The following is a 144,179-nucleotide window of genomic DNA, read 5'->3' as shown; positions in this document are numbered from 1 at the left end:
ACAGGTGTTTATTTTTCAAATTATCTACTTGTTTAGCTTTCTTCTTATTTCTGTATCTGTTTCAGACTATAACTGGCACCTTATGTTCAAAGAAATTCACTGAAATGAGGTTTTTGTAATGAGTTGTGTTTTTGGCAAAAGAAAACATGGCAAATGTCATGGAAAAGCTCACAGATATAGCAAAACATGGGATGCTTATCAAAACCAATATTATAAATATTACACATCTTCCATCACATAAAATAAATATCATTTATCTGATCACTTATGGCAAGTCATGAGAAGTTTCTGCACTCTGATCCAGAGTGGTGTAGAGGCTGATCTTTGACTTCTACTAAAACTATAGAAGAGAACATGCAAGTGAATTCTTTTTTTACCAGGTGCACAATTTTTTAAAATCAAAAATACTGCAAAGTGACTTTTGTTTTCAGAGAATCAGGTCCTAAACAGCTGCTCCAATGCTTGCCTTACAGATGGAACAAATACCGAGGTAATAAACATCACAACAAAAATAAAGCCTTGTTTTACAGTTGAACTAAAGGCTCTGAATAACTGAAACAAAGTAAATAATGTAGCAAAGATTCATCTCAAAGGAGCACTACTGTAACCAGTGAATAATTACAAGCAGCAATGTTTATTAGTATGCAAAGAAGCCAGATCTGTTTTGCTTCCAGAGCAGCACAAAGGATAAAGAGTCAAGGAAGCAGCGCACATTATAATATATCACACACAAAAATTCTCTGTTTGTTTCAGAGAACATCTTTACTCTGGAGGCACAGAGTGCAGAGCTTCTTGCTGAGAATAAAAAGAAAGTCTTTAATTTGTATTTCCAGTGATGCATTGTGCCTTCAGAGCTCGTTCAATTGAAAAAGTACAAAGGTTTCAGTTTACAGAACTTTTGTCAAAATGATTACAGAAGTTGTCACGGAACAATTTCCAAAACAAACTGTGTTATTTTCCTTTTATGGCCCCCTTGACATTTTTAGTTCTTTAGAGGTGGTGTAAGTGGTATAAGTTTCTATTTTCACAAGAGTGGCAGTGTTTTCTCTGATAAATAGCAAAAGTTTAAAAAAGTCGCAGGCATCTGTGAGCGTGTTGAAAAGACAACATTTTAAAGTACTTTGTGTGTAAATGAACATGTGAACAGAAGGAAGAATTAAAGCAACAGGGTGAAGGAAAGATTTTTCAGGTGTTTTCAAGACACTGCTCCACACATAAAGAATTACTGACAAATTAATTTTTTCCTCTGTGTTTGCATCTTTACAGACACATATGAGCAAATGACAGAATAAAATCTATAGAGGGGTGCTGTCAGGAGCCACGCAAAGGAAAAGGTGAACTGTTAAATAAAACCTTCAGAAACATAATGACTCACTCTAGCAGGACTTGAAGGAGCATGGTCCATCTGAAAAATCACAGCTCTACTTCAAGAATGTACAATTAGCAGTTTAAAGACAAAGATTAGCTCTTTGCCATTGGGTCATCTTTTAAAACCAGTGTTTAATCAAGACATTACAGATAGAGAGGGAGCTAAGAATTGGTTATAAATCAGGCTATAATTGAAGAATTTGCTATAAATTCTATATATTGGCTATCAATTGGCTAAGAATTGGCTATAAATTAGGTGTTCTCCATAACTTTTTTTGGGAAAAGGGAATGTTTAGTAAAATGTAGTTGTAGTTGTCTCAGAAACTCTGTGAGTAGCTGAGCTGCTCCGAGTGGAGTCACACATTAATAGTCAGTGCATCTATCAAAACTACTACCTGCAGTACAAATGTGTAACCTGTCAGGGAAGGGAATCTCAGGGGATGCACATCCTGCTGGGCTGCTGAGATGAGTTATTCACTCTGTAACTTGAAAGGAGCAGAAAAAAAGAGAACTTGGAAATTCCATCATACTGAGAGTGTCAGCACCAGACCCGAGAGATGCTGTTCTCAAATTAGCCTCCTAAAACAGAAACTGAGGAGATTTCATTTCCCTGGACAGGTCACCCACGCTATTTTCCCAGTCTGCCTCATTCATCTTCCAGTTTCAGAAAGATGAGAAGACTGAAACAGTTCTCAGTTTCCACACAATTGCACTTTATTTCGTATTTAGATTTGTTTTCACTTACAATTGAGAGAATCCCAGGATGATGTCACTTGGAGGGCACCTCTGGCTCTCACCCAGTCCAAGCTGCTTTGTGCTCCTCCACTCGGAGCAGGCTGCCCAGGAATAGTCTGGTCCAGCTCTGAGCATCTGAGTACCTGCAAAAACTGCCTTTCCTTCTCCCCACCCACACACACACAATCTGTTCCAGTTCAGGATGGAAATGTTACACACATACCCATACACACACACATAGCGAGACAGAGATATATATAGATATATAAATATAGATATATATACATGGAATTTCACACATTCTGCCTCCTGTCCTTGGACAACCAATGTGCCTGGCACTAAAATCACAGCAGCACTAGTGAGTTCTCCCAGTACAAATCCAAGATTTCCACAGGTTTGTACCATTCCCCATGGAACCACAGCTCGCCACACCTTTACTAATCATTGCTGCTCCTCTGGCTGCAGAGACACAAGGAGCAGGTCTGCAGCAGCCAAGCCACCTTCAGATCAGTCTCCAGGAGTGAGATCTGTGTGCTAGCAGGCTGTGGGGGCTGAACAGCACCAGGGATTTCACTGCTGAAATCCCAAATCCAGGCCTGGCCCGTGCTGCTGCTGTTTCCAGGCAGCCTCAGGGTCTGCTCAGTGTCCAGGGAAAGAAGTGGCCAAGCCCTCCCGTGAACACCATTTCCTGAACCTGAGAGAGTTTCAAACTCTCAGGGGCTGAGCTGTTCCCAAGGGAAAGCCTTTTGGGAAATTGTCTCTCTCAAGGACTGTTTGTGAAAATAAGTTTTGGTTTCCCAAAACAAGACACAGATGTTCTGAGAGTGTTTTTCTCTTGTCCCACCAATGGGATGAGGGAGGTGTTGTTCCTTCTATCAATCAGCTTAACCTGTATCAGAATACCTTATAAAAAGGGTTGAAAAACCCTGAAATAAAGACTTTTGCCTCTTGAAGAACCTCTGGCTGCTGTTCTGTGGTTCAAACCCTCACTCTGTACTTTGTGTCCTCCAGCAGCAGCGTCCCCATCACCTCACCCCACCCAGCCCAGCGAGGGCACCTCAGCACATCCACACCAGGCTTTAAACCTGAAAATGCCACCAAACCAAGAACTCCCGAGAGAGGCAGAGCTCAGTCCTGTCATCTGCACCAAAGACACAATGATTTAACCAAAAGATATGCTGATATCCAGGAAACACCACAGCTTTTTTTACAGAACAATTCTGGGAGTTTTGGCAACTGCAAATCTAAATCGCTTGGGTATCACGAATCGCTAACTGCAACAAAATAAAAACCAAACCCATTAGAAAATCAACCAAGGAAATGCTCCTCTTCATGCGTGCAGCTTTATATTGATTCTGTGGGGATTCTCTCATACTTCAGAGCACTCAGCAGAGACTATAATTAGCCAGAAGTTTTGCAGGAGAGCAGATGATCCGATACAAGTATTTGGCAAAGGATGTGCACATGAAGGGGAGGCCTGTGTGTGGGCACTCAAGGTTCTAGAAATAAAAATAACACAGGCATCGGTAACTTAATGACAAGAAAAAATACTGATAATGAAATGATTTTAATAGTATGTCAAGATGAGGAATAACAGTCTTGGGAAATGAGACCAGGAAATTATTATCCGTCAGGTTTCTTCTACACTTTGTTGTTCGAGTGTGAAAAAGACAATATGCAAACTCCTCAGCCATATCTTGAGCTTTAACCCTTCATTAGTGACAACAACTCCAGAGCTCCCATCTTCAGGAATATCTTCAGGAATATCCTCAAGAATTTCTTCAGGAATAACCTCAGGAATAGCCTCAGGAATATCCTCAGGAATATCTTCAGGAATATCTTCCCATTCTCACCCTTCTGGACAGAGTAGATGCTGAGAAACTTTTAGAAGAAGAATGTTCCAAACTAGATGTGTAGGTGGGTTTTTTTTGAGACCCTTAAATAGGCAAGCAGGATGAGAAGTTTAGCTCTCTACAGAAATACCCTAAATTAACATTTTATTTTAGGCAAAGAAACTCTTTGGATTAAAGCTTCATTATCGTGTCCTACACTCTCCCATAGTGTGAAATAAACTGGTGGCTGGCTCCCATAGCCACAAACCTGATTGTTAACATAGCTTTTCTGTTAGATTTATAAAACATTTTCCTCACAAAATGTTAAAAAAAACCCTCAACCCTGCAGACATTGGTCCAGCTCTAACAAATACAAAGTTCTGGTAGCTGTGTTTATGAAGACAAGACAGGAACACTCATGTCCTTGTGAAATATCCATCATTTCTGTGGTTAAGGGATTGCAGAAAATTAAATATTTGCAAGTTCAGGAGACAACTTAATGAACAAAAGCCAGAATTAACAGTTGAAGTGACACCATGGACAACCAAAAGGATCAGGCCCTCCTTTCATACAAAAATTTCTGTTGTCTTCACCATCTGTACAAAAATAGCCTAGATCTTGGTTTCATTTCCTTTTCTAAAAAATATATATTTTAGCAAGTATTAACTGCATATCCTTACCAGCAGCAGTTCAGCTGCTCCAATTTAAAACACTGTTTAAACAAACATTTAGAGGTTTTGGGTGTTGTTGCTGTTTCTGGGATATTTTTAAAATATTCTCAAAATTCCCACACTTTATCAATGAGTCTAAAACTCTTATAGTGGGGAGGCAATAGAAAGAATTTTATCCATTTCCTGCCCTTTTTGAGCTCTGTCCTGTAACAGTGGGAGAATATTTGGGACAGAGGAAATCCCCATTGTTAATTTACTAATCCAAGCCCAGGCAGAGCAAGGTGCAGTGGGCAGATCTGTAATGGATTTTCTGTGCTCTCCTGGACACCTTTCAGTAGCATTAAAAAAAAATAAATAAATAAATTCCATAGTTTCTAAAATCCAGCAGGAAATATTTTGAACTCCCTAAAAACTCGGCAAAGTCCTTCGAAACAGATTATTTTCTGTAATTTTTTTTTTATATTTCTGTGCCAATAAATGACATTATTGGGTTTGTCTCTGTTCTGCAGACAGATGTGGCTGTAAATATTCCACTCGTGGATCCCCAGGCAGGCAGCACAGCCAGCAAAGGCTCTGCTTCAAAATGGGACACTGGATCACACAATTAACATCAACTTCTTCAACCCTGTAAATCTACAAGTAGATGCCACTTTTATCCCTTCCTTAGAGATATCCAGGCCCAATCCCAGCTCTTCCTTCAGGAGCTCAGACATCCCCACATGATTTACTGAGTTTTTCCAATTAAAGTGGCTGCAGTGTAGGTGTCTGACAAGAAATCTACTTCAAATATAAATGTACACAACTGAGCTCAAATACAGAAATCACTCACACAAATAGATTGCAAAGCTAGAAACACAACAATTAATTTCCTGTGTCCAGTAATTGGATTCTCTTTGCATAGATTATTTATTGCACATGTGACAACAGAACGTGCACATTAATACTTTGTATATTTCCACTTGTGCTTCCTACTCTCACAAAAGCTATTTTGCCATTCTTCACATTCATGGTGATTTCTTTACCATTTCTTTTAATTGTCAAAACTCTCAGTAAGTGCAGTGAATTCCTCATAATTATTTTTAACAAGTTTTTCATGTCCCATTGAATCAAACAGCTTAAAAGCTTTGGCTTCAACTGCACTTTTTGAACCTCCTTCCCTTATAAATATAGACACTTTTTCTTAATAGGATTTCCAATTTGATGTGCCCTGAGCTGCAATGCCAGAAGGATTACTTAAATTATTGAAATTTAATTCCAAATGGTTGTGGGTCTGATCACACAACTTTGCTGTGTATTGTGCAGGGACGAGCCACACGAGCCTTCCTCACATCAGAAAGTTTGGGAAAGCAGCTTTTGTAGGGCAAGCCAATTACACTTTAATTGTTTGGGCCCTGAGTCTTAATACCATGATTTTTAATAGCAGTTTCACGTGTTTCTACTCCAGCAGATATTCTGTGGGCCAAGATCAAGCCACTCCTGGGCCTCTAAATGAATGACAAACTAGTCTGCAAAGTTATCCCATTGCTGGCTTCTATCCCACCAGGGAGTCTGATCCTCTGGCAAGAATCTTTATGGGTTTGGACAAGGATTTGCTCCTTTTGCAGTAGGCACAAGACAAAAAAACAAAAACAAAAACAAAACCATACCAAATTAAAACAAAAACAAAACAAAAGAACAACAACAGAAAACCCAAGCCCTAAGCAGGAGGATCCTTGAAGTCTGAGATGGAGAAGCACAAGGAGAATGTGGTGCATGAGGAATATGTGGCAAAGCATCCAGGAGAATGGGGAGAGATGTTCAGATGAGCAAACATCAGAAACAGCAGCAGAAAGTCCAAGGCAGCTGAGTCTTTTAAAAGGGTGAGGTGTTCATCCTGCATATTTAATGTCTTTAGAAAATATTGCCCTACAGTTTTAGCAACAAAACTCAAACTCTGCTCCCCTGTACCCCCACAGAGTTTCATTCAGCACTACCTTCATCAGACCTGTAACATCTGTTAGAGCTCAAAACTATTTCTTCAAAATTAACTCAAAATTCTCACCTCAAATGTGAACTTTAATATCTTAACAGACATGAATTTATTTCATGGGAAAAACTTTTCACATTTCACTTTTTCAAACATCTCTAGAATTATCGTGTAGAAATTCTGACCCTTCTTTCTGAAGTTCAGCCCTCTACACAGACAGTGTTTATCTTATGGACTAATTAAAACTGAAATGTTTTTTAGGATCCCGGAATTCCTACAGGAATTATTAAGGACAACTCCACAGAGCACCTACATGAGAATAAAGGGGCTGTGGGAACATTGAAGAGCTGAAAATTAATCTTTTTCCCCCCTTTGTCAGAATTCACATTTGGCATTTCAACGAGCTGAGATTTGTTTGCTTTCACTGCTTTCAAGAGCTTTTTTCTGCTCTGTTTATCCCTCCTGCATTTGTCACCTTTGGCAGTGCACTGAGCACATCTAAAATGGGAGTCCAGAGGAGAAGGGCCACCAAGATCTTTACAGGGCTACCAGACAGGAAACACCAAGAATTTGATTTAGTCAGCCTGAAGTTACAAAATTAAAGGTATTGGCCTTGCTTTAGCTGTGGTTATGTAGAAAGAGGAGCCAGATTCTCCTCCAAAATGCACAGCAAAAGGACAAAAAGCAACAGTAACAAGTTCAGATTAATTATCTGGAATAAGTTATAGTTAGGAATAAGTTGCCCAGGAAGTCTGTGGAATGTTTATTCTCCAGAGATAATACAAGGGCACAATCTAACTCTGGAGTTTGGGTAGAATGCTGAACTAGAAGATCTCCCAAGGTTTCTTCCAAGCTAAATAAGTCTATGAAATATCCAAGTAAAACTTATTATTCATTGGTTAAAAAAAACCACACAGTGGGTTAGTCCAACCTATTTTTAAACACACTGATCCACATTTTTGGTTTGTCCTTTACATCTCCCTGGCTCAGGATCCCACACTTCTCCTCTGGTGGCTGCTCTGTGTTTCACAGGCTCTCCCATTTATCAGATCACGTTTGTTGCAGATTTTTCTGGGCTCAGAGCAACGCTGCTTTTTCAGGAATCACCAGCTGGGAGCACACCCAGTTTTTCCAGTGGGCTCCCAGATCCACACAAGGGCTTTGTCCATCATTTCTGCTGAATTCAAAGGCACGTGTCAGATTTCTCTCTGGTCAATCCAGAACACCCTCAATCTCCAGCCCTGCTCACCCCTGTGCTGCTCTTCTGACAGAACATGCTTGGCTTTCCAAATGGGGCTCACTGCAAGGGTTTTACCACTGCACTGCAAACTCACCCAGCCTAGGGAAATACATCACCTAAGCTGGGGAAAAACCTCAGCTTCACAAATATTTTTAACTGAGAAGGAAAACAAGTTTTGAGATACAGGCATTTCCCGTGCAATAGGAATTATGAGCTTTGAGCAAGTGTTTTCCTCTGAAAGAAACACAGGGAACAAAGCAAATGAAGTCAAAACCATCAGTAACAGTATCCCTCAAACATAGTGTGTCTTATGCTTTCCCTAAAATTACAACAGTTAGAAGACCAGATGTGTAAGTTTGAAGCTTTTTAGCTACACTTTTTGGCAGGTGATTTCCAAATTTCTACCCTCAGCCTACTTTTCTGTACAATATTCCCTGTTGTGCTCTGCATGGGTTCACTGCGGACCACAACTACCCAAAATGTCTTTGTGCCTTGAAGTTTTCTTTGACTCTTGAGTCTCTCTGATCTCTTGTAGTTAAACATGAGGTGAGAACCCGGGAGATTCTTCTGAAAGAAGTGAGAACAATATTTTCCCCTTTAAATACATGCAATTTGCATGATTTCTGGATTTTATTTCCAAAGTTAAAAGCAAACAAGAAGACTGAAAACAGAACCTTTTAAAACTGAACTAAAATGCTGGAAAACAATTTTCTATTAAAAAAAAAATAAAATTAGTGAGGACTAACCAGGTAGGTCAGATATGTGAAAAATCCCTGGTCTCCATTTTCATAACACATTTCTATCCCAGCATACCTTCACCTAAGCAGCCTGTCTCTCTGATCTTTGTGTATCAGCAAGGCAGGAGATAGAGGGATTTGATAAATCCCTGGCCAATAATGGGGAAAATCCCACTTAAAGAACTGGCCATCCAGCAATCCTCTTCCCCAAAGTGAACACTAAAACTTAACAGACTGAAATGTTTTTGCAGACAGAGAGGAGGAGGCAACTTCAGTGGCACTGAACGTGGCCAGGACCATCTAAAGCCCTAAGTGGTGATATCAGCAAATGCAGACTATTTGTTTATCTATTAATCTCAATCTGAGCCCTGTGTCCTGCACAGGGGCAGGGCTGAGGGTTTGGCACTGGGGGCTGCAGGGTTGGCCCCTCCACGAGAGGCTTGGGACAGGCACAACTGCCCATCCTGAGGCACTGATTCCTGGGAAGTGCCAGCAAATTGGCAGCTGCTGGGAAATTGAGATTAAATTTCCTTTGGTTTTGCTTTGCTTCTGCTCATCACCTCTGCTTTTTTTTTTTTTTTTTTTTTTCATTAAACTGTCTTTCTGTCTTTCCTTTGAGCCAAGAGTTTTTCATGTTCTCTTCTGCCCCTGTCCTGCCTGGGATGTGCAGAGAGCCACCAGCCCCCAGCAGCCACGCAGAGGGCACCCAGCAAAAACACCCTGGCACCCATGGATAATGAACTGTTAATCACTTTTAAAGCTATTAAAGCTGCTGGACATTTCTTAAAGGATGGCTGACTATAGGTGACAGTTCCAGTTTCTCTGAGTGTGCCCAGCAATCAAATGGCAAATTGGTAACAGGACAAATCTCACTAAATGCATCACACTGCAAGAGAAATCTTCCCTGTCCCAACACAAAACCTTTCTGTAATGGCAGCAGTTCTTTCAGACTAAACAAATTTATGAGCTTCCTTTACAAAACTCAAGTTTAATTTCAGGTTTTTTACACTTGTAATCACCAGTTCTGGTGTTTCTACAAACCATTAACGAGCTTTCCCCTGTGGCAATAAAATATTAAGCACAAGCCCATCAAGAAATTATCTCAATTAATTTGTCAAAATAATACAATGATACACTGTGTTTTCCCTCATACTCTGCTGATGGATTTAAATCCAGTCTCTAGGAAATGGTAAAGATGAATCTACTTATAACAGACACACGATTGAAAAAATTATTTCTTTTCAGACCAGCAATTTAGAAGGGCCAGGTGGAAGATGATATAAACTTAATGAAAGTTTGAAAACATAGCAGGACTGAAGGCAGTGCATCAACTCCTGAATCTCCAATCAAGAAAGTAACATCTTTAATAGCTTTTTAGAGCTCTGCCTCTCAGAGCTATAATCTTAAGTTATCCAGCTCATGCAGCTCCAATCTTCTCCAGCCTCACTTTTCTCCCCAGTGAGAATTATGAAATCCATTTATCTTCACCCAGTAGAATACTGTAGCTATAGACACAAAATATGCTGCTATCAGGGAGACAAAATGCAGTGGAAAGCCTTCTGATATATTTATTATCTGTTTAGTGTTTCTTTATTAGAGAAATAATATAAACTCAGCTTCTACAAAATCCCCAGGGAATCAACATAGTTTGACTGAAGTGTGTCATTGCAATGAATACTGCAAAAAGTTTACTTTCAGGGACAATATGCTCATGTCTCAACTTTTTATGTAACAAAGAGCAATACAAACCAAATCCTGATTCTCTGAATCACCCCATGCCCACCCTGCTCAGTTTGCACCCCCAAAAACAAGCAGGAGCTGTTAATAAGCTCATTAACTGATCCCAGATTCTTCCAGGGACACAAAGCTGTACCCAGACAGGCTACAAATCTTAGAACTAATTACTGCTGCTATTGCAATGCCAACAGCTCCAACTAACACTGCCATTTCCCTCAATATTAACATCTTAGTTAAAGCTGGGCATTCTGCTGCTGCTGCTCCCCCCGTTTCAGAGGAAAAGCGAGCTGGGAACAAGGAATTGCAATGGGCAGGGAAGCAGGAAGGTGGTGAAACACTTTATTAAACATTATATTGTGGAACACACGCTCATGTTTCACCAATCATCCAAGAAACGCCTCCAAATGGGCAGCAATAGCTGAATTCAGGAGCAGGGGTGCCTGTGCCCCGTTCAGCTGGGAATTGCTGCCATCTCCCAGGATTCAAACCTTCAAAAACCCAAGCAGCAGAATTGCTCAGACACATGGCTGTCAGTCATGCTTCGGGGAAAATGGAATCTTTCCCAGAATCTACCATCAGTTTCAATTTTTACTCTCAATTTTTATTTTTGCACTATCAATTCAACAACAAACAGAAACAAACTTCCCAAATTTCACATTAGGGCTCAATTCAATTAACAGAAGACTAAAAACTCAGACTGAAGTCTGAAGTAATCAAGCTACTTTCATTTTGAGAACCTTTGAATAAAGTCTTATAATTTGCATTACCATCACATAAAGACCAGAGGAATGAACCCATCTTTACCATCAGCAGCTGCAGGTTCTCTCTTGTCAATATTATGACAATCACAGAGAACCTCGTAGCTGGAAAGTACAACACTATAGAAGAAATGTAAATTTTTTAAGTAGAAAACTCTTGATACTTGAGTTAAAACAGAGCCCAGCTTCCCAAAAGAAACATGCTCTATTCAGAACTTCTTTTTTAAAATACTGAGTCAACTCGTAGTTTGAATTATGATTTTTACAAAACTGGGGAAAAAACAGAGTGCACAGAAATCTGCTTATTCACCCCTCTGAGCACCTCTAAGAGCCAAGCAGATATCTGTTTATTACAGTACTTCACAACACCAAAACATCCAAGTCTTCACATTTAGCATTCTAAAAAAAAAAATAAAATAGGGAAATAGAATGGTAAGCTCTGAACATTCCTAAAATGCTGAAATGCAAAAATACCTCTATGAAAATATTTTTCAAAATGCAATCATAGGAAGGAAATCAGAAATGCAGAAGTTTTTCACCTGCAGGAAGGATTTAAGAGGCTGAGGCAGAAAGCTGTGCATGTGTTTGCTGGAACATTGCTGGAAACAGGAGAAAAATTCAGTTAAGCAATCTGCAGTAAAGTAAAAAATTCAGTTCTAACTTTGCTATTTTCCCCTCTGAATTCTGAGTGAGAGACCATCAGTGAGAAGTTCTCGTTATTAACAATGAGACAATTATGACAATCCCTGGAAGCAATAAACCTTGGTGATAATGACAGATGCTGCTGTCAAGCAGAAATTCAGCATTTGTCTCCACACTCCCATGGATAGGACCCTCCTAAACAATTTATTTTGGTGTGAATTTGTGTGGTCACATGTGCAGAACTGGGGAGGAAAAGGGGACAGAAACTTCAGTGGAAGGCAGAAAAGTTTAGTAGATTGAAGAGTTGAGATTTCCTCAAAAATAACATTTAAGGGCTGGTTTTTTCAAAGCACTACCTAAGTACACATCAAACTTGGAACTTTTCTTGCTAAAATTAAAAACAGACCATCAGCATTTTATAATTTTTATTTTTTTTTAATTACCTCATTTCAGAGTTCTCTACTTAAAATCATGGTAAAGAACGCTCATAATTTAAATAATTTACCACTGTGTTAAAACAAAAGCTTTTGAAAGACACAGAAAGTGTTTGGGTTTTTTATAGCTCTCCATTTTCAAGAAATTTTTATCCTTGTTTAAGATCAAAAAGGCAACAACAGCATAAATTGCTAAACAAATAAATAAATACCCCTCTACACATTTCTTCAACTCTCCACAGATATACACCAGCAGATCCACATCCACATTTTCCTGGGTTACCATGGTTATCTGCTTCCCTTACTTGCTTGAACCAGAAATTGAAAAAAAAAACAAAACAAAAAACCAAACAAATCACATTTAATCAGAAAAAACCAAATATTCTGCTGCATCCTATCATTCCCTTCTCCATGGCAGCTGAATATCAAAGCCTGAGGGCAGTGGGATCCCCTTGCCCTGGACAGATTTGGGATCCCCTTGCTCTGGAGAGATTTGGGATCCCCTTGCCCTGGACAGATTTGGGATCCCCTTGCCCTGGGCAGATTTGGGATCCCCTTGCCCTGGACAGATTTGGGATCCCCTTGCCCTGGAGAGATTTGGGATCCCCTTGCCCTGGGCAGATTTGGGATCCCCTTGCCCTGGGCAGATTTGGGATCCCCTTGCCCTGGACAGATTTGGGATCCCCTTGCCCTGGACAGATTTGGGATCCCCTTGCCCTGGACAGATTTGGGATCCCCTTGCCCTGGGCAGATTTGGGATGTCACATTTTCAGGAGGGCCCATGGGCACAGGGAGCAGCTCTGCTGTGTTTTGGAGCCAGGTGGGCACAGATCAGCACTGCCCATGGAAAGGCTGAGCAGGAATTCCTTCAATCTTGGACTCCTGATGGAGGCCAGCAGTGCACAGGCACTGATAAAGCTTTTAATGCATGCAAATTTTCAAGGCATGATGCATTTAATAATCCCTCGTCTGAGTAAGCTGTAAAGAAGCCAGCAGGAGGAATAATTAATTTACGTTAATAGCTCTCAGTGTGGTTTGTGTTGTGCCGGAGTTAAAAAATTAAATAATCTGGAGAGCTACAAGTAAGATTTCACCTCACACTGGGGTTCTCTGCAAAGCTGGGAGCACCCAGTAGATCCCAAACACCAGGGACAGAGAGCAAGAAGGGCCAGCAGCAAACTAAAGGAGCCCAGCAATGAGCCCAGCAGGGGGAAATGTGCTTTCCACAGGGGGAAATAATTCCAGAGTGCTTCCTGATCATCCTGCGTGATGGCCACTGATGGATCATCCTCACAACTTCCTTCTGAAGTCAAAATATCGATGGCATGGTTGTATCACAAAGTGTAACTGCATGGAATGATGCAAATCGGTGTTATCCTGATGAGCTCCGTGTCCTTTTAATGCCACCTTGAAAACTACAGCAGGGACTGTTCTCACACATGGTCAGCATCTGCAACAGCTCTGTTAACTCTTGCTTTCAACTGGTCAGTCTCCAAATTTCATTTAGGTCACTTTTAGCTCCACCCTGGCACTTTGGTACCAGGAGAAATATTTTCTTCTGGTAAATAAAAATTATGAGGAAGCAGAATCTATCTCCAGATAGAGGGCCCACAGAAATAAATCATTTTACATAACCCATCACCTGTTTTTGAGCCAGAGTGTTTCTGAACATCATTCTATTAACAGAAAAAACCCAGTGACTCAAGATATGACTCGGTGTGACCATCTGTGAGCAAAGTGGTGGATTTAGTTCAGATCACTCAGTTTAAAGCAAGATAAGAACCCAATTCTTATTTCCCTTCTCCATGTGGCAGGCTGTGTTTTGCTTTCCACTATGGATCATTCCTGTAAGTGTCATTGTAATAGACACTATTTTCAGAACACAAACATTTTATATCATATGGCTGAATTAAGGAGGCACAGAGACTAATAGACTTTCTATCATATGGCAACAACTGCAGCAATCAGCAAGTTAAATGGAAACATTGAGTAGCTGCTTCCTAATGAAAACAATATGCTTACAATCTGTTCTGCATTAATCACACTTACAGAAAGCTGAATTACAGTTCCCTTCCTATGGCAAATATTATCTTAATGGGATATAGAGTTAAAGGGGGATCAGTGGAGTGAAAATGAAAGATGTGGGGCAGGGTTAGGTGGGTTGCTCTCAAGGAAAAATCATTGCAAAGCATCCACACTAGAATAGAAAGTAATGGTTAGGTAATGTCTCCTGACTTGTCTTTCATTTCCTTTGTCTTGTGTGGAGGAAAAGCAAGTGAGGAAACAGGTGCCAGAGCAGTGCCAGCCTTTCCCAGCTGAGAGGGATGCTGAGCACACCTTTCCAGCCCTGGCAGGAATCTCCTCAGCAGCTGCACTCAGCTGCACCCCCAGGGGAATACACACACTTTGTTAGCAGAGGGAACTTTACTGTGCTCCCCTCCTTTTCCAGCCGCTGTGCTTTGGTGCTTTCCCTGCCCCTGAAGGTGTGAGCAGCAGGGATGTTCAGCAGGCAATGAACCCAGCTAATTAATGACCTCAGGGGAAGGCAAATAAAATCCTTCTGGGTAGAGAAGTTTCAATTCAATCATGTTTTCTACCTTGTTCTTAAATAGTGGGACTTTTTTATTCCATTCCCTCTGCTCTTCCAGGGTTTGATGCAATTGCCAGTCCCTCATTCTCTGTGACACTCCCACGGCACAGGAGAGTGCAGGGAGGAGGAACTGCTGTCACACATCAGCACGCCGTGCCTCCAGGAGCTCAGATCTGCTCCCTACCGCTTGCTAAACCCTGACTGCTCATGCAGTGCATGAGTGGAGCTTTACAAATGTGTGAGATCGTGTCACAGACCTTGTATTGGTTGAGTTTCATTTCAGTGTAGCATTTATTTAATTTTTTACTTTTACTTATGCAAAGCAGTGCTTAAAGCACCCCATCTCTTGTATCTGCTGTAGTCCTGCAAGAGGAATATCACACATTTTCTAAGGCCTAGAATAAAGAAATTATTTCCAAGAACATCAGGTGCATAAGAACAGTAGGAGCTCTTGCTGGAATGCTGATCCATGCTGCCTTGAGTCCCCTCTGAAGTGCCCATCACTCCAAGGCTGCAGCAGGCTCAGGTGCACACACCCCACGGATCTACCAGCACACAATTCCTTCTCTTGTTCTGTTCCATGGGAGAGTGCTTGAGCCACTGCTTTGTTCCAGTGTTTCTAGGAAAGCCCCGTGTCAGCTTTGCTGGAGCCATGCCTATCCCAGAGGCGCTACAGAACGCCTGTGACATCAGCTGCCTCACAGGGCTCCCACAGCCAGAGAAAAACTCTCCTGGGAGAGAACTTTCTCCCAAAGGGATGGACATAAAATGGACAAGGAGCTGTGCTTCAGCAGCACCTGAGGCTGGGGAGCTGCAAGGGAAAGAAGCATTGCTGGGCATGAACCTCCATCTGCTCGTGGATCCTTTTTGGGTTTAGGGAAAATGCTCCAAACTCCAGAGGCACCCACTGAACCCTGAGCAGGGGACACGGCAGCCAGAGGATTTGCTGGGTGGGACTTGCTATGAGCAGAAATAAGAACAGAAATAAGCAGAATAAGCAACAGCTGTGAAGGGAAGCCTTAGCTGGAGTAGTGCTGGGTTGTGGAGTTTAACTTCAGCAGGGAATTAAGGAAGACTGATACATTTTAGGGATGGGGCAATCTGCAGAGTACTAAATATCACTACAGTCCTCTGCAGATGGGCAACTGCAAACCAGAAAGGTGAAAGCACCAAAGGATACTTGAGAGTGGGACCACAATGCAAATGCATCCCTGTCTGTGACCAAATACACTGATATTCCTGGGAAACAGATGGAATGAAACAAGATGGGAGCTCACTACAACCTCCCACTTTCAGAGAAGTCTAATTTTAAAAAGGTAACGTAAACAGGGCTTATTGCATTACATCAGAACTAATTTCAACTAGTGCTCCTAAAGGCTTTATGGAATTTTACACCACACTAGAAAGGCTTAATGTAGAAGAAGGTCCTACTGATTCTCTAACATTTACTCCATGAAAAATTCTGGATCTGGCAAGAATACCCCACTAACTGTGGTGAGCAGCAATGTATAGAAAAATCACCAGTCCTGTCCATGAGTGGACGAGAGGCAGAGATCAGTGGAACTCATGTTTACAAACAAAAATTCACCTCAGGTAATTTTTATTCCCCTGTAATATGAAAGGCCTTTGGCATAGGGGTCAAGGTTTGATTCATAAAATTAAAGTCAGAGCTGTACACTTTGGAAACTTAGAGCCTTATGCATGACAAAGAACTTCAGAGTTCTGGCACATCCCATGGAGAAGGCATCTGTATTTAAATGTCAAATAACTGAGAACATATTGCAGCCATAATGAAGTTGTTCAAAGGCTAAACTATTCTCACTCTTATAATGTCTATATCCCATCTGATGTCTGAGTTTTAATTTTCCTAGGGAATCTTCTACCCCCTTTTTATTCTGGAATAGACGTGATCTCCTTAAAGTGGTATTAGATATACAGTAAGAAATCAAAGTAAGACAGATTCAAATGCCTTGTTGTATGACAAGAGGAAAAAAAAAAACAACATTAAAAACATCTGCACTATAAACCACTACCAAATGCCAGATCCCATTGGCATTTTCTGGTGGAATAACTGATTATATGGGGATTCTGTAGAAGACCAAAAAGATTGCAATGCTATAGTCCATGATGGCCAAGAAAATATATTTACTTTATTGTTTTGGTGTTCACCTCAACATTAAATATATGCAGAGATGAGGGCAGGAACTAAATTAGTAGTAGGAAGATAAGCAAAAAATTGAAATATGTCCATCATTTGTGTTTCCTTCATCACACAAACTACTAAAACATTAACCAGTTCTACAAATACTGCACATTTGCTGAAATGGATCACGTGGGGATGAAACAGCAGCATCCTTCCAGTACTGGTAGCCCTGAAAGGAACTCTGTTTTCAGGCAAGACTAAGAAACTGAAGCTTGTAAAAACAGCACTTGAGCAAAATCCCATCTTTCACTGCACGAGAGCTGCAGGCACAGCATCCCCCAAGGGAAGTGCAGATTGCTGAATTTTTTCCCTGCCCTGCTCTGTTATAGCCTGGAATTAACACCTGAATGCCTAATCAAAAATAAAATCACAATTATTGTCTCAGACTAATCCTTAATCCTTCCAGGCTGATTGGTGCCACAGAACACTGTTGTTCTCCAAGGATTTTGCATCAGAGGACAACTGCAGAGATGAAGCTGAAACTTTGCAGAGGGCTTGGGAAAGAATGGGGGACACCTTCCTGTGTCCCTCTGGGGAATAAACAGGTGTAGATGGAGCCAAAGCATGGGACTAAACAAAGTTAGGAGCATTAAGGGAAATGGATGTTCCACCACTGGGGTAGAGCAGCAAATTGGAAAGCATCTGACAGAAATAAAAGGTTGAGGTTTTTATTTTGTTGGTTTTTTTTTACCATAGGTTAACATGTGCTAACCAAGTGGAAGAAAGTTTGTTCTTAGATAAGCTGCAAAATGTTTATGTACATTTTTAGCATTGTGCTTGAAACTGAACCCCAAAACCTGATTTGACTTTCAGATGAGAAAGCACAACCTAGGTGAAAATGGCAAAATCCAGAATCTTCCCATCCCTTTAACTTCTGCAAATCAACAGCATTTAATGCATTCCAGGAACTCAGGAAAACCTGGAAGAAAGTGGCCCTGCTCCTTCCAGTGACTCCTACCAGCCCAGGGCATGAGGCAGCTCCTCCTGGAGCCCATTGAAATTTATCTCTCTGCTCAAATGCCATCAAATTTATGGGAACATTCCACTGCAATTCAGGCATGGAAAAGTCAAATTGGTCAAACAGGTGCCAGGGTCACATCAGGACCCGACCCAGAGCCCACTGAAGGCATTTCCAAAGGCTTGAATTTAACACACACAGAGTTGTTACATCAGGGAATCTTCAGGGAAGGGTAAGGAAAGATCCATTCATCCCTGCTGTTCAATAATAGAAACTCTGAGAGAGGTAACATCGGCAGACATTTGTTTCTGTCATGATCCCAAGCGAAGTAAATGAGAAAGGCACTTATTTTCAAGCCTGTGTTCTTTATCTTGTGATCCTGTTATCAGGAAAAATCTATTTCTTGGGTCTGTGCATTTCTAAAATAAATGTTATACTTTAAGTCTTTAATTCCATTTAGTATTTTTATAATAGTTACATATATAGCTTATATCACTTTCCTGTATTTCCTCAAAGCATTAAACTAATTAATAAGAATCATTATAATGTTTTGCTTCTGGCAAAAATACTTTTTCAGCACTGAAATTTTTAGTCTCTGATTAACAGAACACTTTTATCATGTTTTTTTAACCAAATTCATTTCCAGTTTATATGAAGCAAAGAAACCTGACAACCTTATTTGATTTTAGTGTATTAGCACACAACTTTGGGTTCACTTGGGAATCCTTGTGAAAAATAATGGGTCACTTTTCAGACAAGCACAATGGGATTCACTAAGATTAAAAACTGAAATAGAAGATATACCCTTCTCTTCCATCTTTTGAAGTGTTCTCAAAACCTTTTCTGTCATATTGATGATCCACTTAAACTTTTTCATCTCAATCTGATTACTTTGTTCACACTGCTTCAGAGATTAGCCTGAAAAAAAGACATTTTAGCCACACTGTTCAGCAAATGCCAAGAGCTCATCTTCATAACATCAGTGCTGTGTGATTACTTACATCATATTTCCACAAGTAGAGGATTATACAGTCTGCTGGAAAATCCACTTATTTCACAATTAGCAAAGGGAATTTTTTTGGTTGTAGGAGCCCTACATGCATTTTTATCAGCTGAGTTTACTAAAAAAACAGTTGGAAAGAAAAAACATCCATATTCCTTTCTCCCAGTAGATATAATTAATCATAAATCTCAGGACAGATGGAACCGTTGTAGAGGCTTGGAAATCTCCACAACCCTTCCAAAGCCGTTGCATTTGCTGTTTTGTGATACTGCAAAACAAACAAAAATCACTTGGTATTCGAGTTCAATTTTCGTGTTTATGTTTATCTGTCTATTCTGCCCTCAACATTGTCTGGTTTATTTATTATTTGGCTTAAAGAATGGGCTTGGCTGGGATTAGGACAGCTGTGTTTTCAGCACTGCCAGTTGTCTGCAGTTTAAAGTGCTGTGTCCTGATCCACTGTTGCATTGCTGGTCCACCACGAGGATGAGGACGGCCAGCTGTCCCCACTGCTCGCTGGCATTTCTCTGTCTGCCTGCACAGCCTCTGCTTCCAGGTTAAATCTGTGCTGCTCACAGTTATTTCTGCTGCAAATTGAATGGCCAAGGTTTGCTCAAGCCTGGAGGTATTTTGCTCTGAGCTTCATCCTTCATCCCTGTGCAGTCAGATGTGCTCCTGCAAACTGGGTGAGGTTCTTTTGGTCTCCACCCCATACGTATCATCCACGAGCCCCCTTTAGTAATGGAATATCAGCCTCAGATCATGACATTTTTAAAGACACATAAAACTGTCTCACTATTATAAAACTTGATCAAAACCAAAACTTTTTTTTTTCATCATTTTCAGGACTTGCTCAGCAATTTTGATCTTGCAAAGTTCTTAAGCAACATCAAGGGACTACAGAAACCCAGGGGAGATGGAAGCCTAATGAGAACCTGGGAGTTTAAACCTGCCTAATCCCACCCCTGGCACCTGCACTGCCCCTCCCTGCAATGCTGTGTCCTGGTGCATTTATCTGAACAAGGCAGGCAGAATCCTGATATCCTGCATGCTCCACTGTTCTCTGCATCCTGGCTGAAGCTGCTCCCAGCTTTAATCATCCCTCTCCCTCCCAGCATTTCACTCTGGAGAACGTTCAGGGTAGTTCCGTCCACAGACAAAATCATTTCCCCCCATTTAAAAATAAAGTGTTAAAAATAATTCCCCCTAATTCTAAAACCAAGCAGTGCTTGGAAAGCTGGAAGTTTCTCTTTAAGTATTTCAGTAATGTATTCATCGATTAAAGCATTTCATACCCAATTCTGTGCAATCAGCAGAATTACCATTACTCATCGCATCACTCACTCTGAATCACAAAATGCTACAGCTATGAAAAGATTAAATTTGTATTGGCTTTTAAGCATTAATTCTAAAATAAACACTTCAGCAATAAACATGTCAGCTAAGTGGCACTGCAGTCCTTTCCATAATCTGAGGAAAATAAATACTTTCCATATATTAAAAGAGTTAAAATTACAGACATTTCTGTTCATCTGCTTTTACATTAAAACTGACAGTCATGGAAATTTTTTCCAAAGTTTAAGTCTGTCAATTCCATTTCAGTGATAAATGTCAGCACATCTAACTTACCTTTAAGTGAGTTTATTAAGCACTTAAAAAAAAACCAAAAAGATGGAAGTTCTAAGGACATGTTATCTTTAATTTGTATTTGTCTGCCTGTAAGAAGATCCTACCAAGTTACTTGTGTGAGGACTTGCAAATTTTATATTAAAACACTTGTTCAATATTTTAAATCAGAGCATTTTATTAATTTGAAATTTGACAGAGAAATATACACTAAAGGAATTTTAAAATAAAATTCCTCAAGCAATTTAAGTTATTTATGTCTCTTTTGATATTAAAGTACCCAATTATTTCTGAACAACCTGGTACCAGTAAAATATCAGAAAGTTAACAGCAGTGCTGGAGATACAAATCTGTACCAAAACCTGAGATTTGAGGAGGTTGTTCCATCAGCAGCATTTGAATTAAAACTTTCAAATGAGAAGTTACCTTAGAACTTCAGTCAAATACTAAACAAGGACTGTAGCAAAGTTATGTAAGCACAAGAAATTTTATTTTTTCCATTTCCCAGACGTGGAAAATGAAAACCAAGAAGCCTCTCCTATAATAAGATCATTCCTTGAGTTATTTCCTTAAATGTTCCCTGAATTTGATTGTTGATTCTAATCTAACCTTATTATTTCGACTCCTAACAATCCTTAACTAAAATGTTTACAAGATGGAGAGCATACATTGTTTCTAATTAATTTACAATTACTTAGTTGGAAGTTAATTACATCCTCAGTCAGGACAACCCAGTTCACTACTACCAATTTACCTCAATTATTCAAATGGATTTAATTGATTTTTAATGCATTACTCACATCCAAACATAGACTGAGCCTGGTGTTTTCCTTTTGGAAGAGAGACCCTTAGACTGCTTATGATTTGCATAACTTTGTGAAGACTTTTCTTCATTAAAAATAATGACAATAAATTTTAAATTAACTTGCTGTCAATAAAAGGCCCCTTTTTCACATTTCAGGCTCAAAACCCAACCTTGCAAAGAGCCAAGAGCTTTCAGCAAAGGCTGCAACAGTCTCAGAGTGCCAGAGTTTCCTTCTCAGTGTTTCTGAGCTTTCCCTGGTTTGCTTTGGTTTGTTTTCTGTGGGGTTTTGGGTGATTTTCTGGAGGATTTTGGTTTGGTTTGGTTTTTTGGTAGGTTTTTTGGTTGGGTGGGGATTTTTGGCTGTTGTTGTTGTTTCTTTTCTTTCTTTTCTTTTCTTTTCTTTTCTTTTCTTTTCTTTTCTTTTCTTTTCTTTTCTTTTCTTTTCTTTTCTTTTCTTTTCTTTTCTTTTCTTTTCTTTTCTTTTCTTTTCTTTTCTTTTCTTTTCTTTTCTTTTCTTTTCTTTTCTTTTCTTTTCTTTTCTTTTTTTGGGGTTTTTTGGGGAAGAGGAGAGATTTTCCATTGGGACGAAGGTCCTTGTCTAGGCGTGTCACTGTCGGACACGAAATGATTCACATGGACACAGCTCAAAGTGTGGTGAAAAAAGAAGAGAAGTTTATTTGTTCTTTCAGTATTTAGAGGTTTTTGACCACAACCAGGGATTGGATAGTCAGGTTAACACCTTCCCAACCACACTGGCCATGAGAGATGTCCATCAAAAGGCAAATCTTTAATGGAATGTACAAACACCTGTGTTTATAGTTACTTTCCTGGGAAAGTGGCTAGAACTTGTAAAAACAATATCAAAAGGTCTGATTCTCTGGGCCACATAGGCAATAGAAGTGTTCTGAGCACAGCCTTGGTTTGCAGGGGTTTCAGTGAGAATTCCTTGCAGCAGCCTGCAGAGCAGATCCAAAGCCCTCCCCAGGAGCACGGCAGGGAGCAGCTTTAGGTTTGTAACTCTTGGGAGGAATAAAGAAATGCTCAGGTGGAGCCCAGTTCCAGTGTCCAGCTCTGCTGATGATTCAGATAAGCCCCATTAAATTTGTTCTATTTTATTATGCCAAAATTCTAATTTGCAAATCGAGGATAATTTATGGAGCAGAGCGAGATCCTGTGATAAACAGCCCTGAAGAAGAAGCAAGTGCTACTGTTGATGAATTAGCTGTGGCAACACATCCTTTAAAAACAAAAACAAACCCAAAAAAGTCCAAATGACTCTAGAAACAGCAATGCATTCCCCAGGATTTGCATTAGCACTTTGATCCAACAAACTCTGCATTTCTTTAGAGGGAACAGAACAGCTTGTCTCCACACTCTATTGTAATTACCACTAAACTGCACTGGAAACTTGACAATTTTGGATTTCATAACACCCATGACTGACGTTCCTAATTAATACTATTGTTTTTCTCCTCTGGCTGAGTCTCCTGAATGCCAACCTCCATAGCATAGACTGAAAACAGACATTAAAGAAAATAACATCAATGTTAATTTCTAGCACAAATACATTAAATGCCTCAGTAACACACACAGGAAAGGACAGCATTCCTATAAATAATGGATCATTGCAGCCTGATAATCTTTATCCTCCTTCACTAATAAGATGATAATCTTTCTCCTCCTGTGTCCTTGCCTTTGAATTTCAGCGCTGCAGTGGCTGAAGTGCATTACCAGCTCTCCTTCTCATCTGGCTTTGAAATCTGTAAATAAAAGACCCTTCCAAAAGAGGAGAGCATAAAGCAGCCTAATGAAGATACAATGCAGAACGCTCTGCTGCATCAGGCCCTGATTAATTCTTTTTACTTTTTGTCATCTGAGCGTAGATCTGAGGCCAGGAGAACTCCTAAAGTTATGTATTTGGTTCATGCTGCCTCGCTGGGGAGCCAGCTGTAATGTGCAGCAGAGATCTCAGATCTCCAGGGGATCCCAGCCTCCTTCCACAGCCACAATCAGCATATTCAAAAGCAGCAGCTCCGAGCTGACATCTCTCCACCCTTCACTCAGGAGCAGAGCTGGGCTTTATTTCTGCATCTCTCTGTACTGGAGAGGATCTGTAAGAATAGCAACTGTTCCTGGTTTCATGGCCAGACATTGTGTGGCAGGAGAAAAATATTTAATACATTAAAAATTCCTCTCGTTTGAGAAATGCTGAACTGGATGTTTACCTTTCATTTGAAATAAGGTTTTTGATGCAGGTGTTGGGAAAAAAAATCATAGAAAAGAAGTAAATGAGATAAAGTGAGAAGCAAATTGACTATTAGAGGTGTTTTGAAAACTATTTTATTTATAAATACTATTGTGATCTGGCCTGCCAAACAGGCCAAAAACCCATGACATTTAAGTTGAACCCAAAGCATCCTACAAACCCTTGACTTTGGCAGTCCCAAGGCTGAATAAAACACAACCACTTTGCTGAGATTAGGATGTGGAAAACAACTTTAACCTGGTGTACCAAGATCAGCTGGAAATCAGCAAATTTGCTTTAATTTCCCACAGACTTCCAGCAGTCCAGATATTAACACTTCTATGTTTTAGTTCCAAAATTTGGAATAATTGGTTTTGACAGAATTAAGTGGAAATAAAATTAAAAACATCATAGTGGTGACTGTACCTCACATATTCCACCTATGGATCAAAACCATTTGAAGTAGAATATTCTACACACAAATTCACCACACAAAAACATGTAGCTGATGTGCTAAACCACCTGTATTTCTTTTCTAAATTGGACAGATCAGCTCTGCCATCACAGACCTCCCAGGAAAAGAAATGTGATGGGTGTTTCACACCTCAAAGAAAGAGTTAAATAAACTCCTGGCTACAGTGGGCTGGCAAGCACTGTGAAGCATTTTAACAGAGATTCAGTCTAAATGTAGGAATTGTGTATGGAAAACTCAGTGTGCCCTGTTTCTAACTCTGCAGATTGATTCTAAATATCTCACTTTCATGAGAACCAGCAAAACCAAAAATGGACCACCAAGGCTGGGAGAAGCCATTCAGCAGTGGCTGCAAGAGTGGGAGCCTGGTGAGCAGCAGCACTGAGAGCCCAGTGCACGAGTGATGGATTCCAGCTGGAGCCTGAGCACAAAATGTGGTGGGTTTTTTCCCTTTTTCCATTTTAGCCCAGGAAAATGTTAAAGGTATCAATGTGTGTTTGCCTGCTTTCAGTAAAATGTCACAAATTTCAATGCACTGAACTTGTCAGTTTAAGTCAATCACGCTGTGTTAAATAGTTTTGATATGCTTTTGACTTATATTTCACTTTTACTTTTAAATGTGTATCTAAATTGAACTGAAATTTCAAAACAGAATAATTAAATCAACTTGGGGAAAAAAATGTGCCAGTTTGAAAATACACAGACTAAAGTGGGTGCTTTCTCAACTTCAAAACTTTAAAGCATTCTGAGTTGGGAGTGTTGCTGTGGCAAGTTCTCTATTGTTTATGGTTTCAAATTCAGCAGACTGTTATTTCTTGTTAAAATGACTTCACAAAAATTTCTAAACATTTCCTTTTGCTTCATTTTCAAACCATTTAAGTAGGAAAATGCCAAATGCACTTACAGTCCTAGTAAATGCCTTACCCACAACCTTGCAAATATCAAGCAGAGCATCCACCTCCAGATCTTGTTTTGAACACTTTCCTTTTTTCACAAGGTCATTCAGTCAGCACAACACTCAAAGACCAAAAGGCTCTGCATGTCAGAAGCCTTTTTTTTTCCTTGTCTGCAATGTCATCTCCATCAAAGTCTGCAAAGAGCTTGGAAGAGGCTCCAGTCCCTTTGCAGCCCAGCATTTTGTGGTGTGTGGTTTGAGAAAAGCTTTCATCAGGAAAAGTGTCACAAAAAATTTCTTCCTGAGCCCCATCAAGTTCCGTGCTTCGCTATCGACACGTTTCTAGAATACTGAATATTTCCCCTGTAAAGCTTTGACAGGCTGGAGCATGTGGCACTTTTAATGATCTTTGTCTTCACCTGCTGACACATTCTACCCTCGCACTCCTCTCCTGATATCCCCACATCCACTGTGCTGTGAATTCCCCTGCAAAGCCCCGTGCAGCTGACAGCAGCCTCTCCTCTCCTCTCTTCCCTCTCCTCTCCTCTCCTCTCCTCTCCTCTCCTCTCCTCTCCTCTCCTCTCCTCTCCTCTCCTCTCCTCTCCTCTCCTCTCCTCTCCTCTCCTCTCCTCTCCTCTCCTCTCCTCTCCTCTCCTCTCCTCTCCTCTCCTCTCCTCTCCTCTCCTCTCCTCTCCTCTCCTCTCCTCTCCTCTCCTCTCCTCTCCTCTCCTCTCCTCTCCTCTCCTCTCCTCCCTGGGGCTGTGCTGAGGAAGATGAGCTCCATGGCAGAGACAGCCTGGCCCTGCAGGCCCCTCTGGTGACCACATCACAACAAGACTGACAGACGTGACACCAGGGACAAACACATCTATAGCCATTGGCTTCTGGAGAAAATATTTATAATTCAAAAGTAGTCTTTTGGGGTTTTTTTATTTGATTCCAAGACAGACACCAGACTTCGTGCCCCAGATTTTATTGGCTAAAGGACTTCAAGACAGTGAAAAGCCAAATTTAATAGATAAATAAATAAATAAATTAGAACAATTAGAACATAAATGATTGAACAAGCCATTAAAAACAAAAACACTAAACCACCACTGTTTCAGCATCTTTTGCCCTTTCTCCTTTTTGTTCCTTTTGCCCTTTCTCCTTTTCTCTGGTCTTCTCCTGGTTTTGCTTTCTCTTTGCATCTAATACTTCTGACACGACTCCTCTTACTTATTCCAGCAAGACTTTTAGTGTATTTATTCAAAGGTATATAAGTACAGGCTTTTTTAAAAAAAAAAAATTGTTTTTTGTTTTCTCTTTAAAAAAGCTCTGTGGCTGTTTTATGAAAATGTCTGTATTGAATGCATAAAGTTTTCACCACTGGTTTGGGAAGTGTCCTTCCCAAGAGAAGCTGTAGATTCCAGTGTGTCCTGGATGCCTGGGGAAAAGCTGCAGAACTGAGGGAAAGGATCTCATCTGCAAGGAAAGGACACTCTAACCCAGACCAATGTTTTACAAGAGATTCAGTAAAATAAGGAACTGTCCTGGAAGTGCAGCAATCCTCCAGGAGAGTTTCACCAATGGATGAAACACAAGAGGAGTAAGAGAAGGCTTCACTTTTCAGAGAAAACTCAATATTGCAGTGCTGGCTAGAGAGAAAAGAGGCCAGGCCCCAGGTAAGCCTGCTCTACCTCCAGGAAGAAGACTTCCAGTTACTTGGAGATGGCAAGTTTTTCACTTAAATGGCATAATAAGCATCTCCAGCTGATAAACTGATATTGAAGAAGAAACACAGCAGAGAAACTGTAAAAGGAATACTTTTTCCCAAGGATTCCTGAGAATTGAAACAATCAAGGGAGAAGGAATATAGGAACCTGCAGGAGATGACCAATACACACCTAAATTATAAAAGAGCATTGCCCAAGTAACAAAAAGATCCCAGTAAATATCTGAGTTTATTCTTATTCTTTGTGCTTCATGAGGGGAAAAAGAGGTGGAGGGAGAGTATAAAATCCTGCTTATTTCCAATTAGAAATCAGAATTTAGAATGCCAAATCTTTTTCTCAGCAAATGCATATAAATCTGTGGTTAATCTGCCTGCCAGACAGACATTTTAACAGCACACTTCCCCAAACAGCAATCATGGCACAGTAACTGGCACCTCTTCTCAGAGACACTGCAGATTACCTCAGAAATCACCAGCAGAAAGCAATGAAGCATGAAATATATGACCCTCCAGGTGAACATTGCCCTAACTCCGAGCCTCGTTTGTAAGCTGAAAATGTACCATATAGGCTTTTTTATGGAGACCAACATTTAAAATGCTAATGCAAATGGCATGCAGGGAAACAGGCACTTTGAACACACAAGGGCATCCTCAAAAGGCAGGGACATCACTGCCAGTCCTGTTGGGAGGTGTGTGATGAGCCTGATGTATGTGTTAAACCAGGATCTGTTGCACAAAGTCATGTTGAGCTTCAGCCAAACCCTCTGATTTCTCTGATTTACTGCACTTCAGACATTTGCAGGTCAGGTTTTAGGCTGCTTATTCCCTGCAGAATGCCAGTTGCCATTCTGTCCCCATTTGCCTGGGCTTCAGGTGAGCAACACATATGATCAGCTTGGTATCTCTCCTATTGTATGTAATTAATCTATATCCTCATCATTCTAGAGATATCTCAGCCTCATCCACCCTTGCTGGCATTGTTTGCAATCCAGGGCATAATTTGTGACAATTTACAGCTGCTTGTTTTATCAGCTTGGCTTCAAGTAGTTATTTTGAATATGTTCTCTGCATTGTGTATGTAAAAAAGTAATGAACCCTGGAAAGAAATGTGTGTTAGCTCTGGGTACAGCAAAGACTTGAGAACACAGGTGTGCTCCACAGTGTGGCAGAGCTTCTGGGACATGGGAGTCATTACCCTGTTTGTATTTTAGGTGCTGAGTGAGTGCCAGCTCTGCTAACACAGGCTGATGGGCAGGTGTGAACCACCACTGCCTTCAGCAGTGGCTGATTCAGGAGGCTCCACTGTGTGACATGAAACACACCCTGCCTGCAAAACAATTGCACTTTGGGGAGGAACTGGGCTTTAAGAATTTCCCATTGAAGGGAAGCCTTTGCAAGCGTGCCTTTCTAAAAACCTTGGAGCAATTGTGTGGATAGGGATCACCTGTCCTGTGCTCAGCACCACTGAAAGCCCTGCTGCTGTGGGGATTCTGCTTCTCCTTGGTTAATCACAAGGGCAGTGGGAGTGTGGGTGTCTCTACTCGTGACAAGAGACTTAATCCTGAAGGGCTCTGTGCTTTCACTACCTTGAGAAGCAGAAGGAAATGCAGTCAAGAATTCAGTACCCCAAACTGGCAGATAAATTAGCTAGAGCTCCTGATTGCCACTTGGAAAAAACAAATCTGTTGGAAAACCCTAGCTAAGACTCTTTCCCTAAGTGATCTAGCTCATCACCAAGTGAAATATGGCTCCAGTCTGTATTCCCTGCTGCAAGTGACTCACCTGAGCACGTTCCACTGCCCACAGAGCAGAGAGAAGCCTCAGCTGATGGCCTGAGCTGCTGCTCCTCAGCTCTTCAGAGAACCACACTCAGGTTCCACCTACAGACATCAAGCCCAGCTTTTTAAATGGAGTTTGAGGCATTGCTATTGGAAATAGGCCAAGTATTTCAGGGGGTCTAAATGCAGGTCTGTTCCCTCTCAGAAACCAGGCCTGAAAATTGTCACCATTTCTTCATACCTCTCATAGTACATCATATAAACACACCCTAAAATGGTAGAACTGCTTTAGAATTAAGGACAAAAGTCTCTGCTCTCTTGCTCATGCATTTCCCAGTAACCACAAATGGTTGTTTTTCTATTCATTTCATGCATGGGACTATGCCCAGTACAGGGAAAAACTGTGAATAATTAAAACTCATAACCCAGAACCCCACACATCCTCAGCCTCTTTCCTTTTTTCCCCCTCCCTCTCTCCTGTCAGCTGCTGGTACAGATGTCAGTCCCTGACAGATTTTCATGAGCCCCTCATTCAGGATCTGCCCACAGGTGAAGCTGACTGGACAAAGCCAGATCTTGGAAGCACAAGAGCTAAGGGAGATCCTGTGGCTCCCTACACATCACTTTAACCAGTGATTGTTCCTAGAAGATGACAACTTCGTCTACATTCTTCCTAACAAAATAAAAGAATAAGCTGAACTATGTAAACAGCAAAGAGGGATCTAGAACTCAGCCCCAGAGCAAGGAGAGACCCCTGGTATGTAAGGAACTGATGGGAACAGTCTGTCTCTGGCAGCCCATGCTCCCCTCTGCTCCCCAGACCATGGCCACCCACCAGAGAGGCCAGTCCTGCAAGCTGCCCCATGGAAGGTGTGCCCATGACACAGGAGTGACACAAACCAGTCCCACAATAAAGACTCTGCTTTGAGCCTTTAGGGCAAGTGGCATCACTGGAAGGAACTGAGATGACAAGTACCAAACCTACATCATTCTGTGGAGCAGTAACTCGCCTTCTGACCTTGCTCCATTTTAACCTGTCATCGCTCCTTAAACTTCTCCACTGCTGGAAGACAGTGAGAGCAAAAAGCTTTGTACCATTACAACAGCTTCAACAAAGCAATGAGGTCTAAAGATTACCTCACCCAGCATCTGAAAATACAGAGGTAATTGAATCTGATTTTCTTCAAAGCTTTCCACTCCCCTAACGAGGTCTAATGGATTCAGCACAGAAAATTTAACAACAGGTGCCTTTACAGGAGGAGGCACAAACAGCACCCAAGAGTGTCTTCCTTAACAATGCTAAAGGCCTTGCTCTGCTCCCAGCTGCTAAAGAAAGAAATTAATTCTTTAACCTAATATTAACAGCTTGTCCAGGCCCTGGCCTGGACCCCAGAGCTGGAGTTTCTACCCCAGTTATTGATTCATTCTCATAACATGCCCACAGTTCTCAGTTTTGGGGTTCAGCTTGCATGGGTTGCTGCAGGCTGGTGGGAAAATCAACCCTTTCTGCATCCAAACCTGCACATCAAGAGATGGCAATCCATATTTAGAGCCTCAGCATAGTGGCTGTCATCACTGCTTATTGTCATGGGCACACCTCCATGGTGAATTACATGACCTGGAGTTTGTTAATAGATGTTCTAATAAACTGCATTACACTTAACCAGCTAAAACTTATAAAACATATTCTTTGATTTAATAAATATGCTCTAAATCGTAGATAACGCTCCTATAAATCCTTTAGTAAAATATTTTGGCCACTTGAATGATACATAAAAATAAAGTGTTAAATATACCCAACTTTCCTAAAGAAAAACACATCCATGACTCCCAAAATGCATCCAAATGGGAAGAGTCCTGCTTGGGCTGCCCAGAGCAGTGTCTGTGGGCTGTTCCTGGGGAGCTGTGGCAGTGGCAGCCCCAGCCTGGGGAGCTGCAGGGGCTGAGCACCATCAATCAGAGCCCGTTTGCTGCAGGAGGCACTGCAAGGAACAGCACTAAGCATTTTTCAAAAATGAATAATAACCCAGGTACCTGGCACCTGCATGTGACGTGAAGCATTACAAACAAATGAGGAGTAATAGAGCTTACTGGGCATAAAATGTTACTGTTTTATAAAAAAAAATGCAGAATAAGCAAACTAGAAGTAATCACCCTGAGCACTTCCACCAACTAAACAACCTTTAAACTTTCTGAGGTCCTACAAAATAACATGATGGATTAGCATCTGCGTGAGGCTATAAAGGGAAATGAGACAGAGATACTTCAAAATGATCCTAGAATTTTAGTCCTACCTTAGTTCTGTTACTGCTCAAATACCAAAACATTGAGTTAACTATTTTAATGGTCCAGATCTTCCTATTGTGTTCCCTAGGCTTTTAAACTGCTTGGAGAAATATTATTCAGGCTTTAGGCATTTGCCAAATTAATGTCTAGAGACTGCCAGGCATTTTAAAAAGCAGTGCCAATTAAATATTTCCTTATATTACACATTACTGAATATACTTTGCTAGAGATCCATCTTGCTAACAGTCCCCCTGCTTGGAACTTGTAAAAGAAAAAAAAAACCTTTTAAAGGAAGGGCAGGCTGATACATGTGCAGATGGAAGGTAAACAGCTGGATACTGTAAGGTGAGCAGTTACTGCATTTGCTGGGTAAAATGTTGCCAGTTTGCTGAGAGTTTCATTGCAGAGAGTTGGAAATCCCATTTTTCCATAGAATTATATTAATCCTTCCTTAGAAATCTAAATTGAACTTGGATTCATTGTTACCAAATTCTCGATTTTAGCAGACAATTATTGCTGCCATCATATTTTACAATTTCTTGGTTTGGGCTTTTTTCATCTGCTTTAGCTTCTTGCTAAAAATTTCTTGTATCTGTTTTGTCCTTCCAGAAAAATCCTGCTCATGTGTCCCAATGGATTGAAACAATTTAGGGTCCCTTCAGTGGAAATACTATCTATTTACATTAATAACAAGAGGAAATCTCTTGGTCAGTAATTCCAGCCACTACATAATAAATTCCACTTGGAAAGGAGAAAGAATTCACAGTATACGTGGGCCTGCATCTGAAAAGAAAGATCCCTGGCAAAGTATTTAGATTCCCCAACTATAGCACCTTTAATTTAAATCCAAGAACTTGAATTTTATGATGGATTTATATTCCATATTCAGACTTAGAAGAACAGGCAGAGTAAAGAGATCTCTAGAAAACACTATTTGCTCATCTTCCAGAACGCTTGAAGTTTAGAAAGCTGAAAAATTGGAATTTTGGGGAGACAGCCACTGCCATATCCTTTTGCTTTCATAAATCACAAGCTGCAGGGAAAGAAGCTAAATAAAGGCAAACTTGTCTTGCTTTATTTTGCTATGAGAAAGGTAAGAGAAGTTCTACCATTCCTAGAGGACAAAAAGGTTGGGTAAGGCAGGGCAGGTACGCTGAGAGCAGAACTGGGTCTGCATGTACAACTGACTCATATCAGAGTTGGCTGTCTGATTTCTCCTGAAATTAAAGTGCATTTTTAAATGTTCTTTAGAAAACAATGCACTGCCATTCTGTTCTGAGAAAACTGGGGTATTTAGTAAGCAAATTTACATTTGGCATAGTTTAAATGTTCACACTGAAAAAAGTGAGAGCCTTTGTTTTGAAACACAAAAATATCACACTGTGGGAAAGGAGAGAAAGAGACAGTGAGAACAACTGAGTGATGGACTGAGAGATAAACATGGTGCAGTATTGTTTATCCAGGCAACCAGCAGCACTGAAAAAGGCTCCCAAATATCACCACTGTGGAGATTTTCCACATTTAAAAATCATTCCTGAAACTAAAGTGGATGGATTTCTCTCCACTATAATTAATTCCTCCATTAATTCCAGGAACCTTCAGTGCTTTTTCAACTCTGCACTTTAGGGGTTTAAATCTGCTCTGAGTTGTGTTCTGTGAGGGAGCAGTGGGCACTGGTGTGTGCAGGCCTGCTCTGTCCACAGCAAACACCTCACATCTCCCAACACCATCAGGGGGAACCATGCCTTAGGATGTGAGCTTTTATATTTTACATATATTTGCAATCCTGCAGTTCTTTAGTGGATAACTCTAAACTCCACACACAGTGTGAGCTGCTGCTTCCCCATTTTGGTCAGGCACAGCAATTCCTCTCCAGGGCTGGCAATCCAGGACACCTCACTGCCTCAGGCCCCAGAGATGGAAACAAAAGTGAGTTGGGGGCAACAAACTGGGGGTAAATGACTTCATTCCCTGAATCTGGAATTGGGAGATGAACCCCCAATGTGCAAATGGAACAAACTGATAAAAGTGTGAAAGCCAAGACCTGTGGCCCATTTTGGGTGCAGCCCCTGGGGGCTTCCTCTGCCCCAAATGTACCTGAAGGCCTTCAATGAACAGAACTGCTTTTTATTCCCTGAACTCAGGCTGGACTCTGATTTCAGGTAGCCCCAAAAGGGCTCAAATCAGTTCAAATCAGATCCAAATCAGTTTTGGCACAAGGAGAGCAGCTGGGTTTGAGCTTTGAGAAGGTCCCACGGAGCAGAGGCAGCTGATGGAACCTTTGAGCAGGGTTTGCCGGGTGTGCTGCAGAGCTCCAGTGCAGCCACAGACAGCAGAGGCACCCCTGCAGCCACCCCTGCAGCCACAGACAGCAGAGGCACCCCTGCAGCCACCCCTGCAGCCACAGACAGCAGAGGCACCCCTGCAGCCACCCCTGCAGCCACAGACAGCAGAGGCACCCCTGCAGCCACCCCTGCAGCCACAGACAGCAGAGGCACCCCTGCAGCCACCCCTGCAGCCACAGACAGCAGAGGCACCCCTGCAGCCACCTCTGCAGCCACCCCTGCAGCCAGCCCTGCAGCCACAGACAGCAGAGGCATCCCTGCAGCCAGCCCTGCAGCCAGCCCTGCAGCCAGCCCTGCAGCCACCCCTGCAGACAGCCCTGCAGCCAGCCCTGCAGCCCTGCAGGGACAGCTCCCACCAGAAGCACCAGAGACGAGGACTGAGCGCTGCTGGGGCCCTGTCAGGAACACCATGCTTTCTTTGCACATATCCCTTCTGCTTTTGCCAAGCTGCTTCTCGACAGGGAGAGAACAGAGCAGCAGTGCCCATGTTCCCTGCTCAGCACCTCCTTGGCATGAGTTTGCAAGTAATGCAATGGCTGAATTCTACATTTATTTTTAATAATTTAATGAATTTAATGGCTGCATTTAATATTTATTTTTATTATTTAATTTATTATTTATATTATTTCATTTATTATTTATTTTATTTCTTTATTTATTTGTTATTCTTATTTATTTTATTTTTTTTTTTATTTTATTTTATTTTATTTTATTTTATTTTATTTTATTTTATTTTATTTTATTTTATTTTATTTTATTTTATTTTATTTTATTTTATTTTATTTTATTTTATTTTATTTTTTCATTTCATATATCTTTTATTTCTTTATTGCTTTAATACACGACCCCAACAGCAGCAGTGGTGTCACAACTGCTGGCACCACCTGAATGTTACATGGGTAAACAACAGAGATAAACTATGGGGGGAGAAAAAAGGGGAAGTTAGCTGAGAGCTCCCACATCTCTAAATAAAAAAAAGTTTTGGTGTTATTTATGCAGAATTGAACAGGATCAGACTATTTTTGTATTCGCGATATGGCAACTCGCCACTTCCCAAAATCAATAATAGAAATCTGAATTTTGTTAAAAACAGGCCTCTGGACATTGTAGAGAGGTATCAGTGCATCCTTCTGAGCCTGAAGGCATTTGCTTTACACAACTTCACCAAAAATAAATGCAGAATATCATCATTAAATCCCATCACATCAGCTTTTCCAGTCTCTGCCCAAAGATTACCTCCCTTCATTAACTTTGTTCTTTTACAGCAAAAAAATACACAAAAGGACTTAAAGCTTATATTAACACATTGCTGAAATGTTCTCTCTGTCACTAGAACTAATTTTCTCTTTGTCACTTGTTAAAAGACACAAAATTGACTTTGAGATCCTAACCCACACCCAATTCCCCATGCACACAATAATATGAAATTAGTTTACATCCATGCACACATGTGCACATAGACTTTCCAAAAATAATCACTTTTTGGTGTTGATGAAACACTGAAAAAGCCCTGAGGGCACCCAGCACTGAACTGGTTACTTGGTGTTATTTACCTTCCTAATTTAGCTTATTTGAACATCCCAACCTAGAAATCGAGGCCACACTGGCAGGGGGCTCTGCCTAAAACACACAGGCTGAGGGAACTGAACTGGTGGGAATTCAGTGGGAATTGGTGGACATTTCTGAAGGTGAGGGTTCCTCAGTGTCTGACAGCCAGGCACAAACCCCACAGCTCACAGGGGAGGATTCATCCAGAGCCTGGAAAGGATCTCCAGGGCTGCATCTCCAGAATTCCAGGGGGGCTGAAACTACCTTGAAAGCCATCTCTGCAAGGTTTAAGATCATCTCTAGCTGGCTTTGCTCCCTGAGCTCTTGGGTCCACATCTCAAGCGTTCCAACATCTGCTGGGACTAGAAACTTTCTCAAGGGAAATAAAAAAGGAAAAAAGCCAAGTGTCCTATGATTCTGGGAATTGTCACTGTGCATGATAGGCCTGGCTGCTCAAGACTGGCAAACAAAGTAAAATTCAGTGTTTTCACGGCTGTTAGGAGGGTGTCATAGGACCTGGCAAGACTGAGGGAGAGAAATGAGCCTTTCCTTGTGCACCCAAAGGTGTGCCCGGTTTGGGGGCTCAGTGTGAGCCAGCCTGGCACAGCAGAGCAGGGCAGCAGAGCCATGCAGATGTCAGGGACTGCAGCACTGAGCAGGACTGAGCAGGGACACACCTGGCATGGCTCAGCCATTCCAGAGGGAACAGGCAGCTCAGGGAAGCCCTGGCTCCCTTCTGCTCCCTTAAGGCAGTTTTGGGAAAGAGAACCAGAGATGGACACAGGGGCACAGCAAGGACAGGTACAGACACAGCCTGGAATACACAGGAACTGCCAACTAGAAAGAGGAAAAACAAATTTAATCAGGAATATGATCAAACATTGGAAGAGAGGCCCCAAGATGCTATAGGAGAGATTCAAAACTCAGCACTTACAGAGCAGAGCAAGTGAATAAAAGTATTTATAAGCAAGTGGAAAAAATCCTTAAAATGAGCATCTTTGTCTTCTGATGACATTCTGAGTCTTTTAGTGTCTTATTTCATTCAAGAATCAAAACCCAGTTGTGCCAAGCCCCAAAACCAAGATAAGTTCATCACTCTGAAGTGTTTACAAGATGGAGTTACAATGACAGCTGATAAAACAGTAAAAAGCAGAGATTAACAATGGAACTGCTCAGAACACAGCAGCAGCAACATCACAGCAGCACCATCACAGCACGGCCTACACACCATAATTAATTCATCGTGGTATCCAAAATTTCAACAATCTTTTCAGCATGTTCAATATCTTCAGAGAATGAGGCCTTTGTAAAAGGAGAACATAATTTCAAAATCATACTTCGGTGATGACTGAAGACAAAAGCTGAAGGTGCAGTGGTTAAAGACCCTTGTCATGGCCTTATTACAATAATAAGGCTGCCAGTGGATGGGAATTAAAGGCATAATTGTCCTCACAGAAAACCATTCAATTTCTGCAAGCTGGGATTCTCTTTCCCCTGCATGTTCCCTCCTCATATTAAAAAAAATACCCTCTGTAATCATAAATGCTCCTATTCAAGAGCAAACTCTTTTCTTTCACCATTTTAAACTATTAAATAGCTGCCTGTTTTAATATTGCAATGGATTGGAAATCATAGCTTTCTAAAAAGCAAAACACAGTGTCCTAAGAATTACTTTCTCTTCTAAAATGCTGGTTTCTTCTAGATAAATAACATTCCATTCTGTGTCAATTTATTCTAAACGGAGAAAAGAAACCAAAGAAAACATATTATGTGCATAGCTGGAGCACAATAACACCAAGTTTTACCTTTGGAAAAGCTTGGATTGTTTCCTTACCTTGAACTTTGCCTTTTTGCACTGCTAATCGTGTTAATGGGCTCCATTTGCTCTGAAATTTGCATCATGAGAAGAAGCAGCCTTACAAGGTCCTCAGTTTGTCTGTTGGTTATAAAGGTTATGTTTGACATTGGGAAATAGTGATATGCCTTGAAAAGGTAAAAACTGAACGTGCTTCATTAGGGTCAGCAGTACAACAATACTTGTCAGTGTCTTTAAAACATGAGCACCTGCATTTACTTTTATTCAATTTAATAATAAACCAACCCAAACCCCCACCATTAAATGATGTCTCTGCTGATTGCTGTGACTCTCAGGCTAACGCCAGAGCTGGAGCTGTGACCCCACAGTGCAGCTCCAGAGTTTGGCATTCCCTCGTGCTGCTGCCAGGATAAGCACCACACCTGAGCACACAGGGAACAGCTGGAAGGCTCATCTCACATCTGTGGATGCTGACATTTGCTTTCAGCCCAGCTCCCGGGCACTGCTCCATTTCTGCACGGCCAGGAGCTCGGAGGAGCGATGCTGTCACTCACACACGCCGCTCTTGATGTGCTCACCTTCTGACAAACAAAGGGAAAGATCAAACCCAACCCCCTGAGCTGAGAACACACCGTGTTTAAAATATGTCATTTAAAATACAACTGTAAAGCCTGAGCTCAGCTGCCTGTGCCCTTCCCACCCCTGAAGGGTGCACTCCAACCCCTGTGGCTGGAGGGGTGTTTGCATCAAAGTTTTCATTCCAGTACCCCCTGCTAAAGGCTTGCTGTGCCACAGGATTGCTCTCATCCCCTTTTCAAATGAGTCTGTCTTAATCTTTTGATTTCAATGATTTGAAGCTCTTCAGGTAGAAAACAGTGCAAAATAAAAATTCTCCATACTCTTTAGGCACCATAGTGGTCAATTTTGAATCCCTCCAGTAATCTGCTGTAAAACTGGTTCAGCCATCATAAATGAGTGTCTTTTTAGGGGCTTGTAGAGCTTGTAGAGCCCCTTGTCAGAGTCATTCCCCCCATCTGCACAGGAACAGCTCAGAGCCTGAGGAGGGCAAACTCTCAGCAGTCTCACTCTTGATTTATTGGAACAGAAATGTGATAGATAAACAGGAGCCATGAATCGTAAAAAGCAGCAAAACACTTCTTTTGGATCATAGGGGACATACAGAACACAAGCTCCAAGGCTTGAAATGGAAGGTCTTTGAGAGGGAAAAGGGTCTGTGCTGAAGGTTAAATATATGCACAACATGCACTGTGGCTCTTGGAATCAATTCTAAACCTTCAAAGTTCTGGAAAAAATACAGAATATGTAAGTGCCATAAAAAATCTCTTTAAAAAGAGACACATGACCCCCACACAGAGTCTCTGTTATGAAAGAGCACCATCACACTCAGAAATGAAGCTCATACATTTGCAATTCTTAGTTTGGCCAAAAAGAAAATACATATTCCTTCTCCTTTGCTGCATTTATGTGATTTCCTCGTTGTAAGGAGGAACAATTGGCAGAACTGATGGCAGCAAGCATTTAGAGGTTACCCAACGCACAAAAATAAATGCTCTGTAAAATAACCAAGTTATAACAAATCAAGCGACAAAAATCTTTCCTCCTCCATCCCAATTAATCCAACCTTGAACTGGTATTTCTAAGCAAAACTAGACAGGGGAAATACCACTGGGAAAAAAAAAATCTTCCAGCATTTTCCTTCTTGAAGTGGCTCAGACAAGACTGAGAGGCTACAGAGTAAGTGAAAAAGGGACAGAAGTGGATGAATGAAACGGGCACAAACATACTTCCCTGTCCTCATTATTTCTGCAGCAATTTTTCAAAATGCTGTTGACACCATAATAGTCCCCAGGGAGAACATGTTAAATAAAGGGAGAGCAGCTCCATTTATCATTAAGGGGACAGCAAATTTGCCTGTAGAAATTATGCCAACCTGCTAATACAGCTAATCAGGAATTGGTGAAACCAGATCTTGCTATCAGAAGTCAAGGGCAAATGACAGGATTTTACTGGGATTACTGGGGATTTCAGAGTTCTTCATGCTGGGGAGTATGTTCTACATTAGTCCAGCCAAACCTGGGGGTGGACAGACCATAAAAAACACACTAACAACAACATGGGACAGGTAAACATTTTACTTTGAGAAACCTAAGTTTCCCTGTGTAATCCTGAGAAAATGAAGGAAAGTTTTGTACACAGAGACTGCATGATAGCATAGAGATACTGTACAGCTGAAGTGGAAAAAGATGTTAAAATCTATGTTTTCCTAGGATTTGAACTTCAGATAACTCCCTTTTTACAGTACCCTTCCTCAGATAACTCAGGAATTAATTAAACCAGAAAAACAGATGAAAGCACATCCAGATGTGAGAACAGGACCTCTGCAAAGCCACTTCATTTCTACTCCTCACTTGCAGTTATATCATTGACAATGGGAGGAAGGCCAAATAGAGACAGAGCACATGAAATCCAGGCCTTTGCAAACACAGTCAAACACTGAAATGCCTTTGTTTGGTTCTGTTGGGTTGCAGGTGAGACTTTGGAAGCTGCAGCAGCCAGACCAAGCAGAGCCTTTGATAACCCAGAGAAGGTTCTGCAGCAGGACTCACTTCTGTAAAGGAGACACAGGAATTTAACTACATTCACAGGCTGGGATATTTATTCCCGTTTCAAAAACACAAATCCCACCATTTGTTTTACTAATCAGTTTTTACCTGCTTTCCATTTATCCTATTCATTTAGGAAGATGTGCTCTGTGCATTTCCAGTTATCTCCAGCTGGAACTTCCCACCACAATTGGTGACTCTTCTTGTGCATAGGGGTTTGTCTTATAACCCCTGCATTATTATATTATAACATATTATATAGATAATATTATATTATATTATTAATATAATATAATATAATATAATATAATAAATATGTATTAATTATGCATTATATTATATTATATTATATTATATTATATTATATTATATTTATTATATTATATTATATTATATTATATTATATTATATTATATTATATTATATATATTATATTATATTATATTATATTATATTATATTATATTATATTATATTATATTATATTATATTATATTATATTATATTATATTATATTATATTATATTATATTACATTATATTACATTATATTACATTATATTACATTATACTATATTATACTATATTATATTATACTATATTATACTATATTATACTATATTATATTATACTATATTATTGATATGATATTTATTATATTATTCATATAATTTATTTTATTATATTATATTTATTGTATTAATGGGATATTTCACCTCATTCTTTATGCACTGGCCAGCTTCCTAAACAAAGACAATTAATTAATTCCACAGCTTTTCAGAGTGACCTGGGATAATCCTGGCAAATGCCATCTTTTGGACGTGGGTGCTGCAGAGCAGAATAAGCATCTGCTCCACAGCAGGATGGGCTGGGCAGAGCAGCACATGGAAATCAGGTTCACTGGGAAATCAGTCATGCTCCAGCTCAGAAGCTGCTAATAATGCACAGATAGCAGGAGGATGTGCAGCAAACACCGTGCTCTGATTATCAGACTGAAGTTCACCCCAATGCCTGAAGGTCTAGAGAGCAAATAGCTCTGCATTAACACATGCCTTGGGTAATCCAGAATGCTGGGACCAGCACATTAAAGCAGAAGGGCTCTCCCTCATCAGATTCTGTTGTTAGGTTGGGCTCAAGGACACATACAACTTTCCCTATTAAAAATAAAATAGTAATTCCAACTTAAAGGGGGAAAAAGATACAAGCATGGAGAGCTGCCTTATCTGGTTTAATGAATGAAGCTGTAGTCTATTTATCCATCTTGTTTTGTTCAAAAAGCATTTCCTAAGTCCCTCAGGAGAGGGGAAATGTTCAGAAAGGCTGAACCCTGAGTAGAAAACAAATCACAAGCCCACGTGAACAAAGTCCAGGAGCATAAAGCAGAACAGATGCACCTTAGGCCCTCGTGAAGTTTTTACAAAGAGCAAATGTTGGAATAGCAGCCCTGCTCACACAGCACTTGTGACACAGATGAACCTGAGCGAGGCATCGATGGCTCAAATGGGCAGAATCCTGAGATAAAACACTCCTGAGACTGGATCATCATTCCATGGTTTTCTCATGAAGAATAATTTATTTTGTAACCCAGATCACCACCAGAAGGGTTTCCTGTTGTGGAGATGGCTCCCATGATTTGTAGGGTTCCATGACACACAAGAGCACAGAGGCTTTGTTCTCTAAATTGCTCTGCTTTCTTCCAGGTGACCACAAACACCACAAAAATCACCAATCCCAACTCCTTTTTGTAATGACCCATCACCACAGCATGAGCCATGACAGTTCCTTTAATAGTCTCCATGAGAACTTGGAAGATTTAGTGCCATATTTCCATAAAACAAAAAGCACTGGCTGCCCTTGCACAAAGCCCGGTTGCAAAGCTGCAACAAATCACTTTTTCAGCTATGATATTTTTTTCCTATAACATATAAAAGGTGTCCAATTTGTATCAAGCAGTAAAAGGCCGCTGGCTACATGCTAGGATAGAGGATATCCAAACATGCCTGGCTTCCACCTGAGTTTTAATCAGAGAATGTAGGAAATATGTATGTGACAATGGTTCTGTCCTAGTTCTTTCAAGTGAATAAATGTACTTTTAACTGAGAAGAAGAGAGATGTCAGTTCAGGGCTAAAGGAATTCCTAAAGACATATTTAGGACCCAGGAGAAAAGATAAAAAGACTCCTGAAATTAATATTAACAGCAGGCACACAGTGCAGACTTAAAATATTTTTAAGGTATTAGAGACATAACACCTGAAGGCCACAAATGTGTCTTTCACAAACACTTCATCTAAGTTAGCATCTTCTGCCAGGGTCACTCACCAAAATCCCACACAAAGGGGGCATTTCTCACACACCGAGGCAGGAAAAGAAGAACAGGGCTTCTACTCGTCAGAATATATTGAAATATTCTCTGCCAGTGAGTGAGGCAGGCACAGCACTGAAATTCCCCCTCTCCAGAGGGATGTTTCCAACCCTGCTGGGCTGCACTTGCCTTGGCTCTGGGCTGCAACAGATCCAGATCCTGGAGCTGTGCTGAGAACACACAGAGCAATTCCTGTGAAAAACACCACTGGGGGCTTTCTGTGCCTGGGGAAATCCTGGGATTTAAGTGCTCTGTAATGGCACTGTGGGTTTGTGTCACTTGGCCCTGGGTGACAATTCCCAGAGCAGCCTCTCAGGACAGAACCCCTGCCCAGCAGCAGCCCCAGCTCATGGTGACAATGCTCCACCTGCTCTGCCAGAGGGGAAGGAAAAGAAACTCACTTAAACCCTGACCTTACCTATATGTTGCTACATGGCAAGTTCTTTTCTGGCCATAATTCTATTATAAATATAAAAAATCCAAAAGATGCAGGTGGCAAATGGGTCAGCTGACCTTCTGTTTTTAATTAAAGTGCTGCAAACAATAGATTTCTGCATGGAGATTGATTTGAAAAGTGGAAAGCAGGAAATAATAAAAAATTGAAAATGTTTGTCTGTTTTTTGTGTAGTACCTTTTAAGACTCTTGTCAAAGCATTGACTCTTCTCTCCCAGTTAGGGCAAAAAATTATTATCATTTCATTGGTAAATAAAAATACTACTTTTTAAATTTAAAAGTACCAATTCTATATTCTGTACTAAAAATATGAAAACAGCAAAGTTTGATTGAAAGAGGAAAAACTTGTTTTGCCAGCTTAAAGAGATCATTTGACTTTAGTTAACTTTAATTAACTTTTACACCTGCACTCTCCCAATGAGCTGAGGGGGAAGATTAGCCACAGTATATGACGCTAACAGGAGTTCAAATTCAATATTTATTATTCATCCCAGTGTTCTGTAGGAATTAATTCATTTAATGAGCAAACAGCCATTGTGAATACTAGAATGGATTTTCAACACTTCAGATATTTATGTCAGAGGAGGTAACAGAGACAATGTTTACTTGTGAGGCACTGGGATGTCGTTTTTCCCCTGTGTATTTCCCTTCTCCACTGATGTTTTCACCTCAAAACTCCCCTCACACTGATCCAGAGTCAAACCCCAAAACTCCCCTCACACTGATCCAGAGTCAAACCCCAAAACTCCCCTCACACTGATCCAGAGTCAAACCCCAAAACTCCCCTCACACTGATCCAGAGTCAAACCCCAAAACTCCCCTCACACTGATCCAGAGTCAAACCACTGCTCGTGGTGCAGAGTCCACGTGAATTTGTCTTACTGGGACAAACTCCAAGTGGGTAATTCTACTTTTCATTCATTTCACTGCCCTACACCCCACTGGAAATCCTCTCTCCATCCTTTGTTTCACTAGCTGTTGGATTAAAATGTTCATTTGAGGGTTAGATCTGTTGCCCACTTGTAGGTAATGAATTTCCCAGCAATATTAGAGTTGTGACTCCATTTATCCAAAAAAAACAAGTTCCAAAACAGGCATTTCAGGCTCTCTCCCGTATTGTAGAAGAACATCACAATCCATTCTTGCTATTTGGGGATTCTTGGATCAGATTTCAATCTCTTTCATGTCCCAGTTCCTTGCCTTCACGTCAGTGACTCACATTTTGTTGCTGTGCTCATGAAGTGTTTTATTAATGAAGACAGAATAACAAACACCCACACTCTGGCACATCCACTTCAGGCCTCACAGTTTTACTTTTCTCTTTGCTGGTACTTTCACACATTTGTTTTCCATATTTCAGATGCTTGAGGCCTTGATAGCATCATTATAGAACTGTTTAATCAAACCCACAGTTTACTCTGACAATATTTGGCATTAGTAACAGCTATAACTCACCATAAACATTCCACTGGCAACTCACTCATGGGAGAATTTCCAGTGGCTTTTACATAATCAAAAATCATGTGGCATTAAACAGACACTTAGACACAGACTGTAATTCTGAATTATTCTGCTATGGCTTTTTGTATACGTAGAAGAAAAACCAGCAGATTTCTTCCACTGTTGTGTACAAAGGTAAAATAAAACAGTGGCAAAACCTGTCATAGTAAAAAACTTATATGTTCCCCAAGGAAGGAGAAGCACCATTCAACTGAGTGATCAAAACACAGAATTAAAAATACTTCAAATGCCCAAAAATGTGCAGGTTCACAACCTATTTAGAGAAAAAAAACTTAGGAAGAATATTTATTAGAAGTTATTAAAGGTAAAAGTGGAAATTTCCACTTTTACAAGTCATTACATTTAGGTCCTAAGCTGGGGAAATTTAGGACCACAATAAAGATCCTTGCTGGTACATAAAGGTTCATAATACCTGTTACTGGCCAGACTGGAATAAAGCATCATGCACAATACTCTCCCCAATACAACCACTGTTGTTCTCTTAACAACACTTTCCATCTTACTTAGGCAGGAAATTACTGACAGTTTTCTTAGGATGTAAATTGGAAAACACTGATGAGCAACAGGCAGAACTTGCAATTGCTTCAATTACTCTCATAACCCCTTCCTTTTTTAAAAACATCAATAGTACAGATTGCTTTGGGGAGCTTATTTCTTCCTGCATTTTTTTTAATAGTATTCTGCATTAAATGGATGTTTAGCCATCTCCTCAGAAGCAAATCTATGCCTCAACACAAATGCTTCCTTCACAGCTCCCATGGAACTACACAAACAGGCAAGGGAAAAGATCAATATCACACTATTTTGGTCTCCACCCTTAATACAGTCAGACTGCCAGAACCTCCACGTGTGATAATTGCAAATTGTTTTAATTTTTGCACCTTATTTACATTTATGTTTCAAATATCCAAACACAGATGTGTCTATTTAAACAGGTACCCACAAATCCTTATTCTGGGGCTGAGAGATTCCTGCTAAAATGCTGGAAGCAAATGCTTTGACCTTTCCCCAGCAGAGTGTTCACATGTTTCACATGAAGAATATCCAAGTGCTCTGTGGTGTGAGGACATCTCTCCAATCACCCCTTCAGCCATTTCCCCATCTGTACACACTCACACTTTTGGAAAGTGCAGTGACATTCTGTTCTCTGCTAAGTAAATAAGAAGAGGGTGATTATATCCATTTTCCTGAGATGTGCTGGACTTTGCTGACTTGGAACTCTCAGATTCTATCAAAATTCTATCCTGCAAAACCTCCCATCACCTGACATTTATACAGACAAGGATATTTTCCTCCACACTCGTGCTAATATGGCCAAGAGGACACGGTCACTGCACACTCCCACCTAACCCACAATAAAGGTTAGTTCTGGGAAAAAAAATAACTGTCTCAGACATGATTTTTCCCAGATTTGACTCTCTCCAAGCAAACCACCTCTATTACCAGCAAAAAACACAGACCATTGCACGTGGTAGCTCATTTCAGTCTGTCAAACTGGTGCTTTCCCACTAAAAGTAAAAAGCAAATTTCTCAACAAAAAACCCCAGACATTTTATGAGCCTGATATTTTTAAGCAGCAATATGAAAATATCTTTCTTTCAGAAAGAAAGGAACAGGGAAATGGACAGGGGGGAAAAAAAATCATACAAATACTCAGAAGTTTGAAAGAATCTAGGTTGTTTTAAAAATCAAAGACTTAAATGTTCTATATTCAAAAGAGCTTCTCTTCTAGCATTATTACATGTGTTCTCTGCCAGGTGAGAGCACTGCTGCACCAAATTCACACTTTGGGTTTGGCAGGGAGCCCGGTGAGAGGGGAGGCAGCAGTGAAAATCCAGAGCCGAGGCACCGAGCATCCCACACCCGGCACAGCTCGAGTTCAGCGGAGGGAAAAACGTTCTTCGGGACAAAAAACAACTTCTGAGTAACACTCAGAGGGTGGGGCTGAGCTCCGAGGAGCGGGGCAGGGGGAGAGGGCAAGGAGAGAGGGGCAGGGGGAGAGGGGCAGGGGGAGAGGGGCAGGGGAAGCAGAACAAGGGGAGAGGGGCAGGGGGAGAATAACAAGGGGAGAGGGGCAGGGGGAGAGGGGCAGGGGGAGCAGAACAAGGAGAGCAGAACAAGGGGAGCAGAACAAGGGGAGGCAGGGCAGTGGGAGAAGGGCAGGAGGAGCAGGGCAGGGGGAGCAGAACAAGGGGAGCAGGGCAGGAGCAGCAGGGCAGGGGAAGCAGGGGGAGCAGAACGAGGGGAGCAGAACAAGGGGAGCAGGGCAGTAGGGGCAGGGCAGGAGCAGCAGGGCAGGGGGAGCAGGGCAAGGGAAGCAGGGGGAGCAGAACGAGGGGAGCAGAACGAGGGGAGCAGAACGAGGGGAGCAGGGCAGGAGCAGCAGGGCAGGAGCAGCAGAACGAGGGGAGCAGGACAGAGCCAGCAGGGCAGGAGGAGCAGAGCAAGGGGAGCAGAGCAGGAGCAGCAGGGCAGGAGCAGCAGGGCAGGAGCAGAGCAGTAGGAGCAGGGCAGGAGCAGCAGGGCAGGGCAGAGGAGCCGCTCCCTCGGGCCCGGAGCAGGCTGTTCCCCGCAGTCACTAGATGGCATCTCGGCATCGCGCATCACCGGCGGCAACGGAGCTCGGGCAGCGCCCTGCTGAGAGCTGGGCTCAGTCAGCACTGAGCCCCTCCTGCCCCGCAGCACTGAGCCCTGCTGAGAGCTCTGCCCAGCACTGAGCTCCTCCTGCCCCGCAGCACTGAGCCCTGCTGAGAGCTGGGCTCAGTCAGCACTGAGCCCCTCCTGCCCCGCAGCACTGAGCTCCTCCTGCCCCGCAGCACTGAGCCCTGCCCCGCTCCTCCTGCCCCGCAGCACTGAGCCCTGCTGAGAGCTCTGCCCAGCACTGAGCTTCTCCTGCCCCGCTCCTCCTGCCCCGCAGCACTGATCCCTGCCTCCCCTCCTGCCCCGCAGCACTGAGCCCTGCCCCGCTCCTCCTGCCCCGCAGCACGGCCCTGCTGCCTCCTGCAGCTCCCGAAAATCACCAGCACACTCACTTCTTGCTGTGAGATATGGATTAGGAAAAGGGAAAAACAGGCTTAAATTTAAAAGGAATAAAGAAACTTTATTAACAGGACTACAAGAATAAGACACCAGAATAAAACCTCCGGAAATCTTTCCTTCCCCTACCCAGCTTTTCCTTTCCCACCTGACAGCGTAGAGACAAAACCTGGGATGGTAAAGCAGTACCAACTATACAATAGTCTTTTCATCAGTCCTTGTAGGGAGAGGAGTTTTCTCTTGTCATGCCATGGAGATTTCTCTACAAGGAACAGTTCTCTCGTGGCTTTTCATTTCTACGAATAGCAATTCACAAGAACAGCAATTCACAATTTCTACTGCAATTCACAAGACTTAGCCTCATAAATTGGCCCTTAATACACATCACACTGCATTTTCCAAAACAACACTGCTATTAAGAGGGACCACTGGCAGGGGCAGCTGTCTGATTTATATCTCTCCTGATGTATAAATATATAAATATATAAAAATATATGTAATTATTCTCATCCTGATATATAAATTCTCATTCTCATCAGAATTCCCAAAAGTTTTTATGGCTGGATGCTAGAAGCAGGTTATCGAGTTTGGTGTTTGTTTGCTCGGTTTTGTTTTCTTTTCAAATCCTGGGTATTAGTACTTTACAAACACTGCTAATATGGGTAGAATGCAAAAGAAAACCACAATAAAAATACATTAACTGAACTATAAATACCTTTCATAATAATGATGCATTGATTTATTTGCCTCTAGGACTGACAGAAGCTCAAAATGAATGGGATGTGATTCCCACACCACAGCTAAGCTGACCTGGTTTGATGGGCAGCTATAAAATGGTTTAGAGTCTTGCTGTGCAAACTTTTATGCAAATCAATAATTATATTCATTTATTTTCCCAATAGCACATTTTCACAAGTCCTGACTGAAAACTAAGATTCAAAAACCAAGCAAGGCAAAATGATCCCTTTCCCTTTAGTTTCACTTGGATGATGCAAGCAGAAATTACAGAAGTGCTGTACAAAATGTATTTTTATGCCCTTTTTGTTACAGTGTCTCATATCTATCTCTGGGAGATAGATAACAACCCTAAAAACAATTTAGTACTGCTGGCAGTGAAAAACATCAACTTCTGCACAGCTTTTACACAACTCTGCTGCAGACACAGCCTTTCCCTGCTTTTTCTCCATCTCCATTCATTTATTCTTAGATTGTGAGCATGCTCACAAGCTCCTCCCTGAAAGTCCACTGAATTCCAGTATTTAGTAGTACCAAACTTTGATCATCAGCAAAGGCTTTTGGTTTTCTCCTTTGCTTTTTCTACAATTCCTTTTAAAAGGACCCCATTTCTTCTTTAGACATGTCTTGTGTCTGTGTGTTGAGCTGCTGTCCAACCCCAGCTTTTCTTTCCACACCAGAATCATGAGTATTCAAGGATCTTTTATCACAGCATACCTGGAATTTCAGCAGCTCTCTGGATTCACCTGCTTGTTGCCACTTGAATTTTCTGCTATTGGAAATTGTTTATTCTTGTTTAGTCTCTCACCTCCTTGGCTAAAGCACGAAACCAGGGGAATCTCCGATGGTGAAATGAAGGAAGGCTGCTAGAACAGGGCAATTTCTCAGTTTCATCTCTCCTGCCAGAAAAGATGACACCTAACTTGATTTTAATCAATGAAAAACTCAAAATCTCAACTGGTGTCAACTTATCCTGGAGATCTGCTTCTCTACAAATAATAAATCAGCTCCAGCTCTGTAGACACCACACCATTACCACTCCAGGCAAGGTTACCCCTGATAAACAACATTCAGCACCTGATTTAATAACAACACACAAGTATAGGCTGATGGAACTGGTAAAGCTGTCAATGTATTGCAGGAGTTTGAATCTAAGAATAACTGGTTTGTCCTAACTTCATTCATCACTAAGGAACATTTCTAATTTGAGGATTTTCCCTATACAACCAGTAATAGTAACACTGTCTCATCATCTAAATGAAACTGGAGTATTTTCAAGGAGACATTTCCACATCATGTGGAAATATTGTCCATAATATATGGAATAATGGCTGTGACCTCCAGCCACTGGACCAATTCCTCTGCTGGGATAAAAACACACAGCCATGGGCATTAATAGGAAGGAAAACGCTGTGAGCAGATGGAGATGGAAGGAACAAAACTCAGGATTCTGTACCTGCTTCTGAGTTCTCCCATCTGCTGTGCATTAACACAGCAACATTTCATGTGCCTGGATTCTCAGATCAGCATTGTGATTGAAAATTTTACAAATCTTCCCACAATAAGCATCTCAGGTAAAATTTTCCCCTCCTGCTGTATTCCATTCATCATAAACCACTCTCTGATCCTCACAATAGAGCTGTAAAGACTTTCCTCTATTTTTTCAGTGTTTTTCAGTTCTGTACATAAGTTTGAGATATAAAACTGAATTTAGCCAGGTATTTCCTGGATTTGTTGTCTTTATGGGCACAGGTTAGATCAGCTCTCTGTTACTATTTGAGATGCCTGCACAAAGCACTTTTCCTTCTAGCCCTGTGCAGAAGACTCTCCCCTCCCACCCAAGCCATTATCCAAATGCTCTGTGATGATGCTCAGGGAAGAGTTATTTTTGCTTTCAGTTCTATTGTTCTCTCCCTGCTAGTGACAGATTCATTTAATTTTTTTTTAAGAATGCTAACACCCATTCCATTCAATAGGAATCTGAAATTTAAAGAAATCCACCGTTTTTGGGTCTTTTGCACGCCATTATCCCCAGCTAATAGATACTCCTCCTGAAGCAGCAGCAGAGATGAAGTAATTTCAGGTACTATCACATTTCTATTCAGATCACAGGCAGCAATTCTTGCAGCAATTTTATTTCTCAGCAAAAATCATTATTGTCCCTCCTGAATTACCCTGAAGAGTCCTATTTTACTCCCACTACCTTTTCTCAGCATTTCTTGATTAAAAAACAGTACATGATATTTGTTATCAAATATCAATATATGGACGAGAGTGTGAGAAATGGAGACTGGGGGAAAAGCAAAGGCACTTTAGAAAACATAAACCTTTAATAAGCAGGAAGGAGAATTTAAAGCAGCCTAAGAGAGGACTGTGAAGGTGCTGATAGAAGAGTGCAGCACTTAGAGGAATCCATAGGAAAAAGGGACAGAAATCCAAGGATCCAGCCCAAATCCCTCCCTCCAGAGTCTGGCAGCCAGTAATTTTACAACTTCCTAAAGCTTCCAACAATAATTCCTTCAGCTAGGTTTTCTTAGCTCTGCAGGTACAACCAACTGCCTGATGAGATTTAAGAACAAAAGAAAGGCTTTAAAAGACTCAATCACTCAGCTTAATGAAAACATCTTGAATTATTTAACAAACAATCTATTAGGCAGCTCTAGCTATCAGGAAACATGAAGTTTGATAGATCTGACTCCCTGCTGGAGTTTTATATCACAGTGACTCCAGCCCTTTCAATGCAGTCTCAGTGATGTAACACAGACGTGAATTCAGCCTAAGATTGAGCTGCATTAGACTTTCATATAGGATCTGTCACTAAGAGCAGGAAAAGCAGCCAACAATTATTTAAAAAATAATAAAATTAAAAAAAAAAAAAAGAAAACAACCTGGAAATAAGATTTTTCAGGCTCTGGAAGTGGGACATTATTCAATGATTCATTCTCAGGTCCATTTGAATTCTTATCTGTCAACTCTCCTTTTATTACCAGACTGTTCTATAAGCAATGATCTGGCAACACACTTGAAAAATCTACGTGTTCCTTCTCATCCATCACAACAAACCATTTTCCAAACAACAACAGAGACAGTGTAATTTCAGGAGCAATAAGCTCAACTCCTAACTCATTATTTTTATGCCATTGTAGTGTGGCATAAGAAATATCATGGAAAACAGGAAACCCTTTCCTCTTTCCATCACAACCCTCTTCAGTACATCAAAATGCACTGCTAAACATGCCTTCAGAACACTTTCCATCACTTAAAAATAAGCAAAAAATAATTAAAATCCAAGCTACTGAGGCTCGAGGAAGACAATTGAAATCTTGTTTGTTAAGTCACTACCTCAGAGTCTGAGGGCACTTTGTTACAGACAACAAAATGATTCAGTCACAGAAAAAAAGAGGAGAAAACCTGAACTCCCTGAGACAGTTTGACCAAGAAATTCAGTAAAGCCCCCCACTCTCTCAGTACAAAATGACAGGTGTTCATCAAATCTTGTTCTGCACTTGTAAAAACATTTTCTAGTTTAGAGAACACATTCAGCCAGAAAAACACTACATCATTCTTCAAAACATTCGTTTTTAACCGGCACAAACCTAATTTCGATGCAAATATATGAAGCACAAAACACAAGTTTCTAAAAATAAACCTCCACCTCTCAGAACATTCTGAAAAGTTAACATTTACCAAACTAACAGGAAGGCTGTGACTTTGTAAAGCAAGATGTTCCAGCAAGAAGCATCAATGCAGGAAGAATTATTGAAAGATATTCTTCCAAAACCTACTATACGGGGTGAAAAAATGGATTGTGTCAAATCATCTGAGAAGCTAAAAATCTCTTGTACACATTTTCACTTTTCAAGATATTATTTTGCATTTCTGTTGGTGTGACTAAGCAGTTTCAGAAGGCAGAGATTTCCAACTGAAAGACAGTGTTCATTTGGAGGAGATCCAACCACCTCCTCCTTACAGGGAACTGTTAATGTTTGATGTTCATGTTTAAAACAACATTAATCATGCCTGCAAACAGGGAAAAGGGGGTTGCCAAACATTCAAAATACTGAGTATTTCCTTATTCTGGCATAAATCCACATTCCTACAACCTCAAGTCTGAGGGGCTATAGATTAGATAATCAGAAAAAGAGTGGGGGGAGAAATACCCAAACGAAGTGTTCAGGGTGATATCATTTCAATTCCCAGCACTATCCTAGGAGAGGCACTTGGAAAGGCCCTGTAGCACGATATTACTGCTTTAAAGAGACAAAAAATAAAGATTGAAGGAACTTGACTGCAGTGAATGATTAACTCTGAGTGACACCAGCCAGTGCTGAATATCACCAGCCCCTCTAAATCCATAGCACCTTAGTGTAACCTTGGTTTATGGCACACATTTCCTGCCAAAATCTGCTGTTCTACAGAGCATGAAGCATGCAGCAGGCACAGGGTAGGTTATATCCCACCTTTAGGCCAGGTAATTCCCTGCTGGTCCAGCCCTGCTCAGTTCCCAAACCAACAGGGGCTTTGCCCTTGGGACTGCTTTGCTCCTGCGTGGCTCTGAGCTCACCCAAACTTCTGCTTTCTCCTTTTGTAGCTGCCCTCCTCATTAAAACATGGAATTCCAGAGGTGCTGGCAGTTGTACCCTGGCCTCCCATTCCCTCAGATTTCATTCCCCCTCTGCAGAGCAGTGAGACACAGCTCGGAGCCTCATGTGTGGAGGGGACACAGTCTGTAGCACACACAGGAGAGAGCCACGGGGCTATTGATGAACCCAACTGCAACAATTCTCATCTCCTGGCCTCTCCTTGCTAAGACAGATATTCCCTGTACTGTATATTCACATCTTAAAGAGCATTTAAGCCAATTCAAGCACAGGCACTTCAAAAGCAGCAAGGTGTCACAGGTAAGAGCTAGTGCCAGTGATTGATATCCGGAACAATTTAAATGAAGATCTAAACTCAGTTACAAAATCTAATCTCTTCAGCAAAATTCTTTACTTACTGGACCTTGAGGACTGTTCTTGGCACTGGAAACCAGAGTCATAACATCAGATTTATAGTCCTGAAAAGAGAAGAGGGGAAAAAATAGTCAGATTAAAGATAATAGTTGGCACTTTACATATCAGGAATAAAGACCAACATTGAGCACCACTGTGATTAGACTCGGAGGTGCCATCAGTAAAACTTTGATTATGGAGATTTTCATTGCCTTTCATCTTGTGCCTTAAACCCTTTTGACTAAATTACACACTTTTTGGGTTTTACCATAATGATCCCCAAGGAAGGCAGCAGCCTGATGTCTCTTTTAGAAGGCAGTGGGGTGAGAAGGGCAGGATGATGATACAGCTGCTGCCTGTCAGATTTTCAGGGCACAGCTCCTTTGCACCTCCTGAGCCAGGCCTGAACAGCCTGCACATGAAATTTGGGGGACAGCTTCTCAGCCACCCAAAATTCTCTCAGAATCTTATGACAAATGACTATTGCATTAGAGGGACTTTGGTTTATTTCCTGCTTAGCAGCAGCCCTGTAAATGCTGTTCCAAGCCCCTGCAGCACAGGCTGTGCAGAAGGCAGCCCCATGGCTATGCTGGATCACCATTCTTGTGTCACATCTCCATCTAGGTCCACCCTAAAGCAAGGTAAAATCCTTCATTTTCTACCCCTCAGGAAGCTTCTCCTACAGCCCAGCTGGCATTCCACAAGTCACAAAGCAGCCTGGGGCTTGGGCATGAGGAAAAGATGAGCACTCTGCTGTTATTGCAACACACAAACGAAGGCTTGGAGGGGTTTTTAGCAGGTGATGGAAGTGCCACAGTGTCTGAACACAGGTGCAATAAATTCAAGTTTAAGACTCGGGGCAGTAATTAGAACAGCTCTGATTTTAAAAGGATATGTTAGAAAGAGCATGTTAATTTTTCCTCTTCCCTAATGAACACAGCCATTACACTCATATTTGTATTTTGAAAAGGCCTCCCAGGGCTGGCCTCCTCTTGTCACGCCATTCCTGCCAATAAAGACAAGATTTATGTGGCAAGCCAAGCTACACAGTTCCCCCTGCTCTTTGGGAATTAAAGTGTGATAAACTGAACTTGAGGCCTATCTGTCCAAGACAGCAAAGAGGAACTGCTATGAATTTCTTTTAATTATCATCATCACGTATGCCTCTATACAAAAAGCATCTAGAGCCTTTATAGGAGATGTGCTATGACCCAGGAGACAGAGAATATTTCAGGGAGCTGGTAGTAATTCACTCCTTCACCCTGAGTATCCCCCAGTCTCTGAACTGTATAAATTAGATAAATTGTATAAATTACAGTATCCCTCACTCTCCATTGAATTTAGCCATTGCAAAGACAGGAAGTGCCAACAAACATCTATTTGCATGGTGTAAATAGATGCCAAACCCTCCAGATCACCTCCCAGACAAACCCCTGCAGCCCAGTTCCACGTTCCCCACAAAGGATAGTGTCACCCTGAAAACTCAGACTTTCCATCTTGTTTACATGATTTCTAAGAGCTTTCCCAGGATGGTGACTATAAACATAGATGTTTATACATTCTTTCTGATACACATCTTTTGATGGACATCTCACACAACCAGTGTGATTGGGAAGGTGGTAACCTAACTATCCAATCCCTGGTCAATGCTGAGAATCTATAAATACTGAAGTTGTAAGAATAAAGCCAGTTTCTTCCCTGTCATACAGGAGCTGTGTCTGTGTGAATGATTGTGTGTCCTACAGCGACAGGATAGCAGTCACTCTTGTCCACTAAGGACCTGCAAACTGCCACCAGCATTGAAGAAAAGCCACCAAGCAAAGCTCCATTCCACGCCTGGATGATTCAGTAGTGCCCCCACACCCTTACCCACTGCTGTGCCACCGAGCAGCTGTGCCTTTGCTGCCTTTTCAGGTTTTCTTGGAGTTTATTCCTGTCACTCTGCTCCCCTCTGTCCCTTCCCCTGAGCTGCTGTGTCCCTGCAAGCCCCAAAGCCCTTGTCCTGCTCCTGCTCTGCTGCAGCCCCTGCAAACACAGCCTGCAGGAGCAGCTCTCTGTGTTCCATGCAATTCCCTCCCCAGCACTGCAGTTCCTGCAAACACAGCCTGCAGGAGCAGCTCTCTGTGTTCCATGCAATTCCCTCCCCAGCACTGCAATCCCTGCAAACACAGCCTGCAGGAGCAGCTCTCTGTGTTCCATGCAATTCCCTCCCCAGCACTGCAATCCCTGCAAACACAGCCTGCAGGAGCAGCTCTCTGTGTTCCATGCAATTCCCTCCCCAGCACTGCAATCCCTGCAAACACAGCCTGCAGGAGCAGCTCTCTGTGTTCCATGCAATTCCCTCCCCAGCACTGCAATCCCTGCAAACACAGCCTGCAGGAGCAGCTCTCTGTGTTCCATGCAATTCCCTCCCCAGCACTGCAGCCCCTGCAAACACAGCCTGCAGGAGCAGCTCTCTGTGTTCCATGCAATTCCCTCCCCAGCACTGCAATCCCTGCAAACACAGCCTGCAGGAGCAGCTCTCTGTGTTCCATGCAATTCCCTCCCCAGCACTGCAGCCCCTGCAAACACAGCCTGCAGGAGCAGCTCTCTGTGTTCCATGTCCATTCTCTCCCCAGCACTGCAGTTCCTGCAAACACAGCCTGCAGGAGCAGCACTCTGTGTTCCATGCCCATTCCCTCCCCAGCACTGCAGTTCCTGCAAACACAGCCTGCAGGAGCAGCTCTCTGTGTTCCATGTCCATTCCCTCCCCAGCACTGCAATCCCTGCAAACACAGCCTGCAGGAGCAGCTCTCTGTGTTCCATTCAATTCCCTCCCCAGCACTGCAGTTCCTGCAAACACAGCCTGCAGGAGCAGCTCTCTGTGTTCCATGCAATTCCCTCCCCAGCACTGCAGCCCCTGCAAACACAGCCTGCAGGAGCAGCTCTCTGTGTTCCATGCAATTCCCTCCCCAGCACTGCAGCCCCTGCAAACACAGCCTGCAGGAGCAGCTCTCTGTGTTCCATGCCCATTCCCTCCCCAGCACTGCAGTTCCTGCAAACACAGCCTGCAGGAGCAGCTCTCTGTGTTCCATGCCCATTCCCTCCCCAGCACTGCAATCCCTGCAAACACAGCCTGCAGGAGCAGCTCTCTGTGTTCCATGCCCATTCCCTCCCCAGCACTGCAATCCCTGCAAACACAGCCTGCAGGAGCAGCTCTCTGTGTTCTATCTCCATTCCCTCCCCAGCACTGCAGTTCCTGCAAACACAGCCTGCAGGAGCAGCTCTCTGTGTTCCATGCAATTCCCTCCCCAGCACTGCAATCCCTGCAAACACAGCCTGCAGGAGCAGCTCTCTGTGTTCCATCTCCATTCCCTCCCCAGCACTGCAATCCCTGCAAACACAGCCTGCAGGAGCAGCTCTCTGTGTTCCATGCAATTCCCTCCCCAGCACTGCAGCTCCTGCAAACACAGCCTGCAGGAGCAGCTCTCTGTGTTCCATGCAATTCCCTCCCCAGCACTGCAATCCCTGCAAACACAGCCTGCAGGAGCAGCTCTCTGTGTTCCATGCAATTCCCTCCCCAGCACTGCAGTTCCTGCAAACACAGCCTGCAGGAGCAGCTCTCTGTGTTCCATGCAATTCCCTCCCCAGCAGGATGCTCTTGTTCCCCCAGCTCCTCAGGCTGCCCTGGGATCACAGCTCCACAGTGCTCAGGAAGGACTCTGGGAATCCAAAATAACCTTTTGGCAGGGCTGCTCCTCCTGGGAGGCTCCCTTGGAGAGGCAGGCAGGTAGAGAGACGACACTTTTTATTTCACACAATTCTTCCAGAAGGCAATGCCCCGAGTTCCAAATAAATATGACATTTTAAGCAGCTATTTTGCAGATATATTCTTTTTTCCTCCCCAACCCAGCTAATTTCTAAGCACTGCACAGCTCTGTGAACCAGTAACAAATTAATAAACAGCTTTAGGCCAGTGCTGCATGTGGGACAGCTCCTAGGGAAGCTCATGGTGTGTTCCCTATTAATAACTCTCTTACCACCTGTGAAAATCCAGCAACACTGAACCAGAAAATAAAAGCAAAAATAGCAATACTCCTTAGGTCTAGGCTGTTTCCAGGAGGGCAGAGAATTCCAGTAACAATCCAGACTAATCTAAACCTGTTAGCAAGAGCCCAAATCCCTTCCCCAGTAATTCCAGACACTTGGAATGGGATGCACCAAACACCCTTCTCCTCCTCCTGTATCCCACAGGCTGAAATCACCGTCCCCTCACTGCAGCAGCAGCAGCACTCAGCTCTGACAGACAAAAGAGATTAATTCTCATCATAATGGTTTTCACATCTAAGACACTTTCCTCTACACAATTTCTGTATTTACAGCAAACAAAAAATTGGTTTGTGGAGTTGCTTTCGCACTCATTTTCAGGCAATGTGTCATAATAATATCTGGTACATGTTCAGGTTATGCAAAGTACAGTGCCACTGACAAATCATTTAACTATGCACTTGTCTTGGAGGCTACAGGAAAATGGAAATTACACAGTTTCAACACTGCAGCAGCACAATAAACAAAAACTTTCTCCCTCCTGTAGAGCCACACTTCATGTTCCTATTGGTGCCTCCTCCAGGTAATTTCTTTTGGGTCTCTTGTTTCCATTAACATTTGTATTTTGAGGTGATTTCTACTTTGTACTCGAAGGTGGAATTGCAGCAACCATTTACAGGCTATTTTCTTTTCAGGGCCTGCTCTGTTACCAAGGGCAGCTATGCTGTGTCCATGCCAGGCTTTCCAGAAGTTTCTTATGATTTCCATTACTATCCATCTGCCCTTAGAGAAATCAAGAAATAGCAATAAAACGCTCCCTAAATTTTATATGGGGCACAGCCTTCTCCCCACCCCTCAAACTGGAAGTTTGGAGTAAATGTCAGCTAACAGACATTACTATCCATTCTTCTGCCTTTAATGGGAAAAATAAATTTTGGCAGTCTTTCCCCAGTGTTAAAAGTCTTAGCTACTCCCTGGGGATAGAAAGAATCAATGCAAGTAAGATCCATATTTTCTTTCTTGGAACACCACTACTTCCAGCAATTTATTTGACTGACTATGCCTTCTATTACCATGTAAATTGTTTCAGGCTGCAGGAAAAAAAAAAGTATTAATCTCCCCTCAGTAAGTCATAAAATAAAGAAATCAATTTCAAGGTCAATTTAGTCTAAATAACACCTGCTGCCCTTTTTGTAACATGCAGACTCCTCTGAAACACTAAGTTGCTGTCTATAAAGGCATCAATACGTGATGTCTCACATAAATCAGGGTGCTGTATGGTACAGTACAGCTGATTTGCAGGGGCTGGCAAAAAAAGATTCAGAACAGGTCCCTTCCCATCACACCTCTCCAACATAAGGAGCAGGCTTTACAACAGAGAGCAGAGCCAAGGGAGCCTGGAGTCTGGGGGGGTCTGGCTCTGCAAGGAGCTTGTGCCTCGTAAGGTTCTGGGGACATCCAGGGAGTCCCAGCTCGATGCTGGGAGCATTCAGATCCAAGAAGGGTGGGCAGCCTCAAGCATCAGCTTCAGAGAAAAGGAAAAGGACAGGAAAGTAGGAGTAACAAGAAGAAATCTTTCCTTCTGTTGGAAAGCAGACTGGAAATAGGAAATAGGATAATGGAGTTTTTTTCCCTATCCTAGAATTCAGAAAAGGGAAACTATTGAAATATTCTCATCTGCTTTCATGGAGGGAAAACTTTTAAGTGGAAATCCATTCTCTTTTGGTCTTTCTTCTAAGTATCCTTAGTGTGCTCTCACTGTAGCACAAGACTGCATTTGATGGCTCTAAAGGGGCTGGAGATCCATGCCCTTCTCCTGAAAGTTTGCCTTGAACTCTGTAACCTTTCTGGGCTGTAACAGAAAAGCTCCAAAGCCCCAGGACAGGTCACTGCATTCCTCCCCACTCTGGTACTTCTTTCCCATGAAATGAATACAACTATTTTCAACTTTCCCATGTCTAATTCACAGCAGTGCTGGTGCCTTGTTAAATTCAAAGTTCCTGACAGGTTTTTATTTCTTCCTCTGAGTCCCCCAGCAGAAGACACTATGAACAATCAATATCCAAGCAGCAGAAGTTCCTGAATGAAGCAAATATCCAGATATTCTGGAAAGAGAACTCTATATTCCCATGAGACTTCTCTAATGAAAATAAAACAATGTCCTGAAGGATTCTGAAAAGGGCTGAGAACGTAAGGATGCACAAGGCTGAGCAGACAGCGAATTGAAATCAATTTACAGACAATGCTCTAACACAGGAACCCTTTAAACCAGGAACAGACTGTGGCTTCCCCAATGGAGATATCCCACAGCTCTGCTCCAGGATATGGAACACCCCCAGGTTTCTCCAGACATGCAAAGAACGAGGCTCCATGCAGAAATTCCACAGCAGCAGAATTCTCTCTCAAACTGCTGGGCAACAGAAGGTGGTGAATGAGGCCTTCCCAGCATTTATTGCAGGGGTGAATCTGGAATTCTTGAGGGGTTTCACTTCCTGTTCTACACAGCAGAAATACCTCCCTGCTATACCCAAAGAGAAAACCAGCCCCAACTCTGTCCTTTAGAGCAAGGAGCACATAACACTATCCCTGTTTCACAATTCCTAGTTAGCACTGGAATTGAGCCATTTTATATATATATATATATATATATATATGTATATATGTTTTTTGCATGTATTCAGCTTTATCTGAAAGACAACATTTCACCAAATAATCAAAATATAATTTAATCAACTCTGATATATTCATATATTTATGGAGTATAATGATTCCCCTATGCTGCCCTTTTCCAACAGCTAACACTCAGTGAATCAAAGGTTACACAGAAACAAATTGGAAAACATAAAGTCACAGAAAAAATCATTTATTTATTGGATATAAGAAAACATTTCATTTTTTTAAATCCATGGTCCTGAATCCTATTTAATGCAAACTTCTCTGTGAAATCCCACTATCACAAGCCAAGGATAATGGCTGTGTGTCAGGAGCTGCCAATATACTGATTCAGTGAGTCAAGAAACAAGGATGAGATTTACTAGGAGTGATAAGCATATTAATGTTATATCATCTAAAATCATACAAATACTCATTTTGCAGTTGAATGTGTCTAATATCATGAGATTCCACAGTAGAAAAACAAACAGAAGCTTGACATGGCTGTCCAAGGGCTCAAAAGATTAGAAGCACAAGAAAAGAGCAACTTTTTAAAAAGGGTTTATTTGTTTGAGGTAAAGGAACAGAAACAACCACTAACTTCAGATGCACAGCAGAAAGAGCAGTGCAAGACACACAAGGAGCTTTTCTTAATGGGAAATGTTCTTTTCCATGTGCCAAGAAGAAGCTTCAGAGTCCTGAACAATGAAGCCCTGTAAAGAACAGGGAGAGATATCTCCCAAAGATGAGGAATATGAGCAGTGCAAGAAGAAACTCAGACTATTCCAAACTATTCCTGTTTAACTGAATTATTGTGTATTCCCTAATCCTCCAGCAGTCCATGAAGTGGGTAAATTATTGCAGGATCTGCTGTGAAATCAAGGTGAAGAAAAAGACAAAACACAGGGAGAGTTAAATAAATACTTTCAAGACGTAATCACAAAGGGCACAGATGAGCATGTCTGACATTGCCCATTATCTCCTGAGCAGAATTACTTTAGCTTTACTGAGGCAGGAGATTTCAGTAACCTACAAGTCACTCAGGAACATTTATCTCAGAGTATTAGACGACAATCAGGAGCAGGATCTGCGGAGCAGTGATAATCATCACCCAGCTCTCAGGGCTGGGAGGCTGCGCTGGAAAAGCAGCAAAGGTCCCCAGGGCTGTCAGGAAAGAAACCCTGCCCAGCCTGCAGGGAGTGCTGATTGGAACAGCCCCAGTGGCATTGCAGCTGGGTTCAGATAAGAAATCAAAAGGTTCTGTCTTTGCTAGGAGCTCAGAGAAACCCAGCTGGGCTGTATCTCTACTCCAAACAGCCTTGGCTAATGCTGCCAGTGATTCCTGATTTTCACCGACCAAAGCAGAAAGTGCTGGAAATCTCACAGGAACATTCTCCCAGCCCATCACCTAAACACCCCATCAGGAAATCCTTAATTCACCAACTAGCCAACATTTTCATTAAGTGGATTTAAAGGCAAAAGATCAGCCACAGGATGTTCCACATTATTTGTTCCCCCAGGCACGGAAATATTTATTACACTACAGAATTCTCAGTCAATGATTATATTTTAAATTTATTACCTGCCTGATCACTATTTCAGGATGCTTCTCACAGAACACACTTTTTATGTGATTCTCTGGCACCAGTTAGAACAGAGCCATGCACAAACCCAAGCACTAATACTCTGCTCTAGCAATACACCTCCCACTTTGCATTGTCCTGCCCCAAAAAGCTTAGACAAGCTATGATCAATTTTCTAGGCATGAAATTTCAGAAAATAATCAATACAAGCATATTGTTACATTACTGGAAACAATTATGTGACCGTGAAGTTCATTTATTTAGAACTGGTATCTCTTATATTACTGGAAAATTAACAAGCATTACATGGAGTCTTTCAGGAAAAAAAAAAGACCAGGACATAATCTGTCCAGTCTTTTCTATATTACATATAAATAGATGTATATAAATATATGCATATAAATTTCCTCTGTAGGGACTGCTGCTAGTCTAACATGACAGAGTTTGGACTCAGAAAATAAATATTTCACTGCTGTGGAGCATTAGCAGTTTCTACAGGTTAAACAGTGGCTGCAACCTCTCTGTTTCCAAAGCCCTTAGGAAACACAGCTGGCTGCTCCTCAGCTCCCCAGTGAATAGCACAGAGCATCATCATCATCGAGCTGTCCAAAGCATTCTCATCTTTCCTTCCTGGCACCACCAGCAGCAGCATGCCTTGGACTCCACTCCCACCACTTTGAAATGCTAAGAACTGATGAAGATTTATATTTGAAGTATCACTGCATCCCAGCCTGGGCTGTGATTTGTGACAAGTGACCTTCCCTCAGCTCCTATCAGAGCAACATTCTGTGCACTGCCCAGGGCCTGGGCAGCTCCCCCAAGAGTCTTGGAATCCCAGGTTTGCTTTATTCACGGGAAAATTTAACATATGCACCACCTGTTATTTGTTAAAACATTATAATACCTGTTCCCTCAATGCCATTTCAGTGCACACCTGCAATTCCAAGCCACCTTCTGCCCTCAACACTTACTGGTTTAGCACAGATTTCTTTTGGCATGGATAGAAAAACTACAGTTAGGTATTTCAATTTTCCTTATACACTAGCATTTATGTTATTTTTCAGGAAGGTTGATGAGGCCTGAAATAACAGGAGATTTCTTCCTTTTATTGAAGAAATACATATAAATGCAAACAAAAGTGAGGAATCAATTCAAAATCCTAGGATAGCTTACCAATAAATAAAAGTGGAATGAAAATTCAGTTGCATGCAGCTATTACAAGCTCATATAACTCTGCCAAGATAGCACTTCAGCTCCGTGTTTATTTCTGTCAGAATAATATGAGGAATGCTCTATCAGTTGGAACTGGATTACAATAAATAAGATTCAATTTAAGAATAAATGGCTCGAGTCCTGAGAGCAATTTAAAATTTGTATATTTAAGAAAAATAAATCTATATCTCTTGCAAGGAAATAATACTTTGGACAGTGAGTTTATGAAGGGGTACAAGCTATGAAATTATGTAGCTGGTGCTAATGTGCCACAGTACCTGTCAGCTAAAGAAAAACAGCAGTAAACCAGAGAGAAGGAAGGGAAATGCTCTGAGAAAGTGCTGAAACATGCAGAGAATGGATGCACCACGAACAGAAATTAAGGCAAAATCCTTGTATCACTTCCCCATAAGCAACTCCCTGCTCTCTGCCATCAAGGTAAGCCTGCTGCCATGGCATGTTCTGGAAACTGGAATAACAGCAGCCAGAATAACAGAATAACAGAGTTCTGCCAGAATTTTCAGTGTCTCTGTAGTGCTCTAAGATACTGGAACTTAGAGGAAAAAGTTGTGATTTCATAAATAATGAATGAGGACATCCCTCCATGTCCTCTGTGCTGCACCTGTATCCTCCTAAAGATTGCTCCTCAGGGAAGTGGAACCCAGAGCCATCATTCCTGTCTAATGCTGTGCTCCACAGAGACACTTTGAATTTTGTCACTATTTCAAGACCTCAAATAAATGCCAAGTTGGAATTGCCATGGATGCCATGGTTTGGCACTGGGCAAACTCCAGGAAACACGAGAGTCACTCACTCCACCCTCCCCGGCCACAGCTGGGCAGAGGAGAGAAAAAATCAACAAAGGGTTCATGAATTAAGGTCCAGGAGAAAACACTGCAAGAGCAAAACAGGCTCAGCTTGGAGGTACAAAGTGAGTTTATTACTAACAAAGTCAGAGGAGGATAATGAGAAGTAAAAGAAGCCCTTAAGGAGATCTTTGCTTCCCCCAGCCGCTCCCTCCTTGCCAGTGACTGCACAGGGAATCCACCTTTTCTGAGCTGTTGGGCTGCAGCAAAAGGAGCTCTCTGTAATTATTTGTTTCACTAGAGAGTAGATCAGTGTGCACAAAAACCTGAGCAAAGGACACAGGGTAGATGTGCCCTCCTGATAGAAATGCAAATGCACCCCCACAACCCTGGAGACCAGGGAAATTACAGCACAGGCCTTTCTTTGAGGTCCCATCCAAAAACCAGCAGCACCTTCACCCCTTTATGTCATGATGCTGAATCCTGTCCTAAATAAAGCACTGAAATCAAACTTCTCCACAAGCCAAAACTTGCAGATTTAAGTCACAAAAAGCTTTCATTTATTCATGATGAAACTTTCATCTCTGGTTGCTCCCCAAACAGAGCTGGGAGTCAAAATGATTTGTGGCTGTTTTAGTTTGAAGGCATGGAGATGTGCAGTTAGAGCTCTGCATGGCTGTTTGCCAGCACCAAATTGTACTTGACAGGTGAGAACTCACTTCTGAAATGGACATCAAATTCAAGGAAAGATATTGCTAATACTTTCAAACCAGACAGAATTTCCCTAACAATAGGCTTTGAGGAGGATTAAACAATCTGTGAAGAAGCTTACAGGACAGAAGGAGTATTTTAAACAGTTCCTACTGGTTTATAAAAGTGACTTAGCAAATGTCCAAGTCTTTATTGAAATTGCAAGGTGAGAATTTTCAGCAGTTTCCCCTGAACTCTGCACTGATACCCATCTGTAACCTGATGTGGTTCCTCTCAACATTTGCATAAGAGGTGCCACCTTGTGTCCCCTGACACAAGTGACAGAGGCTTTTCCTGGGCTTCCAGCGCTGAAATCCTGCAGCACAGGCAGTCCCAGTGTTCCCTGGGTCCCTGTGCCCCACAGACATGCCAGGCTCCAGACACAAACTGCTCCTGACTTCAGAGCATGCTTAACCTTTGGATGTTTGAGAGCCCCACTGCCACAAGACAAAAGCTTTCCACGTTTGTGTCCATCATCACACACCCCTCTGAAATGACAAGACTGCATTTTTTGAGTGAGAGAGGAAGCATTGATTTCACCAGAGGTGGATTCACAAATGAAATGACAGAGAGATGCTCATTTCAGTGTTTGCTTGGCTTTAACAAACCAAACTGAATATATCCAGTGCATTACTGCCAGCATGTCCAACGTGGAAACGGAGGGACAGGGAAAGAGACACCAGCCCCAGCTTACAGCAGCCAGTCTGCACAGAGAGCTGAGCATTCCCACCCCACAGCTCATGCACAGCCTCTGACAGTCACAAATCAAGCTCCAGGATCTGCTCTGCCAGCATCAGGAGAACAGGCTGAACATTCATTTCAAATAAATGTGGGCTCTGATGTTGGCCTTGTTCTGCCTAGGGCTGAAATTCAGCATTGGGCAGGACAACACTGCAGCCTCCAGCCACTGCAAACCTCTCTGCTCCTGCATAGCCACAGGAAATAGCTGAAACTCAAACAGATCTAGATGAACTAACTATGTTCTGATCTCCTGTTGCTTGTCTGAACATCCCCCCACCCACAGCAGGTGCATTCCTGCAGCCAGTGCTGGCTCCTGGTGTTTTGATCTGTTCCAAACACTGAACCAGCTCCCTGGTTATTGACTAAAGCTGAATTCATGTCGGAAGTTTCTCTACCTGGGACCTGCTCTGTTATCTGAGGCTTACTGATTCTTAAACTACAGTCACTGGATTATAAATCAAATGGCATCTAATGAAATGTTAATAAATAACCAGTAGTTGACAGCAGTATTAGAGCTCACTGTTTGGCAGGAGCACTGGCTGGGGCTGTCAGAAAATGGGTGATAAAGTACTGGAATGGTTTTCCCAGGGAGGTGGTGGAGTCACCCTCTGGATGTGGCCCTCAGTGCCGTGGTTTAATTGAGGTGTTAGGGCTGGGTTGGAATCCATGACCTTGAAAGTCTTTTCCAACCTGAGGATTCTGTGATTCTGTGGAAAGGACACTCAGTAAAATGAACACAGAGTCAAAAATTAATGTCCCAAAGAAAACTATTCTCTTTACATGCAGTGAAGCATCCATTAACAACAGTCAGCTTGTAAATGACACCCCTGTAACAAAGGGTGACTTTTTCTTGCTGCATGTCCAGAGGAGCAGTGGATCTTGGCACATTTCAGATTTTGGCCTTCACTCTTTCACTCCTCAGGAAGCAATGGAAAAGAGATTATCGTCTTAAAGGAAAAGAATCCTGCATGCAGATTGTGGGGATTGATACCAGAAGCCATAATACCCCTTTATATTCAGAAAAGTACTGATAAGCACTGCAACTCCGAGAGCCAATGTTCAGTGCAGCTGCCTGAAGGTGTAAACATGAATTTAATGCTAAGCCTATGTTACATTTTTAGTCTTTAATCACCTAGGGCTGTGCAGAGAGCAGCTCCATCTTCCCAGCTCTGCTCTCGCTGCAGGGAAGGCTGAGATCAGAATCCTCCCCACTCTGCCTGCATGGCTGGGGGAGGAGGGGGATGAGGGACAGATTAAACCTGCAGAACTGGGTTCCCAGCACAAGAACTAACACCAAAACACTGAGCAGAGCAGTGAGGGCTCCCTCCTCCCCCAGGTTCATACAACATGGAATTCTGAGAGCCAAACATTGATCAGAGCTGTTCTATCCTTAAATCCCCAGAGAGCCCTCTCCATGCCCATAGTCATGGAATTGAAAATCACTATGAAAATTTGGAAGCCTTTTGGTTGTTTTTTTTTGATTCACAACTAATATTTTCAGGGTGGACATTTGTTGTGTTTTAAACAGCCCACATTTATATCTCTGAAATTGCTTGGCAATGCAGTATACACATTTTACAAAAACTCATTAGAGCAGCAATCCAAATAAAGTATTAAGAAGAATTCTGTAAACACCAAGGTTTTCCTCCTTGCAGATTAGACTGACAAAATCTCAGACAAGGCCCAGTCTAAGAGTTCCAAAGAGTCAAAAGTTGGTTTCACTCTCATTCCATCGTCTCCCTGAATCTCTCTCTTTTTCAAACAGCAGCTATGCTTAATCCTGGAAATAGTGAGAAGTGAATCTTCCTCCCAGAACATTTTGTGCTTTCTTGCCAAGTCATCCTGTGAATGTGCTTAACTACAACTTACAAGTCAATTGGTGCTGTGGTTCCATCTGACACCCATCAGTCATCCTGTCCTGCCCACAGACCAGGCAAGCTGCCTGCAAAACGCCTTGTCAGTCTTTCAGGCACTGCCTTAACCAAACAGAAATGGGCTAATAGCAATGCCAAGCTGTCACTCTACATTTATCAACAAAAGGGAATAATTTTTTGGAAAATAATAATAAGCTCTCCTCACAGTAGTGATGCTAAATGACCTGAAAAACTTTCCTAAGGGACTGAAGCCATAGAACAAAGTTTCATTTCATCTTCGTAGATCTGACAGCTCAATTTCCCAAGTTCCCAGGGACCTTCAGCAGTGCTAAACAGAGGCAGTAACACATGTCAGTGTTTACTCTGAGATCTCTTTGTTAAAGCTCTCTGTACTCAGCAGTCTTTAATAACCCTCCTTAGGCACAGGCAGAGCATGTTCTGCATAAAGCAATCAGGAGTGACTCAGCAGTGTGTCTCTTACAGCTGAACAAGATGCAATTGCAGTGTTTAACTAACACAAATACTCATATTCCCCATCAAGACCCTTCCCCTGTCCTGGAAAGGAAATCACCTTTATTTTCAAGCACCACAACCCCAGTGCTCTGCTTTGCTTTGCCACCTGCAGTCCCAGGTGTGGCTTCATCCAGGGAGGAGGTGCTACAGCTTTGGAGCTGTGCTGGGGCAGGAGGTGGAGAAAGCTCCCTGGAGCAGGGATTCCCAGCCCTGGGAGAGCAGGGAGTGAAGCAGGAGCACCAGGAACTGCTGCCAGAGGAGCTGGAACCTCAGCAGCAGCGAGAAATGATGTGACAGGAGTGTGCTCACTTTAAACACATCGGTCACACTGCCCAGCCCAGGGCAGGCTCCTGATCCAAGGGCTGCTCCAGGATAATTACAGAGGTGTCCTGGTGATCACCTTCAAAAAAAGCTCACAATAACTTCTTCCTCATAATTAACCAGTTGTCCAAGGTTTTCGAAAGCCTGCTCTACATTCCAGATGTAGGGAGGTTAACAGCAGTGCAATGGGCAACAGGAGTTTCCTCCACCTAGTTTACAATTAGAGCTTTTCTTTTTTCATTAAAAAGTAAACAAACCTGGAATTTCCAGAGCAAGACTTAACTGAGCTGACTTGACTTTCATTATTTAATGAAAATAAGTAAACAGGAAAATACTTAGGGGCTTTACTGCCACTTAAAACAATGTTTTTGATAAACTGTTTTCCTTTGGTTGTACATTTGACCAAGAACTTTTTCTGAACACTCAAACATTCACAAAGAGAAAGAAATAGCATCAAAGAAAATGAAATAGGAGCCAGAAGAATAAGACAGTTAATTAACTTCAAAAAGCAGGATATACAACTCAAGTCATTCCTTAGGGCCATCCATCTAACCTGGTTTTAAAAGCCTTCAGTTATGAAAACTCCACTTTCCCCAAGTCATTTATTCCATTTCTTTTCGAAAGCTTTTCTTAATGCTAAATCTCAATCTCTTTTGCTACAATTTAAGCCCATTACCATTTGCTCTTTTCCCCGTGGATCTGCATTATCATCATTGCCTGAGTCTCTGCAGCAACTTTTCCTGCATCTAAAGACCGCCAGTACAGCTTCAGAGGTTTTCCACTCCCTTAATCTCAGCAACCCCTGCTTTTTCAGCCTTAACTCACTTACAATAATACAATGAATAAAAGTTGCTATTTTACATAAGTTTGGGCAGACAATGCCTGAGAAGAATTGAAGGTGAGGATGAATGTGAAAGATCTTGACTTTTTCAACAATTTTGGAGAGTAGCACCTGAATCATTAATATTCATACACAGATATGCAGATGTATTTACAGACCTCTTTGCTTTTGGGATATTTTAGCATTGATGGATCAAACCTTAAAGGATTTCCATACCTCTTTATTTCTAACTACATGAACACCTAGGCAAGCCAGCCCTCAGGACTAGAGAATTGTTCCTGAGCACAACTGGTCATTTCAAAACTCCCAAAGATGAGCTTTATTCAGCTTTCAGGAGCTGGTTATTTAATTCAAGCCTGGAAAGCACAACCACAGATGGCAGCTTTTGGCTCCAGCACCAAACTCCCAGTTGCAGCTCCCTTCAGATGCAGAGTTTTCAGCTGGCCCATAAAACCAGAGACAGCTGCAAAATTTAGAATCTGGTCAGTCTTTCAGATTATCAACTCCCAGTGTAGTTTGTTATTCCCAGCCCTGTGCACAGAGATCCTGGATGTGTCCAGGACTGCTGAGCCACAGGGATTCTCTGAGTGAAGGACACAGGAAAACACTCCTTGCATGTTCCAATGTCAAGTTCCTCATTCCCACTCCACTCTCAGCAAACAAGCACTGCTGCTGATACAGATGGAAATACACTCACACCGCTGCAGACGGGCTATATTTGTAGAAATATCTCTCTAAACATCATTAACAACTAATGGCAGCAAAGAGCAAACACATTATTTGTCCTTTTTTTTTCCACTTTGAACTCAAAAATAGCAACCCAGCAGGAGAAATACTTGAGTCAAATGAGCTAATGAGGAGACTATTCCTGTATAATGAGATCTAGAGAAGCCTGTACTTGCCTTAGCTTGTTCTATTCATAGCATCTGCAGTTTTTACTCTGTTATTTGGACTCCACACACACCTAATCTGTACCTACCAACACCACTGTTCCTAAAGTTTTATCTGTGGAAGAGCAGCAGATGTTAAACCCTGGGCTGGCAGTTACATGAGAGAGTTCTTCATCTTCTAAAGCCTGGTCACCTTTGCAAGGCTGAAGGGATAACCAAAGTCACTGGAGATTTAGAATGTGGAAAAGAAATCACAGAACTAAAATGAAATATACTTCAAATTATGGATTGTTTTCCTAATGAACTGTCTTTTCCAGCTCAATAAAATTAGATGTGTTCTGTAGTAAAATCAGTGCCTTCTTAACGGTGTCCTTGCCAAACATCTTTGATGTTCATTAGTAGCACAGTTTGAGAAAAACAAAATATCCATGCCATAACAAAAGAATTCTTGTTGCACGATGAATACTTTCACCTATTTAATCATCATCTTTACAAATAAAGGAAAATCAAGGAAATCAAGGAAAATACTTCTTTGGCTGGAAGTGAAAACCAGACATTTCTCCTACTCAGGTGTCTTCTGAGGCAGCAGGTACTGAAGTGAAGCTGTCAGGAAGCCTGAGCAGCAGCAAAGTCAGGGGGCTGGGATAGAGGAACCTGAGCTCTGCTGTGCTTGGCACAGATCCTCACCTTGCATCGCCTCAGCACAAAGGGAAACAGACTGCAGGTAGAATAATGAGCTTGGGAAAACAATAGGGAGACTAAATCTGGTAAAACAAGCATCTGCTAGAGCACACCAGCTGCCCAGCCATGCCAGGAGTGCTGCCAGTGTCACTGCAGAGTTCAGCTCTCAGGTGGTACTCACTGATCATTTCCTTAAAAAATATAATTAAAAAGTTCTCCTGTCCTACAAAAGTAAGAAGTGGAAATTAATACACAGTTTCAAGCAATAGGCATGGGAGTGGAGATCTATTTAATGATTTATGTTTTAAGAGAAAAAGATCTGTAACTGAAGAGGGAAAACTCCTAAGCATGGGAAAATGTTCTTAAAAGGCAGCATTCACATTCCTGGGCACTTACCTGGATGGACCTGGCTTTGTAAAATGCATCAGGGCCCCAGTGATCCTTATATTTAACATGGATTCTCTCTCACACAGGTTCAGGCTGTGTGGTGAAGAGAAGCCAAACTCCTGAGAATGCTATTGCAGATGAACTGGAAATGGGCACTAGGGACAGATGCCTCTCTTCCAGCCCCAGCTGGGCAGGATGGGCCACTGGGAGCTGGGAATGAAATTGGTTTGGAAGAAAAAACACTATGAAAAAGCTAAACTCATCTGCTAGTACCTTAAACTAACAGAAAATGAGAAATTATTAGAAATTTCTTAGAAATTTTGGGTTAATACAGACCTCCCTACCTTCCTGGATGAAGAACCTCAGGATATTTCACTCCTTGGTTTAACAGGAGCTGAACATGCTCACCTCTGCCTGGACAGGGCTTTTCTGATCCTTAACTGGGACACACAACTTCTGTGCCAAGAGAATGTAAAGAAACCAACATCTAAATCATGTCCTTGCAGGAGCCACACCTGCCTTTTCTCCCTTTTCATTAAAGAAAGCTTCATTTTACCTGACTTTTTCTACTCCACAGCTGCAGGGTGCCATGCTGCTGCATGCCATGCGTCAGAAATGGATTATTCATTCCTACAAATACTCAACTTCTTAAATGCAGCTTGCCAGGCTGACTGTAAATGGAGCTCCTTAGGAACAATTAGGTCTTCTAGAAATATTTAGGACATTTTAAAATCTTTGTTATTTAGCTTCTGATAGTTCCATCAGGACCATAAAATCTATCAGGTAAATAGGTCTTTAGAATTATCATTATTCAACCACTCATTAGTGGCTCTTAATGACTACAAAGATGCTGCTTCACTCCACTGAGTAGGCTCTTGTGACATATTGATATGCACAGGAAAATGCATGCAAATATCTGTGTATTTACCTATTTTGATAGTTGACTGCTTGCAGAGTTAAAAGACCATTTGTTTCCTAAAATAATTAAAATGAAATAATTAGGACAAGTTCAAGAATAACAATTTTTAAATGGGCACATTAAGTAAATCTGTTGTGACTGTCCCAAAATCCTTTGCTAAATATGAAGAGTACTTTTATAAATAGGCAAAAGCTATAATTCCTTTTTCTTTGTCCAACAGGACACAAAATTCCTTCTGAACTACAACGAATTAGGACATCAATTCTATTTTTACAGACATTTGGGCAGCCTGGTTTCAGCTGACCAGTGGGAACACAGGGACAACCCAAACAGAAGCAATTTCTGCCTGTCCTCAGCACAAATAAATGAAGTCAGAAGAAATTACAAGTTCCTCAGATTAAAAGCAAACTATAGCTTTACCTTGTTTCCAGAGTGATTGAATAAAATGTATCCTACAGAAAAGAGAGAAAGAAATTTCATTTTTCCATAGCAGTAACTTGTTTTTCTCTGCCATCTGATCCATGCCAACCACACTCATGGGAAGCTGCTGTGGAGCCCTCAGGAAGACAAACACTGAGAGCTGATGTGGAATTTCACAGCCTGCCATCAAATGTTTGTTTAAATTCCAGAGTAGTGTGCCTACAAGTACAGGGAGAGGTGCAGGAAAAGGTCGACAGCACCAAAAAATAATCATCTAATGGACAGTAATTTGTGTATTAGGCAAATCCTGTTTTCAATCATCTTCCCAAGTCAATAACTGTCTAACTGTGCCCAAAGTCACAGTGCACAGGTCCAGCCTGCATTTGGAACAGATGGCTTTGCCAATTATTTGCCTGCAATGACAATGGCTGCAGACATGCCACAAAGTCAAAGCAATGCACACTTCCAGTTCTGCCACTAACCATAAATGACTCAGCAGTGATTTCTGGTCAATGTTTTAACCACTCTATTTTATAATGTGCTTAACAGCAAAAAAAAAAAAAAAAAATACTATAAAATATGTATATGTGGAGAATATTTCATATAATATCTACATTTATAATTGTAATTATTATATCATATATACTTGATACATTAATAATTTTTTTTATAATTGCATATTCTTTATATAGTAATAAAGACTACAATTATATAAATGCAGAATATAACTTTGTATAACAGAGACCAAAACTCAAGTTTCAGGGTTTGTTCAAATGGAACTGAAACACCTTTAGGAAACTTTCCTGCACTTTTTGCCCAGAATGAATTCTCAACCCAAGTGTCCTTTTCAACCAGATCTAATTGTAACTCGCTGCATCTGCATTGAAAACATCTTGAAATTCCTGAAAGAGCCTGTAGGCAAGATTTTATGTCCCAATCATCACAAAACCCCCTCCCTGTGACTGCAAACAGATCCATGAAGTTTGGTAAACTGGAGGATTTGGCACTCAGGTGATTAATAAAGACATCAGGAGGGCACATGAAACTTTTAGCACTCAAGCTCCTGCTTATTGATGGGTGAAACTAGAGAGGCCCTGCAGCTGAATTATTCTTATATGATCTCAATCTGTTTTCCATTGATTTTTCTTACACAGCAGTAAGTTTTGATTAACTTTAGAAGCAGCAATGACTACTTCAAAATGCCCAGAATTGATCAGACATAAGGATTTCCTGTTAAGTAGAAATTTAAAAAAATATTACTTCCAGTATCACGATTAAGAAACGTAAAAGAACTCTTTGTAAAAGTATAAATGAAAAGGCTGCCATGTTCCTATGGCCATTTTGGTGACTTGGAAGGTCATTAGGACATCTCCCAAAAAGTGAATTAATCACAGAGAGAAGTTTTTCCAGGTGACTTTCCTTGGTGACTGCACAGCTCAGCTTGTTACAGGTACCAGAAGATACCACACTTACAGGAACTGAAAATATAAAATACTTGCAATAATCCAAGACAGCAAATTAAACAAAGCCACACTTTTTAGTGAAGCTTTTGAAATAAAAGCTGCCAGAGTAGCAGTTGAACATTTCACTTCTGTGTTACTGCTATTGACAGCCATCTGAAGAAAGCTCTTTTTTCAGGTCTGATACATATCTGGGTTTGGCTTCCAGAATTTCCTCCTGCTTTAACTTACCTTCTTCATGAATTTTCCACAAGTGGAAGCACGGTGGACTGTCTCCTAAAACTTCCCACCTTGTAAACGGAGCAAAGAACAAAGAGCAGATTTGTTTTCCTCAAGGTTTTGCTGACACCCTCTGAAACCTGCAGCTCTGCGATAAGTTCTCTTCCACTTTGCAGATATAGATCTAAACTGACAGTGCAACATCCCGAGATCAGCAGATCAGTGGAGCTGCTCGAGTCATTAACTGTTCCTAAGGTTTGTACAGCTGAGTTCATCACACAAGCTCTTCTAAAGGCAAATTTTACATTCCTGTACTCTGGTAGGAAAGTAATAAACAGACTGGATGTCAGCTCCATGCAGTTCAACTTCCAGAATAGCTTCACTTTCCACAGTGGCTCTCTAAAATGACATTTTCCTCCTGCAGCTTGATGGGAAGCACGAGTTTGGGGTTTTTTTTCCAGACATACTTGTTCAATACTCTGCTGCTACATTCCAGATCACCGTAACTCACAATTTCCTCCATCTCCCCAGCATTTCAGATTTTAAAGTGCTACAATCTCTCTTCCATAATGTTATCTAAAAATAACAACATCAGGCTGGCAGAAAAACCCACTGCAGAAATTTCACACCATTTCAAAGTAGTCAACAGGGAATGTCCCACGGGGCTGCACTCTGGGTAGTGAATGATGTGTATCTGGAGAGAAATATTGTGGAATCGATGCTAGAGATCAATCACTTGAACGAAATGCAGTCATTTGGGACAGTCTCTTTTCCAGGGCAGCTGGAAAACCACTTTGTGCACAATGTACATTCGTATGCAGAAGTTCATTTATAATATATCTCAGGAGATGCTGCAGCTTGCACGCAGTTATTTAAATAGTTTGGGGACTTTGCAAGAGAGATTTACTCTCACTCTCCACACATTTTATTATGGAAGGTTTATCATCAATATTAAAGTTTAATTCCCCCAAAGCAGTGCATTAATACATTCATAAGCTTTAATACCTAGAGCTTTGTGCCCACCTTCATCATATATTGAACACAATTGTCAAACAGCAGTTCCATACTTTGCCATCCTTCTTTTTCATTTTAAAGGGATTTCAGAAATATTTCAAAAGCACAGGGTCATTTTGATGCACTACATTTTGCCTAATTTTAAATGTCTGCCATGCAGAAAATTGAGTTTTATGGTTTTCAGAGTAAAAACAAAGAGTGCAGACCCCCAGTTCTCACAGCTTGCTCTTTTCAAACAGTTTTGCTAATCACATACAGACCTTTTGCCAAATTTATTATTTATTACTTGCCCCTAAATCCTGCTCTCAAGTTCACCCATAATCATTTGGGTTTTATGCCCTTTCAATATTTAAAAGTCATCTTTTACTTTGTGTAATAAACTTAACATTGGGAGTAATTTCCCATGAAAGATCCATCCACTATTCCAAATCCTGCAACTACTTCCAACAGGCCAGTGCCTGTCCCGAGGCTGTCCTGTGCTTCTTCTGCATTCTGAGATATTGCAAGAGGAAATCCTCTCTTATTAAACAGCTAATTAGCTTGATGGCACAATAAACCATTTTTCCTGACGTGTTCTGAGCAGAAAGGAAGTGGCAACTGAGAGCAGCCAACACATAAAAGGGGCAAGGACATTAAAAATAAAAGAGGAAACTAATTTAATTGCAATGAAAGAAACCAAACAGCAGACTTATTACAGGAGGAAAAATAAAATACTCCCAGAGGCATTATCATTTGTCAGAATTGCTGCTGCTCCTTCCTGACATCATGGCACACAAAGGCAAAAAAGGGGGAATTCAGAGATCATCAGGAGAGCTTTAAAGTTGGCTTTTGGTACCTGAGACAGCTCACACCAAGAACCAACACAGCCACAAACCCCCCAACTGCCTATGAGTGAAACCTTAATTCAATATGTAATTTAATTTGGCTTCTGCTGCCTATAATTGCTTCCATCCTCAAGAACAGCTGGCAGGCACCAAGACAAAATGCACACTCAGGACAGCAGGAGGGAGGGGTTTCATTAATTTTTTAAATCGTTGTATTTTATTTAGCTTTTGCTGCCATCTACAGTAATCATCACAAATCTGCACAAGGAGCAGGTACAGCACCAAAGCAACAAAATAAACCTTCAGCACAGTAACAAGCTGGGCTAGACACACACTAGGGGACTTCCACTGTCACTGCAAGATCTAATAAACCTTCTTTGCAGATAAACTTTCTGCCTCAGCTGGGGCCCAAAAATTCATTTACAGCTATTTGTCAGCTCTGTAAATGAATTAACTCATCCACACAGCTCCCAGACACAAGCACAGACTTCCTGAGTCTGTGTGCATCAACGAGGCAGCAGTGCTGGCTACAAACTGATCAAAGTTTTAATTTCTCTCCATGAGATTGGAACACTGACTGGCTCAGTTCAGTGTCTAATTCTTCCATATGGCCACACCACAAAAATGTGGACACCATACGGTGTCAGTTTGCTAATTTGCTCCCAAAGAGCTTTCTGTAATCAAAATATTTTTCACTTGTTATCTTAATTAATGGAATTTTTTCCATTCCAGAGTAATGCTGCACTTCTTCAGAAAGCTGTCTGTCTAAGCCTGTCTGTGGCACAAAGCAAGATGCATGGGGACACTGCAAATGTTAGCAGGATGAGACAAAACACTCTAAACAAGAATGCAGCATCTGCTTTGATGGTAATTTTAATTTACAATTAAATCATTTGAAGGCATTAGGCCTCAGACCCTGGTTTACCTTTCCAGTAACTAATACCTGATTTCCAGTGCCAGGGTCTTATCAGGGGTCCCAGTGTGATTTTCATCTCAGCTTTGCCAGTGCTGTGTCACAGCATCTGAACCGGCACAAACCCTAAAATCCAATTTCTAAAGAGATCAATTCTAATCCTTTTTTTTTTTTTTTTTTTTTTTTCCTTTTGTGATTTGTAATTTTTCTTTTGGGGAATTTCTGTTCCTCCAACAGTCTGCAGGCTGCTGCTGCCTCCTGCATAATGGCAGTGTGTGTAATTCCGATTACACCATTGCATTCCCAGCTGTACATCCATTCAGAAAAAGGCTTTAATGCCACTTTACACCATCCTTACTCCACTGAGTAAAACCAGGCTAAAGCTCAGAGGTATCACAGCAGTGGAGAGCACGATTATCACCTTGTCAGAGCTGTCTGCTGAGTATCTTTGAAATCCAGTGTTCTCAGATGAACCTTAAAAAACGTTACCCAAGGCAAGACACTACTGGGAAACCCATTTGCTTCACTTTTTCAACTCTTTGGCAAAGATTCAATCTTATCTAGTAGGAGTACAGAAAATATTTCTGAGGATTCAACAAAGCCAGCTTAACCTTTTTTTTAATTCTTTTTTTTTTTTTTTTGTAACTCTGTATTAGGCAGTTAATTTTTTGGGTTTTTTTTTTTAGAAGGATAAAACATCAACATATTTGTTGATTTCAATTTCTTCCATGACACAATCCACTGAAAGACATGCCCTTACCAGCAGCTGGATGGTGAATCCCAGTTTAAACTGTAACAAAATCTGAAGATCAGCAAAACCTGGTGTCAAACCAAACATCTCTTTTCTAGCTACATTTTAGTACACATGGGACCATTAACCACATGAGATTTTGAGCAAAAGTGAAACCTGGACTGTTTTTGTGGTATTTTTTCTCTATTTCCAATTGCTAGATTGAAAATTGCAGCAACACCAGGTATGGTTTCTCCTGCTTCCTAATTCATGTGAGGAGAGGTCACATGAATTTAGCTCACACTGATGCTAAAACTCAGACCACTTTCAGAGGTTCATTTTTACCTTTCCTTCCTCCAGCATCACTAAACTGCCTTCAACAACCTGTTAACAAAGGTTAACAGGTCCTTGCATGCCAGCAGTCAGAGATATTACAAATATTAAAAAGGTCCATGATATATTTTCCTTTCTTCTTATATAAAGCAACACATAAAGCAAATAAAGAGAAAATAAACCTCAAAAGAGTCTCGGGAAGTACGTGTTCTGGTGATCAAAGAAGTGAATTTTTGACTCCACAAAACACCATAAAATTAATTCCTTCAGGATTGGGATTATGCCCAACAGTTCTCCTTTGTAAAAAACATGCACTCTGAATTTTTTGCACAATTGCTGGAAGTTCAGCTGATCCTGAAGTGCTTTTACTTGTTACACACAGGGGATCCAGGAGGGCTTGGGCTGCCCTCAAGCCAAGGAATTGTACTGCCAGCAGCTTGCTACAGCTCACACATGGAACCTTCTAACCCTGCAGACAAGTTTTCCTCAAATAAGCTTCTTACAGACAAGTTATGACGGGTTTTTTGTTTTTTAATTCAGTGAAGTTTTATCAATGGAGCTGAAATCTGTAGGCTAAAAAAAACCCCATGCAACAAATACACCAAAGCTGTTTAGGTTCTGATCTGTTTGCATGGTTTTGCCTCTGCATATTTTAGGGCCAGTTTATCTATTTATTTAAGAATCCCATCATAAAAATATAACATGAACCAGGGAAAAACTTCAAACCTAAAAAAAAAAAAAAAAGAAAAAAAAGAAGTTTACATTGTACAACACTTAGTCTGTTAACACAGTGGGAAAAAAGTTTTACCAAGTTAGATTTGAAAACCAACTTGAATCCTTTTAGAAAACCACTGAATACATCTGCAGTCAAAAGGACTGGCAAAACTTCTGTCCAAACTGTTTCTAAACACTCTCATCATTCTATGGCAAACTGTTTCCCAGTTAAAAAAAATTATTTTTAAATGTCAAGTGAGAAATTGGCATGAATGGAAGGTGCAATTGCTTACAGTTTTAATAATTATTTTTTAAATGCAGCATTATTTCCCAACTGCATTGGTAGGGTGAGGTGGGGCAGATTTCTTTGTTACACAAGTCTCCTCTGTAGCTGGTCGTGGTCATGATTAACACCATTAATTGAAGCAGGAATAACTGCTGACAGCAAAATAAAATTGATAGCTTCAAAAGTTTAAAACCTTGTCTTTATTCCCCTTATTTTTTTGATAAAGCAGCAATTCCTACTTTATCAAAAAAATATCAGTGTTTAGAGGAATTTATATTGTGTACACACTCTATAAGCCACTGAGCATTGCTCCAGTTACAACCTCCAGTCATAAATGTGCTGAACATTTCAGATTTAAAATAATATGAGAACAACAGGCATCCTTAGCAGCCACTGCTTGATCCTGAAATCCATGGGGGTGGGAGTGAAGAGTGCCAGGTTTCATCTTGGCTGACAAACGCTCCCAAAGAGCTGCAGCTCCGTGCTAAGTGGAAAGGAGAATACAGAAATCCTTCAGCCAGTGTCCCACAAAAGCATTCCTGTTATTCCCTGGGAAATCAGACGTGGTGTGTAGCAGAGTGCCAGTTTCCACAGCCCACACTGTGAGTGGTTTGGGGAATTTTAACCCATCACCACATCATTAAAACTCAAACACAGATAAGCAGCAAGGAGCTGTAACCAAATTTGTGCATTTGGGGCAAACCACGTGTTTCAGACACAGCACACCGAATTATCCATACAGCAGGCCCAAAGGAGTCATTATGAATTTCCAAAGATAATGCTTCTGATTGAACATAGGTTAAAAAGGTGTAGAAGATATGGAAACCACTGAAGTTTCATGTAAAACGTGTTCTTCCTCATGACACAATGTTTAACCATCCCTCCCTTCTCCAGAGTGCATTCAGGTCAAGGAGCAGAGAATTCAAACCTTCCATGGGATTCATCCTGGGCCCAGGTCACACTGGTGACCAAACCAGCATTCCCTGAGAACTTCTCAGTACAAAAAAGCTCCCACTGAGCTTTGGGCTTCAATCTTAAAGGAAAAATCCCCCTAAAGGTACCAGAGCAGCTGTGAGAATGGCCTGGAGTTAGCACAGTGGGAAGAATGATTTATGGATAATAAAATTAGGCAAATCATTGGTGTAAATCATGGAGGTAAAAGGCTGAGAGACAGAAAATTCTTCCTGACAAAACAATTAGATGTGACCAAAGACCCTTCAGTCCTGGGGTGAATTTTCAATTAGTCCAGCAGCCACAGGGTTGGGCTCACAAGGAAGCCCCAAGTAAGAGCAAGCAGGACTAAAATGAAGAGAAAATGCTCCAGAGGCTTCCCCTGTTTCCACAAACAGGCACAATTTCCAGGCAAATTCCCCCAAAGCTGCCTGCAGAGCACATTTGGCTCCATCCCCTGTGCTCTCAGGTCTGTAACCTGCCCCTCGTGTTTGCAGGCTCTGCTGTGTGACAAGAGCCACCCCAAAGGTTTTCCACAGCAACAAACAGCACAGACATTTATTAAACCATGGGAAATCAGGGGCTCTTCTATTCTGACACAAACTAAACAAAATAACTTCTGAGAGGCTAAAACTGCACACAGGTTTGTCAACCATAAGAGGCCTAAAGAGGAGTCAAAGGGCAAGGCCAGCTTCTCCTGGGGAAAAGGTGACAATTCCAGGGATTTGTCAGCTCCATCCTGAGCTGTCCCTGGACAGAGCACAAACCCACCCAGGGCCCAGGGATGTCCATCCACAGCTGCAGCAGGAATTGCTGTTATTGTGAGATGACCACCTGAACACACCCAAACACCTGGGTGCTGATGGGTTCTGTACTTTTCCACTCCAAGCAACGAAATCAGCTCTAATATAATATCTAAAATCGCTGCTTTTACCCTGGCTTGAAAGAGATGATGCAGAACAGGCCTATGATTAACTTTTCTATTTCAGATGGAATACTTAAATCAGAAAGCTTGTCTGATACTGCTGAGAGCAGGGAGACAGCAATTTTCCTTTCTGTATCATGCCCTGACAATGAGCTGACACTATTTTAAAAGTACTGAGCAATTTGAAAGGTTTCCAGATAGCAGAGATTTAAATGTACTTTGCAAGCTGAAATGGGCTCAGCTTTTGCACTCCCTTGAAGGAAAAAAAAAACCCAAACCAGAAAATTATTACACCCTTTATAATTACAAATGTCATGCTCATCTGGGGCAATGCTCATCTGGAGAAAGGGTTAAGGTCATTTGCTGGGAGCTACAGAAATGTCAGTCACAGACCATTAAATAATCATATTGACAGAGTACATTTTTAGGTGGGTTTTGCAAGTAAATCTAGATACAAAGTGTGACACAAGCAGGAAATGTCTTATTCATCTCCAGCTGCAGTGTGGGGAGCAGGGAAAACTGCTCCAGCAATTCTTTACACCAAAAGTTCATTACAAGCAAAAGCCAAAAGAGGTCATAAAAGATTAGGAACAGTTACAAAGATATTCCACAGGGAAAAATACAGTGATTTTATAGCTAGGACTGCCTTGTCACAGTAGTCCAAATCCACTCCTTAACCCACTTTTCTACTCTTTGCTCCCAGCAGCTGCAGACGAGATTGGTGATTAATTTCATTTTTGTAGCAGCAGCAAAAATCTGAGTGCAACACAAACAGAAGGAGGGGAAAATGTGGGACAAAGAGTGGGAAAATAGCAAAGAGACTGTAATTCCATTCTGCAGTAGTGTTACATCTTACATTAGCCAGGATCTCAGATGGGAAGAAAGAAGTTTGGAAGCATTAAACTTTAACAATTGAATCCGACATGTTGCTGTATCAACTGTGAGCTAAACCTCACGGGAGGGAAAGAGAACCTGTACTATTCATCTCTCCAGATATTGTCATTCACATTCTGCATTCTCATTCCATTTACCTGTCATGTTTGTACATTAAATAGGTCCCAGTATTATCCATCAATGCCAAGACAAAAACTGAGATAAAAATCTTCCAATGTCCCTTTCACCTGAGAGAAACTGCTGTTTGAAATCTCTGTTTGGGGACTCTGCTGCTGCCTCCTCCTACCTGAGGCTGCAGGAATAAGGACAGGGCACAGCTCACCTGTGCTGCAGGTGGGAATTTGGGTTTGATCTGTGATGCTCAAATGAGTGTTCAGAGAGTTCCACTCCCCTGAGCCCAAAAACCACCACAAGACAAACCTGTTGTCTGCTTCCATCCCATCCTCACTGTCCTCAGAGCCACATGAAACAGCACCACCCACAGAGGTGGCCAGAAATACAAATAATTTCACTGTTAAATTGGTTTTCCTGCTATAATTGATTGTGTTTAAGTAAAACACATGGATCATTCCTGCTTCAAACTTAGAATAAACTCGGTTTGATGTTGTGGCCAACACCCTACTGGAAGGAGTAGATGTTACAACAGAGAACAAATATACTGTTTATATATTGTAGGTATTTATACAAATGTTTCTATATTGTTTGCACGTGTCCTTACCTGAAATACTTTAGAAAAGTCAATTAAAATTAGCAAGAACACATCAGAGACACACACCTGCAGCCTTTTCAATGCAGGTTTTTCCAAAAAAAATCTGATGGCCAAGTGTCCAAAATTATTGCTTCCCAGGAGGCTTTGATGTTTGCAGCCTTTGAATTCTCCAGACAGCAGAACTAGAATGGCAACTCCTCCTCAGCACAGCAGGGCTGTCCCAGGAGGATGAGGAAGAGACCCTGGCATCAGCAATCAGTCAGCATCCCACATTCCAGCTGCTCCCAGGGGGGCAGGAGAGGGGTGGGAGGCACAGAGGACTGAAACAGATTTTGCATTTGTAGAAAAAGAGAGAGATCTCCTTAGTACCCCTTTCTGAACCATAAATCGGAGATTAAATGACCTTTGGGTAGCACCTTTTGGATAAACTGTAAACTAATGATGAGCTGTGATAATACTGCCATGCCAAATCTCACTCTGCAGTCTCATCCAGCCCTTCCAGGGACAGGGCTGTGCTCCAGTCTGGGGCTGCAGAACACAGGATCCTCCCAGCTGGCCCATTCCAGCCAGGAGCAGCAGGAAGATGCTGGTGATGTCAAAGTTATGATCAGACCCACAAATCAGCTGGGCAATTATTTCCTCTTTATGTAGAAGGGAAACTACTTGCAGAGATTTTTCAAAGTTTTTACTTCATTAAGGAATATTCCAACCATTTTCCTGTTTTAACTAAATGGGTGCAATTCTTTCCTGAGGTGGTACCACGGTGGTGTACAAACAATGGTACCTTAAATCACATATTAATTGACTATGTAAGGCATGAAATGCTTCTTTTGCAGAGATCTTTCATTGTGACACGGGCAATTATCTTCATGGATGGGGATCTGTAGCTCCCAGAACTGCTGGACAATTAGTGAGAGTTCATAATAATCCATGCACGCCTTGTTATTGCAGTCATGGATCAAATGGTAAACTAACAGTGACTGCCTCTCAGAGCCACATCTGCAAGTTGCTGTTTAAAATAAGTCTGCTGCTTAAAATGGATTTTGAACACACATTTTGTAATCACAAAGGGCTCCTGTGTTTCAGGAATCATTTCACCAAGATTCCCCCCCGTTAAATTCCTGTGTAAACCTGGTCCTTTGGGAGGCTGCAAGGAAATACTCCTGTTCATGCAGAGTACATAGATTTGCCTTCTGAACCTTTTAGGATTTCATCTTCAAATTCAGCTCTCCAAAAGGATCTGAACAGCTCTAGAATCACTTAATTTCTGGTCCCATATTTCATCGCTAATTACTTGGATCAAGCCCTTAATTCCTCTTAATGTGCTCAGGAATGAGGGGATCTGATCACACACTCCCAGTGTGAACAAGAAGTAGAATTGTCTGAAAAAAGTGGTTTTTTAAGCCTACTAAAAGTTAGTGGTACCCAGGCTCCTGCATTGCACTTGGATCTTCTGAAAATTGTACCTGCAAGAGAAAAATCCACTAATAACTTGGAGCCTGGCCCTGGAGTCTCAGCACAGTAAAACACAACAATTCAGTGAAAACTGTACAAAAGATTGCAGAATTAAAGTTTTTATAAAAGAGAATGGTCCCAGAATTATTGCACAGCAGGATCAGCCAGGAGGGGAACAGCCAAGGCCCAGCACAGAGCCAGGTGAGCCCTTGGCCATGGCACATCACCTTTGTGCCAGTCGGAGCATTTCATGCTGCCTGTCTGCAAATATCCCTTCCCCTTCTTTTCAGCACCCATTTCCCTGCCTGAAAGTTCTCTTCTACACCAGGATCTGCAAACTTCCACACGGTTTCTTGCCACATTGAGCAATATTTAATCAGTGTGACACAGACTCAGAGGTGTGGGATAGGTATCAAACTTACTTTTTGAGCACTCAAAATTGGTTCCTGCAGGCCATTTTTTACATCAGCTGTCAGCACTTAAATGCCACAAAAGCTTTCAGCATGAGTAAGCAATGCCATTTAGAAAATCCATTTACTTTGTCTCTACCAGCAGTCGTCCTTCATCCTTTTTTGTGAACATTTTAGGAAACAAATTTTAGTTACAGGGGAACAACCACAGAGAGCAAATAGTGAGTTAATACCCTCAAGCCTGCATAGGAGTAGTAATATATTTTAGATAGGTGAACTCAAGTGAACAGCCAGAGCTGTGGCACAGAGATTTTTATCCAGAGATGGATCCAACCACAGCTCACACCAGATTAAGCTCACACACTTGATCCCTGCAAATATGAGGATATAGCACACAATGCCATAATTTAATTGATATATTGGGATCATTTTCCCTCCCTCTCCCTAGGAGTATTCTTTGAGAGTTCTTAATTCTGCATACTTTCTACTTTCCCTTAATCTGGCACTCTCAAATCAAAAGTCATTCAAGCAGCTTTGAGGTTCTCTCTCAAAAGTGATTTAGTTCACAAGACAGAAAGGCTTTTTTGCTTCTATTTTTAAGGGCATCCATGGAAACTAAAGTCTCATTAGGGTTTTAGTCATTTCTCATAGTTTGATTGCAGACTATTACATACAGTATTACTCTCAGTAAAAGTACTTTATTAAAAATAATAATATTGCTAAATTTATCGATAAAAACACAACCAAAAAGCCCTGACTAATTTGTCTGTGTTATTTCTTACATAAAGAGGTGCTGGATTCTTCAGTCCCAGCAACTGTTTTTGAGATGTTCTGCTCATAATCAACTCAACTTGAAGAACTAAACTGCCATCCCCTCTACTTATGTTTTTCTCTGTTTCTATTATTCCTTTTTTCTTAATTCCTATCTGAACTCTCAGTTGTCCCTTTTTTAGGGCTTTTCTTCTCTACTATTCCACATTCCACAAACCAGCTGAGGAAAACCTTTCCGCAGAACACTGCAGTGCCTGAAAGATGAGGAAGGAAGCCCCAGGAATTTCGCAGCCGCTCTAATTAATCACCGGGGCAGTGACACCATCACAAGATGCAAAAAACCTCAAAGCAGAGGCAGAGATGGCAGGGAAAAACCGACCGGAGCCCTCGGGGGTCCCGCTGGTGGCAGCTCGGGCACTGCGTGCGCTGTCCCCCTGTCCTGGGGAGGGGTCCCTGGGCACTGTCCCCCTGTCCTGGGGAGGGGTCCCTGAGCACTGTCCCCCTGTCCTGGGGAGGGGTCCCTGGGCACTGTCCCCCTGTCCTGGGGAGGGGTCCCTGGGCACTGTCCCCCTGTCCCTGTACAGTGTCCCCCTGTCCCTGAGCACTGTCCCCCTGTCCCTGTACAGTGTCCCTCTGTCCCTGAGCACTGTCCCCCTGTCCCTGTGCAGTGTCCCCCTGTCCCTGTACAGTGTCCCTCTGTCCCTGTGCACTGTCCCCCTGTCCTGGGGAGGGGTCCCTGTGCACTGTCCCCCTGTCCCTGTACAGTGTCCCCCTGTCCCTGTGCACTGTCCCCCTGTCCCGGGGAGGGGTCCCTGTGCACTGTCCCCCTGTCCTGGGGAGGGGTCCCTGGGCACTGTCCCCCTGTCCCGAGGATGTCCCCGTTCCCCGGCCGGGTGTCCCCGGGGTCGGTGCCCGCTCGCAGCCGCAGCGCTGCCCGTGCCCCTGGGAGGTGGCTCTGTGCAGTGTCCCCCTGTCCCTGTGCAGTGTCCCCCTGTCCCTGTGCAGTGTGTCCCTCTGTCCCTGTGCAGTGTCCCCTTGTCCCTGTGCAGTGTCCCCTTGTCCCTGTGGTGTGTCCCTGTCCCTGTGCAGTGTCCCCCTGTCACTGTGCAGTGTGTCCCCCTGTCCCTGTGCAGTGTCCCCCTGTCCCTGTGCTGTGTGTCCCTCTGTCCCTGTGCAGTGTCCCTCTGTCCCTGTGCAGGGTCCCCGTGTCCCTGTGCAGGGTCCCCGTGTCCCTGTGCAGTGTCCCCTTGTCCCTGTGGTGTGTCCCTGTCCCTGTGCAGTGTCCCCCTGTCACTGTGCAGTGTGTCCCCCTGTCCCTGTGCAGTGTCCCCTGTCCCTGTGCACTGTCCCTCTGTCCCTGTGCAGTGTCCCCCTGTCCCTGTGCAGTGTCCCCCTGTCCCTGTGCAGTGTCCCCCTGTCCCTGTGCAGTGTCCCCTTGTCCCTGTGCAGTGTCCTCCTGTCCCTGTGCAGTGTCCCCCTGTCACTGTGCAGTATCCCTCTGTCCGTGTCCCTGTGCAGTGTGTCCCTGTCCTGTGCAGTGTCCCCTGTCCCTGTGCAGTGTCCTCCTGTCCCTGTGCAGTGTCCTCCTGTCCCTGCGCTGTGTCCCTCTGTCCCTGTGCAGTGTGTCCCTCTGTCCCTGTGCAGTGTCCCCCTGTCCCTGTGCAGTGTCCCCCTGTCCCTGTGCAGTGTGTCCCTCTGTCCCTGTGCAGTGTCCCCGTGTCCCTGTGCAGTGTCCCCCTGTCCCTGTGCACTGTCCCCTGTCCCTGTGCAGTGTCCCCCTGTCCCTGTGCAGTGTCCCCCTGTCCCTGTGCAGTGTCCCCCTGTCCCTGTGCACTGTCCCCTGTCCCTGTGCAGTGTCCCCCTGTCCCTGTGCAGTGTCCCCCTGTCCCTGTGCACTGTCCCCTGTCCCTGTGCAGTGTCCCCCTGTCCCTGTGCAGTGTCCCCCTGTCCCTGTGCAGTGTCGCTCTGTCCGTGTCCCTCCGGGCCGGTGGCCGCAGCGCCGCCCGTGTCCCGCAGGGGGCGCCGGTGCCCCGGGAACGGCGGCGGCTCCGGCCGGGAACGGGAACGGGAACGGGGAATGGGGAATGGGGAATGGGGAATGGGGAATGGGAACGGGGAATGGGGAATGGGGAACGGGGAATGGGGAATGGGGAATGGGGAATGGGGAACGGGGAATGGGGAATGGGGAATGGGGAATGGGGAATGGGGAATGGGAACGGGGAATGGGGAATGGGGAACGGGGAATGGGGAATGGGGAATGGGGAATGGGGAATGGGGAATGGGAACGGGGAATGGGGAATGGGGAACGGGGAACGGGGAATGGGGAATGGGGAATGGGGAATGGGGAATGGGGAATGGGGAATGGGGAATGGGGAATGGGAAAGGGAATGGGGAATGGGGAATGGGGAACGGGGAACGGGGAACGGGGAACGGGGAATGGGGAATGGGGAATGGGGAATGGGGAATGGGGAATGGGAACGGGGAATGGGGAATGGGGAATGGGGAATGGGAACGGGGAATGGGGAATAGGGAACGGGGAATGGGGAATGGGGAATGGGGAATGGGGAATGGGGAACGGGGAATGGGGAATGGGGAATGGGGAATGGGAATGGGGAATGGGGAATGGGGAATGGGGAATGGGGAATGGGAACGGGGAATGGGGAATGGGGAATGGGGAATGGGGAATGGGGAATGGGGAACGGGGAATGGGGAATGGGGAATGGGGAATGGGAACGGGGAATGGGGAATGGGGAATGGGGAATGGGGAACGGGGAATGGGGAATGGGGAATGGGAACGGGGAATGGGGAATGGGAACGGGGAATGGGGAATGGGAAAGGGAATGGGGAATGGGGAATGGGGAACGGGGAACGGGGAACGGGGAACGGGGAATGGGGAATGGGGAATGGGGAATGGGGAATGGGGAATGGGAACGGGGAATGGGGAATGGGGAATGGGGAATGGGAACGGGGAATGGGGAATAGGGAACGGGGAATGGGGAATGGGGAATGGGGAATGGGGAATGGGGAACGGGGAATGGGGAATGGGGAATGGGGAATGGGAATGGGGAATGGGGAATGGGGAATGGGGAATGGGGAATGGGAACGGGGAATGGGGAATGGGGAATGGGGAATGGGGAATGGGGAATGGGAATGGGGAATGGGGAACGGGGAATGGGAACGGGGAATGGGGAACGGGGAATGGGAACGGGGAATGGGGAATGGGGAACGGGGAATGGGGAATGGGAATGGGGAATGGGGAATGGGGAATGGGGAATGGGGAACGGGGAATGGGGAATGGGGAATGGGGAATGGGGAACGGGGAATGGGAACGGGGAACGGGAATGGGGAACGGGGAATGGGGAATGGGGAATGGGCACCGGGGAATGGGGAACAGGGAATGGGGAATGGGGAACGGGAATGGGCCCCCCTCCTGCCGCTTCTGCTTGTGCCCCCCTGCAGCCATCCCCTCTACAGCCTTGCTCTTTGCAATTTTGAGAGAATCGTTTGGGATGTGCCGGGTTTGCTCCACGCTGTGAAATCCCGAGCTTTTCTCACCGTGTCACTGCTCATGAAGGGCCGACAGCTCCCCAGAAATGCATTTAGAGCCAGTTCTGGGAACATACTACTAGTACTTTCTTCACAACATGAAGATTTCACCTCCCTTCTCTCCAGAGTTTTACATGACAGATTTTGTATTTTTATTACACAGACCTCTGGGTTCTTTCACCCATAAAGCTGCTCTGTGATGACATAATTTCTTCCACAGCCTTCACTATATTGCAGATGGAACACTGTTCTCCCACTTCATCAGAGGGGATATTGAACCCTTCATCCCAAAGGGCTTCACTCTAGGATCAGTGTTTTCTGGACTGAAATTTGGGGGAAATACACCTAGCAGCACTTTAGAGACTCAGTAGACCTCAAGATCCCCCAAATTCTAGCCCTAAGGGTGTTCAAGGATACAGGAATCTGCACGAGGAAAAAATAGTTAAGAGGGAGGAAGGGAATGTAGGGAATAAAGGGATTAAATTGAACAAGGTGTTTGGAAGGAAAATCATTAGGAGCGATCACCAGACGTAACACAAATGAGAGTTCAGCTTCAGAATATATTCCAGGAGGATTTTGTATTCCAGACACAGTCTTCTAGACCAATGTATTTTGAATTCTACACTAGTCCAGCATAAATAGCGAGGTTCTGCTGCATTCCAGGGTGAATTAAAGATTGTCCTGGTACATTAACAAGCTCATGACAGCAGGGGCTGCTGTCCCGTGTGTCACAGGGATCAGAGCCCCGGAGAGCCCTGGCTGTCAGCTCCAAGAGGAGCAGCCCCACTCTGGGAGGTGCAGAAGCAGAAACCACCTCAGCCATGGGTGTGTGTGATCCCCCAGGCCTGCCTTTGTCCTGGGGGTTTGGGATTATCCATCCCCCAGCTGATTCCAGGCTCTTAAGAAGCACCTTTGTATTCTAGGAAGCTGCTTCCTGCATTTCTCTGGGTGCCAGCTACACTGAGCTCAATCCATCACGTTTGTAGCCGGCTCCTGCCAAGAAGCAAATACTTCATTGAGTATTTTATAGCTATTGCATTTTGTGGAGACAAACTGTGACTACCTAGATCAGAATAAATAATAGCAATAAAAATAAAGACTTCAGAGATTTGATTTTCTTAAGCACATCCAAACCCTTTCGCTTAGAAATAAGACATGACTACAAGGAATGTGCCTGTCATCTACAGTGCAGGAATCTACTCAGTGCTGGCCCCTGAGGAGGCACTGCTCATCTCTACAATTTAAATTATTTTCTCTTGTTGTAGTAAAATCAGGAAATTAAACTGGTTGGATTAATAATGGAACCCCATTGTGAAAATAAATAATTGCTCTATTCATTAAACACTGCACTGAGTCAAAAGGTCTGGGGTAGAGAGAAGAAATCTCACATTGAAAATTGCTTTTCACAGACTATCTGCAATTCTTGGGTTGGTTGCTTATAAGCAGTACATCTAGAGTATGAGTCAAAGAGTAGACAGGTTAGTGCTGAAATAAACAGCCTGAGTAGGGATTGTTTTTTAAAATGGGATTTATTCCAGAATCCTATTCCACTGTGGTAGCATCAAATCCAATAATTTCAATGCTACAGTGAAGCATTTGGAACAGCTACAAAAGTAATTTGAACAAAGTAAGGAAAATGTAATAACAGAACACTTTTCTTTCTCCAGCTTCCACACGCTGACTTGTTTATCTGCAGGGAAAAAAAACAACATTACAAGGGAACTTCAACACCTTCACCCTTCAGTGGTCACCTCTCACAGCCTTATCACAAACTGCTCAACACGAGTTACATCAAATCAGCATCACACAGCCCAGTGAAGGCAGCAGCATGAGTGAGCCAGGGAAGCAGGAGAAGTTATTCCTGCTGCCACTGGAGAGCTGCAGCTTTCCCTGTGCCAGGGGAGCTGGGTTTGTGCTCGCCAGTGCCCTGCAGCGCCGCAGGACTCAAACACTTCAACCCACGCCAGTCAGTCTGAACGAGATGGGAACAACTCAGGGAGATGTGGAGCTCCTGCTTCACATCTGGGCACAAACTCATTGCAACAGCTGCCTCCTCCTCCTCCTCCTCCTCCTCCTCCTCCTCCTCCTCCTCCTCCTTCTCCTTCTCCTTCTCCTTCTCCTTCTCCTCCTCCTTCTCCTTCTCCTTCTCCTCCTCCTCCTCCTCCTCCTCCTCCTCCTCCTTCTCCTTCTCCTTCTCCTTCTCCTCCTCCTCCTCCTCCTCCTTCTCCTTCTCCTTCTCCTTCTCCTTCTCCTTCTCCTTCTCCTTCTCCTTCTCCTTCTTCTTCTCCTTCTCCTCCTCCTCCTCCTTTTCCTCCTCCTCCTCCTCCTCCTCCTCTCCCGAGCTAAGCCACACGCAGCTCAAGCCATCACCTTCTGCAAGGTCAGGGCTTTGTTAATTAAGCAAGCTCCATCATTTCTGGGGTGATCTTTGACAGTCCTGGAAGGGTGATGAGGATGAGCACCACAGAGCACAGCTGAAATCTGGATTTGGAAGGGTGAGGGATTTACAGTGGCAGAACACCCTGCTCAGAATTCCCAGACTCAGGGAATAGCTGGAGGACTCTTCTGGGACACGTGGAGAGCAAAGTGCTGAGAGACAAATGAGTGAAAGGCTGGTGCTGTGGGGAATGGAACAGGGGGAAAAAGGACTGTGTTGAGTCAGAAACAAACCACATCTTTACTGCCTTTCACACATGGTAACTCTCTCAGGCAACAAAAAAGTAAAAGTAAGGGGATTCAGACCTTACAACTCTGTTCTTCAGCTGTTTCAGACAGTGGACTCAAAACAATCCCTACATATAAAAAACCAACCACCATAAAGATCAAAATGAAACTCGCTCCTTCTAGAAGTAAACAGGAATATCAGCTCTTGGTCATATGCCTGCTCATATAAATATAATATAAAATTGAATACAGCTGTATCTGTAAAACACTCAAATATTTGTGTGTACCCACACAGCAAGAGGTAACATCAGGGAATCAAAACTGCAACCACTAGAACCAAAATTGCCAGGTCATTGCATCAAATGAGACTTCAGAATTATCATCTCTTATTGCTGGGACACAGCACAGGAACCACGGCTACACCTGATAAAATATTGCAAGTAATGGATTTAATAGTTGGGCACTGTGTCCAAAAATTCCTGAGTAGTTTTTACAAATTTCTGCAAGGATAAAAGGTGATGAGGAATAGTGAAATCTTTACTCCACTCCTGAATTTGATCCAGATTTGTATTTAGAAATGCTAAAATATTTTCATTCCAGACATAGTGTCTGCATTACCAATTCTAACAGCTCATAAAAGGAACATTCATAATCAATTATTACAGAGTTAGAGCAGCATTTTAGCAATAAACTGTCTATTTTCTTCATAATGGCAAGAGTGTCATCTTTTATAGCCCTTATCCCACCAGTGACAAAGTGCTTTGATCTCCAAAACCGGAGGGAGGAAGAGCAAAGTTTTCAGAATGGAATTGTTCTTTATTAGAATTCTTCTCCACTTAGATTGTTCAATTTGAGTGCACAGTTAAACCCCACAATGCAGGCAGTGCTGTTATTCCAACCCTTTAAGCATTTGCAGTCAGATGAGGAAAATTGATGATTTCCTCAATGCCCAGGAGGGAGAATGAATGATCCAAGTGTGAGCCACAGATCCCTGGTCCCTATTCCAGCACGCTCTGGACACCTGACAGCCAAGGGAAAGCCTCAATTCTTCCACATGGGAAAAATTAATTACAAACAAATATATTAACACTGACAGGGACTGACTATTGTCACAGGCATTGTACAAACCTTATGTTCAAGTATATACTGTGGGTATTTTTCTTGTATATATAGGTGTAAAAGCATTAAATCAACCTAACTTGTGGATGGAACAATTTTTATACTGGTTAAATCTCTGACTAATCACATTTACAGCTGTGAAGAGGCTGGCTCCAGCAGACCACCTCTCATTTGGAAGCATCTGGATCACACAAGTGCAAGTGTGAGGAATTAGCCAGGATGTGAATATGGAGAGCTGACATTCAGGAACAGAAGGTCTGGAACTGTGAGTCTCCCACTCCACTAGACACAGAAAAATAAAGATATACAAGAAAAAACCCAACACCTCTAAAAATCCAAACCCTGTCTTGTTACAAAGCACTCTGGAAAATAACTCTGAGGAAACCTGGTGGAAACACCTAAAAAGCACAGGTTAGAGGCCATTATTTAAATTCAAAGGAATTTAATGTGGCACTTAGTATGACAAGCTGCTGTACTGCTCCCACCGGGCTCGGCAAGCTCAGTGTGCTTTAGCAGCTTAGTTCTACTCTAAGACTCCTAAATGTCTGAACTGTCTGCTGAAACCTCTTGCATAATACATAAACTTCCCTCTGAACACATTCTGGCATTCCCCTCTCTTGATCTTTTCTGGAATCAGGAAGTATCAGGGCATGGATAAATAAGTGGATGAATAATAAGATAAATTTTAAAAACTGTCTCCAGATTTTATAGCAGCTCCCCTACCTGCTTCCTCCTTAAAAAGAAAAAAAAGCCAAACAAAGTGGTGGACTTGTGTTTCCTGACAGGTTTGAGTGGAGCTTTAACAAGTTGTGAGGTGACTCAGAAGAGTCACCATGCTCACTTATGGCACACAGCAGCTCACCTCATCCCAAAAGCTGCTCCTGCTTCTCCTGATTTCAATTTTAGCCTTTCCATCTTTGATAAAGGTCAGTAAGTTTCTACAGCTTGCAAAACAGAGAAAAAGCAGAGTCAGCTTAGTTATGGCTTTAGCATGGTGAGAAAACCCCACACACAATTTTACTTTCATTCAATTCACTCTTCTGGATTGTGGAGATGCCTGATGGCTCAGCGAAACCTTGCACAGATTCCACTTGGTGGAATATCAGCATTTGGGACTTGAAGAGTCCCAAATGCTGATATTCCACCTCCCAGGGAGCTCCAGGACATCTTCCCCCTCTCCCCCTCTTTTGCACATTATTGCAGTGCCAGAATCCTCCAGGAGCCTCAGAATCAAAGCTGTGTCTCTGTTGAATCAAAGCCTTCTCTCTCTCTCAGGCTGAGTGATTCTGTGCACATTAAAAATCCCAGTTATTGCATTCAGAACCAATTAAAAGATAATCTCCTTTACCTGAGTGCCCACTGTACCCTGGCAAGGCTGGCATCACCCAGCCAGCTCTGCCATCCCTGCCCTTGGATTGCCTCTTCCCTTCTGGCACATGCACCCAGCCCCCCTGTGAGTAACAACAATGACTATTTCCACAGGGCTTTTCTGCCACTGAGTCATTTCCCCAGAGAAATCATAAGGTGGGCTAAGAGTGAGAGCATAGGAAATATTAATTCTGGGATGCTAAAAGCCCAAGGAGAAAATTCAGACTTGATACACCAGCGCAACACATTCAGGTTCTGCACTTGGGTGCACTGCAAACACAGCAAGCCAGGAAGGCTGTACCTGCTTAGGTATGGGGAGAAGGCAAAGCCTGACATTTGATGCTGTTTCCTAGACCAAAGCACAGCCTGTCACTGAAATAAAATCGATGCCAAACTCACAACACAAAGGCAGCACAGCAGGCTTGGGAACCAGTGTCAATTAGTGACCCACAGCTGCAACCCAGGGCAAGGAGCACTCAAATGCCTGAGAGAGATCTCAGGGCTAACCATAGCTTATGGATAAGGTAGAAAAAACAGACACTACCCACTAAAAAATGTAAAACTAGCTGGTTTAATGAGTTTAAAACTAATGTTTAATGAGATAGACTTGAGGGATCGCTGCACAGTTCCTGCATTTCCCCACATCACGTTAGTTAAGCTCATTTCAAAGCTATGAGATAAACACTGGTACCCCAAATACCCATCTTCTCCAATGAAGGGTAAATGGAGTTATCTGCCTTTAGTAAAGGCCAGCACATTCAGCTTATTACAGTGCTCTGCTTCCAAAAAAGCTTTTGCTGCTTAGGGAAAATGGGCAAAAGCACCCTGTCCACTCTCGTGGCTGCACTGTCACTGAACAGGGTTTTCTCCTGGCTAATACTGTGTAAATATCAACTTCACCACAAAATTTAAAATTAAAATTAATTTAAAATTTAAAATTAAAAATTAAAGTTGCTCCAGAAAAGAGCATTGTGCTACTTCTTAAAAAGAGACAGCTGACAGAAGGGAGGGAGGCTTGGATATCCTGAGGCAGACAAGCAACAGAGAGGTAACTCATTAAACACACACGAGTGTACACACAGATTTCAGCTGAGACATGTAACAAAAGGAAATACAGCAATAATATAAAACAGCTTTAGTCTACAGTTACACCTCCTGTAATTAGAGTGTTTCTAAAAAAAAAAAAAAGAGAGAGAGAAGAAGAGACCAGAAATAAAAGTGGGAATCTGGAATGAAAACTGAAGAGCAAACCAAATACCAAAATGTTTTCAGAGCCTGTGGGGAAAAGTGTGTTAACAGGGAGACAAGCCATGCCAGAAAGGTAAGGATGGAGACACTGGAAAGGCAGAAAAGGAAATACCAAAAAAATGTGGAGCTGTGACAGGATAAGCTCAGTGAGCATCCTCAGTTACCTCACCCTGCAGTTATTCCACAGCTCCTTTCCACCACTCCTGCCCTTTCCAAGCTGTTCATTACAACCTGAGCTACCTATTGGCCACCCTCATTTACACCTACTTTGAAAACTGCTTTATTGTACTTTGTGCTATGTTTAATCATTGCAATTTAAATTAGCCGTGTTCACATGGACAATTTCTCTGCTGATAATTTAAGCAGGAGAATTGGTGCCCTCACTGCACATGCTGTGGTGCCTGTGCAGGCTGGTGCCCCTCCAGTTCACTCCTGATGGGATGCACTGACAGGGACATGGAGTGTTTGTATTTTCTGCTGCTCATCTCAAAGCCAAGTGAATTAACTAGAAGATTTGTCAGGTTCTTAACTGTTTGGGATGCTGACAAGAAAATGGCATTCAGCAGTAAATAGATAATTTCTGAGGAAGAACAGAGAAACTGAAAGTTAAAAGCATGATTGGCAGCTTTTGGATATACAAGATCTTTATTTTCAACTCTTTTCATGTTATTCTGAGCAGAGCTCAAAACTTCCATCCCAGCCCTTGGGCATTTTTTCTAGTAACTACAATTATTTTCAATTTAAGAATCTCAGAAGGAAATAAACCCCACTTATGACCCACCAACTCAAATTTGCTGTAGGTTTTTTTTTTTCCTTCCTATCAGCACTACCCTTTGTTTTCTGAGGGTGGGAATTCATTTAGATTGCACTTGGGGTCCTTTTCATAGAGGAGCAATTATCATTACTCTGCAGTAATTTGAATTAGCATGCAATAAAGCACCTCACACTATCTATGAGTCATTACATTCTCCTGCAAGTGATCCACAATGGGCATCTCCCATTATGCATGGAAGGAGAGTGCCACTCCAAAATACAGTGCAGTCAGCAGGAAAATGAGCAGGAGCTCTGCTGAGCACATTAAGTGTACAAATAAAGGGGGAATATTAAAAAATGAGAGTGTGGCAGCTTATTGCTGTGAGTGATTCTTGCAAGTCCTGCAGTTTCTGTAGGTGATCACTAAAACAATACTGCAGAGCAATTACTGCTTTCTGCACAAACAAACCAAACAGTTTTGAGCTCAGCCCACCTCTGAACTTAGGAAACCTTTTAACTCAACTCTAAATTTTCCTTTTTACTGAGGCAGGAGCTAATCTTGTAAGTCTCATCCTTATCTATCAGGGTTTCTCTCAAGCAGACACAAAGAGCAGGACTCTGCATTACTGCTGTTTCAGGAGGTTCAAGACCAGGACAATTTGACCAGAGTTACAAATCTTCTCTGTTATTTGGATATCTTGATTTCAATTGAGAAGGCTCCCTCTTCTCTTAAATCATACTAAAATAAACCTAAAAAAAAGACAACAAAAACAAAAAAAACACCCCAGCATCTTCATTGTTTTTCACCATTTCTTGAAAGAACAGCTACAAGAGCAAGAAAATGGACAATTTCCAGACATAAATATTTTCTGGTTTTTGAGCTTCCCAAGGGACTTGGGCACCCAGTTTCACTGCTGCTCATGGCTTATTCATTTTCCTTTTGGAAAAAAATTATTCCAGCACAAGAGCAGAGGGGAAATCACCTTACTGATCAAACTGACAGCTGTGGGAAAATAAAGCATCCTTTCAGTGATTTTGTTAAACCACACCTGGGACAACCCCCACTTCAATTAGCTCAGGGAGCATTGGGGTTAAGTGGCTTTGAACAGGGAAATTGATGTGGGTATTTATTCTCAGCCCACACCACTTTAGGAATAGGCACCCATTGAGCAACTGGGCAATCAGAGGGATGAATTCCAGCTTGGAAGCACAAGAGCACAGCACCACACTGCTCTGGCTGACAGCAATTCCTCATGCTGCCTGCCATGGGTAATTCCAGCTTTTCTCTGCTGCTCCTGTAAAAGCTGTTCTGCTTTGCACATGGGAAGGGCAAGAGAAAACAACCCCATGGCCAAAGAAATAAAGCACCAAGAAAAATGGGACCATGAGGGCTGGAGAGAACAGCCACTGTTACTGCACCTAATGAAGTTTAATTCTTTATATTAAATAATTAAGAGACTTAGCTTTTGTCTGCTTTAATAAATATCTCGTTCCTCTAAAGTGTTTAATTTTTCACTTCTGAGTGACCACAGCTGGGCAGGGAGCAGACTGAGGTCCCCTCAGGACAATTCTATGATGTGACCCTGGCCCTGACCTCCTTTCCTTCCCCAGCCCCCAGCAGCCAGCTGGGGTAGAAATGGGATTGTGCAGGAGCAGGATCTCAGCTCATTTCCACACTGAGCAGGGCTGGAGGAGTCAGGCATTACCCACAGCAGGGTTACACACAGACAGAGCCTGCAGGCACTTCAGACAATCCTGTGGTACCAGATGGATCCATCAGTGCTGGGCAAAGGGGCCAAAATCATTCTCAGGTTGTTCTCCATCCTCTGAAAATTCATGGTTAACAAAGGAAGACCCCAATTACTGGGAAAAAGACAGTGTCCTGTCCTGTGAAAGGGCAAGAGCCCATCAGAGCTTGTTTCTAACCCAAATGACTCTTTCATTTAAACTGCAGACCTCACATTTTAGGTTTATTTTCTAACTGTGAGATAAATGGGATCCACCCAAGCAGTGTCAAATATTCCTTCCAGCTGGAATTCTGTAATGAAGAGGAGCCAGAAATTGATGTTTTGTTCAGATAATTTTCAGTCTAGAACACAATATTTGATCTAAATTTTTGAACTGGGCTGTTTGTCCTTGTGTAAATCTTCCTTTCTGCTTCTGGTCTGCTCAACATTCGATGGATTTCTGTTCTTGGCAGGAACTAAATGTAAAAGAGAATTCCAGGTAGAAGGATAAGGGAGATCCCATTCCTTCTGCTGCCTCTACAGATTTCTCCATTTAAGTGGTCTGCATTGAGCTCATGGATTGCCTAGATACTCCAATAACTTGCTTTCAATCTCATTATCCAAGTAATTTATATACATAATAAAATGCTTCAGTCTTGACATTAATTCTTGCAAAATTTTACATTGGTATTAATTTTACTTCCTGGATTTTAATTGAAGAGAGTATATTTTGTCACAAGGGAAACCGAACATTAGTTCTTCTACTTAACAACCATGTGGTTTCATTAGAAATTACATTAGTTCCTCATTAAGCAACAATAATAGCGTAGAATTGGGATCAATAAAAAAATACATTGCCCTAAGGTGCTGAATAGTTTGGTTCATTTATACTCTCATGAGCCAAATACTTCAGGATCCAGAATTAAAAACCCTCAAACTTGTATGCAATGCTTAAGAAATGTCATTTTATTTCAAATAATACAGATTCAGATTGTTATGGAATAACTGCACAGGCTCAGGCACAGCTCTGCATCCTCCAAGCAAAGTTTTCATAATTAGGAGCTTGCACCATTCTAAGAACTCACATAATTAAGAGAACTGCCCCACTAAACACAGCACAGGTAATTCTGTCAGCTCTGAGGAGGAAATGGAAGTTTTTGCTCCCACAGAACAAAGCACCCTGGCTGTACCATTTGACCCCACAGCAGCACCACCCAAGGGCCAGATGGGAAAGCAATAAATCCATAGTATTAGCTTTGGAAACAATAAAACTTTCAAGATTTTGTTTTATCCCTCTAGTTAGGCTTGACGTGACTTTGCCTTGGGGAAAGGAATTTTCTTTATTTTTTTATTTAAGAGATGTATCATCACTCTGAGGAGATGGGCTGAACATACCAACAGACTGGGAATAGCCCAAAGACACCCAGAGAGACAAAAGAACATCTACAGAACATCAGTGGCCATCTGCAAACATCTCCCTCAGATTCCACCTCTGGCAGAGCTGGAGACATCCAGAAAAGACTGGTAGGAAATCAAAAGACTGATAAGAAATAGAAGAATGAAGATCTAATTAATATCAGAGGTGAGGAGATTCAGATCCAATGGGAAACTGAACGCTGTGGGTTGCTCAGCTCTGGACCAATGGACTTTGGAACAGAGCATCTCGATGGGTTTTGACTGTACAGAGTTTGGGAGGAAATCCTGCAAAAACATGTGTGTTTGGAGTATTTCCCGTGGCACATCCTGACCAGAAGATAAAGTAATGCCTGGTTCTCTATCACTTCAGATATAGTGCTAGAGGGGTTTATCTTGTCCTCAATTTTTGGTGACATTAGGTTTCTGGGAATTTATTTACAAAATGGACACTTACACAAATCAGAGCAGACCTTTAAATCACTTCTGTCAAGTGAGTGAAAAGCTCAAAAATGCAGTGTAACCTGCTATCTTCTCCCTAAAATCAAGCTTTTAGGGAGGTATTTAGGGAGGTATAACACAGCCAGGCTCCTTCCTCTCCACAAGTCCTTTTGGATTTACCATCAGCTTCAATAACAGACTTGTAACCAAGTCTAAAGCAAGCTCCAGGAAAGACAAGGCTCATCCCTGAAGGTGATCCTGGGGTTCACATCATACACAGTGACATGTGTTGAGACTTGGACACTCCCTCTGTGCTCTGATTTCCATGGCACAGCCACGAGCCCTCCTCCCTGCCAGCCTGTCCACACATCCCACCGCAGGATTCCTCATCCCCTGGGAGCCCACACGGCTCAGCAGCCTCACTGGAGGTGCTCACACAGTGCCATGGGAAATAAACCACCCTACTCCAAGTGTAGGACAGATCTCCCCTCAGCAGGGATGTGAGGAGCCGCTTAGCCTTGATTTCTGTCTCAGTACCGGGTGCCAGAGGCACGTAGGGGGTGCACATGTGGCACTTGCAGGAGGCAACCAGCACAAGAGGGGAGAAAGCCTCATCTGTCTCTGGGGACTTTGCTTGGCAACCATCTCACACCTCACATGGGGCAGGCAGGCAGCAGCACAGGGGCCTGCAGAGATGTTCTCCACTCAGATGGTGCTCCCTGACCCTCTGCTGGTAATTCCTGTTTTCCTCTCTGTCTCCCCTTCTCTCTCCCCCTCATCCTTTTTCATTTTCCTTCCTCCTTTTCTGTATTTTCTAGTCCTCTTTAGTAGGGCAACTCCCCCTTTTTCTCTTGTTTTTGTTACCAATAAACAGTTCTCAGATACTAATCTATTTTAAAATAACTCCTTGCAGTTCCCCATAGGGGAACAAAACAATAACACAAAAGGAAACAATAATCCAGTTTTCACAACCTTTTGGGAGAGTTCAGCCTGGCTTTTGCACAGGTACCTGAGGAACCAGGCAAGGGTGTTCCAGCTGAAAGAACAAGACTGGCTTCCTTCCCAGGCTGCCAGAGGTGAAAAGAAAGAAAACACATTTTTCTACTTCCAAACTTGCAGCACTTCAAAAAGAACAACCTTACTGCAGCTGTTTTGTAGTAAACCATGGGATGTGTAAACAGCTCAGCTTCAGTTTGCCATCCAATAAATCTCATCAACACTTTGCTACTTCATATAGCTCAAAGCAAGAGATGTCAAATGTTCCATGCAACTACATTTTCTCCTCATTCCCCCTGTCAGGTGTTTCCTTTGCAGCAGCACCTTCAGGGCACCAACCTGCACCAGACCCCCTGCTTGAAGAACCACACACCTGCATTGAAAGATGCAATATTTGACTCAGAGATGGCTGTAAACCACAGATAAAATAAAGTGTCGGGGAGCACTGGTAGAGGAAGGAGACAAAGCTCTTACATCCCACCAAGAGGACAAGTGAAATGTATTCATGGCCTATCAGGATATTTTTGAGAGAAATGGGATTAGTAGTAGTAGTAGTAGTAGTAATAGTAGTAGTAGTAGTATCATTATCATTATCATTATTTTTTATTATATAATAAAATATAATATTTTATTATTATATAATAATATAATACTATTATATAATAATATATTCTTAATTAATTATTTTTATATTTATATTTATATATTTATATTTATATTTTATATTATTAATTATTTAATATTAATTATTAATGTTTATTATAGAATAATATAGTATTTTATTATTATATTATAAAATAATTATTATACATAATATTATTGTGATTATATTATAATGTTATTATAATATAATATAATTAATATATAACATTATTGTATAATAATAATGATAATAATAATAATAATAATAATAATTTCATAAAAAGTAATATTTGTGTTGTCAGACCTTCTGCACTATGGGAGGGACCAATTTTAATTTTATGTGTGCCAGCTTTCTGCACACATATTTTCTTTGTTAACTGCAAAACTGGGGAAGATCTCAAGGAAACTGACTGTCCCTTCTCGTGCAGCCTGCCTAGCTGTTTAAATAAACACAGGCTGAGTAAAGCAGAGGTGTCATGCAGTAAGATCTCCCCTGCAGGCTGTCCTGGCAGCGATGACTGCTCTGAGTGTCTCTGACACCTCCCTCACACTCTTTCATCTCAGTGTATTGATGGATGCAAAATTAATAAAACACCTACAGGCTCACATATGTCAGCCTTCAGGAAGGCCCTGGAGTTAATGGGGACTGACAGTGGCATAAATGAGGGTGAAATTGAACCAGGACCCTCAGCTGCTGCTGTGTTTGCAGCATGTTCTGACAATCTCACGCCACTGATGTCGTCAGTGCTTATGACGTAGGAAATGAAACAACACAATAAAGTTCCAAACCAGACATGCCAGGTAACCATGGAGAAAGACATAGTTCTGGATAGTAACTAAATTCTCATTTGAAATGCAACAATTATTACAGTTTAAATGGGTTCCAGATTAGCAAACACAGGGAGAGATGAAACAATGAAAATATAAGAACAAATGATATCAACAATATAAACTCAGACTGTCACGAGAAGCTGAGAAAAAGCTTCATTTCTCTACAAACTTAATGAATACTTTGAAGAGGTTTGGGTTTGTGCTGTTTTTATATTTCCTTTCAAGCAATAATATATTAGACAAAGGCAGGAGACAAGATGAGAAAGCTCAAAAATGCAGTTTCTACTTGACCTACATTGTTCCAATTGATCACAGACAATTATAGCTGTATTTTATCTGCTTTCCTGAAGCTGCCTCATATATTCTCATATATAACCCTCCAAATCTAACAGACAAGCACAGAGGTGCAGGCACACAACTGTAGTTTTAATATACAGCAGGCTGCTGTCCTTGTGATTGTATTGGATATTAAATAAAGCTACTAGCTCTGTTTTCTTTGAGAAAGGCTCGAAAGATTTCATTTCTTCAGTAGATAGGAGAAAAGGGGGAAAGGGAAACAATGCAGGAAAGAAGAAAAAACATCAACCAGAAAAGGAGAAAAAGTAACAGAGCAACAAAGGGATCCCTTCCCATCAGGCCCCACCACACCCAGTATCATTAACCACAGCACTACAGAAATTTTCTTGCTCAGAAAAATAGTGAAAATCTACATTATTCCTTTGTTTCAAAGTCACAACACTTAAAGAGACTTATAAATGTTAAAATAACAACATTCATGATCTTCAGTTGTGCCTTAATACAGTAGCTTTTTTTCCTTTTTTACTGCCCTCCACCACCCACACCAAAGTGACCAGAAAGTGATTTAAAAAGAAAATGTTTTTTTTTCAAATGATCATTCAGTTTCTGAACTCAGTTTTCCAGTCTTTGACTGAAAGGGCCAAACCATGTTCTGGGATCCTTCAATAACTGTGTTTGTTAATACAGCAGCCCCTTACTGCTCATATCTGAAAGTTCTACATCTATCAAAATCCAGAGGGATGTTTTAAAAGATTGGCAGGGGAAATGGCTTCCAGTGCCAGAGGGCAGGGCTGGATGGGATATTGGGAAGGAATTGTTCCCTGGGAGGGTGGGCAGGCCCTGGCACAGGGTGCCCAGAGAAGCTGTGGCTGCCCCTGGATCCCTGGCAGTGTCCAGGGCCAGGCTGGATGGGGCTGGGAGCAACCTGGGACAGGGGAAGGTGTCCCTGCCATGGCAGGGGTGGGAATGGCCCCTGATCCATAAGATCCCTTCCAAGCCAGCCTGTGACTCTGTCTTATTCAAACAGAAGCAGAATAAAGGTTTTCAGCTATCTCCACAGCTGACCAAGCAGGCCTCCAGAACAAGGGTTTGCAATGCAGATGCCAAAAGATTAAATATTGTCAACCAAGTGCCAGTGACCTGGTTCCCTTCAGAAAGTTTCAGGAGTTACCACATGTGCTAAAGTGCTGTGCTTCCATCCAACCATTTACCTGCTTTCCCCACCTTGACTCAGCATCTTTATGTTTCAGCTCAGCAGCTTCAATACATTGGTTGGAAAAGCACAAATGTGTTCTGAGGATGCTCGTTGTGCTCAGAAAGCCTGACTGAGAACATGATTAAACCCTTTGTTCCAGCCACTGTTCAGACACCTGGCAAGACACAGCCCATGGTCTGATGGGTCCATCACCTAACCAGACATGCCAAACCAAGTGTGAGGAAGGGACTTGCTCAAGGACAGAGCAGAGACAATCCAAGTCTTTGTCAGCTCAGACTGGAAACTAAAAAAAAATATTATGAATCTGCAACTGTAGTAATTCCTTCCCTTTTAATCAGTTTCTACAGAGAAATCACTGTGCAATCTTCCTGACACAGACAGAAGCTCATTTACTTAAAACAACAAGACTTATCCCAAAGGAAAATACTCTAGAGAGGTCTGATTCCCCAGAACAAACTGTTAAGCAGGTCTTAATTCAAGAACAAACAAAAATGTCCTGAAGCTTGGAGTGCTGGTCAAAAAAAGTTGTGCTATCAGTAAAACCTAACTGAAAAGAAGGAAAATAATATTTAATAATAATTATTGAAACAGGCATGGGCACACATGCATACAGAAAATATTCTCTGAGTATGCAAGCTGAACCTTGCCAATGCATGTTGTTACTGTTGATACTTGGGACCAGGATCTGTTCTTTCCAATTTTGTTTTTAATGCATCTCAGGGTTTTAGGTTTTCCTCAAAGCACGTGACTTGTGCTTATTATTGGAGCAATCTGCATTTAAAACTCAACAGATCTTTGACCAGGTATCAAAATACCCCTCTTGATGTGTGAGGCATCAGAAACCCACCTGTGCCAGTAGAAAGTTCTTTATGCCTTTTTGGGTTTGTTCCCCTAATTTTGAGGTTTGTAATTACCTTTGTCTTAAACACTGTAAACTGACTCCCAGGTGGATTACCCAACAACTTCCCCAGTTCAGAGGCCTTTACCTTGAACTGGAAAAACCCAAATAATCAAGTTGGATATCTTTTATTTTTCTCTGTGTTGCAGTAACATATCAGTGTTATCCAGAGGAGTAACAGCACACAGACCTTGCCCCATGCAAGCACCACTGGATTTGAGGGGGGAAAAATGCAATTCTCATTATTCACTGCAGCCTATGGTCTAAAATCTGTATTTACAGCCTGCCTCCATCAGCGAGAGCCAGTGAAAGGTCACGGCTGTTTGCAGAGCACTGCTCATCATGGACCACTCTGAAGATGCAAAGATAGAGCAGCCTGTAAATTCAGTGTTTTCCCTGTTATCAGCACAGGGCTGCAGCTCTGGGGAGGAAAACCAAAGATTCTTTAAAACACCCTTTCCACATCACTACACAAAAATCAAACACCGTGCGCTTGCTGCGTGTTTGACAAGTTCACTGAACTCAAAATTTAGAAGTACAAAACTTTGTGACTGTCACCACATGTGTTTTTCCCCACTTCAAATTTAATGAAGTTACACAGCAGAGCTTTGTGTTGTTCCCACTGCACACAAGCACAAAATGAGATCTCTGGATGCAGACAAACAACTACTCAACAGTATTTTGAGTCAAACAGGATTTGGGCTCTAAAGTATCAAATAATGGAATGTAGTCCACCAAATTAATCCTAATATTTGACTATCAAATGCAGACAATTAGACTCTCAATCTGGCAAGCTATTAACCTCAATTGAAATAAATTGTATTTTAAAATATACCTAAAATCAGGGTTTAGGTTGTCTCATTTTGGATTTCTGAATGAAGGATTTCACTAAATAAACACATCCATTAAACATCTTGCCCACATCAACTACTCTTCTACAAGATTCCAACAGCCAATCCATTTCTCTCTTCCTGTGTGATTTTATAATTTTATACATTGTCTTGTTGTCAAGAAAGCTGCTGCTTTTATTTTTCATTAGTCTCTGCCAAGAGTTCAGACCATCCTTTAACTCACCTTTAACAACTCATTTTAACTCCAATTTAACTTCCACAGAACTTACACTCATTTTACTTAGCGCATTACTATTAAAATCTCCTTCTCTTAATTAAAATAATAAACAATCTTCCAATTATATGGTCATTTTACTAGTCACCCATCAAATCCCTAATTGTTGTAAAAGACATTTTAGTGAAAAAAAGTATTCTTTGAGTGTTTAAAGGAAATTTAGTGTACTGACAAGAATATTTCTCATTAAACACAGGGGTGGAAATTCCTGGGGAATGAGCTGTAGATTGACTGAGTGAGGCCTCTGCTGTCTTAACTCTGCCTCTCACACAGAATAAAATGAACACACAGCTCGAGGAACAAAGAGAGAAAGTGGACAATAAATATTCTACAATCATCACCAACCCCTCATTCTGCTGTTGCAATTAATGCCTATGAAATCAGTGCATTTATTAACCACAGTCAGTTGGGATTAATATCACACCTGGGAGGCACCAGCTGCACACAAGCACTGGTTAAAAGGGGAAAAAAAGCATCCTTCAAGAGATGTGGTTATATTAAAAATCTGGATTACAGTTAAGAAGCTTATATCAGGAGGGAGTCTGCAGACAAGTTTATGGTTTTGCTTAGAAACTTTGATTAAAAATAACTGCAGCTAAGAAGTGTCCAGCTTCTAAAAACTGTTCCAAATTTCAGGACTTATCAGTAACAAGCAGTCAAAACATAAGTAGGGAGATGAGATGATCCTAAACCACACTGCTTCATTTACTTACCAGACAAAAATGAACCCAGCAGGAATTCATGGCTATTTCTAAGGACTTCCAAAGATGAAATCATTCACATCAGAGGGGAACTCCAAAAGCTGGGTCAGAACAAGTAGATCTTTGAATCCCACAAGCAGGGAATTCCACACACTCTCTGGGAAACTTCTTCCAATGATATTTTTTTTTATTTTTCCTTCTGCCCAGTGAGATCATCCTCCTTTTCCATTTTTTGCCAGCCTCTCGTCTGTACATCTCACTGTACAGCTCAGAACAGAGCCCAGCTCCATCTTCTCAGCCACTCCTCATGTGCTGTTCAACAGCTGGTAAAAAACAAACCAAATTCTCTCCCAGCCTTTCCTCGTGGTTCACGTGTCTCAGATCCCTTGGTGTCCCCTTTTTCTGGGCTCTCTCCAGTTTATCCACACTTCTCCCATCCTGCACCAAGCACACACCAGACCCAGTGTTCCAGGCTGGCTGCAAGGAGCAGCAGGTGAGTCCTGCTTTCCCTGCAGGCACTGGCTGTGCTTGAGCTGATGGAGCACAGGACACAGCCCCTGTCACTGCCAGAGCCACCAGCTGAGCACAGGACACAGCTCCTGTCACTGCCAGAGCCACCAGCTGACCCAGGACACAGCTCCTGTCACTGCCAGAGCCACCAGCTGACCCCAGGACACAGCTCCTGTCACTGCCAGAGCCACCAGCTGACCCAGAACACAGCTCCTGTCACTGCCAGAGCCACCAGCTCACCCCAGGACACAGCTCAGCCCCTGTCACTGCCAGAGCCACCAGCTCACCCAGAACACAGCTCCTGTCACTGCCAGAGCCACCAGCTGACCCAGGACACAGCTCCTGTCACTGCCAGAGCCACCAGCTGACCCCAGGACACAGCTCCTGTCGCTGCCAGAGCCACCAGCTCACCCAGGACACAGCCCCTGTCACTGCCAGAGCCACCAGCTCACCCCAGGACACAGCTCCTGTCACTGCCAGAGCCACCAGCTCACCCAGGACACAGCTCCTGTCACTGCCAGAGCCACCAGCTCACCCAGGACACAGCTCCTGTCACTGCCAGAGCCACCAGCTCACCCAGGACACAGCTCCTGTCACTGCCAGAGCCACCAGCTCACCCAGGACACAGCTCCTGTCACTGCCAGAGCCACCAGCTCACCCAGGACACAGCTCAGCTCCTGTCACTGCCAGAGCCACCAGCTGACCCAGGACACAGCCCCTGTCACTGTCAGAGCCACCAGCTGACCCAGGACACAGCTCCTGTCACTGCCAGAGCCACCAGCTCACCCAGGACACAGCTCAGCTCCTGTCACTGCCAGAGCCACCAGCTCACCCAGGACACAGCTCCTGTCACTGCCAGAGCCACCAGCTCACCCAGGACACAGCTCAGCTCCTGTCGCTGCCAGAGCCACCAGCTCACCCAGGACACAGCTCCTGTCACTGCCAGAGCCACCAGCTGACCCCTGCTCTGCCCATCAGAACCCCACCAGCACCATTTCAGCAGCAGAAATTTGCATTTGCTTTGTAAATCTCTATGATATTCTTATTTCTTTCTCAATCCCTCCAAGACAGCCCTTGAGTTCATTACCTGCACCCCAGTTTGGTGGCATGAAACCTCCCAGTCCCAGGATGGATCTCAGAGGGCTCCATTGGAACTGTTATCCAGGCAAGGAAATGTATGCATTTCCAGGTATATGCAGCAAAAGTAATGGAAAATCAGCAGGGGTTTATTTTTCCACTTCAATCTCATTTAACAGATTTCACTAAAGTGCATTTTTTGGTTAATTTTAAGCCAGGCTTTTTAAATTCAATAATAGATTGATGAATAACACTCTCAGGTCACTCCAACAAAATTAATTTTGCCAGGTGGAACAAACAGGGGTCTGTTTCACAGCACAAAATGCCAGTGCAGAGGCAGGGGTAGGAGTGAGTTCCACAATCATTTCCAGATAGATTAGAGCACTGGGGCACACACTGTCCTCTACAAATAACAGCTGCCACTATCACTTGCCCTTAGTCAAATCTGCTAATTACATCCCGTTATCAAATGATGATGCAATTAATGAGGGGCACCATTCCTCTTACACTGCATGCTCCTTTTGTGACCTAAAAGAATAAATTTAGATACACTCCTGCTTCTTAAATTTCCAAAGTCATGAAATACAAAGGTTCCTCCAAGCATTGCCAAGACTTGTGGCTTCTTGCCTGAGACACTGCAGGTCACCCAGGCCTCAAGGTTAAGTGAATGCAGTCATTTGTCAGAGACCTCATACACATCTTGAAATATTTTTCTCAAATTCAGAAGATGACATAATGTGGAAGATGTAATCTTCTTTCATGCAACATTTTCCTAGGGTTTCAAGTCCTATAAATCCCAGCTACTTCCTTCATTTGACAGGATTTTACATGGCAATTTTGCCTTGCAAGTTAAGAATGGTTTATTTGTGAACTTGTCAAAGGTAACTGCTGCTACTTCTGATTTTTTTCAGGAAGTCTGCCTAGTTTTCATGCTCATTAACACTGCAGTCTCCCAGACCTTCATGGTACTCAAGATAATTAATTCCTGAGAGAGTTTCCTTCATGCACTAAGGCAGAAACTTTGAGCTCTTAAAAGAAAGACACCTATGGCCCTCAGACTCCTGCAATTAGTCAAATCAAAATCTAACACATCATCCCTCACCCTTCCTTTCCATTAGCTCTACTTCCAGCAATAACTGGTAAGTAGTTCCTCAACATTTGACAGCTGGACCAAAACAGTGGCTTATTACACAAAAATATTTGTGGGAGAAGCAAAGAGGACCAAAAATCTGCTGGCACATTGATAGATACCAAACATACCTCAATACACTCTAAATACAGAGTGACAAAATCACTGCAGGCATTTTCAGACTTTTCAATGTGCTCCCAGCTTACAAGATTCAAATAAAGCTGAAAGAATGCAAATGCAGGCAGCATTGAGAGCTCCAGCTGACTGAGCAGAGCTGAACTTTAAAAGCTCTGGGGAGCCCAGGATGTGATCCCTGGGCACCTGCACTGCATTATTTACAACCAGCCCTTCATCTCACCCTTCCAAACTTTCAAGTAAAGCAACACACTGAACATTATAGAACAAGGCAAGTTAATTCAATACCAGTACGTCTAACTAGGTGAATGTTTTTAACACATCAACCTCTAGAAAAGTCCTTTCTTCTGCAGTTCTAACATCTAATATTAGGGCAAAAAGCCTTGAAGCCTAACCTGCCAGCACTGCTGGAAGAGACAAAGCCCCCAAGAAGCCACAGCCTAAGAAAAAAAGAAAAATTGGCATCCAGATGATCCTGGATGAGCCCCACTGGGAGCTCCCAGAACCTTGGGACAGCACAGCTGGAAGCAGCTGGATGCTCCCACAGACACCCCAGCAGGCTCTAAATACAGGGATCCTCTGCACATTCAGTGCTTGGTGTTCAAAACCAGAGAAGCAGGCCCTGAGCAGCTCCCAACTGACAGAGAAACAAGTAGAGAACAAAAATTCTATGATCACAACTGGACAAAAAGAATTCAAGCAAAATTAAATGCTTTGCCCTGGATCAGACAGGCATTTAGTGGCAAGAGCCAGGTGTGTCCTGAATCCAGTCCCATCTCAGAACACAAAGAATCTGTGCTTTCTACTTTGGCAAATGCTTTTTTTTTTCCCATACAAAGCTAATATATTCCCTAATTTTCCTTAAAAGAAACAAGTCCTTACTGCCTCTGAGAGTCGTGCTGCTGGGACACCCTCAGGCCTCAGATCCTGCAGCCAGCACACAGGTGTGACATTTCCAAATGGAACTGGTGCTCCCAGTAGCCACAGCATCCCACAGGACCTCATTTTCCAGTTACCAAACTGAGTTATCACCTGCCAATCTCTTTGGCAAACCCTAATTGTGTACCAGAAGCAAACTGAATTCCTCACTTGCTTCAAGCAGGGCCCCATCTCTCACCATGTTCAAGTGTTACTTGGCCTGCAGAATCATGTTACTACATACAGAGAAATAATTTCCTCTTCAATCAAAATAAACATTGCATGGCAGAGTATTAAGAAACACAGCACGGTACAAAGCAGTAAATTTACCGTAATACATTTTGTCTGAGCAAAACAACAATGACAAAAAGCTCCAAACAATTTATACGTTCCCGAGAAAGCACAGAAAATTTATAGAAACATAATTCAATCTTACTACCTTGCTTGAATAAATAAGAGATTAGTTGATGTCTAAATTAGTATAAAGATTGTTTTCATAATAATAAACCTATCTCGCACCAAAAAAGCCTCTGAAATACACTTCAATAAAAGTTCTGTACAGATTATAGTAAGTGATTATGTAAAAGCATCATAGCACAGAAATGGATAAATAAGAAATTAGTCACATTGGTCAGAACCAACAAGAAGCAGGCTAAAGATGATAATGGAAAATAATAACAGGGTTGATTAAAACCTCTTCTTTTAAAGTTGTTCAGAAGAAAAGTAAGAAAATATGGCCAGTGAAAAAAAGTTTACTAACACAATTACAGGCATTTGGGGAAGGGTTCTATGATTATGGAGAATTATCTTTAGCATGTAGTGGCTTGGTATTGGGAAATATAGGCAAGGAGTTTAACTTGGTCTTTCTAGTCCTACCATGTGTACAGACCTGCAGGTAATTTTCTTAGCCCTTTTATATCTCCTATTACACTCAAAACTCTTATTTTAGGATACAAGGATTGTGTAATGGGCGACAGATTCATTAATGTAATGAGTCAGGCTGCTTTAAACGCAACAGCAACAGCTTTAAAAGAAACACCCACAGCCAACCAAGCAGCAAATCACTGGGACATGGAGTAGGGTGCTCGTAGTCGACTCCTGGAGTGGATCCAGCAACACTAACAGACCTTTCCCACAATAATATTTGTGATAGTTATTACAATATTTGTGAATTAAACACACTTACAATGAATCCAACAAGATGGAATGAAAAACTCCAAAGGCTTTGATTTTTTTTCCATAGATGTAAAATAGGGAAAGTTAGACATATCTAGTTCCATAATAAAAGATGTAAATCATTTCAGATGGAGTCTTGGATTGAAGGTTTAGGCACAACTTCTGACAAGTGGCTTTTCTCTGCAGCACTAAAGTGCAGAGAACTCTCAGCACAAAGCCAGGACTGCCACACATCACAGCCAGGGACCTGTGGCGTGAATCCTTAATCACAGGAACATGGAAGGCCTCGAATTGTACCTGTCCCAGCTCGTGCAAGGCCAGGAGCTGTGATTCCTTCCAAAAGCAGCTCAGCAGAAGGCAGGCAGCCTCCCCTGCTCCCAGGCATGGTGTCACCAATCAGATATTCAGCAATATTTCATAACGTTGAAAGGCAGCACCTCGTGGCTCCTGAGCATATTGAAATTCTAGATTGAGAAGGAAAATAAACCCCAGTGCACTTCCAAACCTCAGTTTATACAACTCCACAAACAGGAAACTCTCTAGAGACCTTAGCTTTTAAAGAATACACACCAGAAGCAAAGCTGGAAAAGCAGCAGTACATCTTTAATGCACAACTTATTGTGCCTGTCGAGTGACAGTCACACACAGCCCTGCAGAGACATCCTAACATAGCACTGGGGAGTGGAAAGAAAACCAAAAGAAAAAGGAAAAAAAAAAAAGGAAAATGGAAACTCCAGCAACTTATTATCTAAAAAAGGAGAAACAGCCTGGGCAAACAGCAAGTGTTGTCCAGGAGTGGCATCAGTACAGAAGAAAGCAGAGCAACAATGAAAGAAAACAAGATGTTTGCCGAAATAAGTGAAAAGCACAAAGTCAGTGGGACCTCTTAGGGCCCTGTTTTCCCCCTGCAGCTGGACACAGAGGCAGGAGCTGCACTTGTGGAAGGCAGCTTGGGGATTTGGTACATCCATATGCACACACCAGAGTTATTTAACCTTCAGAGCTTTCTGTGCTCTCCTGTGCAGAGAGCACTCTTGAGAAGGAAGAAATCAAATCTGAAAGCCCTTCACAGAGATAAAAAGTTCTATATATTATTTCAAGCCTACTCTGAATAGCTGATACTCCTCTTGAACAAGGACATTCTAACTGCTTTAACAGGGTGGAAGAGATTTGAGTGTACTTCAACAGAATTAGAACAATTACGTGCATTAGACTTCTGTAGGAGCTTAAAGCACTTTAATGGGATAAAGAAGAATTTAAGTGCTATGAACTATAGAACAGTTAAAAAGAGGGCCATTTGATAAAGATTTAAACTAAGTTAATGGATACTGTAGCAATTCTCTACAGAGCGAGCTGCTAGAAACCGATTTTGACAATAATCTTCTTTTCATGAATTCAGGGGAAAATATATCGCTGCAGTGTACTGTCCACACTTAGCAAGGTAGTGAACTATTTCTTCCAAAACCAGAATTAAATTAGCACAGATCCACCTAATACATCTAGTGCAGCTTAGGTGGTTCCTAGTTCTCTGATCATCCCCACACTGGCAGCATTTATGAAGTGACATCATTAGCAGGAATGTGCCAATGTTCTTCCTCAGCCAAATTTCACTGCACAAATCACTTCAGCATGAACAAAGAGCAGATGAGAGGGGAAAACTAATTATTTCAGTGCCTTGTTCTCTCTCCTGCATACACACAGCAGATAGAACCAGCACACACAGGCACGAGGGTGTACAGGGAGATCTCTCCAGGTTTTCCTTTTCTTTAAATTCTTTAAATTCTTCTGAATGTGTCACATGTGTCTGTTTTTGGTGCTCTGGCTCTGTGCATGAAAGGGTTGTGAGCTGATCAGATGCTGATCAGAAGAGAGGGCAAGTGAGGGGGAAATTTGGCAGCAGGTAAAGGCTTTGTGCAGAACCACATCCCTCTGTTTATCACTGGATCTGTGCAGAGGATAACCTGCTCCTCAGGATTCTCCCTCAGTGCTCTCAAAGTCTGACAGAGCAAAGTGCCAGTGCTTGCAGGGCAGGCACAGGGCCGGGGTGTCCCTCAGAGGGACAATGACCGGGGAATACAAACCCTGGGGGGAAGTGGATGGTGAGAGACAGCTCTGATCAACAGGACCTCACTCATTTTTACATGCTCACATTTTAAGGGTCTTTGTTTTCAGAAGACACTGAACTCTCCCATCTGGAAATCACACTTCAATTCCATCTCCAAATTGGATACCCAATTTGGGAGTTGAGTAACAACATCAACAAAAAAAAATCTTTTAGGAAATCCTTAGCCTAAAATTTCTAGTCAAGGCTTCCAAGTTACATTTCCAGCCAACATCAAACAACATGAAAAACATGTGCAATGTGGCATAGAAAAACATTTCTGGTTTGTAAATCTAGCTGTGGTTGTTAACATGAAATTGTGGGTGAACCACAATGTTGTTATTTCACAATCACAAAACAGAATGCTACTAGACCTCAGTCATCCCACCTTCCCAAAGAACAACATCCATGTGATCATCTCATAGGCACCTGCTTTAAATACATTTTGGACGAGATGCTTTTTGAACAAGAAATATATCAAATTCTGTATGTTGAACACATTTAGTGAAAGCCACATAAGTGTTATTAAAATCCAAACCTATCTTATTTGCTTAACATTATTTAATTATTCACAGAGCTTATACATGCCTTTATGGTTTTGTGGTGTAGAACTGAGCTGAGAATCCTGCAGCTTGAGTCTAATGAGGTAAGCACAAAATCAATTAGTGCTTCATGAAATGAAGAACTTGAGTGAAAACATTTACATTTCTTCTTGCCTTAGCAGCCAACTAACCTGTGCCAGCTTTATACACACCTGCATAACAGCTTTTAGATTTTAGAGCAAAAGCAGCAGCTTCATTTGTCATTGTCTCCTCTGAATCACATTCACAGCGTTATCCAGAATGTCACCCCTGTGTCTCTAGTCTGTTTTTGTTACCACACCAGGCTAGGATCACTAAATCACAGAACCATTTAGGTAGGAAGAGACCTTTAAAGATAGAATCATAGAATCCTTAATGTTGGAAAATCCCTCTAAGATCATCAAGTCCAACCATGAAACCTTCACTGCCAGGTCCACCACTGAACCATGTCCCCAAGTGCCACATCCACACATTTTTACCCTCCCACTGCCAAATCCACCACGAATATGTTCAGATACATTGACTTCCTTCAACGAGGAACAGAGAAACACCATAAGAACTTTACACTAACCTTCTGCTTCAACAAGAATAAAATATGTAAATGACTAAATCTGAATTAACAGTTCACAAAACGCTTCTTAATGTCATGTGGCACATGCATCTTAATTATCTGATTGCTCCATCTCTGTTTGCAGGTGGAAAAAGGCTTCTGCAAATTTTCGACTGCTTTTCATTCCTTCTTCCTTTCATTTTTAAAGTAACAGAAACTGTTTCCAGTTTCCCAGTGATGGACTAACCTGCATTTGAAAGGGGTCGATGTGTTTTAGAACTTCTACTAGACTCAGCTGTCATTAAAAGCTTCAATATTTTTGAGAACTTATCCCAAATCAGCCCAGTTTCAACTTTCAAGGTACTACGGAGTTCTAGCTGACAGCTTTAGCTCTCCTCACAGTAAAACCCCCCAGGGCTGGTTATAAGTTACAGACAGTTTTCATAATGCACTTGGCTGTAATTGTAAATTGTTACTGGCTGAAAATGCCAGCCTGAAATGAAACAGTCACATCTTGGACTCAGCTCACTCTGATCAAGATTTCTTGACAGTTTCAATACTTGAAGAAACATTTTTCACAAAAAGCAAGGACTGGCCATTTCCCCCCCTGTAACCTCTAATGTGGATACCCTCTTAGAACAAAAAAAAGGAGGATGAAATATGTAAGTCAAAATTCACAGCTACACATGTGCAAACCCCACTAAAGTTGACAAAAAATACACTGTATTGCATCTCCCATGCTAATGGTTGATGCAACTGAAGGTACCTAAGAAAATAATAAATATATTTCTCTATTTTTTTTCTCTATATTTTGTCAGCTGACAATAAAAATAAACCCTGCTGTTGCCCATTCAGGTCAAAAAGATAAGACATAATAAATATCTGCACCCCAAAAAAATACAGACTGTCCTGTGTTTGTTGTACTCCATAGGAAGAGCCTTTTCCAGGGACTGTTTACTGCAAAAGGAAAATATCTGCATAAGAAATGTGATCTCCAGCACAACATCCTGATGTACAGAATTCAGTGGGAAGGTTGTTAATGGGGAACACTCTTTTCTTAATGTGCTTCTGCATATTTTCATTCCCTGACCTCTTTCCATTTCCTGCCCAAGGTGAACCTCATCACAGTGATGCTTTCTGAAATGCTAACAGCATCAGAACTAACCTGGAACATTGCATTTCTTAGCTTCAATTGAATCCAAAGAAGTAACGAAGCTAGAGAAGCAGAAATTTGTGACAAATTAGGTGCAATTCACTGGACCCAAAAAGGAAAGCATAAGTATACAAATGTGACCTCTCCAGAGACTCCGTGTAGAAGAGAAAGCGATTACATTGCACTGATGTGTTTTTAAATAGTGATTTCTTTACATGACATGAGTTAGGCTTTACTTATTTTAAGTTATGCTACTCCTGGTACTTTTCATACAGCTTTTTTTTGGATCCTAACAATGCCAAAACCAAACACCTGAGCCAAATCTGTTGATACTTTTATTTTCTGTTACATTCATATTTGGCACTTTCCACATTTTACTTCATATTTCTTCTTTAAAATCACTGGAGTTCATCCAGTAAAAATCTACAAGGAGAAAAGCAGGCCTGTACAATAAAAGGGAATTATACACCCAACACACACAATTAAAATCTTGTTATTTTCCATTCAAAGAAATGGGAAAGCTGAAATATTCCAAATTCCACCCTACAAAAACTATCCAAAACACATCCATTATCTTTGAAAACTCTTGTGAATTACTCTCCCGTGTTCACTTGTGCAGAAATCAGGGCTAACAAGATGAAAGCCTTGTTCTATAAGGTTTACTTAGTACTGATCTACTGTCCAAAGCACCTCAGCCACCTTCTGCTGCTCCCAGGCCACACACAACATTCACTTTGTGCAGCTGTACTCCAACCCTACGAAGCCCAAAATCCCCAAACTAAAGATTGAAGTGCTGCACTTGTCTCCAGACGATGGTAGATACAGAGCCTTGCCAGGCTCCAAAATAAACCTAATTATCTTGTGCATTGCCCCAGCTGAACTCTCTCTGCTTCCAGGAACACAAGCAGAAGTGCCGGGTAGCAGAGTATTCAGATCATGTCATCTTCCAAGACTTAAAAAGAAAATAATTATCCTCTAGTAATTGAAAATACAAAATGAGGTTTAACATCGTGTTCTGATCTTTTTATTTCATGCTGTGAGAGGATTAATTGACTGAAAATGGAAAGTGCTCCCAGACTGCTGTACCTGGCCCGATGTACCCCTCGTGCTCAGAGCTGAGCAGGTGTTTGGGGAGCCAGCACAGCCTTTAAACCTGACCTGTTTCATGCACACAGGGCTCAAAGTCAGCCTTGCCCATGGTGCTGCAGTACAGCTTCATTCCACCCACCGGCTCTCACTGGGTCTGGTAATTCTCCTGTGCACCAGGATAACGACCCAAGCCTGTTCAGGAGACACTTCACTGTTTTCTGGTGCTGCTGAGGTACTTTTCCAAATCAGAGAGATTTCTCTGTGCCATTATCCAACTGCCAGACAAAAAATCTTTTCCCTTCTCTACAGAAATTCAAGATTAACTCTTAGTTAAGGTTCTTGCAAGTCCATGGATAGGTTTAGACAAGACCCTGAGTTTGCCAAAGCTCTCACGGAGATTCTGCTTAGTCCATCCAAGTGACCTCCTCACCAGTGCCCTCTTAAGCCTCTTTTTCTTATTTAGCCCAGCAATTCTTTGGCTTTCCAATTCACAGAAAACTCTAAGCAGCCCCTTCTCAAGCTCCAGGAAGGATCTTTCTGTCACCTCTGAGGCAGCAATTCACGTTTTCTCCTTGCTCTGTGGTAATGACACCTCCAGACTCTCCTGTTTCACCACATAACCCCAAGTGAGTGTAGCTGTTCTCAAGGGCAAAAGAAAACACTGTTCACTTGAAAGAACAGCATTTATTTCTAACCCATTAACCACTCTGATGTAAAATAAACACACAAATCAAATACCATCCATCACATAAGGAAATCAAAGGTAGTTTGGGGCGATTTCAGTGAATTATAATTAGCTATGCAATGTAATGCTGTTAAATCAAAAGTAAACAGGAGAAACCTTGACTTGTAATGAGACATGAGTCCTAAAAAACATACACAAAAATATGCAGAAGCCCAAGTTGACAAGATGTCTTAAGTATTTTTACTTTATTCTTTCACTTTACAAAGCTTAATAAATGTTTGCTATATGCATCTCTGCAAACCTGCCATTAACTCTTTTAAAATTTGTAATTTATCTTTGTAATTCTGACTTTCTAGAAGACATTTTACATTTTCTAAATTCAAATGTTGTCTGCAAAATGGTTTTCTGACTCTTGAAAAGTATTTCCTAGATACCTTTTCAGGAACCATGGTTATCACTCCACAGCTGCTGGGTGAAAATGTCAGGATTGCTCTCATTTTCCAAATTGCCCAAATCACAAATCAAGCTGTAAAGCTAAAGAAGCCTGCTGGGATCTCAACAAAGGTTCTTCAACACCAAAACTTTTCTGAAAAGCAATGTTTTTTTAACAAGCCAGCACTGAAAAATCAAATCATGTCTCAATAAAACATTCCCAGGAGGCCCAGAAACTTGAGATGGCTCCTGGGCTCAGCCTGAGGCAAAGCAGAGCCTGCAGCTCAGGGTAAGCTCTCTGTGTGCACTGGCCTTAGCAAGGACTTATAACATGTGTTTATAAAATAAATCAATCAATCTGCCTTTTTTTATAATTATGGACTTGATCAGGGTGTCTTACACACGTGAAACATTAAATCTCACTGAGCTTAATACCCCTCTGAAGGAGTTTCCATATGTAATAAAAAATATTGCTTAACATCAGGGCTGCAGGCTGTCATTGTAAGCTGCCTACGCCTCCCAAAGCTTTCCTGGACCTGACACATAGAACTGTAAAAGAAATTGGAATCTGGAGCTTTTGGAATAGAAACAATGGATAAAGCACTCCTTACATTAGGAAAAGAGGGGTTTTTTTCTGAAAACAGAAGCCTAGATAGGAGAGGCATTTTTTTCCCTGAGTTTCCTGGGGCTGTCCCTGTCCCCATCCCCTCAGCGTTTGTGAATTTCTGGTAACCTCTGTATTTATCCTCCCAAGTAGCTTTTCTGAAGAGCTCTGAAGGTGAGGAGAAACTTGAAAAAGCTCGTTCAGGAATACTTAGGGAGTTGTGTGAGGCTCACAGAGCCCTTGGTCACAGCAGCACGCTCTCTATAAAATATTTCTCTCCGTAAAAATAAAATGTGATTGTCATGAGCTGGTTCTTTTGCTGCAGTCAGTACAAACCTCCTGCCACCGTAGTTTGGAAAGAAGCACAAAGCAAAGGAGCTTCTATCCCCACCTCTGCTTTAGTGTGTCCATACCTTTCTCTTCTCCTTTCCTTGATCGGTACAGTCTGAATTCAATAATGATTTAAACCCCCACACCTCCTCACTCTCTTTTAGGCCCCATATTGTTCTTTTTTTCTGATGAATACCAAATGCACCTTGAAAGCCTGCCTGTTTCACTTTCCATAGGGCTTAAAAAGGTGGAGTGCCTATAAATGTCTTTTTTGTTTTGTTTTGTTTTTTCTTTAATGTTTGATCAAGAGGGTGCTATGTAGAGAAGAAACAGCATATAAACCCCATATGACATAGGAGGGTGGGAAGAAAGAGTGTTCTCTACCCTCAGAAGGGAACAGAAATATTCAGAATTCATACACAGGTTTGCTAATGCTGCTAAACCTTATGCTGCCAAAAGAAAAAGCAATGAAAAGCGTTCCCAAATCACAGCTCCCCTGTATTTTGAATGCACAGATAGTTCTTAAAAGCTACAATCTGTTTTTCATTTCTTTTATTTTCCAGGTCATCTCTTGATAGTCTATTCTACAGCAAGCCACAAAGCGCAGTCTAGAAATGTATTTATTTATAAAAAGGAAATAAAAGGGTAAAGAGTCCTGCAGAGGTGAAAATGCACCACTGGGCTTCTACTGAGACTATCCAAGAACATCCTTAGAAACAAAGATCTTAAGAATTGGAACTCATTAGCTTTAAAGCCGATAGAAATACAGACTTCTCACCACCTTCATCTGTTGAAATTCATTAAAACTCAGGTTCCCAAGAGCTGACAGCATTTAGCACACAGGACTGAGGAGCAGCTGGGCACTTAAAGAAGGGTGTGTTTAACCCCTTCAGCAGGTGAACTTGTGGAAATCATCTCCAAAATACATGGCACCCTACAGTGGTCTAAATTAGCTGATCAGTAATTGTGCTAACTGAAGATTCCCACAGGCTCTTTCTATATCCCTGAAGATGAACTCTCATGCTCTTTACTTTGGTTGCAGGTGGCAGTGTTCCATTTTCTCTCTGTGAGAATTCTGCACAAATCCTTATTCCCAAGCCACAAGGAGAATGAACTGAGTTTAAGCAGTATGTGCTGCTCTCAAACTGGTCCTTGCCCTGTCTCACCTCACACCCACCCTGCCCAGGGCAGCCCCTGAGAGCTCAAATCCAGTTTGGACACACCCTGGAATGTTGGTGACAGCACTGGACAAGGCTACAACATCCTTGTGCCCATCACACACCAAGGAGAGCGAGACAGAGAGCACAGAAAATCTGCCAAAACCAGGGCAGAGCTCCACAGCACAAGGGAAGTGCAAGTTTAGGAGAGCTGGGTACAGAGAATGGAAGTTGATCTGAAGGGATCAGGTAAATAAATATCCTCTGCCAGAGGTCGTTTCCCACAATACATCACAAAAGGACTTTACAGAGGCATCTGCAACAGCTGTATCTGTGTTTTTCAGGAGCTCCACCTACAGCTGATGGCACTGGAAACCAAGGAACTTCCACTTACCTTTAAATAGTATAAATTCTTGGGAATGAAAAAGAAGGAACCTACAAGGCACATGTGAATGAGCAGGACAAGCCTGGTGGATTCTCTCTATATTTTAAACACAAAAGAGGGATGTAACATTTCTGCTAATGGTTGTTGGATTTTTCTGATCATCAGGGTTTAATGTCAGGAGCTCATAATGCTCAGATGGATCTATAGTCTGCTTCCTGTCTCCTCCTGAATTTACAGTTGACTGGATTTGATAAGAATAAGTAGCAGCAAATTGAAGAAAGGAAGGGAAGACAAATGCCCCAGAGTTGACTCAGCCTCCAATATCTAGATCAAATAATTATTTATAGGTCAATGCTATTTCTCTCAACCTGTTTATCAGATTGTGCCATAAATAAAGCAGACTGTCCTTAATGAAAGGTTGCCTTAAAATCTTGGACTACAAAGCCATATGTAAGGAGTTATCATCAAGGTGGGGAAGTTTTTTGACCCATTTGTTGATACTTGATACATTATTGATAAGCTAAGGCACCTTTGTTGCCCAGAACATAAACAAAACAAAACAAGTAAAAAAGAGCAAAGAAATGTCTTTTTAGCTGTCTCTGATAACAACCATGTATTCAACATCTGAAGGAGATTTACCACTGCCAGAGCCTAACATTTGTAACACCTTAAACCTCTTTTGTTTTCCTTATGGCAACAGGGAGACTAAAAAATATTTTTTAACGATGCCATCTAAATGAGCAGGAAATTTTATGCAAACATCATAAAAGACAAGGTGTTGAATTCCTGCTGAACACAAACTCTTACATCTGTCTTTAAAAATCTCTTCCAATACTTTAACCATAAGCAGCCACTTACAAGTTCAGATGAATTTTACCACACTCAGAGTGATTTTGATCAACCTGAAACCACGGTTAAGTGCAAAGCAAGTGTTTGCATGTCAACACAAAGAAAGCCTAAAGCTCATTAAAGTAGGTTATGGGACTGATCCTCATCAGTCTAACAGCCTCAGCAGGTCAGAGAAATCTGTGCTGCACATGCAGGCTTCCGTGCTCCAGACCTCAATTCCTGGCTCTGAACAGGCTCTTTCTGAGCTCTGAAAAAGGCAGAGCAGACCAAGAGAGGAGGCAAAGCAAAGGTATCAGGGAAAGAGCAGCATTTTGTGTCTCAAGCACCTGAGCACTGAGGAATAAACCCTGCCTCAAGCCATGCCAAGAACCAAAGGGGTGAGAGGGGCACAGTTCCTCTTCCCTTTCTCAGCAGAAGGACCAAGAAGCAGCGAAACTGGCTCAGCAGTCTTCAGATGTGGGCAATGGACTAACGCTGAAGGAGAAATCATTCGAGGACCTGTTTGGCTACACATGAAGCCCTGGGTCAAATATTTTGTTTTCAGGATTTATATTCCAGGAAGCAAATGTGTATTCTAACTTCTACCAGAGGCTGGGCACCCCCCGTGCCTCAGCAGGGGTCTGCAGAGGAGTATCTGAGCAATGTGTGCTCTATATGAAAATTCCAGAGGAGAGGGATTTCCATTTGGGATGGAGATCTAAGAGCACTGTGACTACAGGACATTATAAACAGTGTGTATGGAAAACTTCAGTCAGTCAGATCTAGTTCCCCCAAATTAAAATATGCTCAGACTCCATTGTCATAAAGATCACACATTATCAATATATGTGCTACATGTTTTCACTGAAAATTGTCTGGTAAGGGGAAAAAAATGCTCTATTTTGCAAAATACATAATTTAATTAATTAGCCTGTGATCTTAACCAGACAAGTACTGGAAGGGCATGACATCATTTGTACTATAGGCACTGCTCAGAGTGTTTTACAGATGTGCCTCGAACAGCTCATGCATTTTTAAGCAGAATCACACAGACAGAAATTGTGAAAGCCAGATTTAGTCACTTTAGAACACCATGAAAAAGAAAAGGAAAAACCCATGCCTTCTTCCTTTCTCTTCTTTCTTTAAAATACAAACCAACACATCTGTGGAAGAACCAGGCAATCCATATTAAAGTGTAGGAATCAGGACAAATGTATAGAATGAAAACAGGATTTCTGTGGAAGTGAAAATAACAATTACTTTTATTTGTCACCATTTTTAGAAGAATGAGCAGCAATCAAACCTTTGCAGACAAAGAGCCTCATTGCAACACAAAGAGGCTCTGATGGACACTTGTTCTGCCTGCAGGGATCCTCCTTTATTCTGTGCCCAAACTGAGCTGCATGATCCGTTGTGGCAGCTCCAGAAATTGCTAAAAAGCCAACCCAACGCCCCAGGCTCCACAGGTGACTGTCCCCCAGTGCACACATGATGAGGAGGAGAGTCAGAGCTGATCTGGCTGATCACAGCCAAGCTCTCTCACCCTGTGCCGTGCTCTGCAGCCTGAAAAACCTTTGCTTTGACACTTTGGTTCTCCCGTGATTTTTAAACTGCAGCAGCATTTGCCACAAGTGTCAGCAGCAAGAATGAAAAGCAATCCTAGGAAAGGAAGGGATTTCAGCTGTACCCCACAGGCTCTCAGGGTAGCAGTGCTGGGAGAACAAGCACAGCCAAACCCTTCTGCAGCCTCCTCGAGCCTCTCCAGTGATTCCAGGTAATCACATTAACAGCTTCAAACATGATGTAATGACATCACTCAAACACATTGCTCCCAAAGGCTTGATATTAGATCAAGGAATTACCATTCCTCATGCATTTATGACAAATCTAATAGGAGGAAATGATTTGTTACACAACACAGCTTAGGCTGGTTGCTCGCCTAACAGCAAATGTCTGCTCTTAGCTGAAGCTTCTAATCTTGCCTGGAGCAAAGATGCTGAACAGTAACCCTTAATTTGATATCTGAATTAAGAGGAGGACTTTACCTGAGGTCGAGAATGGGTTACTTCAGTGCCCTTTCTATGTCTGATGTATGAGTTGTGCTTTCCAAAACTGTTTAAGGCCCCCAGGAAGACAAGTACTTTTAAAAGCTGATAGAATTCAGGCATGGAGAGTGGGGATTCTAAAAACCAGTGCTGGATCATTTTTTGAAAACTAACAAAAACAAGCCAACTAAAAAAACCCAAGAACAAAACCTGTCCTACAGCCCATGGATGCTTTAATATCCAGAGCTGTAAACCTGTGGATGACTAAATAGGCTGAGCACTGGAAAGACACATCTTGCAGTTCTCTATCCAGAAGATTAATTGAAATTATCACCCAGAAACGTCCAAAGTGCCAAAGAGACATACTAAAACGCAATTTTTGTGCCTGCACCTGCCCTAGAGAAACTTCTGAAGGTTTGGTGTAATTCAAAATTGCTGAAAGCAAAAATTAAGTGCTAAATATTCCAGTAAAAATACTCCTTTGGTGTGCAGCACAGACAAATTTCTATCCAAAAGTATAAAATAAGAAAATCTCAGGAGTAATTTGATTCTGGAGAGTTCTTACACCTTTCAGGGATAGGGAGTGTAAAAAGTACCATGTAAATATTAACTATATAAATACCTGAGCCAATAACCATTGTCTTGGTTCTGGAGGGAAGTACTTTACTATCCCTTACCTATTTACATAAAATATTCTACTATTTCTGCCTCCATACATGAATACATATATAATATATAGGTGTTAATACTTAGACAATTATCTGCATGAAAAGTTGGAAAGAGAAAATGGTGTTTGTGTTACTGTTCAATTTTCAAATTAAAATATTACTGCTATTTTTCAAGTTGTGACATTACTGCCTTTTTTTTTTTTTTTTTCTAATTCCATGCACATTGGAGAAAGAAGTTGTAGGGGGGGGTTCTATTGTTAATTTTTCCTTTGCTGACTTTCTTCTTCTTGGGCCTTATTCTCAGGAATATTTGCTCTGTTTTACAATTGTACTCTATCTTGCCGTGTGTCTTATGACTAGAGCCTACTTTTCACAAGTTCCATATTTCCCTTCCGTGCCTATAAAATGAAGATTTGTGTATTCAAGTGACAGAGAGGCAAGGACATACAGAGAACCTGTGCACTCATTCGACCATATTCTTCATTAATTGCCTCAGAAGTGACCTCTTCCCTCTGGTTTTATTTCAGCTCTTGCCTACATGAGGACAGAGCCTTTTCCTTTTTGTTTTGCAGCATGTTGGGGGCTATGCAGAAATGTCACCTCACGAAAGCAAAAGGAAAAGGAAAACAAGCCAACTGAAATTCCGATTATGACACTTTTTGCAAGCTGCAAGGAAATGATGATCCTTTACCTCAAACTGTCAGATGCATCTTCCCAAATCCCTCATTGCTCTGTAATGTATTACCATAGCAACTCGTCTCTGCAGTGATCTAGTGCTCCCCATGGGCAGCCTGTACTTTGTCAGTGCTGCCACTCCTCTGTGATGCAAGGAACACTGAGCAGTTAAATACCAAATCATTAAAGCAATGTTTCCCCAGTGACCACACTGAGCCACACAAGGATTCCAACCAAAATTATGGTGGGGAAAGAGAGAGGAGCTTGCAGCACTTGGTGTAGGAGGGAAATGAAAGTGTTGAAAAATAATGAACAAAGCAAGAAAACAACTTCTAATGCTTGATTCCCTTAAGGAAAGAAGAGCACAGCATCACTGTGCTGTAGATTCTGACTGTATGAATCCTGCCACTGATACACTTCCCTCACCAGTCTTCTACTCCCAGTTTTACTCTAAGTAATACAAACCTTGATTAATATTTATCTTCTCAATGACAGCTGCCACCAAAATGGCCAACCACTGTATCTCTTACTTCAGGCACCTGGCTGTGTGTTTTGAAGGGCATGAAAAGAAGATCAAGACCAAAATCTCATTTTTCCTCCTTTGCCTTTTATATTTCTTAATCTTCCATCTTCTTATCTATGCACATAAAACTTTACTTGAGCTGATCTCAGTGTCCTGCCTCACAAAATAGGAATTAATTCCCACTCTGGAGAGAAGCCCTGCTCCTCATACAGCCTGATGTGTGCTCTTCAGCCCATCTGCAGGGATGTAGCCCCAGTGTGCCTTATCCAATATACAGAGAACAGCCTCAGAAACATCATTACCCTTGTCCCACAATACACAAACAATCAAAGGTGGGGACAAAATTCCAGTTTTTCTAACTTCCACAATAGAAACCTGAAATCCCCTTAGTAGGCATTCATGTTCCAGGTTGTGTGACTGCAATTATGATGTTACAAGGAGAACAGTGGAAGTTAGAAAAACTGGAATTTTCTCCCCACCTTTGATTGTTTGTGTATTGTGGGAGAAGGGTAATGATGTTTCTGAGGCTGTTCTCTGTATATTGGATAAGGCACACTGGGGCTACATCCCTGCAGATGGGCTGAAGAGCACACATCAGGCTGTATGAGGAGCAGGGCTTCTCTCCAGACCCTTTGAAACTTTATTTCCTGTGTTTCCATGGAATTGCAGAATCCAAGGCTCATTCTCAAAAAGGTTTCATTTATAACAACTAGGAAGCATTACCCTTTTTCTAGGAGTCCACAGAGCTTTACACAGTTTGGGAAACACACACTACTGATCTGAAAGGGCTGATCCTATATGCCCCAGACTGACAGAGTCAGGGAGAGCTTTTCCATCCTGCCAAGCTGCAGGTGCCTCCTCCCACGCTCCCTGGCAATGAAGCCCATCCAGAGGGTTTCTCCATCTCCCATGCTGAGGCTGTGAAGCAAAGCTGCTGCAGCTGCAGCACTCTGGATCTGACAGACCTTGGCCGTGGCAGGGGTGCTTTGTGAGGTTTCCTGTGTGCTGCACAAAAGCCAATCCCTGCTCTCAGCTGCTCCTGTTCCACCATGGAAAACAAAGATTATCATGGCAGGGCAAGGAAACTCACTGTCTAACACCTGGAGTTTACAGGGGACTGGGACTCTGGCATGCTATTTTATTAATACTAGCAGGGCATTTCTCTTTTATATCAAGTGTTCAGACTGCTCTTTGTCAGTGTAAAAGGTTGCTGCAGCTTTAACATAGTGAGGATTGGATGAATGATGGTGGTTCTGCTCTTCAAATTGCCTCTCTCCCCTCGTTGCTGGATTTCATTCTAATGAAGCAGCACCTTACTTTGCAGAAAACCACTTGTTTCTTCTCCATTTTCTTAGAAATAAAAATCTGCCTAGGCTGACTGCAGAACACCTCAGGGGAAAACACACCAACCAGCAGAACCGGAGGAAATCCAGTGCCACTCCTGTTTCCTGAGGGGAGGGACAGGCAGGAGGACCAAAGGAATGACAGGCTGGACAGCCTCACCTCAGCACCTGGAAAGGTGATGGAGAAAATAACCCTGGAAAAGATTTCCAGTCACATGGAGGACAAGGAGGACATCAGGAGTAGCCAGCATGGACTCACCAAGGGGAAGTGATGGTGGCCAACCTGAGAGCATTCTGGGCTGAAGGATGGCTTGGCAGGCAAGAGGAGCAGTGGAAATTTCCTGCCTTAATTCATCTGCACTTCTGACACCAGATCCTCACAGAGGAGCTGCTGATAAAGGGGCTGGGTGGGCAGACAGAGATGGATTCAGAACTGGCTGAACATCCAAGGGCAGGGCTGGAGATGAGTGCTGCGAAGTCCAGCTGCAGGCCAGTGATTGTGCATCAGCTTCCATGGGTACTTCATGAAAATTCACCTGCCTCAATGTTTTTAACTCACATTGTTTAAAATCCTGACAGCTTTAGGTTCTTTTCCCTTTGCTCTTTCACGCTGTACTAAGCACAGACTGTCCTGGTATTAAGTCTCTTTTTCTAGAAAACACCCTCTGGGCAATTAATACTGAACTCCCTCAGCTGCTGAGCCCTGTGTGAATGACACTTTGGTTGTTCTACCCTTCCTATGTTGTGGGAAGACAGCTCGTGTGTACAGCACAGGAGTCAAGGGACTTACAAATCCATTTGCTGGATTTAAGACAAAGCTGTCTTAAAATATTATGAGCCTCAATTAAAATACAGCTATTTTATATAAATGAGGGCGGCAGGCTAAAGTGTGGCTGTGAGAGATGCAGAGCTGAATGCTGGCAGGAACAGGGATGGAGTGCTGGAATTCAAACCAGCTCCTGTCACTGATAAACACAGGCAGAGGCAGATTCCCCGTTCAGAGCAGTTCACTAACTTCAGCCAGTTATTGCTGTCTGTTTTCTCATGCAGAAGTCAGAAATCCCTTCTTTGCTTGTGGCTCAGTTCATGTTAAAGAGATTCACAATGCCTGATGGAGAAGATTCCCTCCCAGAGAGGTCAGTTTGCAAACAGCACACATTAAATACAGCATAGGCTCGTATCCAATACAAATATGCTCCAGAGACACATTAGGCCATAACCTTGACTTCCAACTCAGAAGCTTTTTCATTTAAAGACTTTCCAGCTCTGTCTGTCTATTACATGACCTGCACTTGGCCAACCAAGTTCTCTTCCCATGTTTTACGCAGCCCTAAAAAGGAGTTTGGTTCTGAGCTTTTTTACAACTGATTGTTCCTGTGTTGTTCTTTTAGCTATGTTTATGGATCACAGGGGTCTGCATAGGTGAACTGAAATATTTTATTACAGCCATTACCATTGAGCAATCATCATCTTTGAGACAGAAAAAGTTATTTCCCACACATGTTTGCAGAGAAGTCCAGCTGCAGGATATATATGCACTGATGGTTTCAAAAGACTGAAATAATTCAAGAAATATAAAGAAACTCAGTGTCATTCATTCATTCATTCATCAGAGAATGACACTGCACCTCATCCCGAATCCAAAGCCAGGGTAGTGTGCATCGAGAGTGTGAATGAAAAGGAACAGAAGTTTTCTCCCTTTCAACTGCACACTTGTACCTAATGAAGCAGGAAAACAGGCTGTCCTTTTTTACCAGCACAGATAATTATCCACTGTAACCCACTGGGCAGAATCTATTCCCTGCATTTGCAGGGGTCATCACTGTGATTCCAGCCCTTAATAGAAAACACGCTACCACATCAGGAGGGATAAATGGAAATAAAACACAGATCTACAAAGGCAACTTGGAGGAAGTTGAAACCTCTCTGCTGACTCCTTACGCTAGTTCTAACCCCAAGACCTTTCCTCCTGCCAGTAATTTACAATATCATTGCTAGCATGTTGCTTTTTTATTGATTTCTGTTATGAGGCTTGTGGAAAATGAACACCAAGAGGACAAGAAGCATCCTGTCCAGAAAACACCCTTCATGATGAGCTGCACCTTGCTCCATGTCATCTCTGCCACTGCAGTGAGGAAAAGGGAAAACATCAATACATGACTGGCTTTGGTCAGAGCAAAACGTTCCTTGAAAAGTCAGAAAAATGCATTTGGCAAAAAAAGCAAGCAAGAGAAGCAAAATAAACAGTTGTACTTGTTATAAATGCTATAACTACATTAACCTGAAGGAAAAAGAGGGGAGGGTAAAACACTTGACAAAGTGACTTAATCCAAAATTTCAAAATATTCATTTCCCTCTTTTTAGCCCCAGGGGGGCAGGAATAAGGCACAGCAGGTTATCTTACACAGCTCTGCTCTGCTCACCAGGCTGCTCAAGATTCAGAGTCCTCACTCAGCTGTGGCAAGTTCACCATCATTGTTTGTAAAAATAAATTAAAATTACGTTAAGGGGTTGAAAAGTCATTCCAAATATCCCATGGCTCCAAGGAATGTTTCCACAGGAAATGTGCAGTTCAGGTTCATGCCCTACCATCACTCAGGTGGCGAGAACCAGACCTCCTCTCACAGCTGCTCCTTACAGCAGTATCTCCCCTCCTTTGCAGCCTGGGCTGTAGGATTAGAGGATGTCACCTCATCCCTTTGTCTGCAAAGGTGAAAGATCAATAACCCAAACCTGTTTACAGGTGTTACAACTGTCCAAAACCAGGCAAGTTGCCTTTACTCTCACCAGTCTAAATTATTTTCCTCCCTCTGTCTCCAGCTTTGTGAATGGTCTTCACACACACTGAACTACATAATCAACCTCCTCCATGGGTCTAATTATGCTCCACTGCTGAAAGAAACACAAATAATTTATTTTCACTGAAAAACACCTACTGTCAGAAAGCAGGAGGGACTGCAGTTTAGAAGAATGCTGCTGTACATTTTAGTACCCTCTTCTCTGTATTTACTCAATAACTCATTCAATAATGCCAAACACTGGAATACAATGACAGAGCATGCTACTCCCACTTAGTACCAATGGGAAAAGATGTTTATTCTTAGTAAAGAAGATCCAAATTCAAATCTGCAAGTGGTTCCCTGGTTTAATGATTCCATTTTATCTTCCCTTGTCACTGCAGCAGAGGAGCAGTATTTGTGACAATGATTCATTTTCCTCCTCCCGATTCTGCCATCTTGCGTCTGACTTCAACTCTGGGAATCATATTTTCATTTTAAGAGCTGTGTAGACATCACTGATGTCAAAGAAAACCTAAATTCTCCATGCACACAGAGGATTAAAAGTTTTATTTCATTGCTCAAGTTAAAAAGTCCAGGCAGTTTTCTATATACTGCTTGCATCACTCCATTTGAGAAAAATAGCAGCCTCTGAAAGCCAGGGGGAGTTCAGCATAGTTTAGAGCAGCAGCAAAAAACTATTCCCAGCTTTACAGGGGAGGGAAGCAAGCTCTGAATGAGGCAGAGTCCGCAAGAGTAGCAGGACATCACCTCTTGTCTCAGAATCTGGCCCTCGGCCGGGTGCAGCTGAGCCAAATCAGGCAGCTGGAGACGGAAACTTGGGAAAGCAAATCAAATCCTGGCTGTGTTTCTGTCACCAGGGAGCAGCAGCTTGGGCTTTGAGAGTGAAGTGAAGTGAAGCCAGGTCCCCTGCACCTCTTAGCAGATCCCTGCACCCCTCAGCAAATTCCTGCACCCCTCAGCTGATCCCTGCACCCCTCAGCTGATTCTTACACCCCTCAGTAGATCACTGCACCCCTCAGTAGATCCCTGCACCCCTCAGCTGATTCCTGCACCCCTCAGTAGATCACCTGCACCCCTCAGCAGATCACTGCACCCCTCAGCTGATCCCTGCACCCCTCAGCAGGTCCCTGCACCCCTCAGCAGATCACTGCACCCCTCAGCTGATCCCTGCACCCCTCAGCAGGTCCCTGCATCCCTCAGCAGATCACTGCACCCCTCAGCAGGTCCCTGCACCCCTCAGCAGGTCCCTGCACCCCTCAGCAGATCCCTGCACCCCTTAGTAGATCCCTGCACCCCTCAGCAGATCCCTGCACCCCTCAGTAGATCCCTGCACCCCTCAGCAGATCCCTGCACCCCTTAGTAGATCCCTGCACCCCTCAGCAGATCCCTGCACCCCTCAGTAGATCACAGCACCCCTCAGCAGATCCCTGCACCCCTCAGCAGGTCCCTGCACCCCTCAGCAGATCCCTGCACCCCTCAGCAGGTCCCTGCACCCCTCAGTAGATCCCTGCACCCCTCAGCAGATCCCTGCACCCCTCAGCAGATCCCTGCACCCCTCAGCAGGTCCCTGCACCCCTCAGCAGGTGCCTGCACCCCTCAGCAGGTCCCTGCACCCCTCAGCAGGTGCCTGCACCCCTCAGCAGGGTTCTGCACCCCTCAGTAGATCCCTGCACCCCTCAGCAGGGCCCTGCCTGGTCCAGGCTGAGCAGCACTCGGCAGTGCAAGGAAGGGCCAGCAGCTGCAGCTTCATCAGAACTGAGCAATGAGCAGAGTTAAAAACTGCCTGGTTTTCAATGAAGAAATGCCAGATATGCCCAGGGAGCTGCTCTTTCAATTGGGCCATGATTAGAGAAATTGGCAATACAGAAATGAAAGGAAACACAGCGTGGCATGGGAGCCTAAAGCTGCTCCCAGAGAGCTCCTCAGCTCCTCCCTGCACAGCACCTCCACTGCAGACAACCAGGCACCCACATCTGAGCTCCAAAAACCCCCATGGACACAAATCCTGAGGATGTGCAGGAAGAAATCTGCAATTCAAAGGAAATCTCACTTAAAGGAAATGTTACTAAGCTGTTACGGAAGACTGGTGCTAGTGTACTGTTGGCAGTAAAATAAATAGATGAATTCATAAAAGCAAAAAAGACAGGACACTTTTTAATTCTCATTAGAGGAATGAAGGGATAATAACTATTTTGAGCCATCTTGAACATCATAGTCTGGACTTTTATAAGAGCAGGCAAGATCCTCAGCATAGAGGGAAAAGGGAAAAAAAACCAAACTCTGCTAAATTACAGCACATTTCCCTTCTAGTGCTGCTTAATGGTGGTTCCACTGCCTCCAGGAACTGCCCAGGCACAATCCTAGAAACACTCCAAAGGGTTCAGACCCTCTGGCTGTCCCTGCTGAGGGCACAGTCTGAGGCAAGCAGGACACTTCTGGCCAGACACTGCCTGCAGTCAAGGATGTCCTCCCCCAGCATATTAAATGGCCTTTAGAGCAGCTTTAAAGGCTACAGGAGGAGAGAAAATCCCTCCCAAAGGTACACTACACTGCCAAATCACTCTATGATTCTTACTTACAAGATGACAGCCATAGCTCTCGGTGTAATTGATGTTTTCTTTAAAACCTTCTTGAAGAAACAACCAGGTTCTTTGGCCAGAGTGCACTGGAGCAAGGCTTCCTGAGCTTTTGATGGATTTGGGTCCTGATATGGCAAGCAAAATTCTGTGATCTGTGCTAGGCAGAAGGTCAACAAGATACATATGATGGTCTATTCTGGCTTAAGAGCTTATGAACAGCAATCCTTTACAATTCATCTTACACATCCCCACATTGCCTTGATTAATAAGAGTGGACTCCAGGTCAAAATATTCATATCTGATATACTGATATATAAAATACTGAACTTCCAGTCCCTGTAGGCAGGAGTTTGAAATGCCAGAGCTCTATGTGAACATTACACATCACTGAGTTCAGGTTTGTTAACCTGATTTACACACAGTAGGTTCTGTTCTGCAGCACTGTACCCTCAATAAGTTGATAGAAACAGCATTGCTGAGCCTCCTTCCTCCTCCCAGGAATGCATTTATGGCTGGGTTTAACAGCAAGTGTAAGGCTTTTCCTGTATGCCTGCAAAGATTTTCCTCATGTCTCACTGTCTCCAGGTCCCAGCCCTGACAGGTGACACATCTGTGGGTGCCAGAGGAGAAATCACGGAACAGCCATAGGACAGCACCCTCCTGACCCTCAAACTCGGCTCACCTCCACCTTGCACTAGGCCAGCTCTGTACTGGGACAGTTTCAAAAGTCAGAAAGTGCCAGTGAGGTCTCTCCAGGTTAGCTCTCATGTCTTCAGCAAACACTTTCTAAAAAGATTAGAAGGGGAAAAAAAAAAAAAAAATCTATCTGATGTGATTTTTACCAGGGGAATTCATCTTGCTCTGGGCAGAGATAGAGCTGTGCCACTTCAGCTGAGCTGCCAGAGCTCAGCACCCGGTGTCACAACCACCTGATCAAACAGTGCCAGAAACTGGAGCTGTCAAGTAGAATTCAGCCAATATTTGAGGCATCACATCTCCTGCTCTATGCCTAGGAGGGGACCAGCCCTTCACAGAGCAGAAATGCCACTGGACTATTTAATTTCAATGAGTTTGCTGTCTCCTAAGTGTAATATCTAATTAATATCTAACCTTCCTACTACATGGGGTCTGGCAGCATCATTTACACATTCAGTGCATGGTTAGCCATAGCAAGTGCTCAGATTGGTGAGGATAAGAGGTCTGTTATGATTGTTTAGGAAACTGGCTTAATTTGGAGCAGCTAAAAGATTAACAGCCAGTGACATCACCAAAACCATAGTTGATGGATATTGATAACAATATTGATGTTTACTGATACATTAGTGTTTACTGAAAATGTAATTAGCAGGCTCAGCTGAGATTCTTGTGGGTTAATCATGAGTTAGGGATGAGGGTTTGGTAAAGGAGGCACTTTGGGGACGGGAAAGATCTGCCTTGTGGACAGCTGGATGAGGCAAAGAAGGTGGGACATTATCCCCAGAAGTTCTTCTGAGATGTGCTGTGGGTAAAAGCAGAGAACATTTATAGAGTTTTCCCATGAAATCTCCCCATGTTTTTCTAAAACCATTTTGATCCTTTTGGGTCCCTTCTGACTCAGGATATTCTATGAGACATGTGGATGTCCCAGTCTGAGTGTCCTGAAAAGGAAATCACCACTGTCCTCAGCACATTCCATAATCTGGTATGTCTAAACATTAAATTGGGCCAAATCTAATTAAATAGATATTTTAAATCTGATCTATAGTGGTGCAAATGAAAGCAGGTCATAGCCCTCTTTTAATCTTTTTTCCTATATTCCTAACTAGCAAAAGAAAAGTTTTCTTTTCACCCTTGGAAAATCTTTGCAGTTGCAACATATGACTGGTTAGAAAAAAGTGAAAAATGACAATTTGTTTCCATGAAAAGTTTAGGAAAATATGTGTCCTCTCCATAGAGTTTTTACTTGCTTTTAGTTGATTTGGTTCAAATACAAAATACGGTAAAAACGTAAATTTTAAATCCCATTTATTTAAATACTTTGCTTTTAATTGTAAATAGTGGGAAGCTTTCTGTGCTATAAGCTCTAGAGTTATATCCCATAATATCTTGCATTAGTAAAAATATTATTTATCAGCCCCTCTGAAGAACCTCAGACACTTCCGTGCTAAACCCTTAAGAATTTCACTCTTTTTTGTTTTTTAGGAAGGATTATTGATAAACTTCTAGAATTGGAACTCTGTTTATGGCAGCTGGCAGATCCCATGTAACCATCCATGCAAAGTATGGATAATTTCCTGTGAGAATTCCCAGTCTCCCAGGAGCAGATGAGGGTGTGGAAAGGCATGGAATGTGGAATAAGAGAGGGTCAGGGCTGCAAACCCCAGCTCATGAGGGGCAGCTCCTCTGCAGACATCTCTGAGCCTCCTGAACTCATTACAGTCTCTATAAACTAATGAAGATCACTAATTATATATTCCACCAGTTACCCTGACAGAGAACACCCCTGCACTTTGTCCTTCCTGCTGACACCAAGCCCACAGAGCATCCCCACCCTGATGTAAAGTTATTTTTCTCTAGATTTACTCTGGATAAACTATACCATTCCCTTTCAATAACACCATCAAGTAACTCACACTTTGCTTTTTCTCATTAAGAGGCATTTAAAAGGAAGCCATTAAATTTATAGAGGGTTAAAACCAATAAGAAAACTCAAACTGCTCACTCATTAACTCGTTCACCCTTGTGCCTCCCAGGCCGTTACTTCCCTTCTTATTACCAACTCGCAATAAACTTCTTACTTTACTGCCCTGCAATGGCAAAAATGGAATGGTGGCTGCACTGTGACCTGATTTATGGGCAGAGGAGAGCAACGGCTCAGTGTGCATCGCATTATTGAGATCTATGGTACAGCTTTCCTAATGCAAAAAAATGATTAATTACTTCATGCACTAATACAAGTGTTCAGGCACATTGTTTCCTGCATCTCGTGGCGTTTGTAAAGTTGGTTCATTTATCTGTGGGCCCAAGAACAGGGAGCCTTTTGTGTTCAGCTAATAGAGGCAAGGCGAGTCTGAGTTAAAAGCTGGGTATGTCCAAACAGCCCCTTTTGCCACGAAAATGAATTTTACAAGATAGTTGCTGAGCATAATATACATGTAAGTCATTTTCAAAGAGGTGAGATTGCTTTAAAACAGTTTCATACATTAATAAATGTGAAAGGCAGATTCAGCTTTTTATTCCAGGTAGATATTAAAAATTAGTGCTTTTACATTCCTCAGAATTCTAGGAGCAGCCTACCTTGATGGTAATACATTTATTTAATTTCTCTTAAAATTCTGTTTCCCTTAAGCCACCTCTTAAACTTTATCCTTCAGGCAGTGAATCAGGACCAAGCCGCAGCCCTCAGTCCTATGAGAAGCAGAACGTACTGACCTGAACTAGGAAAGAAGAGAAAGCGAGCTGGGAGCCTCTCAGTGCCGCAGGGAATGAAAGCAGCCCTGGGACACACAGAGCAGAGCTGCTCCAGCCCTTCCTTCCGAGCCATCCTGCTCCTGCTGCTCTCCGGGATCCCGAGAAGGTCAGGGATGCTGTGCTCCTGACACACACACAGCTCCAGGATCCCGGGAAGGTCGGGAATGCTGTGCCACAGAGCTCCGGGATCCCGGGAAGGTCGGGAATGCTGTGCTCCTGACACACACACAGCTCCAGGATCCCGGGAAGGTCAGGGATGCTGTGCTCCTGACACACACACACAGCTCCGGGATCCCGGGAAGGTCAGGAATGCTGTGCTCCTGACACACACACACAGCTCCGGGATCCCGGGAAGGTCAGGAATGCTGTGCTCCTGACACACACACACAGCTCCGGGATCCCGGGAAGGTCGGGAATGCTGTGCTCCTGACACACACACAGCTCCAGGATCCCGGGAAGGTCAGGGATGCTGTGCTCCTGTCACACACACACAGCTCCGGGATCCCGGGAAGGTCAGGAATGCTGTGCTCCTGACACACACACAGCTCCGGGATCCCGGGAAGGTCGGGAATGCTGTGCTCCTGACACACACACAGCTCCGGGATCCCGGGAAGGTCAGGGATGCTGTGCTCCTGTCACACACACAGCTCCAGGATCCCGGGAAGGTCAGGGATGCTGTGCTCCTGACACACACACAGCTCCGGGATCCCGGGAAGGTCAGGGATGCTGTGCCACACAGCTCCGGGATCCCGGGAAGGTCAGGGATGCTGTGCCACAGAGCTCCGGGATCCCGGGAAGGTCAGGGATGCTGTGCTCCTGACACACACACACAGCTCCAGGATCCCGGGAAGGTCAGGAATGCTGTGCTCCTGACACACACACAGCTCCGGGATCCCGGGAAGGTCGGGAATGCTGTGCTCCTGACACACACACAGCTCCAGGATCCCGGGAAGGTCAGGAATGCTGTGCCACAATGCTCCAGGATCCCGGGAAGGCCAGGAATGCTGTGCTCCTGACACACACACAGCTCCGGGATCCCGGGAAGGTCAGGGATGCTGTGCTACAGAGCTCCAGGATCCCGGGAAGGTCGGGAATGCTGTGCTACAGAGCTCCAGGATCCCGGGAAGGTCGGGAATGCTGTGCTCCTGACACATACACAGCTCCAGGATCCCGGGAAGGCCAGGAATGCTGTGCTCCTGACACACACACAGCTCCGGGATCCCGGGAAGGTCGGGAATGCTGTGCTACAGAGCTCCAGGATCCCGGGAAGGTCGGGAATGCTGTGCTCCTGACACACACACAGCTCCAGGATCCCGGGAAGGTCAGGGATGCTGTGCTCCTGACACACACACAGCTCCGGGATCCCGGGAAGGTCAGGGATGCTGTGCTCCTGACACACACACAGCTCCGGGATCCCGGGAAGGTCGGGAATGCTGTGCTCCTGACACACACACAGCTCCAGGATCCCGGGAAGGTCAGGAATGCTGTGCCACAATGCTCCAGGATCCCGGGAAGGCCAGGAATGCTGTGCTCCTGACACACACACAGCTCCGGGATCCCGGGAAGGTCAGGGATGCTGTGCTACAGAGCTCCAGGATCCCGGGAAGGTCGGGAATGCTGTGCTACAGAGCTCCAGGATCCCGGGAAGGTCGGGAATGCTGTGCTCCTGACACATACACAGCTCCAGGATCCCGGGAAGGCCAGGAATGCTGTGCTCCTGACACACACACAGCTCCGGGATCCCGGGAAGGTCGGGAATGCTGTGCTACAGAGCTCCAGGATCCCGGGAAGGTCGGGAATGCTGTGCTCCTGACACACACACAGCTCCAGGATCCCGGGAAGGTCAGGGATGCTGTGCTCCTGACACACACACAGCTCCGGGATCCCGGGAAGGTCAGGGATGCTGTGCTCCTGACACACACACAGCTCCGGGATCCCGGGAAGGTCGGGAATGCTGTGCTCCTGACACACACACAGCTCCGGGATCCCGGGAAGGTCAGGGATGCTGTGCTCCTGACACACACACAGCTCCAGGATCCCGGGAAGGTCGGGAATGCTGTGCTCCTGACACACACACAGCTCCGGGATCCCGGGAAGGTCAGGGATGCTGTGCTCCTGACACACACACAGCTCCGGGATCCCGGGAAGGTCGGGAATGCTGTGCCACAATGCTCCAGGATCCCGGGAAGGTCGGGAATGCTGTGCCACAATGCTCCAGGATCCCGGGAAGGTCGGGAATGCTGTGCTACAGAGCTCCAGGATCCCGGGAAGGTCGGGAATGCTGTGCTCCTGACACACACACAGCTCCAGGATCCCGGGAAGGTCGGGAATGCTGTGCTCCTGACACACACACACAGCTCCGGAGATGGGAGCATTTGCTTCACTGGGAGCTGTGGTGGAACCAGAGCAAAGAGAGAGGTTTTGAGCACACTTTTCTCTCCTACAAGGCCACTGTGTCTCTGCTTTTTTAACACTAATTTGATGTGGGATGAGAGAGGTGGGGAGGGAAAAAGAAGAGAGGTATCTCCTCGAGAGTAAAATTCAAAATTGAGAGGGGGTTTGAAAACACATGAATCCTAAAGAAGAGAGAAAAGTTACACTATCCATCTTGTAGAGTTCAGTGTAAGGACAGAAAACCTGTCTTACTGACTGTTTTAAAAAGAGAAAAGAAAAAATTTATTTCTAATTGCAAAGAAGTGCATCCTACCTACTGTGGATTTGGGATAATCCTCATGTACATGGGTTCATGCGCTCTCCATTCCTACAGTGATTTATCATTAAAATTTGACTTGGAGGGGACTGCAAAGTAGCTTATTAGACAATTGAATAATGGAGAAGAGACAATAGTGAATTGATTTCTTTAGCACAATGAAAGCTGACAACAAGAAATTAAACATTACTAACTTTTATTATAAAGTACTCGATCAATACCTCTGGCCAGAATGCTCCGTTCTCCTAATTACATCAGCAGACCACAAATGTTCTGATTGATGAGAAAGAAAGGAGACAGAAGGATGGAGGGAGAAAAGGGAAAAAAGCGTCAAAGAGGCAATCTGGAGAGTCTGAAGCAAGGCTGGGACTGCTGCTCTTATAAAGATGCTTCCAGCAGCTCTGAGGGGAGTCCTGCACTGAGCCTTTCTTACAGCGGCTGCCGCAGCAGGGGCAACACTTTCTGTGCCACCCCCGGGCCAGTGACACTGGAAAAGCCTCTGCTTCTCCTGGGCACAGCTCTCACAGAGCATGAGGTAACTCTTGGCAAGGCTGACAGCCCTCATGAAATAAAACAATCCCAAATAGGAAGCAAAAAAACCTCTTAATGCAGAGCCCAGATGAGGTATTTGTGTGGCCCCCAAGGCCCCAGCACTGCGGTGTCTCAGCACAGCTCAGGACTCTTCTGGCTCCAGCCTTGCTGCTCTGAGGTGAGATCCAAAGCAGCAATCACGGGACTCACTCCAGCTCATCCACCTCAAGTCTGGGGAAGAGAGAAGAATTGAGATCCCATGTCTGCAGGGTACCAGGCTAGGAAACAAATTTTAGTAATCTGCTTAATTGTCTGTGCCTGGAACCCCCATCTCCGAGAGACGGTCACAGTCTGCCAGAGCAGGACAGGGCTTGGAGACAGCAGCACATCATGGGGACAGAGCTGGCCCAGAAAATCAGGGACACAGCTCCTAAAGCCCTGCTACAGCAAGAGGAGACAGCAAATGCAAGGCTGCTGTGCTGAGGGAATGGGAGGAGGGAGAGCAGGGGCACTGGGGACACAAAGACACACTAAGGAGGGGAGAGAAGGAGGGAGAGTGATGGAGACACATGTTGGATTTTCCTGTGATTTCATTTTAAATCAAAATTCTCTTGAAACTAATTCTGTTCTTCTCTTCTTCTTTTTGACCGGCTGCTTTCTAGGGAAATTGGTTTAAGGGAAAGATACCAGATCAAATATATGGAAAAAAATAAACAATTACCCATAAGTTGGAAAAAAAAAACAAAACCAAACTTAAAGGATAAAGAAGATATTTCAAACAAAAAGAGAAAAGAAAATCAATAGTGAAGTGGCAAGATCTGTAAAAGTGGACAGAAAAAAGTATCAGCACACAGAATAAGAACTCTCTAATGATTCAGATCAAAGGGAAACAGGAACATGAATTTGAGGAATTGAAGATGTTCTGAATGAGAAATACAATATCAATATATAAGGTATGAATAATTGTAAAACATCAAAGTACCACTCAAAATTCACTCAAAAGTCTCAGACTTGAGATTTATGAAGTGGTGGGTAAAAGAAGACCCATCAGGAGCAGTGAAATTCGGGCTGAATACTGAAGGGGGAAAGGTTAAAAACAAAGCAATGGTTACAGAGTAGACAAGGTGGTCCTGGAAGGATGTAAAAGACAAATAAGTTCCTACATTGAACTTGATAAACACAAAGAAAGAGAAAACTCACTGTTGGTTTTAAGCTTACAGAAGCTTAAGAGAAGAAATTACTGTAAGCACTCTGGAGAAATAAATATTGTTTTATCCAGTACACTGTAGCTTCTCTAACACAAATATCAGCTCTTCATTCATTCCTGAACTATTCACATCTGAAATCTGAAAATTCAGGTTACTGTGGCAGGTTTTATCATTTCACAAATGTTCTCTGGGTACTCTGCATGGAGTGGAAAATTCTCAAACTAGTTTTTGCATTATCTGTCTGTTACTTCCTGAAAAGCACAGAAAAAGAGCTATCAGAGTGGCTAGAAAACAAGATTATACTGTTTAGGTCTTTTAAAAACTTCTTACACAAGAGAGGCCAGACCCAAGTGTCTTTGAAGGAAATGGGAATCTTGCCATAAGCATAAGAGATTTTATTCAGACAGAAGGGGAATGTTGAAATACAGAAAACTGTGAGACACTAAGTAATCACTGCTACAGTAAATCCAATTAGTAAACAACACCCCTAATGCCAAAATCCTGTTCTTTGAATGGCTAATAGAATGGTTTTGCTTCAATGGTTTTGTTGCATATATTCCCCCTTTTACTTGCTTTTTAAATATTCTGTTCATTTAATCAAGTTGAAGAAGCGACTCAGTAAATATTTGGCTGCTGCCTGCTAATTTGGGTAAGACAGATTTCATCCACTTGCATTTGTTCTGTGTAAAACACAGAAGGATTGGGCTGGTAATGAAACAGATCTCAGGTGAGCAACCTTAATTCTGAATTAACGAGTTTTCTGGGTAGCTAATTTGTGTTTCTTAAAGCCTTATGGCTTTAGCCTCTGTGTTTCTGGAAAAGCCAGGTGACAAAGAGAACTGATTTTAGCAAGACTTTCAAGCTGGTGAGATCTGACTGCAAAGGGCTGGCAAATGGACTGGAGGGGTACAAAGTGTGGGAACAAAAATCAATGGAATTCAACACTGATCCATGGGAAGTGATGCACACAAGAGGAAAAGCCATCCTGGACTGATGAAATCTGGCACCTTGTTAGCATTTGGGGAAAAATAATAGGTATCTTGAAGCTATAATGGGTCAATTAAAGTGTCAATTCAATGTTCAATAGAAGTGAAAGGAAATAGCATGATAGGAATTATTAGGAAGGAATGAAGAACAAAACAGAAATCATCATTATAGCATTGAATAAATCCACAGTGAGTCCACAATTTCACCATTTTGTGCAGCTCTGTTCCTCATTTTCTGCAAAAGGATCACCTAATAAAAGCAGAGGGCAGAACAACAATGATAATCAAAATTATCCCAAGAATATCTAAATCAAATCCACTTCATCCTGGGAGGGAGCAAAGCAAAGAGGAATAAAAACCTGGGAGCAGCACAGACAGGGGGAAAATGGTTGCTCACTCTGACTATCAACACAAAAACTAGAGAGGAAGTAGTAAAATTATCAGCATGAATGTTTGAAGCAAACAAATACTGCTTTATGCTTCCCTCAACTGCACTGTGGAATTCTTTGTGTCAGGATGCAAAAGGTTTAGTTGGATATAAATTCATTTGATACATAGGGGAAAAGGCTACTGACACCTTCTGTTTTTCCCACCAAGACAAGGGGAAAACCCTCTTTTCAAAGGAAAAATTGAAAGCAGGAGGTTATTAAGGGTGAAATGCATGTTCATATTCTTTCTTCTCTCTAGAGCCTTAATGGTGGCCTCAGCATCTTCTCTATAATGGGACTTCAGGAATTCTTAGGGGAAACTGCAGGAACAGTAATGGGGAGATTTTTTTTTTCTCTAACCAGTTCTTCCACAGAACTGGTGAGCTGCAGGAAAAGGGAGCCTGTGCTAGGAACCATGGTTGAACCAGTGAACATGTCAATAATGCCAAAGATCTGACATCAATTCCCAGCTTCAGCCTCCTTCCACAACCTCAGGCTGATCCTTTCATTTGTCTGTCTTCCTTTGCATAAGGAATTCTAATTCTGATCCACTCCTCCTGATTTACTATGCAGCCTCTTTGTTTTGGGGCTCACTTGCCTGGCACAGTGCCTGACACGGTCTGAGACACAAAGTTCTGTCTTCTGGATACAGCTGGAATTCAACTCTGTACACTAAAGTAATATTTAACTCATTTTATATTATATTTCTATTTGAATATGATACTTGGACTGTCTCTGGGCCAAAAATAAATGCTGTCCTCCATTTATTTCCCCAGCTCAGCTGCTGGTCAGCTTCACGGGTGTGAACCAACACATTGAAAAATCAGGCTAAGCCAGACAAATGTCAGATGCTGCTCAGGTCACCCTGCAGGAAATAGTCTGTGCCTGTACAGCCTTCAGTGCTGTGAGTGCCTCAGTGAGGCTGGAAAAGCTTCTGAGGCCACTCACAGCCCAGCCCCTGCAATTGCACTTCCATTCTGGGATACTGAAAAGGTGCTTGGATGCCAGACCAATGCAAGAGGTGCTTCCTTTGCACCAGGGTATGGAGAAGGTATTAAATGGAAGGATTTGATCTGAATCAGGTTGAGAAACCCCAGCTCTTTTTACATGCCCTGAGGAGCTCTGGGGCTAACACAGAGAGAAGTGCACTTTGCTGTGCTTCAAGTAGGTTCATTCCAATAAAGCTAAAGAGTCCATCCACTCTGAATTACAGGTAATTAATCTGCTCAGAAAGGCAGAAAGCAAAACACATCTACAGTACCCACAGTGCCAAAGAGACAAGGGCAAGCTGCTCAGGAGGAGTAGGGCCAGAAATTCTCCATCCAAATGCATTTGCAGAATAAAAATCAGGCAAAGCAGAAACAAAAACCCAAACCAGAAAACCTCCATTTCCAATAAAAGGACAAATTAGTTGATTCTACGCTTTATCCATCATCATGAGCTCCCAAGCAGGGGCTGAGGGGGCACAAAGCAGGAAAACCAAAACAATTTTGGTTGCACTCTTAACTCCCATACACACCAAAAGGTGGTTCTGGCTTTTTGATTTCTCTGTAAACAGCCACCCTGCTCATTCTGACCCAGGGATCAACATCAACTGAACTTTATCAATAGCTAAGGTCCAGGGAAGGCAGTGGAAGGTTTTTGCATTCGTAGAGCCAAGGGTTTGGTTCCAGATTTGTAAAATGCTTCAAGCTGAGTATTTTTGCCCCCCAGTTGCCTTTTGCAGAGCTGGTGAAGCCTTCATAAAACCTAATAAAATTCCAGCCATTGCTGAGTTCTGTACATTCTGTTCTTGATCATAAAGTGGGTTATGATTTACTGTTGCCTTCAGGCAGAGTGTTTGTTGCAATTAAATGCCCTGATACTCTTATCAGAAATAGAAATAACCAAGGAGGAGTGGCCCAGGAAGCTTTCCAAGGGGTTAAAGCCTCCTTGATGGGCTCATGGCTGAGTCCCAGGCTCACTACACATCTCATCCTAGCAAAGTTATTCCCAAAATATTGAAAAATCTATTCTCATATTATTGACACCACCTTCCCCTTCTTTTCAACACGGGCATCAGCTCAGCCCTGCAAAAATTTGAAGTCAAACCCAATTTGAATTCAAGCCAACAGCAGAGATTTGCCATAATTTGTATTGTTGCAGTGTTTGCAAGCAGGAGCAGCTGCCTGCTCCTATTCCCACACAAAGGAAAAGCTGGTGCCTCTCCAGGAAGTGAGGATGTAATTGTAGAGAGAAGAAAGCAAACAACTGGAACAACATCAGGTAGCAGTGAGCTGGCTCTGAGCACAACATCAGCTATGGAATTGCTGCAGGAACCCTCCCTGCACCACGCTGACCCTGGATCACAGCACACTCATTCCTGGGTGCTGGGGTGCAGGGCACCCAGCCTGGGCTCAGAGACTGTTCTGAAGGACTGGCTGAAGGATGGCAAAGGTGGTGGTAAATAAAATCAAACCTATTTCATTTGCAAGTCTACTCTTGGATAAGGTACATGTAGCAGAAATCAGGATGGTGAGAAAAGGATATATTTTAATTTTCTTGAGCAATGTCTCAAGTGATCTCCAGAGAGAGAGGAAACCTGTGACAGCACAGTGTAACCCCACACTGATCAGCAGAACAGCAGCAGCACTGCCATGGAGACTGGACTTGTTTTCCTATCATGACATTTGTGAGAATGTCACATGGCCCAGTCTTTGCACACTGAGATGTCAAGGCTCAAGGACATTTCCTGGTGCCTTTCAATGTCCAGAGGCATTAAAAACCAAAAGTAAATAACCCCCAAGCATTTACAGCTGCTGTAAGGCCCAGACTATCAGTCAACAAACCATTTATCAAGATTTTCCACACTGTTTGAAGACACACACAGAGCCTGCAGGCCTCAGCTGTCATCACATCCAGGATTCTTCACAACAAGACCCCACTCCCCAGCAGATTTTTCCAGGAAATAGAAATTTTTCCAGGAATGGAAGAATCTCAGCATTCCTGCTGATAACTTCTCTCAATAAAATAACTGGAACAGGCTTGGGAAGGGCTTTGCAGGCACTTCAGTCTGCATGTCTGCTGTCCCTCTCTGTGGTTTATGATCTCCAATACATCACTGGTGGGAAAACATTGCAGTGATGTATTACTAATAAATCATTAGAGTATTGTCACCTCGGTGATGAATTGCATGAGCACATTGCTAAAGTGCTGTCCCTCTGAAGACATATTATGTAAAAACAATTTCCTTGGATTTTATGTTTTTTTAGGGAGTTAAGGTGCACACTCACAAGCTTATTTCTCAGCCTTTTTGATCCCTCAAGAGTGAAATCACTATCCAGCATTTTTCTACACCTTGTAGGTGAAATGCTGTGAAACCACTCCAGTGCCAACCCCACTGAGCAACAGAAAGCAGAACCACACCATATTAAAGGAGTTTCTGGCAGGGTGCAAAACAAAGGTTGCTTGAATATCAAATAAAGGCTGGATGGTATGAATTTGGCAAAGTATAAAGTGTTTCAAACTGCTTCATCCAACAGAAGCTTTAAACCACACTGCAGACTCCCCTTTTTCACTGCTGGTTTCACAGCAAGAGGAGGGCTGGTTATTCCCAAGCAATGCAGGTCCTGAGAAGTTTCTAAAGTGCCAGAAATGCAGTTGACTCCCCAGGCTGCATTGCACTCCTCCTGCCTCGGTGTCACTTTGAGGAAGGAGCCACCACTCACATAAAGGCAAACCCAGGCACAGAAAGGTCGGGTGATTCACTGAGATCTGAGAGCTCAGAGGAGGATAAGGCCCCCTAAATTCTCTTACCCGCAGCGAACAGGAGCATCCCTCAGCTCCTCAGTGCTATTTAATGCCAAAGAAGATATTTACTTTAACACCTGCACCATTTTCCATGTATCACAAGCAGCTCCTCTGGCCCCTGTGGCTGGGATGTCACCTCTCTGAAGCACAGCATCGCAGTCAGGGCACGCTTGTGGCCCTTCTGAGGAAGGAACTGTTACTTCCTAAGGCTCAGTTCTAACTTGGTTTGATTTACAGAGGTTCATGTTGGCTTTTATCTTTGTTTGTAGCATCCATTTGAGTGTCTCTTAAAAGCACAGCTTGCACCCTTCGTGATTGTTGGGATAACTCTGCCTTCCCAGCACCACCTCTTCCTCCTTATTCTACACTTCCCACTTTTCCCTTGAGATCCCAAATGGGGTTTTGTCACCTGATAGGGTAGAATGTATAGAAAAGTGGGTGTTCTCAAAATCCTTTCTGCTACCCTCCTTTCCTGAGCAATGCTGTACCCTGGCTTGCACAAAAATGGAAATAATCACAAAATTAATTTGCCATCTGAAAAATATAGCAGTGGCTAATCTAATTAATCTCCTTGATTTCATATAGGTCCTTTTCCATGCAAGAATACTCCCTGTGTTAATCTAGAGATAAAGGAGATTACAGTCTCAAAAGCTGTGCTTTTTCCTTTAAAGCCAATTGTCTGTCTGTCTTCCAAAGAGATTAATAAGCTGCTTCAGTTCCTGAAGTCTGATGTCCAGATAAAGACATCAAATCTCAAAAGAATGAAGAACAGGAGAAGAGAACAAGGCAAAGTCTCAAGCTGAGCAGGAGGAATTAATATCTATATTTGCCTCAAACTCCTAAAATTACATCACTCTTAAAAATGACTCTCACCCTGCTCTTTTGGCCTAAAGGAAGAGTAGGTAAGATGGGGTTTATTTTTTTGTTATTGATGCTCAATGAGATCTGTTTTACAAAAAAAATGGGATGTTTGGACACAAGATGAAGCAAATACTGAAATAATAGGAGTACAAAAAACATGAGTCACCAATGCCTGAGACTGAGGGGGTCCAAAGATCTGCATTGAAAGCCCTGTTCATCACCTGAACACCTCAATAAAAAAGTGGCAATCAAATGTAAGGCAGTTCAAACCCACTTAGAGCTCGCTACCATCGTTTGGTCTCAAATCAGTAATGAATTTATTCAGGTAACTTACCTCCTTTTTGCAAGCTCAGTTATAGGCAATTCCAAGGTATTTTGGGTCTTGACTAATTCAGAAGGATGCT

The sequence above is a fragment of the Poecile atricapillus genome, chromosome 14, assembly GCF_030490865.1.
Source record: "Poecile atricapillus isolate bPoeAtr1 chromosome 14, bPoeAtr1.hap1, whole genome shotgun sequence".
Taxonomy (NCBI): Eukaryota; Metazoa; Chordata; class Aves; order Passeriformes; family Paridae; genus Poecile; species Poecile atricapillus.
The sequence above is the reverse complement of the archived record's forward strand: the minus strand, read 5'-3'. Positions refer to the sequence as shown.